Source organism: Sciurus carolinensis, chromosome 4 (assembly GCF_902686445.1).
Source record: "Sciurus carolinensis chromosome 4, mSciCar1.2, whole genome shotgun sequence".
Classification (NCBI taxonomy): domain Eukaryota; kingdom Metazoa; phylum Chordata; class Mammalia; order Rodentia; family Sciuridae; genus Sciurus; species Sciurus carolinensis.
Window position 1 is genome coordinate 169,433,167 of NC_062216.1, and position 119,244 is coordinate 169,552,410.

The 119,244-nt window shown below is 40.9% G+C and overlaps 1 protein-coding gene, 1 long non-coding RNA gene and 1 other non-coding gene across 4 annotated transcripts; 1 reads left to right on the forward strand and 2 right to left on the reverse strand.

The window, feature by feature from the left end:
- Positions 1-249: 249 nt before the first annotated feature.
- On the reverse strand, positions 250-321 carry Trnaa-agc (transfer RNA alanine (anticodon AGC)). Its single transcript has one exon. It is a non-coding gene; the product is annotated as a tRNA-Ala (tRNA).
- An 18,373-nt stretch (positions 322-18,694) lies between these two features.
- Positions 18,695-94,382, forward strand: Ep300 (E1A binding protein p300). 2 transcript variants are annotated; one of them, XM_047548886.1, is made up of 31 exons: positions 18,695-20,005; positions 41,405-42,042; positions 50,202-50,378; positions 51,982-52,243; positions 53,338-53,451; positions 54,550-54,795; positions 59,949-60,042; positions 60,617-60,754; positions 62,342-62,459; positions 63,100-63,274; positions 65,842-65,919; positions 66,374-66,483; positions 68,260-68,397; positions 68,897-69,334; positions 70,987-71,166; positions 71,392-71,536; positions 73,293-73,411; positions 74,092-74,331; positions 74,966-75,054; positions 76,818-76,898; positions 78,837-78,893; positions 79,669-79,746; positions 81,878-81,945; positions 83,063-83,213; positions 83,353-83,499; positions 84,093-84,206; positions 85,588-85,753; positions 86,489-86,653; positions 88,011-88,172; positions 90,415-90,696; positions 91,081-94,382. In XM_047548886.1, the coding sequence occupies exons 1-31, from the start codon at positions 19,912-19,914 to the stop codon at positions 93,289-93,291; spliced, it is 7,275 nt and encodes a 2,424-aa protein (XP_047404842.1). In that variant the 5' UTR covers positions 18,695-19,911; the 3' UTR covers positions 93,292-94,382. The 2 variants fall into 2 exon arrangements, with proteins under 2 accessions (XP_047404842.1, XP_047404843.1); XM_047548887.1 differs by lacking the exon at positions 54,550-54,795.
- A 19,093-nt stretch (positions 94,383-113,475) lies between these two features.
- LOC124984020 (uncharacterized) lies at positions 113,476-118,939 on the reverse strand. The gene is made up of 4 exons (XR_007108515.1): positions 118,820-118,939; positions 117,741-117,780; positions 115,143-115,295; positions 113,476-114,103 (listed from the first exon to the last, which is right to left on the reverse strand). It is a non-coding gene; the product is annotated as an uncharacterized LOC124984020 (long non-coding RNA).
- Between the last annotated feature and the right edge of the window lie 305 nt (positions 118,940-119,244).

Below are 119,244 nucleotides of genomic sequence, written 5' to 3' on the forward strand. Positions count from 1 at the left end.
CTGAAAATTGCTGAAAGTAGATTTTAAATGTTCTCACCATACACAAAAACATAAGTGTGAGTTAATGGATATGTTAATTAGTTTGATTTAACCATTCTGCATGTATACATATGTCAAAACATCATGATGTAGACCTCAGATATATATATATATATATGTGTGTGTGTGTGTGTGTGTGTGTGTGTGTGTGTATGTATATATAATTTCATTTGTCAATTTTTATTTGCATTTATTTATTTATCTATTTATTTGTGGTGCTGGGGATTGAACCCAGGGCCTTATGCATGCTAGGCAACTGCTCTACCACTGAGCTATACCACTAGCCTTCTTCTGTCAAGTCTTTAAAAAAATATATACATATGTACATATGTATATGTATTTTTTTTTTAGTATTGGAGATTGAACCTTGCACATTGCTAGGCAATTGCTCTGCCACTGAGCTACATCCCCAGTCCCTTTTTTAAGTTTGTGAGGCTGGCCTTGAATTTATGATCCTCCTGCTTTAGCCTCCCAAGTCACTGGGATTATAGGCCTGTACCACCACACCCAGTTAATTAATTCAAATAATTTTTAAAGACCCTAAGCTTCTTAAATTTAACATGTCCAAAATGGGATCCATTCTTTGACCCTCAACTATGCCCATTTTCTGTGTGCTTGTTCTCCATGTTTTCATCATCTACCCAAATGTTCCTCATTCCACCTTCCTCTCCATTATCCCACCTTTGCTGTGAACTAGCACATTCTACCGTCTTCAACCATGTTTCTTATTCAGCATTCCCATTCATTTGTATGACTCCTGATTTATTCTACTCCCTCATTTTCTTTTGCGTGGATTTTAATCACCTGCATGAACCACTCTTCTCTTGCTTTCCCCAGGGGTTCCTGATGTTTAGAATCTGTGTTTACTGGGTCTGCTCCACACAGGACTGGATGCGAGCTCAGGTGATGTCCCAGGTTCACTCCTTCCTGCCAGGCCTCTGTGTTCTCTCTGCTGCCTCCACTCCTGAGTCCTAGATTCTGTCCTCTTGTGCCGCCATAACCCTAGTATTTCTCATTCAAATCAACAAATTAAAGATGCACAATTGAGCCTCAGTGGCTCTGATTGGTCAGATTTGTGTCACGAATCCTATCTTGGATCAAAACTGTGTTCAAGAGCGCAGGGTGTTCTTGTTGGCTCAAGTCTAGGTCACAGGCTCCACCCTGGTGTAGGACAGGGAAGAAGTGTCATCACTGAGAATAGAGTAGGGAGGAGTGGGTCCCCAAAACCAAAATCGGGACACCATTATCACATGATGACAGATTTAGTGCTGGGCATCAGTGAGGTGCCTCTTCCTCTACTCTTTTTTTTTTCCTTTTTTGGGGGTGCCGGGGATTGAACCCAGGGCCTTGTTCATGCTAGGCAAGCACTCTACCAACTGAACTATATCCCCCGTCCCCTCTATTCTGTGTTGTGCGTGGGTGGTGGGGGTATGGGTATTGAACTCAGAGGCACTTTGCCACTGAGCTACATCCCCTTCCCTTTTTATTCATCTGTACTTTTTTAGACAGGATATTGCTAAATTGCCCAGACTGGCTTTGAACTTGTGATCCTCCTACCTCCTTCCTAGTTGCTGGGATTACAGGTGTGGGCCACCATGGCTGGCTTCCCTATATCCTTTTTTTTTTTTTTTTTTTTTCTGTCCAATAGTACTATCTTCAATTTAATCACTTGAAATTATCTTTGTCACACCTCACACATCCAATCAGCTAGCAAATGCCAAGATTTCAACCCATTTTTTCCCTTGTCCCCAACGACAAGCTGTTCTGGACTACCTGGTGTGTTCATCGGAATCATTCATTCCCTCCAAACTTTAACATTGCTTCCTCCTTCTATGGACCTTGGAATTGGCCATGTGATGTGCTTTGGAGAACTGGATGTGGGTGATTGTGTTCTTTGTCATATTTGAGCAGAGTTTGAGATGCTATGGTGTGACTGGATTGGGGCATTTTTGCCTGAACCGTCCATTATGAAGATATGTCCTAGATAGTGGCTGTTGCTTCAGTTTAGATTCCAGAATGGAAAGTGAGGTGCAGCTGAACCAATCTGAGTCTAACAGAATCATGGCGAACATGCAAACCTTGTGTAGCATGAACAAAAAAAAGTATTTGTTGTCATGTGCCATGGGATTTTAAAGTTGTTTGTTATGCTGCACAACTGAAAGCTGATTAGCGCACACACCTCAGTTCAGGTCCTTATCATCTCTGCCTGCACTGTGGCAATCCCTCCCAATTATCCTCCTTGACATCTGGCCTTTCCCTGCCCATCCTCCATGTTACGGCTGCGGGGACCTCTTTGAAGGGTACATCTGACCAGAGTTCCTTTCTATCTTTCTTTCTTCCTGCCTTTCTTTCCTTTTATCCTTCCAATACTGGGGATGGAACCCAGGGACCCTCTACCACTGAGCCATATACCCAACATTTTTTCATTTATTTTGAGACAGGGTCTCAGTCCAGGCTGGTCTTGAACTTGAGATCCTCTTGCCTCAGCCTCCTGAGTTTTGGGGTTTACAGTGAGCCCAGCTAGGGTTTCTACTACCTATTTTTCCAAATCAATCTTTCATGTTGCTGACAAGTTAACTTCCTATTAACAAGATTTCATCATGTGACTTATCTGCTTAAAAAGCTGTCTTGAGGGGCTGGGGTTGTGGCTCAGTGGTAGAGAGCTTGCCTAGAATGTGTGAGGAATTGGATTTAATTCTCAGCACTACATATAAAGAAATGAATAAAAATTTAAGGGCTATCAGCATCTAAAAATTTTTTTAAAAAATTGTCTTGATTCTCTCTCCTCTTACTTAGTTTATTATAGTTTAGCTTCATCCATTCCTTTGACTTTAGGTACTTTTCTTTCTTTTGTACTGGGGATTGATTCAAGGAGTGCTTTCCCATTGAGCTACATCCCCAGTCCTTTTTATTTTTCAGTTTTGATACAGGGTCTTGATAAGTCTCTGAGAGTCTCATTAAGTTGCTAAGGCTGGCCCAGAACTTTCAATCCTCTTGCTTCAGCCTCCTGAGTTCCTGGGATTACAGGAATGTACACTGAACCAGGTGGTACTATTTATAATTTGACAATGCCCACATCACTGTTTTCAACTCAGAATTCTTTCTCTGCCCCCCATGTATGTGTGTGTGTGTGTATACATATATATACAGACATACTACACAACTAGGTAACAATATATGTTTTATGTATATATATAATTTTTATATGATTCTATAATTTCATAATATGTGTAATTATTTTATGACAATGTTGTATTGATATATACATTAAACAATAAGCATTGTAACTGACTCGTATGTCTTCAAGAAACATTAAACTCAAAATTCAAATGCTCATTTTCCCCTTCAAACTTTTTGCCTCTCCTGTGATTTCTCTTAATGAATAACATCATAAACAACATTATCAATCACTGGGTTTCTCAAACTTCACACCTGGATGTTGCCCTTAGGAGATGGGTTAAGAGCATGAACTTGGTAGCCAGACAAATGGCTTTAATTTCTTCTCTGTCATATGCTAGCTATGTGACCTCAAGCAAGTTCCTTAACCTCCTTAGCCTCCCATCTGCAGACTCTCATTATGGCAGTATCTACCCACCTGGCTTGCTGAGAGGATTGAGTGACAGAATCATGCCAAGTACTGGACGGGTGCTGCCACCTGATCATTATTATTATAGCCATTTTCTCTCCCTCACCCCATCATCTTATCACTGAGTCTGTAGATTCTACATTCTCAGAACCCCTTAAATCCATCCCAGCCCTTCTGTTCCCACTGCCACTCTCTGAATTCAGGCTCCCGTCCGCTCTTGTCTGATGACTGCAGACACTTCCGGTCTTGCCCCTTTCAATCCTTTCTCCACAGTTCTAGCATAACTGTTTCTGAAAACCAAACTTGACTCATGTCAGTTTCCGGCTGAGGGGAGATCTTTCAGTTCCTCAAATGGACAGCGCTCTGCTCTCCTTTACAAATGTCATTTCCTCAGCTGGGGCCTCTCAGCCCTTGAGTCACCTCCATGGCTCCCTCTTCTTTCTGCTCCCCAGGTAAACTTCCAGCTGTCTGTCCACCTCTTAGATGTCACTGCTGTGCACCAGCTCCCTCCAGAGTGCCTCTGTGTGCCCTGTCAAAGTGCCTATCACAGGTCAGGTCTGCACAGTCCTGAACTCTGTGTCTCCTGCCACTAGATGAGGAGCCTCTGAAGGCGAGGTCTCTGTTTTGTTCAGCACTGTTCCTCTACAACTTAGCACAGGCTGGGTCCATAATAGGAGCTGAATACCGCCCCCCCCCCCTTTTTGTGGTAGTGGGAATTAAACCCAGAGCACTCTGCCATTAAGCTACATTTGCAGCCATATTTATCTTTTATTTTGACACAGGGTCTCACTAAGTTGCCCATGCTGGTCTTGAACATCTTGTAATCCTCCTGCCTCAGACTTCTAAGTCACTGGGATTGTAAGCATGTGCCATGACACATGTAGCTCAATACTTTTAAAATTTTAATTTTAATTTACTTTTAATGGGTAATACAGGCTCATACTAAAAAAAATCCAGAAGATGCAAAGGGACACAGAGTAAAAAGAAAAAGAAAAAAACAGTCTTTCTGTGCCCTTTTCCTCAACCACACTGTCTGTGTACCTATCTTCTTGAGGATCCTTCTAAGACATTCTATGCAAATACAAGTATATATGCACATACACTGTGGATATGGTACCATTTCTACACAGTATTCTGCACGTGGTTATTTTCTTACTGAACCATATATCTTGGAAAGATAATCCTTTTCAGCTTATGTGAAACTGATTTTTTAAAAAAATTCTGCATGGTGTCCCTTTGTAAAGATGTGTCATAAATTGTTTAATTGGTCCTCAATTGTTGGGCACTCAAGTTCTTTTCAATCGTTAACAGTTATAAGCATGTCATTTCACACAAAAGTGATTGTATCAATAGGATAAGTCCCAAGAAATAAAACTGTATGTGCATCTAACAGTGTGTTATATACTCCAAGCTGATCTCTGTAGGAATTCACTCATTTACTCTCCCATCTATAACGAACTACTTTACATTCTTCACAAGATTGCCAACACGGTATTTTCCCATCCTTGGTCTTTGGCCAATCTGATCATGACAAAAAGAATGCCGTTGTAGAGCTGGGGTTGTGGCTCAGTGGTAGAGTGCTTGCCTAGCACGAGTGAGGCACTGGGTTTAATCCTCAGCACAACATAAAAATAAATAAATAAAGTAAAGGTATCGTGTCCATCTACAACAACAACAAAAGAATGCCATCATAGTTTTGTCCCGTCTCTTTTTATAATTGAAGGTAAGCATCTTATCATATATGTTGCAAAGTTAAAAGTCAAATGACAAAGTGGAAACTTACAAACCAGATCAAAGACAAACCAACAAAAATTTAAACTGGCATTTCACAAAAGAAGAAATCCAAATGGGTAAAGGGAACTACAAATTAAAACTTAAAATCATGAAAAGGTACCACTTCACATCCATCAGAGTGGTTAAAATTACAAAATCTGGCTTCAGAAATAGACCCTGGCTGGGCACAGGGACACACACCTGTAATCCCAGTGGCTTGGGAGGCTGAGGCAGGAGGATTACAAGTTCAAAGCCAGCCTCAGCCACTTAGTAAGGCCCTAAGCAACTCAGTGAGACCCTGCCTCTAAATAAAATATAAAAAAGGGCTGGGTGTGGCTCAGTGGTTAAGCGGGCCTGGGTTAAACCCCCAGTACAAAAAAAAAAAAAAAAAGAAAGAAAAGAAATCTCACAATCCAAATATTGTCAGTGTTGTCAATGAAGTGGAACAACAGTAACTCTCATACACTGCTGAGTGGGATACGAATTGGTAAACTGCAAAGAAAAACAGTTTGGTGTTATCTAAAAAAACTGAAGATGTTCACATCCTGTATACAAGTAATTCCACTCCTAATGTTTGATCTCCTTGAAGAAGTCTTGTCCATGTATACCAGGAGTTGTGTAAATTAGTGCACAGAGTAAAATGCTTTTAATACAATAAAAATAGAAAAGTTTTTTTGGGGGTACTGGAATTTGAACTCAGAGCCTTGTGCTGCTAAGCATGTGCTCTACCACTGGGCTACACCCCCAGACCCTAAAATGGAAAACCTCAGGTGCTAATCCATAGTAATACACAAAAATAAATTGCATTTTATTAATTCAGTGGAAACCATACAACAATAAAATGCACAGCTTCATGCATCAACATGGTTGGATTGCATCAAAACTATCTTGAGCTAAGTCAGTAAGATATTTTTAATTTTTTAAAAATATTTTTTAAATTGTTAATGGACCTTTATTTTATTTTATTTATTTATATGTGGTGATGAGAATTGAACCCAGTAAGTAAGTCAGTAAGTTATCAAAGAAAAGTATATAGATGGGCGTGGTGGCACACGTCTGTAATTCTAGTGACTCAAGATGCTGAGACTAGGGGTTCGCAAGTTCAAGTTCAGCCTCAACAACTTAGTGAGACCCTGTCTAAAAGTAAAAAATAAGAAGTACTGGGGTTGTAACTCAATGGTCTAGCTCTGTGGGTTCAATCTCCAGTACCAAGGTTTTTAAAAAATTTTGTTATGGTTTGACTGTATATGTTCCCCAACAGTTCATGTATTGAAACCTAACCACCAAAAGGATGGTTTTTTTTTTTTTTTTTTTTTTTTGGTGGTAGTGTTACTGGAGATTGAACTTGGGGGTTCTTTACCACAAAGCTACGTCCCCGCCATTTTTAATTTTTTATTTTGAGACAGGGTCTTACCAAATTGCTGAGGCTGGCCTCAAGCCTGGAATTTCCCTGCCTCAGCCTCCCAAGTCCTTGGAATTACAGGCGTGGCATCATGCCTGCCCCCTCCCCTTACCTTGGGTAGTACAGCTTCTCCTCCTTAGCATGAGTCCTCCGGCACTGTGCAGCAGTTTAGCTTCACCCCTTTGACCTTTATATAAAGAAAATTATACTCCTTTGTGACCTACCGATTTAGCTCAAGATGACATTTATGCAGTCCAGTCGTGTCAGTGCATGAAGCTCTGATTTGTTTGTTTCATTGCTGTGTGATTTCCACTGTATTAAAAAACCACGATTTATTTTTCCACTTTACTATGCATGGATATTAAGGTTTTCCATTTTTCTTGTTTTAGAAGCAGCTCTGCCCTGAACACTAATTTACATAATTCTTGCAACACAAAGGATCAATGACCTTATCAAGGAGGCAGTGTTCATTCCTTTTTGCCTTTTTGCCATATGAGCACACAGCAAGAAGGTCCTCTCCAGGGACTAAATGTCAACACCAGAACTGTAATTGTAAATTATAAACAATTTCTATTGTTTGCAATTGTAAATTATAAACAATTTCTATTGTTTGTAATTTACCAGTCTAAGGTATTTTGTCATAGCAGCATCAGGGAAAGACAAAGACAATGATGCATTCCACAAAAAATAACAAAAAGGTCAGAACAGCACATATAATATACAATACCATTTAAATAAGAAGGAAAAAGTTAACATAAAGAAACATAACTTTGGTTGTTTACATATACAAGGATTAGCTCTGAAGCATATATAAAAGGCTGGTAAGGGACTAGGTGGCTGGGGAACAAGAAGGGGAGAACAATAATCCTTTGAAAATGTGAAACCATGACCTAATTTATATAAACAAATATATAAACAAATATTTTTTTTAAATACTCATTTTTATTTCCTTTTCTGAAATGTTGCATTTATTTTCTATTACTGCACAAGTTACCACAACATCAGTGGCTTAAAACAACACAGATATTTATTATTTCATGTGTGATGAATCAGGTAGTCCTGGTACAACTTGAGGTCCGCTCAGCTCAGGGCTGCAACTGGGTTGCATTTTCATCTGAAGGCTCAAATGAGGAAGAACAAGCTTCCAAGAGCCTTCAGATTGTTGGCAGACTCTTTTCCTTGTGGTTGTGTGATTGAGAAGCCTGACTTTGAACTGTTTTTGGTTGGAGTCCTCTAATGGCAGATCTAGAGACCACCCCAATGCTCCTAGCCATATGGATTTCCTCAACATGCTGGTTACTTACTTCATTGCTTCATTAAGCCAGCAAGGAGAATCTCTTGATACAGTCTGCTAAAATGGGGTCTTACCTACCCAGCATAACCTGGAAGTGACAGCCAATCACCTTTGCCAGTCTATTGGTTAGAAATGAGTCACAGGTTCTGTCTTTATTCAAGGGGAGAATGTTACACTAAGTCGTAGACTCAAGGAGAAGAGAATTATTGGGCTCACTGCAGAGTTTGTTGGCCACAACTTCCTATTATTTTTGGGGGGTGCCCATTTTTTGCTTATGCTTTTCTAAGAGCTCTATAGATCAAATAAATTGATCCTTTCTTTGCCACACAAGGTGCCAATTCAATACAATTTTTGTGGGATGGGGGAGTACTGGGAGTTGAATCCAGGGTACCTTTACCACTGAGCTATATCCCAAGTTATTTTTATTTTTTATTTCGAGACACAGTCTTGCTAAGTTGCTGAGTCTTGCCTTAAACTTGCAGTTCTCTTGCCTTAGCCTCTCAAGTCATTTGGATTACAAGCATGTGCCATGGCACCCGACTTCAATACCTTTATGATTAAACAAGCAAATGACTTCATGAATCTCCCACCAGTTCTTCTATACTCTTAGCTCAAACAATAGTAACTTCATCAGGTCTTTCTAGAATCTGTTTCCCTTACCTGGGAAGCTGAACTAGGTCAAAGTTCAGAATTAAACTGAGGTTCAAGGATGGGTAGGAATATAGGGATGAACCCAGGTACTATGTTACTATGTATGATCATAAAGCTAAAAATAAAAAAGAATGGGTAGGAATAGGCTGGGCATGGTGGAGCACATCTGTAATCCCTGAGACTCAGGAGACTGAGGCAGGAGGATTGAAAGTTTGACGCCAGTCTCAGCAATTTAGTGAGGCCCTCAGCAACTTTGTGAGACCCTATCTCAAAATAAAAAATAAAGGGTTGGAGTTGTGACTCAGTGGTAGAGCACTTGCCTAACATGTGTGAGGCACTGGGTTCAATTCCCAGCACCACCTATAAATAAATGAATAAAATGAACATCTGTCAACATCTAAAAAAACACAAAACAACAAAAAACCCTTAAAAATAAAAAAAATTAAAAATAAAAAGGACTGGGGATGTAGCTCAGTGGTAAAGCACCCCCTAGGTTCAATGCCCAATTCCACCCCCCCCCAAAAAAAAGGTAGTAGGAATAGCCAGGTTCTGTATTCTTGTCTGTGAGACTCTTGTCTCAAAATAAAAATACAAAGGACTTGGGATAAAACTTAATGGTAGAAGGTCCCTGGAGTCAATCCCCAGTAATACACACACACACACACACACACACACACACACACACACACGTGAGATTATTGATTTGGACTTGATTTGAAATTGCTCTCATTATGATTTATACCAAGATGAATCAAAGTAGTTTAAAGGGTCAACCTTCAATGACGCTGCAGTTAGGAGGACAGGTCAGGTCCGCCTCCTATTTTATGGAGATACACTTGAAGTCCTGTGGTCTTGGAAGCCCACATAGAATGGGCTGTCTGCAGTTTGGAGGAGCATGGGGCAGTGCAGCCGTGCCACCCTGGATGCCGCTAGTGACCTCAACTCTCCAAAACTTCTCATGTTGCCATCTTATGCCATATCTTCAATTCTGCACTAAGTCAGTCCCCAGTACCCACTGTCCAGGTTCTGGGCTTTGTGGTGTTGGCTGTGGCAGCTTTGGTCATTCTCCCATTACCTGCGCCTGGACTCCGAGCCAAGGAGTCGTCCGTTATTTTGCTTAGGCTTCTCTGCCCCCCACCCTTTTTTTTTTTTTTTTTTTTTTTTAAACAAAGAAAACCACTCTTAATCATTCAGGATTCAGATCTTTTGCTGTACCCTAGAGGAATGTCAAAAGTTTCAGGCCATGGGAGTTGTCACATCATCTGGTGTGAATCTCTAAGTGTTCACTACAGAGCACTGTTGAAACTGACCTATTGTATTTAGACTTCCATCTTTCACAGACAGCGAGTCCTCCTCCAGGATTTCCCCACAGACCTGTATGTCCAGCTGCCCATAGGGGACCTCCCTACAGGTGTCCCACAAGCACATCACCATGTCCAAAGCTGCACCCACCTGAAGCACCCCCTTGAAGCACCCCCTGAGTGTCCACATTGCACCCAAGCCTCTATTATTGTATTGACTACCTTACATTGTAGTTTTCCATTCCTGAGTTTGCCTCTCTCTCTAAATAGTGAACCATCTAGGAAGAAGTCATTTGAATTTTCTTATCTTTTATCACCGGAACCCAGCACAGTGCCCCCACATAGGCATTAATGAATGTTCATTAAACTGAATTGGATATTTGTATCTTCAGGGCAAGGAACTGGAGGGGCACGTAAGACGTGCTCAGGACATGCTTGTTACATTAGATTCTAGGAAAGATGCTTCTCCCACAGCCCTCTGCCCACCCTCCTTCTCTGGCAGGCTTGGATTAAGACTGGGAGCCAATAGTTTGTCACATAGCAACAATAGTAAAGAATGAGCTACTGCCGAATAGAGCAGAGCTTGCCTGCTGCAGAGCAGAGCAGAGCTATTTTGAGATCCTTTAGGTAGAGTCCCAGTCTGATAGGTCCACACATTGTGGCTATAGTTACCATACACACGACATCGGATTGGGGGCTACCGGCATAGAAAAACATCTTATTTGCATATCTGTCTCTTTTATCATCCTTTGCAGCAGCCTTTTTGAATATAAAGGAGGGATTTTAGGTCACAGTTCTTCCTATTTTAAAGTTGATCAGATTTGTATTTGCAATACTGTTAGCATATTTTAATATTCCACGAGTTTCCTTGGGGGTGTGTTAATTTATAGATATGGTATTCCAAGCAAAAAGAAGGACAAACTTCAGCCCAAACTTCCCAACATGATACCAGTGATCCCTGGTGATCTGGCTGGACTCATTGTGTCCTCTCCTGCCTAGGCATGAGGTGCCAGGATTCAAGCACTTCTGCTTACAAACCAGACATCTTTGTTTGGCTTGAGGGAGCCTCACTCTGTTTTTATGTGGGCTCTGTCCAGTCACTATTCATCTCTGAGTTTCTCTCCAGATAGATGGTGTGTCGAGGACAGGACCAGTGCCTCCTCCATCTTTTTTTTTTTTTTTTTTTTTTTTTTTTGTGCTCCCACATGCCAGGCAAGCACACTGCCACTGAGTCGTATCCCTAGCCCACCTCCTCCTCCTTGAATCCACACCACCCAGCACATTGTTGGGCACAAAGGATGGTTCAGGGAATAAAGGGTACAAGTTCCTTGGTTACCTTTGGTTTTCTTGGTCCACTTCAGTCCTGATGGTGGAACATCATGCTTAACAACATAGAAGATGACAAGCTCTGTGACTGCTTTTATAGGTTTGGCACTCTGTGTTCTAATTTTACAAAAAGAGAGAGAGAGAGAGAGAGAGAGAGAGAGAGAGAGAGAGAGAGAGAGAGAGTATGTGCAAGTCTGTGAATGTTTTTAAAATTTTTTTTCTAGTGGTAGATGGACACCATACTTTTATTTATTTGTTTTTATGTGATACTGAGGATCGAACCCAGTGCCTCACTTGTGCTAGGCAAAAGCTCTACCACTGAGCCACAACCCTGCCCTCTGTGAATGTTTTTATGTGTACACCCTTCCTTCTCTATCTCCTTCCTTCCTTCCTTCCTTCCCCCATTCAACAAGCATTCATTGTCTATGAATTCTGGGCCAGTACCTGTACCAGGTGCTGGAGTTTTAGAGAAGCTTGAGACTTGCCTCCCCACTAAGGAAGTAACAAGGGTTCAATAAAAAGAGACCTGGATATGATTTGGGAGACCTGAGTTAAATCTTCCCTCTGCCTCAGTTTGGAGTCTCATGAAGGACGTTGTGCTTGCTTTATGGCTCCAGTTTCCAGATCATTAATGAGCACGAACACTTACTTGATACAATTGTAAAGAATTCGGGTCAAAATATTGGAGATTTCAGGAAAGAAAGAGGACAGGTAAGATAGATCACGTCTTTTCCAAGACCAAAAAGTCTTTGTTGCTGGGGTAGAATAGGTGACGTTGGAGTGGAGGGACTGGACCAACTGTCCCAGAGGAGATTCACAACTCAGTGGTATCCATTCCTTTGTTCAAGAAGTTTGAGTTGAGTCCCTGGTATGCATCAGGTCTTGAATTAGGACCTGGGGAGAGAGAGCTGGACAACACAGTCACCTTTGCCATCACAAGGAAAGGGCCAGCAAGAACCCAAGCACCTAGAATGCAGTGTGCAATGTGGGGTGATTCAGAAGCACAAGTGTTGGCTGCGGGGGACAACACAGGAATTTGTTCCAGTATTGCAGAAGATCTGGGAGGGCATTATAGAAAAAAGAATGTGTAAACTGGAACCTGAAGGGTGACTGGGAATTAGGTGGGAAAAGGGGCGGGTGGGGTAAGTGTTTCAGACAGAGGAATGTATGTGTGACTACCCCACGGGCAGAGAAAACATGGCACAGATGGCATACAAATGATTCTACTTGGCTGCAAAGAGGGAAGTGGAGAGAAATGAGGTAGGTGGGCAGGCGCCATTTCTTGCACACGAAACTTTATCCTAACAGCAAAGAGATTTGAAGATTTTAAAAACAATTCTTTTTGGTCCCAATTTTAAACATCACAAACATTTATTATGTACAATGATAGTTCCCCATGACATTTCTCTTGCCCCCAAACTGTTAACAGTTTGGTGCATATTCCCCTGGCTTCTAATCCATTTTTATTAATAATTACACTTATAAAAATAGAGTCATTCAGTAATTGCTATTCTCTTCTGTTTGTACTTAGCAATATATAGATATCTTTCTATGGTAGCATAATTTTTTTTTTTTTTCAGTGTCCTGGAGATCAAACCCAGGGCCTCACACACACAAGGCAAGCATTCTACCATTTAGCTACATCTCCAGTCCTCAAAAATTTTAATAAATTGTGCTAAAATACAAATATCATAAAATTTTCCATCTTAGCCATTTTTAAGGACACGGTTCAGTGTTATTAAGGATATTCACACCATCGCCACCATGCATCTCCAGAACTTTTTCATTTCCTCAAACTGAAACTCTGTTCCCATTAAATAATAACACCCCATTTTCCTTCCCTTCCCCTCCAGCATTCTGTTTTATATATCTAGAAATATGATTAAACTAAGTATTTCATATATGCAGAATCATATCCACTTTTTTTTTTTTTTTTTTTGTACTGAGAATTTACCCCAGGGATATTTAACCACTGAGTTACAGCCCCAGCCTTTTATATTTTTTATTTTGAGACAGGGCCTTGCTAAGTTGCTGAGGGCCTTGCTGAATTGCTGAGGCTGCCCTTGAATCTTATGATCTTCCTATCTCAGCCTCCAGAGTCACTGGGATTACAGACGTGTACCACCATGTCAGGTTCCATCTTTTTTTTTTTTTTTTAATATATTTTTTTAGTTGTAGGTGGGCACAATACCTTTATTTTATTTATTTATTTACTCATATGCGATACTGAGAATCAAATTCAGTGCCTTATACGTGCTAGACAAGTGCTTTACCTCTGAGCCATATAACCCCAGGCCCCGTTGTTTGTTTGTTTTTGAAATCTAAAAATGTATTTTATTTTGAAGTTGTGTTTTGAATTTTCCCTAATCCAACATCTGTTGAGCGACAGTCTTAGGTTCACAGAAAGCGTCCCCAAGCATACATACAATATTCCAGTTATCAACACTATCTTAAAGAATATACCATTTTGCACAAATGTGGCATGGAAGTCAGACACCACAACACTGCAATGCCCTGGAAGATCTAACTTCTCTTCTGAAAGTAAAGTTCACGGACACCAGCCCTTTCAGGGATCTATTTGTTGTTGTCTATGTAATGTTTTTTAGTTATTGATGGACCTTTATTTTCTTTCTTTATTTATAATCAGTGCTGAGAATTGAACCCAGTGCCTCACACATACAAGGCAAGTGCTCTACCACTGAGCCACAACCCCAGCCCCTGTTTGTTTTTTAACCATTCATCTACACATGGGTTGTTAGTTTGTTTCCTCTGTTGCAGGGGCATGGGGGAGGAAATATTCTCATACCCATCTCTGTGGATTTGTGGGCTATGCCCTACAAGTTATGTGATTTTCAAAGGCAATAAACATTTAGTTTGCACCGATGCTCTGTTCCCACCAACAGTGTATGCAAGCCCCAGTTCTCCATATCCTTGCTTATGCTGGCACTTAATTTTTTTTTCAAGAAGACATTTTATTAAATATGATACAAATAAAAATGCATCCTTGCAAACATTGACTTCATTTTGGGTGAGTATGTAAGTCAATTCCTTGTATTGGGTGTGTGGCCACTTTCACAACACTGTCCACATTTCCATTTGCAAGAACAACCCAAATGCACAAACCATTCTTCCCTTGATGGCAAGTGTTTTGGCAAAAACATTGTTGAGGCCTCACAGATACAAGCCCTTTTTAATTTGATTTTTGCAAATGAATAATACTTCCATGTGACTCAAAATCCATTTGAATTGGAAGATAATTTTGGAAGTAGAATCTGAAGAGAGAGACTGATGATTTGGTATGAGGGAAGAGGAATAGGGAGGACCATGTGTTTTCACCGATGGCTCCCAGGTGTCTAGCTGGTCAAGTAGGTGGACAGAGGAATTAGTCATAGGGATAGGGAAGACAAAAAAAAAAAAAAAAAAAAAAAAATTTGCATAGATGTGAGGGCAAAGGGAAGGGACTCAACTAAGGCCGCAGTGCCTGTGGACAATATAGGCAGCAAAATGGCCAGATGTAAACTGATGGACACACACTGGGGTAATGCATTTCTCTGCCTGTTCTTGTACCCATTCTCTAAGCTCTTCTCTCTGGCAATCAGAGCACCTGGTAAGGCAGATTCGTTATCAGAAGGTTGTCTTGGAGGGAGCTGGATGATCATCTGGGATGTTTATTTCTGACTATGGAGAAGCCCAAACACCTTATTTGCATTCATCTCATTTTTATTCTCCAAGTAATCCTTCTGAGTTACCTACAATCCTTTTCATTTTAGAAAAAAACTATTTGATGCAGCTATGGTGTATCGAGTGCTTACTATGTGCCAGGCCCTTTGAAAAGTCTTGTTCATAAATTATCATGTTTAATCCTTACTACAAAGCAGGGATGGTTTTGCTGTAGTGGTATTGATAGGGTGGTGCTGGGGATGGGACCCAGGGTATCCTGCAAACTGAGGGCACACTCTACCACCTAGCTATATCAAAGCCCTGTAATAAGGTAGGTCTAATCATGAAAGTTACTTTACAGATGAGTCTGCCCAAGTCACAGTTACTAAATCACAGAGCCAGAATTTAAATCCCATCTCGTTTCACGTTAGCATTCCTATTCTTACCTGACAGTCTGCTGTCTCTTGGGTTCCCCAGCTACTGACCAACAACTTCTTCCCTTTTTTTTTTTTTTTTATTCCTTTTGAGGTACTTGGCATTGAACCCAGGGGCATTCTACCATTGTGCTACATCCCCAGACCTTCTTATTTTTTATTGTGAGACAAGGTCTTGCTAAATTACTGAGGCTAGCCTTGAACCTGCGATTCTCCTGCTTCGTTTCCAAAGTAGTTGGGATTCCAAGCGTGTGCCACCGTGCCCGGCCTCAATGACTTGTTCATGAATGCATTCTTTTCTCTTTTTATTTGGTAGTGGGTATCGAAGCCAGGGGAAATTTAGCACTAAGTTACATCTCCAACCCTTTTTATTTTGTTTTTAAATTTTCCATACGGGTCTTGCTAAATTGCCGAGGGCCTCCCTGAGTTGCTGAGACTGGCATTGAACTTGCAATCCTCCTTTCTTAGCCTCCTGAGTTGCTGGGATTACAGACTTGTGCCAAAGTGCCTAGCATAAATGCATTCTTGTGATATTTCTTTTTTTCTTTTTAGTATTGGGTATTGAACCCAGGACCTGCCACATGCCAGGCAAGCACTCTACCACTAAGCTATGTAATACCACATGATTGATTAAATTTTCATTTAAAGTTTCATTTGATTAAGACTGATGATTGAAAAAAAAAAAAAGAATCATCTTAAGTCCCACCTTGTTTGCCTTGGGGTGCTCCTTATGTCTCTCACACCCTTCACTTCTAACATGGCTGACTTCAGGCCCTCATCCTGGGTAAGGAGCCAGCGTTCAAATTCCAGGAAGACACACCAAGCATCAGGGTTCCCCATTGACAGAGAACCTTTCCTCCTGGCTAGGTCTGTGGCCTCTCATTCTCTTTCTCTCTCTCTCTCTTTGGGGGTGGTACTGAACTCAGTGTGCTTTACCATTGAAGGAGAGTTCCAGCGCCCTCCCCCGCCCCCTCCCCACTCCTTTTTTAAATGTTGAGATGAGATCTCACTAAATCACTGAGGCTGGCCTCAAATTTGCAATCCTCCTGCCTCAGCCTCCTGAGTCCCTGGGATTAAGGGCATGTGCCATCGCACCTGGTTTAGGCCTCTCATTTTCCTTGTGGAATCTTCTCAGTGTGTTTCTCAGGTCTCTCTTGATCTATTTTATTTTTATTTATTTTTTGATACCAGGGATTGAACTCAGGGGTGCTTAGCCACTAAGCCACATTTCCCCAGTCCTCCGTCCTTTTTATTTTTTATTTTGAGACAGGGTCTCACTAAGTTGCTTAGAGCCTCACTAAATTGCTGAGGCTGGCTTTGTACTTGTGATCCTTCTTCCTCAGTCTCCATCTCTCAAGCTACTGGGATTATGAGAGTGCCACTGTACCTTACTCCTTTGATCTACTTCTTAAACTGAGTCTCACAGTATTTTTGCCAGGTGGGCAGGTTATGTCTGAATAGTGAAGACTCAAGCTGGATCCTCTGAAAACTAGGCAAATATTTTTCCTAAAAGTAAGAGACTCTTCAAAAATTGGACAAGCAACCCTCTCACAAGAAAAGCACAAGCCATAGTTCCAGGAGTCATCCACATTTCCTTCCTTCATCCTTACTTCACGTGAAGGAGGTATACACTGTTAGAAATAACTGATTCCTAAAGCTCCACCTTGTTCTTCCCCCTACACATGAATCCATCCTGTAACAGTTTTAAGATAAAGAGGTACTGTCCTTTTCAATCTGCCTGCTTTTTTACTGCAGATTGGGTAAACTAGGCGAATGATTTGTGAAACAGAACTCATCTTCCTTGAGTTGCTTTATAGGATCTTCACTCCTAGGTTCTTTTGGTACTGGAGATTGAACCCTGGGCCTCACATATGCTAGGCAAGCATTCTACCCGTGAGCTATATCCCCAACCCTACTCTTAGGTTCTTATCCTCTTTATCATTTAGGAAAAAAAAAAAAAGTAGGCCCAACAATATATGGACACCAACTAAGGAGCACGAGATATGAAATATGAGAAAAAGCTTTTAAGCATCTTGAGAGATAGTGGTTTGGGGGTTTCCTTAGGGGCCACTTAAAACCTTGCTATCTTCTCCAGTTCCAATTTACCCAAGGCAGAAACACAAGGGAATCCTGTAATGTGTAGGAATGTTAAAGTATGCTTTCTTCTTTCTACTGCAATCCTGTTGTCCCACACACCAGACTTCAAACACCTTCCAGTCATTACAATTTTGTTTTCATAGTTACATTACCTTTAGCACCTTACATTTTTGCTTTTTTCAATAGTTACACTCTATTTAAGGCACTACCCAACGTGATCTTTTATTAATCTGGTCTATTGGGAATTGGGCAAAAAGAAATACCATAAAAGTCTTCAGTTCTCCGGGGTATTTGGAACAATATTTCAAAGATCCTTTGGTGAGAATGCTACCTGGTCGGGGCGTGTGTACATGTAATGGGCAAGAAACGAATTTGGGTTTGGTTCTAAAACATCCTCCCACTGCTGTGATTTTCTAATTAATTATCAAAGTAATAAATAGTCTCGTCCAAAAAATTAGAAAATTCAGAGAAAATGGGAACAATTCGTAACCAATGTGGTTTGGGGATGTGAACCATTCTCTTTGGGAAGACGATAGTGGAGAGTGAGGATGCAAGGATGCACTGGGTCTCTGTCCTCAAACGCCGGAGCGATGGGTAGCCTCTGCCTGCTGGATTCAACCCCGGGTCGAAAGACCGGCCGCTCAAGGGCCCGGGACTCAGGGCAGTCCCCATGAGTGCTCCTATTAGTCCACCTGCGCCGTGACTTTGCGCCTTCCGAGGCGCAGCTCCTGTGCTCCCTCAACCCGGTTCCCACCGGTGCTCCACGAAAAGACCCAGCCCTAGCACCTTCCCCGGTAACTGTCCACCGACGGAAAATAGGTTCCGAGTCCGCCCCTGGCCCCCCCACCCCGCCTAAAGCCCTCCCCTTTAAAGGGAGCCACCGGGTGACGCCAGGGGAGTTTGCGGAAGCGCCCAGCGCGCTGGGGCCTTGGGCGGATCCCGTGATTGGAACCGGCCCCGCCCCCGGCTCCTCTTCCCCCATTGTGTGAGCGGCTCGGGCGAGGCCCCGCCCCCGCCCCCCCTCCGGAGTCCCAGCCCCTCCCCTTTTTTTCACCCCCCCTTGGCTCATTTCCGGCCGCCGCCGCTACCGCTAGCCTGTAAGGAGGGTTCGGCAGAGGGAAGAAACAACAGCCGCCATCTTGTTTGTGTGCTAGGCTGGGGGGGAGAGAGGGCGAGAGGGAGCGGGCGAGAGTGGGCAGGCGGGACGCCGGGCTGAGTGCGAACTGCGGGAGCGAGGGAGTGCGGAGGGGAGCCGGGCCGGAGAGCGGCGGCCGGGGTCGAGACAGTGGCAGGGGGCCCGGGGCGCACGGGCTGAGGCGACCCCCAGCCCCGTCTCGCCCGCACACACCCCCACCGCGGCCCGGGAGCCGGGCCGGCGTCGACGCCTAGGGGGGACCATTACATAACCCCGCGCCCCGCGGCGCCTTCGCCCGCCGCCGAGGGCGGCCCGAGCCGAGCCGGGGGGCGGGCGCTCCCGGCACCTGGCCGCCGGGGGTGGGGGCCATAGCGGCGGCCGTATTTATTTATTTTCCGCGGGAGAGGAGGGCGAAGCCGGAGAGCGCGGCGCGAGGGGAGGCTGCCTGCGCCGCCGCCCGAGCGGGGCCTCCTCGGTGGGCTTGGCGTCGGCGCGGGCGGGCGGGCGGCGCTGCCTGGCCCGGCCCCCTCGGTCCTTTGGGCCGGCGAGCCCCGCGCCCGGCGTCTTCGCCGCGCCTCCGCCGGCCGCCGCGCGATGTGAGGCGGCGGCGCCAGCCTGGCTCTCGGCTCGGGTGAGCTCTCTGCGGCCATTAGGGGCCGGTGCGGCAGCGGCGCGGAGCGCGGCGGCAGGAGGAGGGCTCGGAGGGTGGGGGCGCAGGCCCGGGAGGGGGCACCGGGAGGAGGTGAGTGTCTCTCGTCGCCTCCTCCTCTCCCCCCTTTTCGCCCCCGCCTCCTTGTGGCGATGAGAAGGAGGAGGACAGCGCCGAGGAGGAAGAGGCTGATGGCGGCGGCGGAGCTCCGAGAGACCTCGGCTGGGCAGCGGCCGGCCGTGGCGGGCCGGGGACTGCGCCTCTAGAGCCGCGAGTTCTTGGGAATTCGCCGCAGCGGACGCGCTCGGCGGATTTGTTCCTGTGCCCTCCTCCGGGCCTGGCCGAGGCCCGGCCCCTCGCACTTGCCCCTACCTTTCCTATCGAGTCCGCATCCCTCTCCAGCCACCGCGACCCGGCGAACAGAAAAAGGAACTTCCCCACCCCCCTCGGGTGTCGGCGGAGCCCCCCAGCCCACCCCTGGGAGCGGGGCGGGGACCCCAGGCCGAAGAAGAGATTTCCTGAGGATTCTCGTTTTCTTCTTCTGTATCTCCGAAAGAATTAAAAATGGCCGAGAATGTGGTGGAACCGGGGCCGCCTTCAGCCAAGCGGCCTAAACTCTCTTCTCCGGCCCTCTCGGCGTCGGCCAGCGATGGCACAGGTTAGTATCGGGAGCCCGGGCCTTCCACGTCCCCCTCCGCCTTTTCTGCTCAGTCTACCTTTATTCTTCTGTATTTTTTCTTGCCTTCTCTCCTCCTAGTTTCCTGCCCCGTAATTAATTTTAAATGTGTTTGAATGAGCTGGTCGAAGACGTCCAGTGGCCCGACCATTTTCTCTGCCTGCTGATACATTCGTTGCAACACTATGTCATATCGATGTGTGTTCTGGAATTAGAGCTCATAAGTGAGTGCTGTGTAGAAATGGCCTTTATTGTTGCTCCCATGCAGTTTAATTTGAGAAATGCCAGTGCATTTGTGTGTAAAGATTTTTTTGCGATTTTAGTTTTGATTTTGGTTGTCGGTAATTGAGGAATTTTGAATCCTTTCTCCTTCGTTACACTTATTCTGTTTCCTCTACTTTCCCACTTTTCCTTTTCAAGATTTTCGCTCCTTTCACAAGATTTTCTGTAGAGAAATAGGATGTAAAAAAAAATCTTTTTTATTTGTGTGTAAGATACTAGATTTCAAGTTTGATGTAAAGTTTTAACAATTATTTGCTCTTACCTATCATTTTTAGTTTTTTTTCCTTATTTGCTCTAAGAATCAATATGGAGCGCAGTTCATTTTACATCTCCCAGTTCATTTTCTCTGAGACCAAAATGTCTGAAACTTGTGTTTCAAGTTAGGAAAGCACAGGTATTTTCTTAGCAGTTTGTCACTTACTTTCTTATGGGGGTGGGAAGGGGGGACAAAAGATTTTCTGGAATTATGTATTTCAAGATTCAAAACTGAAAACGTCCCAGTCATGAACTTCAAACATGAATTGATTGTACAAAAGTTTAAAATGTGCATTAGGTTTTGGGTTTGTGTGTTTTTGTCCTTTAACTCTTCCAGTATATTTGGAGGTCGAGGTTTCAGTTTAAAAGCTCTGTGATTCTTTTCTTCCCTCAGTTGTAGACAGCCCTTTGTTAGGGGAAATTCAGGGAAATCCCTTCCATCATCCTCTTCTTTTCTTACTTACTGTTTAATGGTGTTATCCTGATGGCCAGCGACCTTCTTTTTTGCTGTTGTAGTTGTTTGAGATGCCAGGATAATGAAGAGAAAGAATGGCTGGCCATCTGACAGTCCCCAAGATGTTCCCCCTTACTATGAGCATCTCTTTAACTCCCTGAGAACAGGGGCAACGTCATCCCTCCATCTGCCAGTGAGAGTGCATAATGGAGTTAAATGTACCCTTTAAGTTTGTAGAAAACTTTGAGCATGTTTCTAAGTAGTGTTCATTTCAAAGAATGAAAGCAGGAGGATATAGCAAATGCTTTGAATTTTTTGCTTTTATAGGGTAGGTGTATCATGAGTCACAAGTTTAAGTTAACCTGCAAAAATTAGAAGTAGGAGTCTTAACAGTGTTGTTCTACCTAAAGAGCCAACATTGGACATGTGTGAACTTTGATCTGTGCCTTGAAGTTTCTGTAGTTTTAAGGGATTTTCTTTTTTTTAGCTATGTTTCTCTTCAAAATTCATACATGTTGTGTACGTGTTGTGTTTCTTTGCACTTATTACTCTGTCATTTAAATTTTAAAATCACCTTAAGACGGGAGTTCTGTAGATTTTTGTGTTATTTCTTTAGTTTTTGTATAAGACAGTACAGTTTTTGCTCTTGTTTTTGTGTAAGACGGTAATGGGTTTTACATTTGCATTAGCTAGTAACTTGTAGGGAAAACTTTATGTGCCTTTTTTCTTTTTTCTTTTTTCTTTTCTTTTTTTTTTTTGTGTGTGTGGTGCTGGGGATTGAACTTAGGGCCTTGTGCATGCAAGGCAAGCACTCTACCAACTAAGCTATGTCCCCAGCCGTATACGCTTTATTTTGGTGAGCCTTAATTTGAGCAGTTTAAACTTGGAAACTCTGTTCACTTGTCTGTTCGGGTATTCTCCATATCTGTGTACTTGACTAACTTGTATCAACTTTGGCTAACTTATTTTGGTAATGTCATACCTGATTATTAAGCAAAAACTTTTGCTTTTTGAAATATCTTTGAATGAGTCCTAAATGTAAAAACAAACAAACAACCTTAAATATTGGGTTTAGTTAATTCACTCTTAGTACCAAGAGTTTAATCTTTTCTAGAATTTGTAGTGAGGGTTAATTTTTTCCCCTCTTATCAATTCTCTACTCCTGGAATTCTTTGGTGTACAATTTAAATTTTAACCAGTCTGGATTTTGGTGTGTTGAGGGGGAGAATTAAAAAAAAACAAAAAAAAAAACAAAACTTTCTCTCTGAACTTCACTTCATGCTGGGCACCATTACATTTTGATATTTTTTTCTGTAATGTAAGTTTGCAGGCAGTTTTTAATGGAGGCACTTCACTTTTAAAACTTATTTCAGATTTACAACTTACATTTTGACTTGTTACATTACTGTTTTATAAATGTAAAAGGAAGTAGTTCTTTGATATTTGATTATGATTAGAACAGATCAAAATGAGCCAGGAATTCTAGATCTAGAAATTTTTTTTTTTTTTTTTTTTTTTTTTTTGCTACTGGGGATTGAATCCAAGGGTGCTTAACCACTGAGCAACATCCCCAGCCCTTATTAAATATTTTATTAGAGACAGGGCCTTGCTGAGTTGCTGAGACTAGCTTTGAACTCGCTGTTCTCCTGCCTCAGCCTCCTGAGCTGCAACTGGGATTACAGGCCTGTGCCACCGTGCCCAGCTAGATCCCAGAAACTTTAAAAAAAAAGTGATTTAGGTTCGCAGATTTTGTAGTGTTAAGTACATACCTACTAAGGATGTTTGAGTCTGTTACCCTTACAGGAACGAAAACTGGAATTCAATGGGTTGACATGCTGAAGTATTACAAAACAAATTAATGTTTAAATCCCAACTTCTGGACTTCTAAGGTTAGATTCTGATGTAGAATGAAAATGACTTATTTAATGCTCAGATATAGTGGAAATTTTCCAGGTTGATTCAAGTTTTAAGTTTTCTATGTCAGAATAGGGGAGGAAAAGAAACTTTAAAAAAAAAATCTTTGTACCTTTATGATTGTTTTAATATTTGCATTTTATTCATGGAAAATTCTTTTTAGTTTGGGTTGGGCATAGTGGCTTTGGAAGGCTAAAGCAGGGGGATCACAAGTTTGAGGCCAGCCTAAGCAATTTACTGAGATTCTGTTTCAAAATAAAAAGGACTGGGGGGTGTAGCTCAGTGGTAAAGCCTTTCTGAGTTAAATTCCCAGTACCAAGAAAAAGGAAAATTTAGCTTAGTTTGGTACAGTTAGGGCAAAATCAATCATTTTAATAATATAATGCCTTTTTGTCCTACCCCTTTTCTCCAGAAAAGACCATACAAACTATTTGTAAAAATATTTTGGTACATTTGATTAGAAAAGTTAGTGACTGGTAAGTTCTAGAAAAATTTCTTGAACCTATTTTTGATTATCTGAATGATGGAAATAATGAGGATGACCTGTTGCCCTCATTGCTCAGTGAACATGTTATGTCCTTGCTTTGTAAGCATTTAACTGCTGTATACACTAAAAACAGACTCTGGGAAGATGGGTGGACCCTACTGTATGTGTCAAGATTGGCTTAGGTTTATGCCTTCCCCACCTCCCCATTTCAAAGGCATAGGGCTGTGTATAAAATATACCAGCATTTCAATCACTAGATTAATGTATACATTAAAGAGGTGGTAAGGATTTTTGAAGTGTCAGTTTTACTTTCTCAAAATAACATTATGCAATGGTGGCTTACCATCCTTAGCAGAACATATAGATGGAGGCCGTTCTTTTCTCAGCTCTTAGACCTGTGGTATTATAATTTTATTTTTTAGGCATGAATGTTTAGAGTTCTGCTTCTGGTGTCTTTCAGATAAAATTTTTTGGTCTAGTGAGGTATTATTGACTGATACAGTTTAGCAGAACATTTTACCAACTGCCTTAAGTTTCTTTGGCGTGGTAAGATTTATTCGTCTCAATGCCTAATAAGTTCATTGATAGGACTTGAAGAAGATTGTGTGTGGTCAATAGTGAGATAAAGTGACTGTTAAAGTGTAAGCCTTAGTGTGTTACAGTATGGGCACCCTTTTCCAGCAGGAGTTTTATGTTCTGTTGCATGGATGGGAAGTATATTGGCATGTTCAGTAAATAGATGAAAGGGAGGCTTTGAGGAAAAGCTTTCTGCCTTGGTTATCTTTTGGCATTATTTTGTAACGTTGATTTTCTAGCTTCTCTAATCTAGTCCATAAAAAGGAAAAATAGAAACAGTTGAATATTAGAGCATGGTGGTGTTTGTAGGAACATTAAGTGGTTAAATAGGAAAGAGGAAAAGAGTAGGAAGAATGTTGCACATACAAGTGGGAGTGTAAAGTCTTCCTGGTGTATTTACAAAAACAGTTCAGGAGTTATTCTGCCAATTCATACAACCAAAGATTGATGAAAAAATAAGACATGCTTCTTTTGTTAGTTCTAGATTTTTAGTTTTCTCTTTTCTGAACCGGAATTTTTTTATTTTTTTTATTTTTTTTTATTTTTCGGAAGTACCAGAGATTGAACCTAGGGCCTCTGCCTCTTGTATGCTGGGCAAGCACTCTGCACTGAGCTACACACTCAGGTTTTTGTTGTTTTTGCAACATGGTATTGTAATGTTACCAGGCTGGCCTTGCCCCCCATCCCCCCACCCCATACTGAGGATTGAACCCAGGGGTGCTTAACCACTGAGCAGCATCCCAGTCCATTTTATATTTAACTTAAATATTTGTATTTTATTTAGAGATGGGGTCTCGCTAAGTGCCTCTCTAAGTTGCTGAGACTGACTTTGAACTCTCCATCCTCCTGTCTCAGCCTCCTGAGGTGCTAGGATTACAGGTGTGCACCACTGTATCCAGCTGATCTCAAACTTAGCATCCTCCTTCCTCATTCTCCTAAGTATCTGGGATTATAGGTTATATGCCACTTGCCTCCACCTGAAGTTGAATTTTTTGAGTGTAGCAAACAGTGAAATTAATGGCCAAGTGAAAACACTATTGAATTTTTCAGTTTTTTTTTTTTTCCCCACATGATAGATGGTAGTTTCCTAATGAAATTTTATTGGGAAATTCTTTATTATTTCTTAGGTCTCAAAAAGGAGTTAAGAAAATAAATATTAATTGAGGTATTAAGCCTCTTTTGAGCAATTTGAATATAATTTATTTTTAGATGTAGATTCTTTTTATAAATGCCCAAAAGGGCAGTTAGGAGTAATTTTGTAAAATGAGAGAGATAGTAAAATTAAAACTACTGGGGGAAAAAAATACGAGTGGTTAAGAGAATGGGATTTGGAGTCAAGACTACTCTGATCCCATACCTGCATTTACTGACTGTGGACCTTGGGCCAATTACCTAATCTGTGTCTCAGCTTCCTTACCTAAAGTACCCACCTTATACTGTACGGTTGTGGTCAGGAGTGAAAGAGAATGTCCCCTTCCGCCCCAGTACTGGGGATTGAACCCCCCACGGGTGTCTACCACTGACTTGCTGAGGCTGGCTTTGTATTTGGGATCCTCCTGCCTCAGACTTCTGAGCTGCTGGGATTAGAGGTGTGTGCCACCACTCCTGATTCCTTTTTATCTTGAGACATCAGTAAGTTGCTGAAGTTGACCTTGAATTTGTGAGCCTCCCAGGTAGTTGAGATTATAGGCGTGCACACCAATATGCTGGCTTGAGATTTCTTTTTATAAAGTGCTTAAAACAGTTTGTTGCTACATAAAATGTGCTCACTAACTTTTAACTGCTTTTAACTTCATTGCTAAATATATCACGAGAAAAGTAGTGATATATTTGTTTTTTAAATGGTTGTATATTGAGAATGGATAAAGGGAGGGCAAGTACATGAAGTTTGGATAGTAGTGTTAGTGTGATTTGTGGTGCAGGTTTACATCATTCACCCAAAGATTGTGTTTTAGGAGTTTAAGGATATGGAACAAAGAATAAACCAGGACTAAAAGTACTATGTATGACATTGCATAGAATGTTTTGTATATATAAGTAATTGAAGATGAATAGATATTTAAAGCATAACAAGAAACTGGAAAGCAATTTATTCTCACTGGCATTGCTGAAGATAATTTTTTTTTTCTAAAAAATTGTGATTGAATACTATTTTTTCTTTCATTTGCTTGTCTGGGTGTTAAGAGTTTCTTATGGGGGCTGGGGAGATAGCTCACTCGGTAGAGTGCTTGCCTTGCAAGCACAAGGCCCTGGGTTCGATCCCTAGCACCCAAAAAAAAAAAAAAAAAAAAAAAAAAGTTTCTTATGGAAGAAGAAAAGTAGGAACACTCAGTGCTTTTCAAAAGTTTGACCACACCCCATTAGAACTACATTTTATATGTAGAACCAGAGACACTGTCTCAACAAGGGAACAAACAATAATTTTTACTACTTGTACTCTGATATTTTCTATTGCATTTTTTAAAGCACTGATTTGCAAGCTAGTAGGTTGGTTTCTTGACCCACTATTGGTGTATGAACCACAGTTTGAAGAATATTTGTTTAGAAGAGTTGACAAGATGGCAGTTGTCATGTTTGGGGCAGCATTTTCTATATGGTAGGTCCTTATCCTCAGTATAGGGAACACTGATAGCTAGACAAGCATAGTCCCTTCTTTTCCTTCCTGAAGTTTATAGATAAGGGGAGAAGATTGGGGGAGGTGTAGAGGGACCCTTAACCCAGTAGTTACAAGCTCTGGGGTCTGTCTTTGAGGAATTGGTGTCAGATCTTGGAATTTCATGGATAGAGATAGGGTTAATAAGAGTGAACCCAGGCTGGAACAGGAGACTATATGAAGCCAGAGCGTATGGCCTGCTCAGGGGACCTGACTGAATGAATAGCAAGAAATACACCCTAGAGTGAGCAAGAGACTCACTTCATATAGGACTGATGATGTAGATAGGAGTTTAGACTTTGTTTTTTAGCTGTTTTAAATTGATGGAACAGAATTGTACCTTAGAGTGTTAACTTAAGTGAGAAGTTGTTTGGAAAGAAGTAGGGAAAAATAGGATGAGCAGTGAAAGAAGTGTTTTAGTGTTGGTAAGGATGGGCCTATTGCAGAAAGTGTACAAAGGTGGAAAGATTTGAGGGAAGATGGGTGGTCATACAGACTGATTTGATGTTAGGTAGCTGATGGAAGAGTCAGAGATAATTCACAAGTTTCAAGTTGGGGTAGCTGGATAGGTGATGATTTACTATGTTAGAGAACATAGGAAGAGATTGTTTGGTGTGTGGGTTATGTATATGGCAGGGAGGCTAGTGATGGGTTCAGTTTTGGATATTTTAAAGTAGTGTGGTTCTCCTGAATTGAGTAAGTCAGTTTTCATTTGCTCTGGCTATATCTCCTTTCAGCCAACAGAACATTGAATACCTACCACGTTTAGGCATTTGAGATGTAAAGAATGGTGCTTTCTGCTCTCAAAGCTTTAGGGATCTGGGTGGTATACATCTACATAGTTTTCTCCCAAGTTCTCCTTTGGTAAGTTTCAAAGGCAGATGATAGGGATCATTTCTGACAGGGTGGGTTTTGGGTGTGGTTGGAATATCACAGAGAAAAAGGTGGTTTTGCTGGAACTAAGGATAACTTTACGTTTTCTTAGAAATAGGAAAGTTGGAAGGGTATTTCAAGTGGAACAAATAAAAATGATTCTGATGTGACTGTAATATAGGCTGTGTGGTTGGGATGTTTTCACACCAGACAGGTGGAAGAGAATGTTGGGGGTTCTATTGTGGAACGATAAAGTATGATAAGAAATGGGCCATTTATCGTACCATCAGGTTTAAAATTGGAGCAGAAGAGTGGAATAGTTGGTGAAAACGGATTCTGGTGATACTGTGTAGAATCAATAGCAGGGAGAGAACCTAATTGCAAGAAAATTAGGAGTGTGTTTTTTACCTCTTGAAATGAGCTTATCATTTGCTTATGGTAAATTATAATTACCAAAGTGAATTTTTTTTTTGTTTTTTCCGTGCTGGAGATCGAACCCAGGGCCTTGTGCATGCAAGGCAAGCACTCTATCGACTGAGCTATCTCCCCAGCCCGTGAATTGTTTAAGATTCATATTTTTTAACCAGTTACCCTAAATGTAGAAAATACAGCAGATAACCAACTTAGAAACCATCCTGTTTTTCTTTACAGATGTGCAATTTTAGAAGTTTTTATTTTAAAGTGATGGTATGAGACCTCCATCTAGGAGCCCTATGGGCATTTGCTTGGAGCAAACCCCATGGTGTACTCAAAATCAAGAAATGTTCAGTGATAGTTTGTACACAGTTTTTTTTTTTTTAAGTTGTAGAAGGACACAATTACTTATTTATTTTTATGTGGTGCTGAGGATCGAACCCAGTGCATCACATGTGCCAGGCAAGTGCTCTAACAATGAGCCCTAATTTGTTTTTTATTGTTGTGTTAGTTATACATAAGTGGACACAGTGTAGATTAAATGTAAACATATCATGAGTTGTTCTTAAGGTGGATTTTAATAAATAGTAGTATTCTGTTGTGGTTATTTCCACACCGCTGTATTAGTAAATTGATAAAGAACAAGGCAGATAGTCAATGTAGAGCTTCTAAAAGTGGGCCCTGGTCATATTCCTGATCAGTTACAGCACTCTTAACTCTTGTCTAAATTTTGATGCTTAAGTGCTAATGTTTAAGAATGAACTTTAGGTTGATCTCTTCCCAAAGTATAGCATCTCTTCTCCCAGCCTCCTACTGGGGATTGAACCCAGGGGTGCTTTACAACTGAGCTATATCCTCAGCCGCCCACCCCTTTCAATATTTGTAGTTGTAGATGGGTACAATACCTTTGTTTTATTTATTTTTTATGTGGTGCTAAGGGTTGAACCCAGTGCCTTACAGGTGCCAGGCAAGCACTCTACCACTGAACTACAACCCCAGCCCTTAATTTTATTTTTTGAAACAGGGCCTCGCTAAGTTGCTGAGGCTAACTTTGAACTTTTGATCCTTCTGCCTCAGTCTACCAAGTGGCTGGAATTATAAACTTGTGGCACTGTACATACAGATAATTGTTTAATGTCGTGATGGAGGAACAAGGTTTTGAGCAGTGTGTAGTGGTGGTTACCTTTTAGTCGTAGGTATTGGGGAGGCTGAGGCAGGAAAGTCAAGGCAGGATGACTGCTTAGGGCTAGCATAGGCAGCATAGCAAGACCCTTGTCTCCAGAAAAATGTGTATTTTGAAATTTGTTTGTGATTTTCCTCTTGGATTTCAAAAGTAAGCAGTTGCCAGAATGAAGAGCTATGTGATCCTCTATAATGGATTATCATCTTCAGTATAAATGTAGATAGATTTTTCAATTGTTTTGGAAGTATTAGAAGTTTTTATCTGTCTTCCAGTGTGGATATTTCATTTTAATTAGTGTTCCTTCAAATTTTGTGGTTTGAAGTATTTGTGCATCTTTTCTTCTTTGAGTATGGTTTTTTTGGTTATGCTGGGGATTGAACCAGTCTCTCTCACTGAGCTACATCCCCAGTACTTTTTTATTTTGAGGACTTGCTAAATGGCTCAAGCTGACCTTGAACCTTGGGTTCCTTTGGCTTCAACCTTCCAAAGAGCTGGGTTACAGGCATATAATCACCTGACTTGTTTTTTTTTTCTTCTTTTTCATCTATAGGGTATTAAAATACTACTTTTTAAATAAAGTGCAAAGTAAAGGAAAAGTTGTTTCAGCCTCATACATTCATGAAGATTGAATTGCCTCATATTAAAGGCTACAGTCTGTGACATATACCTTTACTCCCAGCTGCTTGGGAGACTGAGGCAGGAGGATGATGAGATCAAGCCGAGCTTGGGTAACAACTAGATTCCATCCCTTTGTGCTTCCTCAAAAGTCTAGTACTTAAAAAGTTCCCTGCTTTTAATGTATACAGTGTAAGAGTACCCCAAACCAGTCAGAACAAGGAATCTTTGTGACTAGTACTATATTTCACCACATAATTGCCACAGATTTTTTGCCAATTTTTTTTTTTTTTTTTTTTGGTAAAAGAGTGGGATGCGACCATTATGTGAAACTTAAGAAAAATGCCAGTATTACTTAAAAATGATTTATTACTAAGATGTCTTTGGCGCAAGGGTAGGATGTGTGGAGTACTCTTGAATGTGTTAATACAGTGGTAACAATTATGCTGTGAAATAGGGTACTTTTAGCGTTTAGTCAAACCATTATCAGAATGATGTTAGGTAGATTTGACTGTTCTTTGTTTTTTCATATGCGAATTCCAAATCCCTCCATGGATTGGAGACTGTTTTGATCTCTGCCCTCCTCTACACTTTGCCCTTGCTTTCCTTTGCTGAAATGGATGAGTCTCCCCTCCCCTCCCTCCTTTAGGTTGTTCTCTTTGTCTACTCTTCATTTATCTAGCTCCTGCTTATCTCTGACCTCACCATCAGGGTAGATGAAGGAAGTAAAGGTTTCCAGATCTGGAATGTCCTGTTTTTTTATTTTTTATTTTTTAATTTTTTTTTTTTTTTTTTTTTTTTTTTTTTTTTTTTTGTAGTTGTAGATGGACAGAATGCCTTTATTTTGTTTATTTTTATGTGGTGCTAAGGATTGAACCCAGTGTCTCACACATGCTAGGCAAGTGTTTTACTACTGAGCTACATCTCTAGCACTCTTTCTTTTATTGTGAAGAAAGGAGAAGCAGTGAATGGATTCTGTTCTTTAAGTGGGTACTTTAGAATTTATTAGTTTGGAGATTATTAGTAAGAATTTTTGCTTAATAAATACAGCTTAAGAACAAAACTGAATTGATTTGACTTTAGGTTGCATAAATCACAAAAATAAACCTGTTTGTTCAACAAATAAATTGTGACCCTCTAATTGAGAAAAAGTATAACTGGAAGAGGTACTACTAATATGATAGAATTAGATTTTGAGCCCCCGCCCCCCTTGGTGCTGGGATTTGAATCCAGGGCCTTGTGAGGTACACACTCTACCAACTGAACTATATCCCCAGCCCAAAGAATTCTTTTTAAGTTTTGTTAAGATTTTCTTACTGATTATGCTTATAGAACAGTGTAGTGTTTGGGATTCTGTTGTTAATTGTGCTAATTTTAAAGGTTATGCTTCTTGTATATATTTCATGGTGGATGACATTTAAGTTTCTCCTATATCATGAAATTGTCTTGATCTTTTGATTTTTGGAAGGACAAAATGAGTTGAATTTATTTTACAAGGAATTATGTGGTTAAATCTGCTGTGAAGACTACAAGCAATATAGAAGGCACCAGGGGTGATATATAGAATCAGTATGTAATAATGAAAGGATGATTTGACTCAGTACTAGTTTTCCACATATTTAATCCAAACTAATTTTTGTTTAAATTATCTCCCCCCACCTCTCTTGGAACTGGAGATTGAATCCAGGACCATTCTATGTTTTCAACACCTTTTATTTTATTTATTTTTTTAGATAAAAGGTTACTAAGTTGCTTAATCTGACCTTGAATTTGTGATTCTCCTGCCTCAGACTCCTTAGTTGCTGGGATTATAGGCCTGTGCCAGGCAGATCATCACATTTCTTAACACATGGTCCATTGGATAAACCATGTGTTATGATAAATTTCAAAAATCTGTCCTTTTGGTCATACTTTACTATCTGTGGACTGAACATACACTTCGATGACAAAATCATTTTGTATTTGCACGTCATTAAAGGGTTTTTTGTTTATTTTTGGTGGTATGGGGGATTGAACCCAAGGCTTGGCACATGCTAAACCAAGTGCTGTACCATTGAGCTACATCCCTGGCTAAGCATCATTAAAGGTTTAAGGGTACTTGTCAGCAAACCATTTCGTAGAAGTACCTGCTGATTATGTTGATTGGTTGACAACTGTAGCAAGCAGGAAACGTCTTAATGAAGATGGTGGAGGTAATTCATTCATTCTTATAATACTTTATAGTATTTTTCTATAGGTTGTCCAAAGGTGATGGAATAAATTTATGAATTTCTAATCAAATAAAAAAGGGACAAAAGTAAATTATTATTTAGAAGAAATATTTTCTTTATTACTTTCTTGCTTCCTACTTCTCAATCCTCTATAGTCTGGGTTTTGCTCTCATAACTCCACCAAAACTTTTCTTACCTAGATAACTGATTATCTCCTATGATCTATAGTTTTTGGAGCATGGGATGCCAGTTACTACAATTTTCTTCTTGGAACCTAATATTCCTGGTAGAATGGACTTGAAAATGTTTGATTTTAGTATCTTTTGTTGATTAACATCTTCATAGGTCATTGACATTTCTTCTGATGGCCCCTTGGTTGGCCTTTTCTATTAATTAGCTGCCTAGTGGTTAGTTCTATGTAAGCTTTCCAATAGTGACATAAACTTCACATTTCTGTACATCATTTTGGCGTGTGTGTATTTTCTGGTGGTTTTTGTTTTGTTTTGTTTTGTTTTGTGCCGGGGATTGAATTTAGAGCCCTGTACATACTAGACTTGAGCTTTACCCCTGACCTATGTGCCTGGCCCACACCCTGTGTTCTTCTGATTACTTGTCTGTATAATTCTACCAGTATACTTTTCCCCTTGTCCCTTCCAGAAATTTTAGGGGTCACCTTTATCTTTTTTTTTTTTTTTTTTTTTTTTTTTTTTTGTGGTGCCGGGGATTTGAACCCAGGGCCTGTGCTTGCAAGGCAAGCACTCTACCAACTGAGCTATATCCCCAGCCCTGTCTTTCTTTTTTTATTTTTTTGGTAACCCCTTAAGTACAGTTTTTGATAACTCTCTCTTTAGTATTTGTGCTTCAGGTAAAATGCTGACTTTCATCATTTCTCCAAGAGCAGCTTCCTGACCATTCTTCCTGACACTAGACTTCTCTGTCCATTTCATTCTTTATCCTGTTCCCTTGAATTATCTCTAATAAATGGAAATTTTTTCATATAATTCTGCTTAAAATTCTTCAGTGAATGAATTTTTTCCCTCTGGAACAAAAATCTCAAACTGTAAGTTGTAGGGCCCTCTGGGTTGCTGCTCCTGCTTATTGTTATTATTTATGTGGTGCTTGGATTGAACCTAGGACCTTGTGCATATTAGACAAGCTACATCCTCAGCCTAGACTGGGTCTCACTGGTGGCCAGGCTTGCCTCAGACTAAACTCATGGGCTCAAGTGATCTTCCTACCTCAGCATCCCAAGTAGCTGATACTGTTTGCACTTACCACCACGCCCAGCTGTGTTGCTTCTAATGTATTGAACATAATATTTCATTCAGCTAATCCGAACTATTCCCCATGCAGTGCAAGTTGAAGTGGGGACCCGAGAAGATTATTTGGACCTTTATTTTTTTCTCTTTACTTGAAGGAAAAGGAAGAACCTGAGGTTAGAGGTGTAATATTGAGGCTGGTCAGTACTGAAACCCACAGGATTTCATTTACTATTTATGACTAATTTTGGTTTAAAGTCATAATCTCATTTTGGTGTCCTTTGTACACTCTGTTGCTCAATTCACTGCTCATGAGCTTTCTACTAGGTTTTATTCTGGGAAGCCCTTGAAGATAGATCTAATGGGGAAAGATTTGAATTTGGTAGCAAAAATAAAATCCATATAATAGCAGTTTTTTGTGGTTGGTGTTTTGTTTTTGGATGGTGGTGGGCATTGAAGGCAGGTCCTTATTGCTTGGTTGACAAGTACACTGTTGCTTAGCCACACCTCCAGCCCTTTTATGTATGCATGTATGTATATGTTGGTACCAGGTATTGAACCCAAGGGTGCTTAACCACTGAGCGACATCCCCAGCCCTTTTTATTTTTGTTTTTTATTTTGAGACAGGGTCTCACTAGGTTGTTTGCAGCCTCTCAAACTTGCTGAGGCTGGCTTTAAACCTGTGATGTCCTGCCTTAGCCTCCTAAGCTCCTGGAATTACAGGCATGCACCACCATGCTCAGCCCTTTTTATTTTTTGAGACAGGATCTTGCTGAGTTATACAGGCTGGCCTTGAATTTATGATCCTCCTGCCTCAGCCTCCAAAATAGCTGAGATTATAGGTGTGTGCCACTGCTCCCAGCCGTTTTTTTTTTTTTTTTTTTTTTTGTACTGAGGATTGAACCTAGGGGGCAGTAAGCCACTGAAATACATCTGCAGCCAGACCTTTTTATTTTTTGAAACAGTGTTTGGCTAAATTGTTGAAACTGACTGAACTTGTGATCCTTCTACCTCAGCCTCCCCAGCTGCTGGGATTATAGGCTTGTGCCACCGTGCCCAGCGTCCTAACATATTTTTAAGCTTTAGTACTCTTAACTTTGCCAACCTCTTAATCACTGATTAGTGCCTGGTTAATTTTTTTAATCTGAAAATACTTAAATTTTGCGAAATTGTTTTCTCAGTTTAAAATTTTTCAGAAAAGTTGTAGATTCTCATGATCAGTGATTTAAAAAAAACTAAAAATGAAGTCTGTTTTCATGCATAGGAAGAACATCAGATTGAGATGCAAGGAATTTGAACATGTTCTGCACTCACAACAAATTAGGAGTCTCTTAGGGGGAGCCAGAGTTAGCATCAGTAAAATTGAAACAATGTCCTCCCAAGGAGGAATAGGGTTGTAAGAGTCTTGAAGAGAACGGATCCTCATTCTCCCAATTCCTCTTCAGTCACAACTGTACTGCTTTATATTTTAAGTAAACATGGAAAAAAACTGTATTAAATGATCTTAAGACTTCTTTGTTCTGCCCCAGGTGCACCTTAGTACCAGCACTCTAGAGGCTGAGGCAGGAGGATCCCTTGAGCCCAGAACTTGGACAACAAACTGGGCACAAACAAAAGATTAATAATTTAGGACATCTATGTAGTACTTGAGATCATCTTTTAAGCATCACATTCTTAGAACAACTCAATGAAGGAAGTAAAACGAGATTTATTACCCTGAGAGCTAACTCTTCACAATTGGAAATTAACATTTACAGTTAGGTCAAAGTGGCTTGTAGTAGTAGGTTTACATTCAGATACTTTATGCATATATGACTGATGGTGGTGGCTGATGGTTTTTGGGGATCATAAATGCCAGAACTTTGAGGTTCTCAAAATAGTAATTATTAAAGTAGGACTTTTTTTTTTTTTTTTTTTTTTTTTTTTAAAGGGGAGGGTACCAGAGATTGAACTCAGGGGCACTGAGCCACGTCCCCAGCCCTATTTTGTATTTTATTTAGAGCCAGGGTCTCACCAAATTGCTTTGCACCTTGCCGTTTCTGATCCCAGGTTGCTGGGATTGCAGTCATATTACCCTGCCTCGCTAAAGTAGGCTCTTTTTTTTTTTTGGGTGGTGGTGCTAGGGATTGAACCCATGTCCTTGTACATGCATGACAAGCACTCTACCAACTGAGCTGTATCTCCAACCCCTAAAGCAGGGCTTTTTACAGTCAATAATAGCATTTGTTCCCAACACTGGAAAAAAGTGTCTGTTTGATTAGGGGTCAAGGTATATATTATTTTTTGGGGGTGGGGGATATTGGGGACAACCCAGGGTCGTTTAATCATTGAGCCACACCTTTTTTAAATTTTAAGACAGGGTCTCACTAAGTTCCTTAGGGCTTTGCTGAACAGCTGAGGCTGGCTTTGAACTTGTGTTCCTCTTGCCTCAGCCTCCCAAGCTGCTGGGAGTCATAGGCTTGCACCATGACTCCAGGCATGTATTATTTTTTCACATAGTTTTCCAAACATAATCTATATGACTGCAAATAAAAGGTTTTTAAATACAAGTAAGATAACTTTTATTTACTTTTATAATGTTAAAAACCCAATTAGGTATATCATATGCAATTATAGAATATGTGGAAACACTTCACATTTATTATTAAATATTAGATATTCTTACCTCGTCTGTCTGAGCATGTGCAATGCATATGGGAATCATATGTATTTATTAAATAAAGCCAGGCCCATTGGCACATGCCTGTAATCCTAGCTACTAAGGAAGCTGAGGAAGGAGAATCAAGTCAAGGCCAGCCTGAGCTAGCAAGTCCCTGTCTCAAAGTAAAGTTTAAGGCGGGGGTTGCTAGGTGGACTGTTTGCCTAGCATGCAGGAGGTCTTAGGCTCAATTCCTAGTGCAAAAAATGGTACCTGTTAAATGATACCTTTTATCCATTGTGTGCTTTCAATTTAGTAAAGAAAGATGCCCATAAATGGTTTATAACAAAAGATAGGAGATGGGCTGCATTTGTGGCTCAGTGGTAGAGTGCTTGCCCTGGGTTTAATACTCAACACCACATAAATAAAATTAAAGATCCATTGACAACTTAAAAAAAAAAAAAAGTTTAGAAAAAAACATATGGGAGATAAGACATGCATAGTTGAGGTTTTAATAAAGTGAACCATTTTGGAAAACAGGAGTATTAGGATCCATCTTTGAGTTAAAACCAGAGTATAGAACTTTCAGTAGTAACTACAGTTAGAACTACTGAAATTAAGTTCAAGATTACCAGTTAAAAAAAAAAAGATCAACCCTCAAACCTCCATTTTCAGTGTCTGCTACTGTAGTAAACTCTCCTCTTTGCTTCACAGGAGAGCCTAATTTGTGATGTTAAATATTTGCATTAACATGAGACAGCAACCAAGCAAGCTCAGTAGATTTAGGTGTAGTGCAGATCAAATCCTCACTCTAGTGCCTGTACTAATACTTTCTTATTACTGACACCTGTCACTCCCCAGTGAGCTCTGAACATGTGGTTATTATTTACTCCTGAGATTGTTGAGAAGATTATGAGAACCATATGTGAGGTGCCAAGTGCAGTGCCGGACATATTGAACTCGCCTGATAAATGCTTGTTCTCATTAGAAGCCAGCCTGTCTCCTCATAGAGTAATTGGTTCATTGAATAATAACAGGTAACATTTATAGTGTGAAATATGTGCCAAGCACTATTCTATAAGCACTTTATGTATTAACTCAATCCTTATAAATAACATACTTTCCTATTATACAGAAGTGGAAACTAGGTTGGTTATACTGCATATACTTTAGAATTATCTTGTCTGATTTCCCTGAAAAAATTAGGGTCTTCTAGTTGGTAATAATATCTATGGAGTACAAAGTAAGGTTTTGATATATTTACTTTGGATTTCCTATGTCAATAGTTCTATCATCTGCAGATAAGTTTTGTTTCTTTCAAACTTGTGATATTTTCTTATTGCTCTGCCTTAATACTCTAGTATAATGTTGAATAGAAATGGTTGTCTTTGTCTTGTTCTGATATTAAAGAAGCTATTTTAATGTTGGTATATTATGTATATTTGCTACCAATTTTTAGATTTTACAAACAGTTCTTTTAGTATAAATAAATTCCCTTCAGCTTCCAGAGTGCTATAGTGTTTTGTTTTTATACTGTGGCTGGACATTAAATTTTATCCAGTTCTTTTCTTGCAGTCATTGAGATGAATCTTTTGTTTTTTTTAATTCTACATTATTATGGTAAGTGACATATGCTGGTATATGCTTACCATTATTCTAATGTTCTCTGGATTTCTGGCATTATTCTAGCTTGATAATTTTAAAGACATTCATGAATTTGGTTTGCTCTTTAAAGTGTTCTTGCTTCTGTTTATGAAGATTTTTTTTTAAATTGTACTAGCCATGTGTAGTGTTTAGAATATTTTTATATTAATTAATTAATTGGTACTGAGAATTGAACTCTGGAGCGCTTTACTACTGAGCTACATTCCCAGCCCCCCCCCCCTTTTTTTTTTAGACAGGGCCTTGCTAAATTGCTACGGTAGACCTCAAACTTGGGATCCTACTGCCTTAGCCTCCAGGGTCCCTGATATTACAGGTGTGCATGGTGTTTGGGCATAAGGTTGAATTGTCTTTTCCTTGAAAATTTGATGTTAGGACATACCTGTAAAACAATTTAAATATGTTGCTTTTTCCCCCCATTAATATGGTGCTTTCTTTATGGAAAGATTAGCCACGGATTCATTTTTCTCTAAATAGTAATAGAATTATTCAGAACTCCCATGTGCCCATTAATGAGCTTCAAGTATTTTCACACACACACACACACACACACACACACACCCCTTTCACTGGAGTATCTTAGTTTGTGTGTGTGTGTTATTGAGACAGGATCTCAGTTTGTTGTCCAGGCTGGCCTCAAACTTATGATCCTCCTGTCTTAGTCTCCAGAGTAGGTAGGATAACAGGTGCAAGCCATCATGTCCAACTTTTACTGATTTTTAAGTCAAATCCCAGTCAGAGCCGTTTGACAGAAACTTCAGTGTGTCTCAGTAAAAAGGATTTAACATTGTTGCTATGTCATTATCATACTCAGTGATTAATAATTTCCTTATATTACGTACTACTCAGTGTGTAGTTTATTGATTGTGATTTCAGAAGGTGTTTTTACAGTCGATTTGTTCACATCAGAATCCAAATAGCTCTTATGGTATATCCAGTGTCGAATCTCTCTTTTATTCTTGTAGTTCTGGGGATTATTCCCAGAAGACTCTAAAACAAAAAAGGGCAAAACCCCCCCCCCCCCCAAGCTATATCCCTAGCCCTGATCTTTTTTTTTTTTTTTTTGGGTGCTGGGGATCGAACCCAGGGCCTTGTGCTTACAAGGCAAGTACTCTACCTACTGAGCTATCTCCCCAGCCCCCCTTATCATTTTTTGAGGTAGGATCTCACCAGGTTGCTAGACTGTCCTCAAACTTGGAATCCTTATGTCTCTGCCTCCCCAAGTCTCAGAGGATGACAGGTGTCTGTCACTTTTTGTAGTAAGTCGTCTTTTTCCTTTTTCACCCTTTTATGGAATAATTTGTCATAGAAATTGAGACATATAATTTCTTCTTGACTATGCTTGCAGTATTTTATTGGGTATTTATCCATTTTTGTCTTTTTTTCACATTTTACCTAAAATTTGCATTGCTTTTTTTTGTTTTCATTAACCTTTCCAGAGTTTTTTTATTACTTGCTTGAAAGAACAATTTTTTTGTTTATACCCTATCATTTGTATGTTTTATGTTCTCTTTCATTTTTAACTGTTTCTATTTTTGATCATTTTTTCTGTTCTTTTTCTAATAACTTGGATGCTTAAATTTTTTATCCTTATTTTCTAGCAGAAGTTTTGAAATGTAGTGGGTGGAGATTAATTTTTTCCCTTCTGTGTTCAGTATGTTGATGATAACATATTTCCTTGGGTAATCCAGGGGAAATGTAAATATTCTGCTTAAAATATCTCGATTTTGTAAATTATATAATCAGGAAAAACGAAGGATATACAGCAGTTTATTAAGCAGTTTTTTTTGTTTGTTTGTGGGTTTTTTGTTTTTGTTTTTTTTTTTTTTTTTGAGGGGGGCGTTTCCTGAAATTGAACCAAGGCTTTGAGCTTTCTAAGAAAGTGCTTTAACACTCTACTACACCCCCAGCCTGTAGTTGTCTTTGAATAAGGCTTTAGGTGAGCTTTATTTAAACTTTGTTTTCAAACTTCCATGGTTTTTTATATGTTTGTTTGCTTGCTTGTTTGTTTTGGTGCTTGGGATTGAACCCAGGGGCACTTAACCACTGAGCCACATCCCCAGCCCTTTTTTTGTATATTTGAGACAGGATCTTGCTGCGTTGCTGAAGCTAGGCTCTCTTTGAACTTCCAATCCTCTCGCCTCGGCCTCCAGAGCTGCTGGGATTCCAGGTGTGCTCCACTGTGCCTAACCTGTTTTGTTTTTATAAAGGAGGGGCCCAGAGGATTTTTCAAACAGAAAGAAAAATCCTTAAAAGTTTGGGCTCTAAATCATGTCCTGAGATCCTAGGGTATAAATCAGTTCAGTTCCTTTATGACCAGATGCATTCTGTGATGGTTACTAGGCAAGGAGTTGGTGTATAATGGGTAGGACTTGTGCTTGCAAAGATCTGCTATCTGGGTGCATGGGTGAGGTGAGGGGTGGTAAGGTGGCAGGGGAAGGGGAGAAAAACAGACATAATCATAAGTTCATTGACAGGATAGAATGCTCCAAGAACATGAAGGGTACACAGAAGAGTCTTACTTAGAAACCAAGACTAATTGGATCAAGTGGATCATTAAAGCAGTAGTTTGTCTTTAAAGGATAGACTAATTTTTTTACAATATTTTTTAGTTGTAGGTGGACACCTTTATTTTTATTTATTTTTATGTGGTGCTGAGTACTGAACCTAGCCCCTCACACATGTGAGGTGAGTGCTCTGCCTCTGAACCATAACCCCAGCTCCCATAAACACTTAATGCTTCTTTTCATGTGAACTCTATTTGGAGAATTAAAAGGAAAGAAAACTCAGTGCCTCAAATGATATACTGTCTGCATTCTTGCCCCACCAGGGTATATGTGGCGATGTCTGTAAATGTTTTTGTCACAATTGGGGTACAGGTGCTACTGGCATCAAGTGGCAAGACCAAGGATCTACTTATTATGCTTTGTGTGTGTGTGTGTGTGTGTATACACTGTGTACCCAGGGTTGCTCTATTCTATACTCAGCTATATCTCTAGCCTCCTGTCTGTCTGTCTTTTTTTTGGTGGGGGGGAGACAATGTCTCACTGGCCTTGAATTTGCAATCCTTCTGTCTCAGCCTCCAGCCTCCAGAGTAACTATGGCTATAAGTGTCTGCCACCACACCTAGGTATTCTGCCGAGGATTCTATAATGATGAGACAATCTCCTATACCCATAACGAAGAATTAACTAGCCTAAAATGTTAAAAGTGTCAATGTCGAGGAGTTCTGTGTCAGTCTATAATTTTTATCACCTTGGGTGATGATGGCAATAAGGGACTGAAGGCTTTGTTGTGTATTGTTCTGACTAGATTTTGATTAAGGAAATTCTGTAGGCTATAGGTCATGTAAATGTAAGTTTACTCAGCTAGTTAAGGCCCTACTTTGTATTAGGCTCTGTGGTAGGAGGTTGGTAAAATATAGTGGGCAACTCTTGTCTTCTTCAGCTCTACACTGAATTTATAGATTTCATTTTATAAATTTTTAGTGTGTGTGTTGGTTGTGTTCATATATTATCATATTTAAGTTTTCTTTTTTTAGTTCGTTTTAACTTCGAAGGAAGGGACTAATAATTGCATGTCTTTTTTCATGATTACCAATATAAACTTTTACATGTTGGGTATTATAACAACATTCAATCCTTTTTCCCCTTGGTCTTATTTTAGGCACAGTTCTTAGGTATTTAAACCTGTTTGTATAAACAAAAATTCTCCTAATTTTTTAATATATTACAAAAATTTTTAATACATATATAACATGGAAAACTGTAATATAAATTATAGGTGATAATCCATGGAGTGAGGTTTGAAAATGATATTTAATGCTTCCCAAGAACCAAAATACAGAGCAGTTTAATGATTTTGGTTATGTGGACTTTAATCTTCATCTTTCTTCTTTGTTTCTAGATTTTGGATCTTTGTTTGACCTGGAGCACGACTTACCAGATGAATTAATCAACTCTACAGAATTGGGATTAACCAATGGTGGTGATATTAGTCAGATTCAGACAAGTCTTGGCATAGTACAAGATGCAGCCTCTAAACATAAACAGTTGTCAGAATTGCTACGGTCTGGTAGTTCCCCTAACCTCAACATGGGAGTTGGTGGCCCAGGCCAAGTCATGGCCAGCCAGGCCCAACAGAACAGTCCTGGATTAGGTTTGATAAATAGCATGGTCAAAAGCCCAATGGCACAGGCAGGCTTGACTTCTCCCAACATGGGGATGGGCACTAGTGGACCAAATCAGGGTCCCACACAGTCCACAACAGGTATGATGAACAGTCCAGTAAATCCGCCTGCCATGGGAATGAACACAGGGATGAATGCTGGCATGAATCCTGGAATGTTGGCTGCAGGCAATGGACAGGGGATAATGCCCAATCAAGTCATGAACGGTTCAATTGGAGCAGGCCGGGGACGACCGAATATGCAGTACCCAAATCCGGGCATGGGAAATGCTGGCAACTTACTGACTGAGCCACTGCAGCAGGGCACTCCCCAGATGGGAGGACAAACAGGATTGAGAGGCCCCCAACCTCTTAAGGTAAGTTTCCTTTTTGTGAACACAATCCATCCTTGTTGGAGTATTCCAGTTACTGGTTTATTCTTTACTGCTCATATTCAGTCTTAACTTTGTATAGCATTTCCCGCATATTATATGACAGTGATCTACTGTGGTGTCACAAGTTTTAAAGGAGCTCTTGTATTAAATTTAAGTGAAAACATATATTTTACAACTGATTGGTGATAGTTGGCATTACAAATCTTTAAGAAGAAACTTCATTTATTTCCATAACTTGGAGTGGTTCTGGTTTTTTTTTTAGTAATTTATTGGATTTTTTTTTTTTTAAACAATGAAAGCCCACTTAACATTCCACATGTTTCAATTAGCCAGATTCTGGGCATTGTTCGAAAGACTTTTCTAGACAGCCCACCTTCTTACTGAACATGAAGTACATTTTATAGACTTTTACATTTGTGTTCTGTCTACATAATTAAGATTATAAGCATACCATTCCTCCTTTATTTTTCTTACAATATTTTATCCTTTTTTCTTAAAATGGGATCATGATCTTAGTAGCCAGTGCCTGTCATATGGTTGTTGCCTGTTGATGGCTGCACTTGGAAGATATTGAAAATGGTTAAGATTTTCACAGGAGTCAGAGCAAACTTCCTAAGAGGGAAGAGTACTTGGAGCAGCTTTAAGTTTTTTGTTCATGAGCACTTTGTTGGGAAGAGAGAATGAATGCAAGTATAAATTTAAGACAAAGGGGCAAACATGGGCTGGGAAACTGAGGTCACATGTAGGTAGACACACTTCTTTCTTTTCTCTCTCTCTCTTTTTACGTACTATAAAAAAATAACAACTTAGGAAAAGATTCTGGTTATCATACCTGCTCGGTAGATTCTGCTTTTCTGACACTTACTATTGCTGTGTCAGTGTAACTTACTTGGAATATTTGGAGTAAGAGAGAAGCAAGAAGGTAGCCAGGCACAGTGGGACATGCCTGTAATTTTTTTTTTTTTTTTCCCCCACTTTTTTTCTTGCTGTACTAGGGATTGAACCCAGGGACACTCTACCTCTGAGCTATATCCCCAGCTCTGTGTATGTGTATTTTTATTTTAATTTTGAGACAGGATTTCATAAGTTGCCTGGGCTGGCCTCAAACGTTGAATCCTTCTGCCTCAGCCTCCTGAGTAGCTGGAATGACAGGCTACCATGCCAACTCAATGTTTTATTCTTTTGGGGAGAGGAGCTGGATGACAGATAGATATTAAACCTTGACTGATTAATAAAATATTTACTTTGAGTTTTGGCTTTTGTACTGGAGATAGAGCAGTGAATTAACTTAAACTTCATGGAACTTAAAATGTTTAGTATGCCAGGCAAGTGCTATGGGGGTTTGGTGGGAGGCTCACTATGAGACTGAGAATATTTAGATAGGAATGGGTCGTTATTCTTGTTTTCATCTAAATCACAAATTTCTTGCATCAGCATTATTTCAGGACCTGAATTTATGGCAGTGAACAAACACAAATCCCTATCCTTAAGGAGTGTATATTTGATGGAAAGGGACTAAGTTATGGAGGTTTAGGATGAGGTACACATTTAAAAGATACAAGTATTTTTTAAACAACTATTTTTTTCTTTATGGTAGGAAGAAAAGTCTACTAAATTTTCCTGTTAGATTAAAATAAATTCAAGTCAGAGTATTCATATTACTAGCCAGCACTTGCACTTTGACTTTACCAAGTCCTAAAATTATCTTACAGGGGCTATGAACAGCAGTTGGGTGGAAGGTATGATTATGCTGCTAATAAAGACTTCAGTTAGATTAATACTGTATAAATTAATGTAAGGTTTCATCTACTTTGGAACTAAGTTTGAATTTATTCAGAACATTAATATTCTGGATACTTATTTTTTCAGTATCTTTTTTTAAAGAAAATCTGTTCAGTGAGAGCTTATTTTGATCTGGAACATAAAGTTTAAGATAAGTGTTATTAAATAATATCAGACAGGCTGGTTGTGGTGGTACATACCTGTAATGCAGCCTTAGCAACTTAGAAGACTTAAGCAACTTACGAGACCCTATCTCAAAAATTAAAAAGGGTTGGACTGGTGCAGTGGCCAGGCCTATAATCCCATTGACACAGGAGGATACCAAGTTTGAAGCTAGTCTCAGAAACTTGGCAAGACTCTGTCTCTCAGTAAAAATTTAAAAGGTCTGGTGATGTGGCTCAGTGATTAAGCACTCCTGAGTTCACTTCCCAGTACCAAAAATAAAATAAGAAATATATCAGACAATATAAATGTACTTAAATTAGTGTTAGAGTCTTAATAGGTATTTAATGTGTGCCAGGACTGTTTGTAACAGTCTTACAGGACTGTTTGTCCTAAAAAGAAATAGTTTAATTCCCATTATATTTGTAAGGAAACAAAGTCTCAGGGTTATAGAGAACTCTTGACTTTGTGAATTAAAAGCTCAAGTTAATTCCTATAGTTTTAATACCATTCAGTTATTATGATTCATATATTGATCTAAAGCCTACACAGCTAAAAAAACAAAGTGGTAATGTTTGCTACAACATTTGTCTTCTGACTTACTATAATCTTATATACAGTGATCATTGCTAGAGTTAAAGTAACAGTAATAGTCAAGACTATTTTCTGTAACCCTTTCCACAGTCCTCCTTTAATAATCCCTGGACTCTTTACAAACAGAATTCTGGAGCATCTTTATTACTTTTCAGTTCATTTTGCTCTGTAGTCTTAGGTCTGGGGAAAAAGAAAGCCTAACCCATATTTCCTCTGACATACTTGTGTTACCTGAATCCACTTAGTTTCATCTCCATATTTTTTATACCTTATGACTGATGAAAATTGGTGTTTAAAACAACAAAAATCACAAGTGCGGGGTGTAGCTCAGTGGTAGAGTACATGCTTAGCAAACTGAGGCCCTGGATTTGATCTCCAGCACCAAAAACCCAAACAAAAAATCTCTTGAGCATCATTCATTCACTTGAGTGTTGGCTTTAGGAGTAATCTCCTTCCGGGCAAAACAGGAGTTTTAATGTCAGTTTTGGAGCTCTTTTAAAATTAGCATCAGTTTGTGATGTTGAAGAGTCCTGAACCTATAAAGTTTTAAACTAAGAGCTATGATTATTGCATCTCTGTTTTAGAACTTAAATGGCTTGGGTTGAGAAAGTAGTACAGCAAGTAGGAAGTAGGAAGGACTGATTAAGGGCTTATTAGGTGGAAGGCAGGGAGGAAGAATCCATATGGAGAGAGAAACTGAAAAATAGTGTTTAGAATTTGGTGTAGGTTGAGGGCTCTGGTCTACATTTACTGTTGATTGCCCAGTACTTTAACTTATATGACTTGCATATAGATAATAACATAGTATTAACTTGCATTACTGTGGTGAATGCAGATCTGACCAAGACATAGGGATTTTTGACCCTGTTGTAAATAGGGATTTTTGACCCTGTTGTAAATGTTTCTAAAGTGTTAGCATTTTTTACATTTTGTGCTCTGCTCTTCACTTATTTGTCAATGTTTCTCTCTCTCTCTCTCTCGTTGATTCCTGTGTTGCCCAGCTTTCTAGTTTTAATATATTGGAAACATAGAGGTAACTTGTAGAATCAGAGTTTTTTGAGGATGGGTATTTGAGAATGAACCCAGGGTTGCTTACACATTGAGCCGCATCCCCAGCCCCCCACCCTTTTGTGTGTGTGTGTGTAATTTTGAGATAGGGTCTGTGTTGCATAGGGCCTTGCTAATTTGCTGAAGCTAACTTTGAATTTGGAATCCTCCTGCCTCAGCCTCCCAAGTCACTGGGATTACAGGCATGGGCCACTAGGCCGAGCCAGATTTATTTATTTATTTCCCTCCTTCCCTCCTTCCTTCATTCCCTTTACTCTCTTTCCTTTTTTTTTTCCTTTAGAAAAGAAAAAATAGTGCCCTGCAGTTTTTTCTTGACTTCTTCAAACTGTGACTTCCTTATTCTCTGCCTTTTCAGTTTAGTGAATGTCTGTATGGTAATGGGTAGTTGAACAGCTGGAGCACATTAGTTATAGAGAAGGAAACAAGATCAAGTCACTACAAGGTAGCATAAATTAAGTATAGTATATTTTCCTCCTGTTTTTTATGGTAGAGACTAGGAAAGGAGTTCAGGAGACAGGATAGTGATAGGAAGATTGCTTGTATCTTATTTTCTAATTCGAAGCAGAACTCTGAGGGAGATGAACGAGGGCGGAAAAAACAGGGAGTCTTTGACATAGTGACCAAAAACATCAAGAATAAAACACTGGGGGCTGGGGAGATAGCTCAGTTGGTAGAGTGCTTGCCTTGTAAGCACAAGGCCCTGGGTTCGATCCCCAGCACCCAAAAAAAAAAAAAAAAAAAAAGAATAAAACACTGCCACTTGACCAGCAATCAGTACAGTTTGTATATTTGAGACTCTAGTCTATAGTTCTATAGAGAGCTTGGAGTTTGTAGGTAATGCATCCATGACAGAGGGAACCAGAATGTCAGGAACTTGTTTAAATTTAGTTGCTCTAGGCAGGCAAGTAGTGTCCCTGCAGACAGTCATGAAACACCAGATCGTATTGGTATGTACCTGAGTAAAGATGTTACACTTTTTTTTTTTTTTTTTTGGTGGTGCTGGGATTGAACCCAGGGCCTTGTGCTTGTGAGGCAGGCACTCTACCAACTGAGCTGCATTCCCCAGCCCACAATGTTACACTTATTAACAGACACCAAGGCAGCTTACAAATTCCAGAATTTTGTTTACTCAAAGGTTGTAGCTCAGTGGTAGAGCACTTGACTAGGACGTGTGAGGCAGTGGGTTTGATCCTCAGCACCACATAAAAATAAATAAAAATATTGTGTTCACCTACAACTAAAATATTTTTCTCAAAAACAGACTTATAGACTGATTTATTATCTCTTAATATGTTACTCTCATGCATATGTGATAAATGGTTTTCATACTATCTCTCATGAATATCCATGCCAATTAAAGAAATAATTAAATGAAACCCAACTCCCCTCAGAGTAGACGTGTACTATTAGAGTGTAAATATCAGTACTTTAAAAAAGCATACTTGGCAACAACATTTATTTGAAACTACCAAACATCCTGAATTCTTATTTCTGTATTTGCCCCTATAATCTTCCTGACCATTTAGAATATTCCAGTTATTGGAGAGGAGATGGAATCAGTAAGTTTTTTTATTTTGACTGATTTCTGTTCAGGTCACCATATTCTTCATGCTATCTTCCAAACGGTGCCACTCATTCTCCCATCATCATTAGAGCATTAGCCAAATTACTTATCTCTCAGTCTCTGATTGCATTTAAAAATGGAACTGATATGATGTCATATTATGTAGATTTGCAGAAATATAAAGTAAATTTTATTTATAAATTCATATATTTTTATGACTTTTATCGTGTCTTCTCTGAATCACTAAGGTGTGATGTTGAAAGTTTTAGGGTGTCTAGATGATAGAGCTACAAAAATAAACGAACTAAGGTTCTTTCTCTTGTTTTGGTCCTGGGATTAAACCCAGGGGTGCTTAACCACTGTGCCACATGCTTAGCCCTTACTTATTTATTTTTTATTTTGAGACAGGGTCTTCCTAAATTGCTGAGGCTGGCCTTGAACCTTGTGGTCCTCCTCCTTCAGCCTCCTGAGTTGCTGGGATTACAGGCATGTACCACTGCACCTGTCTAGGTTCTTTCCTTTTTGTGCATGGTCTGCCTATAGAAGAGGCATATGTTTTGACAAATGATCACCTATGTCACATTTGATTGAAGGCCTGAAAACATGGCAGTGTAGAAAAGGAGCTCTAACTGTGACAATAGAGGAGTCACAATAGTAGCGTTCAAAATTAAGAGGATGAGCAGAATCTGCAGGTGCTTGTTAGTTATGGTTGTACCACCTAAGTAAGCAAAAAATGAAAAATGAAAATTTCATCTTTGTGATCTTAGTATTTATTTCCTTTACAGGCAGGCTAGCATCACAGTCAAATAGTAAAAGAAATGTGCCACTATTCAGTTGTAGTAAAAGAAAAGCTTAGGCAAATGTTAGAGACTGAAGAAGCATTATGGTTTCAGATTTATAAGGTATGGGTACAGAAAATAGTAAGATGCCATGAAGAGACAGACTTCATGAAGGTCCTGGTTATACCATCAATGGTATGTCGTCCATTAATGCTGACAGAAGGCAAGGTCTTTTGAAATTAGTTTGTATTAGTAGTGATGAGTTTGAATTAAGATGGTGACATTGAGCAGGTCTACGTGGAAAAGGGTGTGTGTGTGTGTTTAGAATTGAAGGTTCTTTGATAGGATTGGATCTGGCAGAGAGGGATGGAAGTCTGGTATGGCACCTTTTAAATTGGGCAGTAGCTTATAGTATTCTGAGTTACTATACTGAGTGCCTACTATTAGTCTCTAGTAGGAGTTGACGTACATTTGGGATCCTACAATTAGGTGGAGGGGAGAGTGGCTTCTAACTTGGTGTTTAAGGGAGAGAGTTGACAATTGCTTGAATTATTTAAAATAAATTTTAGGACTGGGATTGTGGCTTCGTGGTAGAACACTTGTCTAGCATGTGTGAGGCACTGGGTTCTGTTCTCAGTACTGCATACAAATAGATAGATAGATATATACATAAATATTCTTTGACAACCAAAAAAAGATTTTTTTTTTTAATTTAAGTAACTAGATGAATGAAAATGCATTTTTTCTAAGTTTCATCATTATATAGGACATTTGACTTTTGAATATTTTTGTTTTGTTTTTAGTAATTGGGATCTCAGAAGTGTTTACCACTGAGCCACACCTGTATCCCTTTTTATTTTTTATTTTGAGATAGGGTCTTGCTAAGTTGCTGAGTCTGGCCTGGAATTTGTAATCCTGCCTCATCCTTCTGTGTAACTGGGATTACAAATGTACAACATCAAACCCACCTGGCTCTTGAATTATTAATACTCTTCTCAGTTAATCATCATACATATAGTATGATGGTTCCAGGTGAACTAAACATAAATACAGAAAATCTAAAGTATATAGGAGTTGCAAAGTCAACTTACTTAAAGGGTTAAACAGGTAATTTAATGAATAGAGTAGCTTGGTTTAGAGGGCAGCAAGGATTAGTGTACAGTCAACAGATTTGCATGTTCTTTCCAAAGGATTCAGAATCAAAAGGGGTGTAGAAAACATTGTTTCAATGTCCCTAAGTTAAAAAAAAAAAAAAAAAAAAAAAGGATATATCTCACAAATGACCAGTTTTTTATCTTTTACAAAAATTAAATCATGGAGTACACAAACACTTGGACCTGTCAGACTCTGCCATGTTATATTTAGGCACAGGAGTTAGATGGCACAGGAATTTGAGTTGAATTGACCATAGTTTATACAATAAGTGAAAGTACATCAATGTAATATTGTGTGACTTAATGGAAATGATTGGCAAACCTTCTTTAATAGATAGTTATATGAAGATAATTAGAAGTGTTTCTAAAAGACCTTTATCTTAAGTATTTACATTAAATAACTTTGTAAATTTACTCTACTTCAGGCCCCTTGATCTTGATCTTAATCTTAAAAATGTACTTTCAAGGGCATGCTTTTATTTAATGTGTTTTGTGTGGTTCTAGGGGTTGAACCCAGAGGTACTTTGCCACTGAGTTACACCCCCAGGACTTTTCTTTCTTTCTTTCTTTCTTTTTTTGGTACCGGGGATTGAACCCAGGGCTGCTTGACCACTGACCCACATCCCTAGCTTTTTTTTTGTATTTTATTTAGAGACAGGATCTCACTGAGTTGCTTATGGTTGCACTAAATTTCTGAAGCTGGCTTCAAATTCATAATCCTGCCTCAGCCTCCCAAGCCACTGAGATTACAGGCATGGGCCACCAAGTCCGGCAAGGACTTTTATTTTGATACAGGGTATCACTAAGCTGCCAGAGTTGACCTTAAACTTGTGATCTTCCCATCTCAGCCTCTCAAATTGCTGGGATTACAGGCATATGTCATCACATTTGGCTAGTTATTCAGTATGTTTTCTAATATGAATAGAGGATTTTCTTTAAACTTGTTTCGTATATGGAAAATGAAATGGGAAAGGGCATAAGTAATATCTTAGTAACAGGTGAAAGGAAATTAATTTCTCTTCTATTTCTTACTGTTAGATGGGAATGATGAGCAACCCCAATCCTTATGGGTCACCATATACTCAGAATTCTGGACAGCAGATTGGAGCCAGTGGCCTTGGGCTCCAGATTCAAACAAAAACTGTACTACCAAATAGCTTATCTCCATTTGCAATGGACAAAAAGGCAGTTCCTGGAGGTGGAATGCCCAATATGGTGAGTACTTATCAGTAACTAGTATGTCTAAACTGGCAATTTAACAACAAAATAAAAACATAAAGCTTTGATACCTTCTGTATGTGCTAGGATTTGTACATTAGGAGCCTGAATTACACTAAGTATGTAATGGGTGAACCCTCTGAGGGAAGAGGAGGAGACTTGGTGTGTTCTTTTCCTGTTTCCTGTGGTTATTAACCAGTGAGAGGGCTCATCCAAACAGGAGCAAGAAAGCTGCATAATGAAGTTTCAGGGGCTAGCCTGAATTTGGCTGGTAAGCATTTCTGAGGAATAGGAAAGTGAAACCTCTCTGCTCTTGTGGGAAGGATTCTCTGGCAAAGGATCTCAATTCTCATTGACTGCATCTACTGATTTTTTTTTTTTTTTTTTTTTTTTTTTTTTTTTGCTACTACCATACCAAAGCTTGAACCCACGGCCTCAAGCATGCTGGGCAAGTACTCTGCCAAGAGCTACATCCCCAACTCTTTTAATTTTATTTTGAAACAGTCATCTTCAGTTGCCCAGGCTGCCATCTTAAAAATTCTTTTTTTAAATGCAGAGTCCTATAGTAATTTTATTTCTCTTTGAAATGTTTTAGTTTTTTGTTTTTCGTCATGGAAACTGACTGCCTATATTTTGGATAGTCCGCTAAGTACTAGAAAAATAAAGATTAAGAAAACATGGCGGGACTGGAGTTGTGGCTCAGTGGTAGAGCACTTGCCTGGCATGTGTGAGGCCCTGGGTTCAATATTCAGCACCACATATAAATAAATAAAATTTTAAAAGATCCATTGAAACTAAAACAATACTTGAAAAGAAAAGATGGCATCTCTGTCCTCAGAAAGACTTATTACTTTTTTTTATTTGGAGAAACTTATCTTCCAGAGTTTGTAATTTTTTTTTTTTTTTTTTAACCCTCTTGACTTCTAGTGAGTCAACCAAGAAGTTCCTCATTCTTTTTTCTTTTTTATGGTACTGGGGATTGAGAGCCCAGGTTTGCTTTACCAGTGAGTTATATCTTTAACATATTTTATTTGCCCATGGAATTTTATTTATTTATATGTAATGCTGAGAATCAAATCCAGTACTTCACACGGTAGGCAGGGGCTCTTCCACTGAACCACAATCCCAGCCCCTCCTTAACCTTTTTTGAGAGAGGATCTCACTAAGTTGCTAAGGCCGAGCTCAAATTGGTAATCCTCTTGGCCTCAGCCTCCTGAATAGCTGGGATTACCATACCAGGTAATGGAATGATGGCAGGTGCCTTGTTCTTTAAAACCTAAAGGAGTCTTACTTCTTAGTACTACTCACTTTCCCCTCTCCCAGTGGAGTTTATATTGTTCTTCTCTTTAACTTAGTTCTCTGTATATCATAAATTAATTATATCATTTGTTAATGCCATAATTTTTTCTTACTAAATTGAGCTTCTTGGTGGACTCATCATTTATTTATGTATTTGGATCCCCCATCAAAAAAGAAGTCTTGCATATAGTAGACCAACCATAAAGATCTTAATAGAAACTATCTAGATCCCTATTTAATAAGAGATGGCACACTATATGACATTTACTGTTAAATGTATCTTTATTGTTATATCCTACAGGGCCAACAATCTGCCCCCCAGGTCCAGCAGCCAGGCCTGGTGACCCCAGTTGCCCAGGGGATGGGTTCTGGAGCACATACAGCTGACCCAGAGAAGCGAAAGCTTATCCAGCAGCAACTGGTTCTCCTCCTCCATGCTCACAAGTGCCAGCGCCGGGAACAGGCTAATGGGGAAGTGAGGCAGTGCAACCTTCCCCATTGTCGCACAATGAAGAACGTCCTGAACCATATGACACACTGCCAGTCAGGCAAGTCCTGCCAAGGTGAGTGAACCCACATAAGAAGTTGTTGGTTATGTTTTTTACCTTGATTATTCTGATGGTATTATGGGTGTATACATGTGTCCAAACACATTAAAAATGTGTGTGTGTGTGTGTGTGTGTGTGTGTGTAGGTTTCTTAATATCTCAGTAAAGCTTTAAAAAATATTCCATTGTCTGGGTGTGCTACAGTTAATCCAGCTGGTAAAGGACCGCTTGGCTATCCAGCAATTATGAATAATGTTGCTATCAACAAAGATCATTTTGAGACTCCTCTACTCATAGTCCTCCAGTACATTAGGAAATGATAAAAATTAAGTTCATTTAATGAGCAGATATCTAGAGAGATAGTATGAGAGTTAAGATTCAAAGATCTTCCACTTTGTGGCCAGGCGCCTTAGCACATGCCTGTAATCCTAGCACCTTGGGAGCTTGAGGCAGGAAGATCACTACTCCAAAGCCAATCTCAGCAACAGCGAGGTGTTAAGCAACTCAGACCCCGTCTTTAAATAAAATACAAAGTAGGGCTGGGAATGTGGCTGAGTGGCCAAGTTGTCCCTGAGTTCAATATCTGGCACCCAGACCCAACCCCCCAACCCCAAAAAGGTCTTCCATTTTGAGATGGTCCTTGCTGGCTTTGATTTGGCCCATTATATTATCCTTTTCTTATCATTGAAGATATACTAACAGTCATGTACCCAAATAACTCAGTTTAATAGTCTCACCCAGCTAGTTTTATCCAATTTAGTAGTTTGTGTATAAAGTAATTAAAAAGTTGTTTGTAGGTGTGTGTCAGCATATTGACTTAGAATATCTTTAAGTATGTCTTATTGCATAGTGGTAGAAAATGGGGGCTTTGAAACAGTTTGAATCCAGCTGTGAATACTGTGGCCATGTGCAAAAATGCTTAACTTCTTTCTTGTTGTTGGCCTGTTTTTGTACTCTAAATTCTTGAGTAGTAATAGGAGCTATACAGTAGCACAGTTAAGAAGGTAAAATGTGTTGATACAGTGGTAGCACTTAGTAAGTGATTGAGAAGTTAGCTCTGGTTTATGTAAAAAGAAAATCCTGCTCTTGAAAATGTTTTCTCTGTTTTAGTGGCACACTGCGCATCTTCTAGACAAATCATTTCACACTGGAAGAATTGTACAAGGCACGATTGTCCTGTGTGTCTCCCTCTCAAAAATGCTGGGGATAAAAGAAATCAACAGTGTAAGTGATGAAGTCTTTTGAAGTTTATACCACAGCTATTCTGAGACTCTCACCATACTATTTGACAGAATCTAGAGTTTTTTTTTTTTTTTTTCCTTTTCTTTTCTTGTGGTACTGGGATTCAAACCCAGAGCCTCACATATACTAGGCAAGTGCTGTACTACTGAGCTATATTCCCAGCCCAGGGTACTTCTTGATTATGTGATGTTCCTGTAATTGCCTGGTATTGTCATACTATGTTGAAAAAATGGTTTTTTCCTTTTGATTTTTCTGCTTCCATTTAACCACATTAATGTGTGGAATTGAACTGTTTAATAGCTAAAATAAGATCCAGGAACTCTCAGTATTCATTCTTCTATTTAAACAGCAGTAGGTGAATTTGTGCTCCATTTTAAATGCATGGAAATTTCAATTGCTTTGGCATTGAGCAAGTTACTCTCTTGTACCTGAAATCTAAATAGTCAAATAATTTGAAATTATTTTAACAGAAGTAAAAACTGGTTTTTTCAAATCTCTTGATGAAAAAGAACTTTTCAAAGACAAGTAAAAATGCATTTTAAAAGTACATCTATCACATTTCTGTCACCATAAACTTTAAGCATTTAGGGTTGTAAAGGATGTGACAGTGGAAGTTCATTAAATCATGAATTCCCCAGAAGAAAATTCAGAATAGGAAATAATTCACCAGAGGGAAGAAACACACAAAGTTCACTGTGTAATTTGTAATGGAATAGATAGCTTTTTTTTTTTTTTTTTTTTTTTTTTTTTTTTTTAATCTCATTGACAGAAAAGATGCTTCGTGATTTGGTTATTTGTGTGGTTCTGAGGCATTCATATACTATTGGTGGGGACTTTGATACAGCCTGTTTGGTATTTTGGACAAAAAAATCTTTCATACCTATGATCCCTTTCAATCCCATTCAGTTTTGCATCTAGAAATTTTTTTCACAGGTAATGGGAGACAAGATACATATACTGAGATTTCATAATCACCTAACAATAATTTTGTGGTTTTTGAAATTTAAACGTGTCAGTCTTTTTTTTTTCTCCCCCCCACCATCTTTAATATTGTAATGCCATGTCTTTCATCTTCTATAGCAATTTTGACTGGAGCACCAGTTGGACTCGGAAACCCTAGCTCTCTAGGGGTGGGTCAACAGTCTACCCCTAGCCTAAGCACTGTTAGTCAGATTGATCCCAGCTCTATAGAAAGAGCCTATGCAGCTCTTGGACTACCCTATCAAGTAAATCAGATGCCACCACAACCCCAGGTACAGGCGAAGAACCAGCAAAATCAGCCGTCTGGGCAGTCTCCCCAAGGCATGCGGCCCATGAGCAACTTGAGTAAGTTTGTGTCTTCCTAGTAGCAGAGATGATATCGGTTGGGTGTATAAATGACATCTGTACTTGCAGTATTAACTACTTATTCTTTTCTCTCTTATTTTCTTAATTTTGGATATAAATTTTTCTTAAAAATCACGGCATAAAAGAATCCTTTATGATCCATATACCAGAGGTAACACTTTTGAATTACATCATTTTTGAGCCTTTTTTTTCTTTTCATTTTGCATATAGGAGTTTAAATTTCTAGAAATGAAAGTTAGATGAGATCCCTGTGTTATTCCATATCTTCTAACTACTGTGTGTATATCTTTCATAATCTGTATCTAGTACATCTTTTTTAGTAGTTGTCTAGTATTTCATTGTATATAATGATCTATTACAAATGGACTTTGAGGTTTCCAATTATTTTGCAGTTTTACAACTCACAGAAATTGTATTTGGCTTAAGGTATTATTTTGGTTTGAAATGTAGAGAAATGATTGTGGTTATTGTTGCTGTAGATTTCATGTAACTGGCAGCAGGAATAGTGTGCCTTTGGAAATAGATTTTTGAATAAACTGGTTTGCCAGTGTTCTGATATCCTAATTTGGTGTTTATTTCTTGCTCTGTTTGCATGTGATAAAAAGTGCTTTGCCCTCTGACTTTCCTTTTGCTCTCAGGCAGTTAAACATCTAAGTTCATTTTGTTTAAAAAGTTAAGATTCACAGGAGGTCTTAAGTTTTCAAGTAATTTTACCTCCCACCCCTTCTTCCAGTGCTGGGATAGAACCCAGTGAGCCAGGCATGTGCTTTCCCACTATACCACTCTCCTAGTCCTGTTCTTCCCCCCACCCCCCCTTTTTTTTAATTAAAGCTTTTTTCCACTGGGATGTTCTATTACCATTTTTATTTTTTGGTACTGGGGGCTGAACCCAGAGACTTTTTACCACTGAGCTACTAGCATCCCCAGTTATTTTTTTATTTTATTTTTTAAATTTTTTAATTTTTCTGTTTTGCATCAGAATCTCACTAAGTTGTTGAGGCTGGCCTCAAATTTGGTGATTCTCCTGCCACAACCACCCAAGTCACTGGGATTCCACGTGTGAGTCACTGTGCCCTGCTCTATTTTTATTTTTTTTAATATTCAGTCAAGGCATTTCCTCCTTGTCTGTTTGTGTTTACTAATAAAAAGTTTAGTCATGCCTTGGAATTCACAGGGTCTGGTTCCAGGATTCCCCACAGATACTGAAATCATAGGATGTTCAAGTCCCATATATAAAGTGACACTATTTTCATATGACCTCTAAACAACAACTTATATAAATTCAGTCATCTCTTGATTGCTATGTAGTTATCTTACTGTATCTTTTAGGGGCTAATAAGAATAAAAGTCTGAGTATGTTCAGTACAGAAAAAGTTCTTTCCACTTAAATACTTCTTTTTCACAGTACTGGGGGTTGAACCCAGGACCCCACAGATGCTAGGCAAGCACTACACCATTAAGCTATCCCCCACCATGCCTCCTTGAGTATATTTCTGTTATTTCAACAAACGAAAATGTTTTGATGCTTTACCAAATAGACTTAAAATGCCTCACCCACATCATTTTAACCCTAAGACATTCTTAGGGACTGTGTCAATAAGATGGATTAGATATGTAATTAGAAATTTAGAAAAATTCTGTCCCAAAATTGGGGCTAAAAAAAAATGTCTGTGTCCACAACAGTAGTAATTTAAAATCTATGTTCTTCCCTTGGTCATTAATGCAAATTTGAGGTAAAGATAACATTTTGGTGAATTCTTCATCCCTGTTTCCAATATATGAATAAAAATTTTGCCTTAAATTCTAAATTGGAGTTTTTTTAACCTATCTAGAGTCGGATAAAGACTGTCTATACATATCTTTTATATGCTATTATTTGCTATTTTTCCACATTTTTACCATATTTGCTTTTTTTCTGTATGGATTTGAGGCATCTCACCTTTTTATTTTATTTTTTGGCATCCCAGTTTTTTATACTAATTACATTATAGCATATATCCGGGCACTATTATGTATAATTATATCATTATCGAGCCTACAAAATTTTTCTGTGGTGCTGAGGATCGAACCCAGTACCTCGCATGTGCTAAGCAAGCACTCTACCACTGAGCTACAACCCCAGCCCTACAAAATTTAATATTTATTCAATAATGTCATCTGACATATATACAACATTCATTTAAATTTCCCCACTTTACCCCAAACTCCGTGTACACATTTTTTGGTTATGCCTCTTCTGTCTCTCTTAATCTAAAAGTCATCTAACTAAATTGTCCCACTGTATGGATTTGTCTGATTATTTCCCTGTTAAACTTTTCAGACTAACATTTCTTAGCAGTGGTATGTGTGTGAACATTTTTTTAAAATATCAGTTATCAATGTATCTTTGTATTCCTGTTTGCCTTTAATGCCTATTTGTCGGGGAGTTGGGGTACTGGGGATTGAACTCAAAGGTATTTTATCACTGAACCACATTCCCAGGCCTTTTTGGTTTGTTTGTTTGTTTGTTTGTTTTTCTGGGTTTTTTTGTTTGTTTGTTTGTTTTTGTTTTTTTTGAGACAGAGGCTTTCTAAGTTACTTAGGGTCTCCCAAGTCACTGGGATTACCGGTGTGCACCCCATGCCTAGAGTAATGCCTATTCTTTAGAGTATTCCTGTTCTCTTGTTTTATTGCTGCCCTTCAAATTTTTTATCATCTTTCAGGTATTTTATAAAAATTCTGTTATTACGAGATGCTTACTTTCTCAGTTTGCTTTTGTATTCTTTTTACAAAGACTTTATATCTCACTTATTTGGTAGCTCTTATCTCTAGTTTATGTCCCCAGTATTTGAGATCATTCAAATACAGTATTTATTATGGAGGTATGTCACACCATCTTTACCTAACGTAGTACTGGTCAGAATGAAAAACTGAAGCAAACATAATGATGCCATGTGGAAGATACGTTCACAATTCCAACTTGGGTAGCAGGTATGTCTCTCATTGTGGCACAATTGGTTGTAGTACTGGAATATATCAGGGTGTGAATTTTAGGTAACAGATGGACAAAGTAGTAGTAGAACAAATGATATGCAGCTTTCAGATGTTCCATGCTGGAGTGTGGAATAGACATACTAAGAGGGCTTGGGGGCTTGGTCTCTACATTAAACACCATTAGTTTGGCTAGACAGGCAAATGATTAAGTAGGCAGTGCTATGCAATTTTTCTTACATGAATCGGGACAGGTTGTAGAGATTCTGTAACAGGGAGGGGGTAGGAAATTCTTTTTGAAGCCTAGAATTTTTAATTATATATTTTAATTTAAAAGTATAGCTTACCATCAATTAGAGCCCTATGTGATTATGTTGTAACACTTTCTCAAATCTTCTGGTTACTAGTGCATTCAGTTAGTCTGAAAATTTTATTGGGATGAGATCCCTTCTAAGACTTAGAAAACACAAGTATATTCTCTTGCTGGTTCTTGGGTGCTATGAATTTTCTTTTCTTTCTTTTGATTCCTTGGTAATGCCGGTAAAGTCTGATTCCCTGCTTTCTTGTGTTCTAAGTGAATGTGCACTGTTAGGGTCTTAAGTAATTAATCAATGTAGCTGGGTATTTCTTCTCAAGCTATCATATAGCTATTACTGGGAACCAATGTTAAATGAATCTGGAGAATTTGGAAAGAATGTTTTTCTATTTCCTGTGCCATCAGAAAGAAGTAAGATATGCAAGATCATATATTGTGTAACCAGTTTTTTCCTTCATTGTACTATTGTTTTTGCCATCAGTAAAACAGATCTGTTACACATACACAATTTTTATATAAAGGCATTATTTACATATGAAGTGTCTATGGTAACAAATACAGAATTGTAAACAACAGTTTGATTTTAGAAAGACCATTCCAGCATTTCAGAGAGCCAGGCTGTTGATATCAGAAGAAAAATATTTAGGAACCACAATGAAAGAACAGTACTTGTCTTCATTAAATATTGTTTATAGATCTAGCTAATTTATTTGCATTTCAATGGGAAGTTTTGTTGTTTTTGAAATAACTTTAGGTGTATATTAATAAAGTTCTGACATGAAAATCTATGAATTTAGTGTGAATTTACTGTTGGATATTTTAAATAAATAAATAAATTATTCATTATAATTGTTCATTGGAGAAGAAATACATACACATAGAGCTTACTCAAACCATTTAACAGGAATATTGAATTAAATGTGTTTTTCTTTAACCCTAACTCTACATCTCATCCCAGTGTCGAGCAGTCAACATACTCCTATGTCCTTACGTAAATTTTCTGTGCTTATGAAAGTACATGTGTATAGTTCAGTTCTATGAATGATTTTGTAGTTTTTAAAGTTTTTGCTTTTAATATTATTAAATCTATGTTACTGTAGAGTCTGGATCTATACATAGATAACAATAAAACAAATTATCAGAAGTGGAAATTCTATGTCAAAGAAAATTTGCATATGTTAATACTCACCAAATACCTGTTCCTAGAGTTTCTCAGTTTATATTCATCCTGCATTTGGGTTGAAAGTGTTTTTTTTCCCCATATTCCTTTGAACACAGTTTCAGTTTTTTATTTATGTTTATTTACTTATTTATTTGTTATTGGGGATTTAAGCCAGGGTTGCTCTACCACTGAGCTATATCCCCAGCCCTTTTCGTTTTTCATTTTGAGACAGGGTCTCAGTAAATTGCTGAGACTGGCCTTGAACTTGAGATCCTCCCATCTCAGCCTCCTGAGCCTTGGGATTACAGACATCTGCTGCTGCACCCAGCTCAACACATAGTTTTAAAATAGCAACTTTTAAAAAGTTTTGACAGTTTCTTACATTTAAAAATATATTGTTTCAAATTCTTTAAGTGCAGTTCAGCATATTTGCATTTTTTTCAAAGCTGTTATATTTCTTTTTCTGGGAATTGCCCATTTCTTTCCTCTTGGATTATCTTTTATTGGTTTTGTAAGGGTACTTTTGTGTATTAGCTTTTACATGTTGCTAAATATATTGTCAGTAATTATTGCATGTGCAGCAGAGTTTTTCTAATTTGTCATTTGTCTCAATTTATGTTGTTTATTGAATGGTGGCTATTTTATTTATTTCTGTTTTCTGTTATTTACTTTGTTTTGAAATAGGTGCTACTCCTATGGGAGTAAATGGAGGTGTAGGGGTTCAAACGCCGAATCTTCTTTCTGACTCAATGTTGCATTCAGCCATAAATTCTCAAAAGTAAGTTTTGTTTTGCTTTGACCCTTAGTCACATTTCAGATGAATTCCTGAGTGTTTTAGCTAGCTTTCTTGATATTTTCTTTATGAAATAAGAGAAATATGTTGTACTTTCTACTCTTAATTTAAATCGTATCAGTAATCTGGGGTAACCTATAGAATTCCAAACACAGGATGTTTTAGGATCATATCAGCATGAAAATAGAGTTCTACATATCTTATAGTTAAGAACCCCATTATCCAAGGAGTTCCCGAGACAAGCTATGTTCAAGTGACTGCTTTGTCGTTTGACATGATCTTGTTTTTCCGAACACAATTCTTTATTTTCTCCTTTATAAAAGGAAGTATAATTCTTTTTTCCCCTCACACCAGTGCAAACACATAACACAAACAAATGTAGTTATGCATATATTCCCCCTTGTGTACCTATACTTGCCATAGGGAATTAGTCCCTCCTTTATGCAAATAGGCTTGCCATTGGTTATTGGACCCATGGCAGTAATCAATGTCAGCACTAATTAAATGAGGTCTTCTCTCTCCTGCCTGTCACTAAAAGTATTTTATGACTACTTTAAAGCCCAATGATAAATGAAAATGCCAGTGTGGCCTCCCTGGGTCCCATGCCAACAGCTGCTCAACCATCCAGTACTGGAATTCGGAAACAATGGCATGAAGATATTACTCAGGATCTTCGAAATCATCTTGTTCATAAACTGTAAGTAATATTGTGGGTATGTCTTATTTATAAGAACTGTTACATCAGCATTCTTCCAATCTGCTAGACTTTTAACCACCAAAGAAGTATTACTGGTAATGATACTATCGATGATGATAATTATGTTCTTGTGTCATTCTTGCTTCTCAACCTTTCTTCTCTCTCCCGTTTGTAGATTTTCAGCTTTAACATTGTGTGAACTATTTTCCCTAGTGTCAACAAAGAATAAATTAATTTACAGTTGTTCATTTTAGTGTCATTGCCTTGCAGGATTTATATATATTTCATATGAAAACTTAGTTCTCAGTTTTTTAAAATATTATAGAGGTAAGATCCTTTTCTGTTAATCCTGGTACAGCTTTTATGTTGACAAGTCCAATGTAGTTAGGTAGTTGCTCCGGTCTTCCAGTCTTCCAAATGTACATGATAGTTCATGAAATACTTTCTGCACTATGTGACTTTGATGTATGCCAGGTACTCCTCTTCACAGACTCCATCTTGAAGCAGTTTTTGTCAGATGAAAACATAGGGAGTGGTAAAATTTAATGTACCCAAGATCAGAAAAGCAGAGTTTAGATTTTATGGATTAGACTTCACCCTTGAAAAAGCAAGAAGCATTTTTTTCTTGGAGAAAGTAGTCTTTCCATTTCAACTCCACTCATAGCAGGATCTCCTTTGTTTTACTTCCCCCACCCCACCCCCGCTCTTTTTTGGTGGGATTAGGAGATGATACTAGAGATTAAACCTAGGGTTGCAGCACCACTGAGCTACAAACCTAACCTTTTTTTTTTTTTTCTTCTTCTTCTTCAGTTTTGAGACAGGGTCTCACTGAGTTCCTAGCCTTGAACCTGAGATCCTCCTGCCTCTTTCTGCCTTTCAAGTAGTGTGTACTACTAGCCACATTTTTTTAATTGACTTGATTGAATCATCAGACTTATGTTGGTTTAATTTACTTTGTTGTTACATTAGCCTATCAGTTATTCCTGAGTTTTATATGGTAGCACTATAAATGGAATCTGACAAGACATGAATGCTGTGGTTTTAATGAATTAATAAGGAATAACCATGTTGTAATTTTGTAATTAAATTGTTTTGGGAACTTTTATTTATTGATGGAGGCAGTAGATTATTTCAGATTGATCTGGGTTAATGTTAAAAGCTTTTTGTGCACTTTGACATTTTGTACCAACTCAGGTTGTGCCTTCTAAACTACCACCTCCATTGTCTTGATCTGGTTCCTTCTAGTACTGTACAATTGAACTATTATGACGAAGGTCAGGGTTTTTTTGTTTTGGTTTAGTGCTTTATAATTTTGGGGGGTATTCATATAGAGTAATAGGAACCAGAGAATATTTTTATGGAGTCATTTCTTATATTGTAATCAGACCATTTTTGTCTTAATACAAAAAATTTTCATTTTGGTAAGTATTGCTATATATATATGAATACATCTTTTTTTTTTTTTTCCCCCTTAACTCTGTATGTTCAGTGTATAAATCGGGAAAAATATAATAAGAGTATTGTACATTTCTGTGACATGAGTGAAAAGCTGACATGGCATTACAATGGTAGGATATTCTGTTCCAGTGTTCAAGCCATATTTCCTACTCCGGATCCTGCTGCTTTAAAAGACAGGCGGATGGAAAACCTAGTTGCATATGCTCGAAAAGTAGAAGGGGACATGTATGAATCTGCAAATAATCGCGTGAGCATCAAATTTTGCTTTTCTGTTGAGAATTACAAGTGGACCTGTTCTGATTATTTAATTTACACTTCAGTAACATAACAGGTGATACAGTGCTTCTAAGAGTACTCCCTTTTAAAAGCTGCCTCATTGTTTTATGTCAGCACAGTCAATATAAAGCAATTTTTTGTGTATAGCATCAAAGTTCTTATATTTTTTTCACTTGATACGTACACTCACATGTACTTTAGATTGTCACCTTAAAATGACAGATTTGTACTATTTTCTCTAGAACAGGGTATATTAGCTGTTCAAAATTTTCATCTCAAGTAGTATTGTAGTTTCTCTATATTAATTGAACTTTCTTTTTAAATTGACACTAACTTGAAATGTAGGATGTTCTTTCCATGTCTTACAAGTTACCAGTGTATATTTTGGAAACCTACTTTTAGAGGTCATACTTTATTGTATAAATTCATAATAAAACTATTAGCCACATGATCATTCCAAACATGAACTTATTGTTGCAATGACCAAAGAAGATAAATTAGATTTTAGTTTCTGTCTACTCTTTAAATGAATCCTACATTTGTTCTTTATTTTTTCAGTTAACCAATGATAGTTCTTTTTCCCTTCAACTCTCTTCTTTCACTTCAAAAAGGCTGAATACTATCACCTTCTAGCTGAGAAGATATATAAGATTCAAAAGGAACTAGAAGAAAAACGAAGGACTAGACTACAGAAACAGAACATGCTACCAAATGCTGCAGGCATGGTACCAGTGTCCATGAATCCAGGGCCTAACATGGGACAGCCACAACAAGGAATGACTTCTAGTAAGTGGATTTACTTATGTTGGGAAGCAGTTGATAGTGTATGTTTGTTTGTGTGTTGTCAGTACTAGAAATTGAACCAAGGGCCTTGCATGCTACCCTGTGGTACGTCCTTCACCCTTCTGTTTTTATTTTGAGACAGGGTCTTACAAAGTTACCCATGCTGACCTCAAAGTTATGCTCTTCCTGCCTGAGCCTCCCAACTAGATGGGATTAAAGACCTGTGCCACCTCACCCAGTTTATAAAATGGTTTCCAAACAAAGCCATTAATTTATATAAGCTGTGTAGTTCTTCTAGGGTTATCAGACAGCCTTTTGTCAATGAAATGAAAATAGTTAATCCACTAAATAGTTCATCCATGAGTAAAAACAACAATCAAGAACTGGGGTTGTAAATCAGTGGTAGAGAGCTTGTGAAACACTGCCATCAATTCTCAGCATCACATATAAAAAAAAAAAAGGTCCATTGACAGCTAAAAAAAAGTATTTTAAAAAATGACAGTTGAACTGTATATTAAGATTTCTGGACATGATACTGAATTCAGTAATAATCTGACATTTTTAGAACCCAAAATAGCCTGCTCTAAAGTGGAACCTAGAAAATGATGGCTTGAGTGTGACAGGCAGCCAGTAGAGGTAGACCAGCTGCTAGGTTCAGCCTCCTCCCCCTTAAATGCTTCCTGAAAGTGCAGGAGATCATGTTGCAATGTTATGCTTCCTCATCACAGTGTATTCTGTGGCTAATGACAAATTTTTAGAAGCATAGTAGCATTTAAAATCCTGTCTTGTTATTTCTGGTTGTAACCTCATTCTCTACTTAATGATTTAACATAACTGTGACTATTACACATTACCTGGTTCATTCATTGACTTGTTATTAGGTCTAAATACTGAAATATGGAGTGGGACACAGACATAAGAACACAGGCTGTTGAAATGATGTGACAAAGGATATTTATTCCTATTGAGTTAGGGAATAGTGGCTATCTATAAGAAGTATGAACTGAAAGACCAAATAGAAATTCTTATACCAACTGTGGACCATTGGGACTAAGGAATTCATCTTCCTCAATCCTTGGCCTTTTGCAGCCATATTTGATAACTGCATTGTGCCAGATGCACTGTTGTTGTTGTTGTTCGAGACAATCTCATGAAGTTGCCCAGGCTTCTGGCGTAGAACTTGCAGTCTTTCTACTTTGGCTTCCCGAGTAGCTAAGATTTCAGGCATCTGTCACTACATCCAGCTATATACACTCTTTTCTAACTGGGCCTAGGTATATAAAGAATTAGAGCAGGATTTCTGGCAGAAGGAGAGTAGTACATATGGAGGCCCAATGGCAAGGGAAGAGAAGTGTACTTTTTGAGTAGTGTAAGAAAAAATGTTCTGGAATAAGAAAATTAGGAATAGATTGGAGAGATGACCTCAACACAAAAATAATGACTCAGAAAATAAGAGATAATGATTCAAAAAAAATTTTTTTTAATTAGTATAGTAACTAAGGAAATTAAGACGTACACATGTTTGAAATACTCGGTTAGAATTTGCTTAAGTAGTCTAATATCAGTAAAAATGACATGGTAAGTTTGCTTTTAGCTCATATTGAATCTGACATTTTATAAAATGAGATCTTCCCTTATCCACATTCATAGCGATTAATCATAGATGAATATAGTGGTTTTAAGCTTTAAGAGAATATTAATATTGAAATAGACTATTCAAGAAAATGTAAAAGATATTGAGAAATTTCTCTATAACTAGACACTACCTGAAAGCTTCAAAGAAAAAAAAATAGTAGAATGTATCAGAAGCAGTACTGGCCTGAACAAACTGAGGAAAGTATTTTCAATATTAAGGATGATAATCACCTTAATATGACATGAGGGAGGAAAAAGATGAATCAAGAGGAATTATGGAAAATATATATGAAGGAACAATTAACAAAATCAATAGTGATTATTTGGAGGGGTCTCTAAAAGGTAAAATTCCCATATACGACAAGTTGTGAGTCGTATGAAGTGGTGGTATCTCCTGTGCCTGAGACTTGACTATGACTAACTCAGGAGGAAGGAGGTGGTCACTGACATCTTTTGTCCCAGGATGGTGGAGAAAATTAATATTTTTCTCTGCACACTTCATTGGATATACAGATGATCCAAGAAGATTAAAATTCATGTTTATATTTAAATCTCACTTTAGAATATTTTTTATTTTTGTATTTAGGAAACATGATACAGTTCAATATAACATGAAGAGATTTTCTTCAGGCTCATGACTAGTTCAGAATGTTATTCTTTTGAGAGTCAGGCTGAGTTTTTCAAGCTATATTATGTATATATATATATATATTTTTTTTTTTTTTTGATGTTGATAGACCTTTATTTTATCCATTTTATTTTTATGTGGTGCTGAGAATTGAACCCAATGCTTCACTCATGCTAGGCAAGTGCTGTAACACTGAGCCACAGCTCCAGCCCACATATTATTATTAATAATATATTGTGGATCGTTGTTCTACGAAGGGCAGCTGGTACAAAAATACTTGTTCAACCATTTCTCTTTTCCATTCCAGATGGTCCTCTACCTGACCCAAGTATGATCCGTGGCAATGTGCCAAACCAGATGATGCCTCGGATTACTCCACAACCTGGTAAATTGTGAAAGAAAAATCCATTTTTAAAAGTCTCTGGTGTACTATAAAATTATATTGGCCATCTTATTTCCTTCTTTAGACCACTTTGAAGTATCATAATTATCTGCTTGGGAAATTAGAATACTTCTTGGAGTTGAAGCCCACAGAGGAAGGGGAGGGTAAAGAGCAGATTAGATGGCAGGTTAAAGGGCACATGACAGTAAATGATAAAGCATCCATTTCAAAACAGCTGGCTAAGTTGGAATTTACTGGAGATCATAAAATTTCATGTAGAAACCATGTGTTAGTTGACCAGTTCTTAACTACTGGGAATGAAACATTCATTTGTAGTTATGAGAATGAAAGTAAGTTATTAGTTCTGAGAAAATCACACAGAATCAGATATAAAAACTCTCGTCAATTCTCTTTTCCTCGAAGGTATTCAGATAAAATATTTTGCATGAATTCACAGGTTTAAATCAGTTCGGGCAGATGAGTATGCCCCAGGCCCCTATTGGACCCCGGCAAACCTCTCCTCTTCAGCACCATGGACAGTTGGCGCAGCCTGGAGCTCTCAACCCAGTAAGTTTGACTTTGGGTAATCGGTTTGACCTCTACCTGATACATTAAATTTTTTTTTTCTTTGTTTCTACTACATAAACTACAAGACCTTGTTTTTATACTGCAATTCTGCTGTAGTTGGCTTTTTATAAACATGATAAAATGATATGTTTAAGGATAAGAACAAATAGTTTCAGTACTTTAGATAGAGTGGCAAAAACAGAATTATATGCCACAATTCAGAAAGAAATGTTCTTAATTTTTTGCTTAGCTCATTTACTTAGAAAGTACTCTTTAGAGATTTTTCCTGATTTCTTACCCTGAGATATTACACAGGTATAATTTGAAGAAAATTCAAGTTAAAAAAAAGTGGTATTATGTATTGAGTTTTGCAGGTGTGGATACTAGGGATCAAGGGTATTTTAATATTGAGCTATATCCCCAGCCTTATTTAATATAAAATAGCATCTCAGTTAATTGCCAAGACTATTCTTAAATTTGCCATCCCTCTGCCTTGACCTTTGTTGCTGAGAGTACAGGCATGTGCCATTGTGGCCAGTTCTTGTGTACATTGGGGAATTAATTATGGCTAAATTGTAGTAAATTAAAACATTTTGTAGGCAATAATTTTGAAGCTTAGATAATGGAACAAACGTTGCTTGTAATTTTAAATGTAAAAAAACAAGTTGCTAAAATGTATATATCATAGCTGACAAAAGCAAACAGTCTCCTGTCCTTGGAATCTCAATGTTTAACCTTCACACTTTGCAGTTGGCACTTCTCTATAGTTCCTGTCTTCCCCTCTCCAAGCAGGGAACTATGTTTTGCAGGGAACTAAGGGTGATGGAAGGGCAGTTGTCTGATTCTAGAACCTGGAGAGTAGAGACTTAGCATCATGTTGCTGCTTTTGTAAACTCTTAGCTACCCATCCAGCTCGTGCCTGTGTAACAAACCTTAGCCTGCCCTTTATATTTAGCATGTGCCACGATTTCTTGTGACTTTTTGAAGTTTTCTAGCATTTGTACTTCTTACGAATATGTCATATTTAACCATGCATCCTGTTCTTTTTGATTTATAAGGCAGTTGCTTTTCTTTGTTTATGAAGTTTTCTTCTTTTGGTACTCCAGTTTTCGTACCTGAATTTAGCCAGGTACCATGATGCACACCAGTAAGGCCAGTCTCAGCAGCTTAATGACACCCTGTCTCAAGAAATAAAAAATATGTCCCAATGCATAAGCACCCCTAGATTCAACCCCTAGTACTGCAGAAAAGTAAAATAAATAAAGTCTGTATTTATGGAGGACAATTACAGAAATGAGATTTAACAGTCCCTAGAGCATTCACATCATCAATCTTGTCAGCAAGATCTTGGAATATTTTGCTCTTTCCTGTTACAGAGTCTTATTTGTTTATGAAAACACCACTAACATGAGCAAAGAGCTCATATGATTGTAATTCGCTCTCCACACTTTAACACTGTGCACACAGTTGTCTCGATACTTTGTCAGAGTTCCAGGTATATTTGGGTACCAAGAGAGTGCTTTCTAAAGTATCCATCTTCTTGTTATTCCTTGAGTAGGCTTGGGTATACTCTGAGGCTATTCTGTTTTCTTGGTTGGCATGAGAGTTGATTATTCCACAACTGTATTTCACCCTTGGTACTCTTACTTCTGCACACATTCTCTTCATTTTGCCTGTCTCTGCTTTAAAAGCCTGGCAGCAGAGCCAGAGCAGTTGATAGTTCAGTTGTAGTAGAAGAACTATAATGAAGCAGTTTGTTGCTCTGATTTTTTGCAGCCTATGGGCTATGGGCCTCGCATGCAGCAGCCTTCCAGCCAGAGCCAGTTCCTCTCCCAAACTCAGTTCCCATCACAGGGAATGAATGTAACAAATATGCCTTTGGCTCCATCCAGCGGTCAAGCACCAGTGTCTCAAGTATGTTTCACAAATGGATTTTTTACTTACCTTTGTAATTCTCTTGATCTAGGTTTTTATAGTGAAGGGTGGCAGAAAACAATTAGGAAAAAACCAGGGTTGGTTGTTTGTTTAGTAACAATTTTGGATTTCAGAACATGAAACAATTACTTTGTGATTTAAATTGGTGCTTTTAACATTTTTTTGAGGCATAAAACACTTTCAGAACTGAAAGTTGAGACTGTAATGTAGGAGGAATTGTGACTGAAAGGTCTTAGGAGCTCTGTGTACTCAGTCTCCTGTGCCTCTGCAGTGCTAAAGCCATTCTGCTGAATGGTTTGAAGTCTCTTCAGTTAAGTACTAAATCGGTCATGTCATCCAAAGATAATGCCCCAGAAGTAGGATTTTCGTAGGGCATTTTAAATAGAGAACTTGCTGCTTTCTGTTTAATCATTTTATGTCCTAAATGTATGTAACTTGCCTATATAAATACCTTTTTTTCCCCTTCATTTTAATATAGGCACAAATGTCCAGTTCTTCCTGTCCAGTGAACTCTCCTATAATGCCTCCAGGGTCTCAAGGGAGCCACATTCATTGTCCCCCTCTCCCTCAGCAACCTCTGCATCAAAATTCTCCCTCTCCTGTACCTAGTCGTACCCCAACACCTCACCACACTCCCCCAAGCATAGGGGCTCAGCAGCCACCAGCAACAGCAATTCCAGCCCCTGTTCCTACTCCTCCTGCCATGCCACCTGGACAACAGCCCCAGGCCCTACATCCCCCATCTAGGCAAACACCTACACCACCAACAACCCAGCTTCCTCCCCAAGTGCAACCTTCACTTCCTGCTGCTCCTTCAGTTGACCAGCCCCAACAACAGCCTCGCTCACAGCAAAGTACAGCAGCCTCCGTTCCCACACCAACAGCACCACTGCTGCCTCCGCAGCCTGCGACTCCAGTAAGTGGAGATTGGGTCTTACACAGAATCATTTGAACCAAATGTGCACTATTACTAGTCTCATTTATTTCTTTTGTTATTTCCATGGATAGAATGGAACCCTTTCCATTTTGTTGCCTAACATAAAAGGAGCTCAAATTAATGAATTTCTGGGTCTTTTTAGCCTGCCTGCGCACATGCGCGCTCTCTCCCTCTTTCTCTCTCTCTCTTTTTTTTTTGCAGGGATTGGGGGTGGTTTACTTGAGATTGAACTCAGAGGCATTCAACCACTGAGCCACATCCCCATTCCTATTTTGTATTTCATTTAGAGACAGGGTCTCACTGAGTTGCTTAGCACCTTGCTTTTGTAGAGGCTGGCTTTGAACTTGTGATTCTCCTGCCTCACCCTAACCCAACTACTGGGATTACAGGCATGTGCCACCACACCAGGCTACTACTACTTTATTTTTAAGACAGGTTCTCACTAAATTGCTGAGGCTGGCCTGGAATTTGCAATCCTCCTGCCCTGATTCAGGATTATAGGCATGTACCACCATGCCAGCACTCTAACTCTAAACAGAGTTAAAGAGTTATGATCAGGCTGGGAGTGTGGCTCAATGGTACAGTACTTGCTTAGCATTAACATGCACAAGGCCCTGGGTTCCATCCCCTCCACCAAAGAAGAAAAGAACTCAGAAAATGAGAGAATTAGCTTCTTTGTGAGAGGTCAGTTATTTTTATGCTGAAAGATCCCAATATTCATATAGCATATGAATCTTTGTTGAAAGAACTCTGGGGACTGGGGTTGTGGCTCAGTGGTTAAACACTGGATTGACGTGTGAGGCAATGGACAATCCTTAGTACCACATAAAAAATAAAATAAATGTACTGTGTCCATCTATAACTGAAATTAAACTATTGTTAGGCTTAGAATTTCTGCCTTGATCATGGATGATAATATTTTAGCTCTGAGTCATGTTTGTGAACTAAGGTCCCATAAGTGACTGTCTCTTCATAAAATACTGTTCGTCGTTGACTGTATCATCATGACCAAGGAAGGGCAGAAAAAAGACTGAATTTGCTCTATATTTTTCTTTAATAGGGTATATTTTAAAAATTTGACTCACTGGGAGTTTTTTGTTCCCTAATGCAATACTGGGAATCAAACCCAGGTTTTGCACACAGCACTTTATCACTGAGCTACTTCCCCTGACATTTCTTGTTGGAGGTCTTCAGGGAAAGATTTAAGATTGCCAGGATCCATTAGAATGCATTGAGTCAAAATAATCATTGTGTGTGGAAGTTCATTAATTTGTTCTCTCTGCTTTTCTGTATGTTCGAAACTTTCCCTAACAAGAGGTTTAAAAGGAAAAAGCACAGTTATTCTTTTGTTTGCTTATTTCCTGATAAATGTGGGCTTCTCTGAGAAAGTCATCTTGGGCATTCCACTGCTCACATAATGCCACACAATGGTAATTACCAAAAAACAATAAGCCTGCTAGTATTGGCAAGGCCTTAATCTCCTCTTAAAGTGGGCAACCATTTTAAGAGGACACATGTAATTGAATATAATGGCACTTGCCAAAATAATAGGTGGTTAATTCTATGTGGCTTAAATTCTGATTGTATAATTGGCAAACTTTTGGTGTCTATTCTCCCTTCTTTCCCTCTAGCTTTCCCAACCAGCTGTAAGCATTGAAGGACAGGTGTCAAACCCTCCATCTACTAGTAGCACAGAAGTGAATTCTCAGACCATTCCTGAGAAGCAGCCTTCACAGGAAGTAAAAATGGATGCCAAAATGGAAGTGGATCAACCAGAACCAGCAGACACTCAGCCAGAGGATATTCCAGAGGTAAGAGTAGAGCAGGTAACTGCTGTGATTAGGACCTCAGTCTAAAAAACCAATTTTTAAAAAATCTTGTAGGAAAATATTCTGATAATTAGGTCTCATTACATTGATTTCCAAGTGAGAAAGACTGTAGACACGTCCGTGGGAGAGAGTAAATAACGATGATAATCGAATTGCTTCCCAATTGAATGTTTTTGGAATACTGAAAATACCCACCTTATCTTTTAGGCTAAAGCCGAAGACTGTAAAGTGGAACCTACAGAAACAGAAGAGAGAGTGACAGAGTTGAAAACTGATACAAAAGAGGAGGAAGACCAGCCAAGTACTTCAGCTACCCAGTCTTCTCCAGCTCCAGGACAGTCAAAGAAAAAGAGTAAGATTTTTAGGATGTCTGATCCTAGAGATAGACAGAAAAACCCAAAGACCTAGAATAGAACAGGATCAGACCTCTTGGGCCTCAGAAATTAACGATAATGTGATTTCATTAAGTTTGGGACCCTAGGCCTGGTTTACTATCACTGGAAAAGAATTTTTCTTTCCTGTAGGTATCTGCACTTAGTAGGACTGCTGGGTCAGTCATGCCGCTCATTTATTTAGGGTTTGTTCGTTAGTACCACCCTTGAGAAATTCTTTTTCAGAAAAGAGAAATTGCTAAATTATGCCCTTTACTAAAATGCAGGAAAGAATAGCGCTAATAACAGTAAGCATTTATGGTTTGCCTTCTTTGTGACATGGACTAACAGCTATCTCACTTAGTAACTTCACAACAACTCTGAAGTTTTTAACAGGCAGCAAAACTGAGACTTAGCAAATTTAGGTAACTGGCCCCAGGTCACTCATCCAGACAATACCTGAGCAAAGTGTTCAACTCAGATAACTTCTACAGAAACTAGTTGACTAACAGTTTTTGTGACTTTTGGTGATCCTGCAAGTAAGTAATCTACTCGTTTAAAAGTAAGACATGTATGTATTGAGATGGTATTTCAATGTAGGCTGTAACAAATGCAGTCTTACCATTAGGGATTTCTCTTTAAAACGTCTAATCTCTTGGGCTGGGGTTGTAGCTCAGTGGCAAAGCATTTGCCTAGCATATATTAGGCACTGGGTTCAATTCTCAGCACCACATAAATAAATGAATAAAAGGTCTGTCTACAAAAAAGTTTTAGATTTCTAATCTCACAAATTTACTCGTTTGAGAGTCAACTCTCTCCTCTAATTTTTTTATTTCATGGCAATTCCTCACTGAAGTAAATAATATCGAAAGTACTAACAAATAACACCTTCCTGAAGGTAAAATTAATTTTCAGATCCACAACTCACAAGACCACCCTCCCTTTGTGTTTTTGTTTTGTTTACTCTATTTTGAACCCTTAATCCCTGGTTTCTTGACTCATATCTTAAAATAATTCCATTTGCTGGAAATGCCAGCAAATCTTTGACTTTTGGGAAAACAACATAAACAACCAAGTTTCATATTGTAGCAATAACATTTTAGTTGCTCCCTCCCCCATCCCATCCTTATTTTACACATAAAATCTAACATCCACAATTAAAATAATACACCAATTTTTCTCCTCAGCTCTAAAACATCAGGCATTTTAATGAGAGACTCTTTCGGTGTCTTTGATTCCTTTAGCGATAGGACAGAACCATGTCTAATTTCTGGCTTGTTAAAGTAAACTCTGGTGTTATGAAAGAACATTTTCTGTTCTATTACCACCAGTATCTTTTGGACTATTTTGTGAAGACTCTTCATAGAAAAGTTTTAATAGCCCTTGGCTTCTATTTCTCCATAGACAAGTCTATGCTAACTGAATTTGTGACTAGAAAATTAACTGAAATTGTGGTAAGAAGTCATGCTGTTTTGAATGTACGGTCTGAAAAGAACAGGAGTTAGAATCAGGAAGCAAGCCCTTGTTATGTTTCCCAGAGGACAGTGTAGTCACCTTCCATGCTGGTGATTGAACCTAGGGCCCCTCTCATGCTCAGCAAACAGTCCACACTGACCTATATTACCATTGTAATCACTTTGGTATTTTTGAGTCTTAGATACTTTAAAAAAACTTCAGCTTGAACATTGTTAAAACTGGTTTTTTCAGTTGATAATTGATTTAAATGTACTTTTAAAGTTTTCAAACCAGAAGAACTACGACAGGCCCTGATGCCAACATTAGAGGCACTTTACCGTCAGGACCCAGAATCCCTTCCCTTTCGTCAACCTGTGGATCCACAGCTTCTGGGAATTCCTGTAAGTATTCGTTTTCTTTTGTTTTAATTTAGTACTGGTTTTATTGAGGTATTTTACACATATAAGTCATCATTTTAAAGTTTATAGTTCAGAGGGTTTTAGTATATATTTTCAGAGTTGGACAACAGTCACCTCAGTTTTAATTCATTTTCATAATCTCCCCCAGAGAAACCGCATATCCAAGAAAATCACTAGCCATTTTCTTCCAAACTAGCATCCCCACCCACAGTGACCAGTCATACCTTCTGCCTCTGGATTCTGCACATTTCATTAAGTGGCAATATATAATATGTGCTTCTTTGTGACTCCTTTGACTTAGTATAATATTTTGGGGTTTTTGTTTTTTTGTGGCAGGAGGGGTTATTCAGCCATTTAATAGCATTAGTCAGTACTTCCAAATCGGGCATGGTGGTGTGAGCCTCTAATCTAGCTCTTCAGGAGATTGAAACAAGAGAATTAGGAGGTTTGAGGCCAGCCTGGGCAACAGCACAATCCCCATCTCTAAAAAGAAAAAATCATTACTTCATCCCTTTTTATGGTCTAATAATATTCCATAATATGGATAATATAACATTTGATTTATACATTTTTTAGTTGGTAAACATTTTGGTTATCTCCACTTTTGGACTCTTGAGAGTAGCAGTGCAAATAATGTTGTTTGGTGTCATTTGTCCTTATAGGATTATTTTGATATTGTGAAGAGCCCCATGGATCTTTCTACTATCAAGAGGAAGTTAGACACTGGACAATATCAAGAGCCTTGGCAATATGTGGATGATATTTGGCTGATGTTCAATAATGCCTGGTTATATAACCGGAAAACATCGCGGGTATACAAATACTGCTCCAAGCTCTCTGAGGTCTTTGAACAAGAAATTGACCCAGTCATGCAAAGCCTTGGATATTGTTGTGGCAGAAAGGTAAGAAATGACTTTAAAATCTGCCTTTAAATTCTAAGTTCTCTCTCCCTTTTGCCCTCTCCCTCACCTCCCCAACCTTGCTGTTCTGGAGATTGAAACCAGGGCCTCATGCACAATAGGCCTGCACTTTGCCAGTGAGCTACGTCCTCAGCTCCAACAGGACCTTTCTCTTAATGCATTTTCGTTACTTGCACACAGAGTAGTGTGTGTTCATGTAGAATGGGCTTTCTCTGAAGACATTTTGTACACAGATGTGAATTGTATGGCAAACTAGACCACTTAGAATGCTGAATAATCCGATCAAGCTCATCTGGAATAGGGGCTTTGTCATGTTCCACTGTATGTGCACATTGATGAATATGTTCTAGCTTGCCTTTGCATATCTGTGTAATATTGAGCTGAATTTGTCTAGAATGGTCGTCTGTGGAATAGTGACAAAAAATGAGACTGCTTCGTCTATCTCAGATGGTGAACTTCTATAGTAGTCAACTTAGAATGTTCTTTGGAAACTGAAGTACCCTATTGTGATTAACATAAATGAGAACTAAGATCACTCACTCTTTAGATTTGCCATTGTAACTGTTCTAACTTAGGTTTAGTCCTTGTGCTCTTTAACAAATTATTTCTTTTGCAGTTGGAGTTTTCTCCACAGACACTGTGTTGCTATGGCAAACAGTTATGCACAATCCCTCGTGATGCCACGTACTACAGCTACCAGAACAGGTAAGCTTGACCATGTGTAGACTATAGTCCATGTGTCCTCATGTCTAGGGAGTGCATGCAGACGGACGAGCACACGTACATCATGGTTCTTATGTAACTTGCTTGAAAACACCTGTACACCACAAGTTTTATTATTGTTTTCTGCCTTTGTTTGCAGAATTCTAAAATTTCCTAGCAAAAAGTAGCCTTGCTTAAGTTGTCTGGGCCCTCATTTTGCTTTTGTTTATTATTTTGCTGTTTGGGAATAGAAATTAGGACCTCAACATGTTGTTGTCAAGCACTCTACCACTGAGCTATACCCCAACCCTGGGTTTTTATTGTATAAGGGAGGAACCCAAGGCCATGTGGGGCCTATCCCTAGGTAGTTGTTCTTAGAAGAGATGAAAACAGGATTCTAGAGAATTCGCTTTGCCTCCCAAGTAAATTAAAAGAAAACCCTTCAAATACCTCTGTACCTGACTTTTCCTGCAAAAACTGTGTATGACAGAGGTTGATAGTCTTGTCATGAACTAAGCATTTCTTATTTTCTCCTTCCTAGTCAGTAGCCTTAATCACAAAAGTTGCATTAACGAATCTGTCTTAACCATGATTAATCTCCTGTTTTCACTAATGAACCTCCAGTGTAGCTTGCATTGGGTATTTATTTGGAGCCCCTGACAGTAATAGCAATGGGTGGTTAGGTACCTTTTAGTTCTTTAATAACACCAAACCCTTGGTGTTGCAATTTTGTTGAACTTGTGTGCTACAGATGCATTTCTAGCCTTGAAAATTTTGTTTTACGTATTAGAGTTCATTGAACTCCTAATATTTTGTAGGAATTAGAATCCAGATAAATTCATGTAACAACCAGCATGAAACTTTTCTCATGTTACATTCTTGGTTTACACCATTTTTGGATTTCTGACAACAATGTACAGTACTTTTTCATCTTTTACCAAGGCACATTTAATCATGTACCTGTAAACACCACTGCCTCTTTTATTTTGCCTTTTGAAGTATATCACTTGATGGCTATAATCTGTATTTAACTGCTTTGTGCAAGCTTTTCAGTGAAGAATAATCTTTTTTTACTATGGCTTCCTTAGGATTGTATTTTATGTTTTTTAATCATTTGGTTTTTTGGAGGAATTATTTCCTTCTACTGTATCCCTAGCATGTCCTTTTTTTGTTTATGAAAGTGGGAAGAAGTGTGTGATTGCCATCTTTAGGTAATGGTGAGAGCGACAGTTATCCTCTCCCTGGCATATTTACCATTCTTTCTCCTCCTGATTATTTACATCAAATAGCATAGTGATATGAAAGGGTATGGGTCTTTGTAAATGAAACGTTTGTTTTATTTGCTGTAATCATTTGTTACTTGTGATCCCATTGAGATATTTAATGCTAATCTGTGCTTTGCCTTGGCTTTCTGCTTTGTGTTGTCCTGTCTTGCTTTTATGTTTTTTGTTGTCCTGCAATCCCTCATTTCTTCGTTTGTTTTGTGTTTTTTTTTTTTTTTTTTTTTTTTTTTTTTTCCCTCCCTCATGCTTGTCGTTGTCTGCACTTGGCTTTGATTGCAAAAAACAAAAAACCAAACAAAACCAAAAAACCCAAACTGTGGGGCCCATAAATCTGCATCATTGAATGTCCTTGTCGCCGTTGATGACCTGCTCTCTGCTCCCGTCCCCCTCCTTGGCCTGCTGTGATTGGTGGCTTCGTTGCTTGGCTTGGGCTGTGTTGTGTGAACGGAACAGTTCACCCCAGTATGGCCTTCTTGCCGACAGGTATCATTTCTGTGAGAAGTGTTTCAATGAAATCCAAGGGGAGAGCGTTTCTTTGGGGGATGACCCTTCCCAGCCCCAGACGTAAGTAATTGCATTATTTTAAGAAGTGTTTTGTTTTTGTCTTTGTTTTTTCCCTTTCTCCCCTCAGTTTGTTTTCAGATGATCATGCTTGGGCTTCTAAGAGGTGTTACACTGGTGCCGTCATTAGTCTCAGGTTGTTAGTAAATGTAGTTAAAAATAAATAAAACCAGAAGTAGCTTCTCAGTTGTACTCACATTTCGTGTGCCTAGTAGCCATTTGTGACTAGTTGTCAGCACGTGTCCAACATGGCAGAAAGTTCTAGACAGTGCTGATCTAGGGAATAATGTCTGCATTGGACAGTCGGCTTAGATGTAATAAAAGTTTTCTATAAGGAATCACCCTGTCTTCTAAAAAATGAAAAGTTAGTGCAAGAAGTCTTCACTATTAATTAAGTCTGAAGGAGGTTAAAATAATAACAGCCTTAACAACATGTGGGGCTTTAACAGACCTGGTTGATTTTTGCAGTCTCATAAGCTAGTTTTTAAATGCCAAGAAAAATTTTCAAACATGTAGCCTTAACTGTAGTTTTAATCTCTAAGATTTAGAAACACTAAAGTATTTCAAATTTGGATGATTTAATTAATTAAGAAAGAATAGCTGTTTAGTGTAATTTAACTATGCTTACAGATTCATATTTAACTGTAATAAACAGAAGCTGTTCAGTGCAATCCACAAAAGTAGTAAAATAATAGAAACAAGATTCAGAGAAAACCTGATATTTCCATACTAGATTGTAAAGTTGCACTTTCCCTTTCAGTCACTATTGACATATTGAAATATGGGTTCTACTCTATGACAGTATATTCTGTGAACCCTTGTTTCCTAAGGAGGCATACTGACTCTTAGCTAAAGCAGGGAGGTCTACTCCAGGGCAGGTTTCACTGATACATAAAGGAAAGTTACCTTATCATTGGAACCCTAGAAGTGACTTACCAAATGTTCCAAACTTTAAGACAGTATGTCTCTGATTTTGAAAAGTATTTAATCCCTTCCTGGTCTACAGTGGGCTAGAGAGTCCGCATTTTCCCCGATCCTGGTGCTTTGTCTTCAGATTACAGTTAAGAGTAGCAAGATCACCATTCAGAAGATAAATGAATCTCTAGATTATAACTTGTGTAGGAAATGCTTTTAAATTTGGAAATGTCCCCATTTTTGTAAGGAAAAAATCACAATATCAAAGTGAGTCCATAAAGTTGATCCTAGGTAGAATTGTGAGAACTTTTAGCTTCTGTATGGAATGAGGCCTAAGTGGTGCGGTGTACTGGACATTAGAATGGGCCACCATGGGAAATTGTTTTAAGTGTGTATATATATATATATATATATATATATATATATATATATATATGTATATGTATATATTTTGATATGGAATTTTTGTCCTTCAAAATTAGCCTTTTTGGCTAACTATAAGAACCTGAATTATGTACATGTGGTTCTTTAGTATCTGCAGTAGTCCTGGCCCCCTCTGATACCAAGGAGTGAATGTATTCTTATGTTGAAATTTTGTCTTGATAGAAAATGTTGAGTGACAAGACTTTACTGATAAAAAGAATTTTCTTAAGTAGTGGTTTATTTCCCACTGTGCACACGATCTTTTATAACTTAGTCTAGGAACATCAAGCTGTAAAAAAGTATAGAATAGTGAACCAGATTTTAAAAGAATAAGAATGTTTATAATTAAACCTGGGTTCTTTATTTCATCTTAAGTCAAATTTGTGTACTATAAAATCCTATTGAAAATTCCTTTTCACAAACGTGCTTTTGTGGCCCAAGAACGCACGTGTGTGTGTGTGTTTGTTTGTGTATCTCACACACAAATTCCTAAAGAATCTAAATTATCTACTGTGAAGGTTTGATCCCTTCAGTCTGAACAGTGGTCAGATTACTCATCTTTCTCTATTGCTTTTTCTCATAGTGTCTGTTTTCTCTCCTTAGTACAATAAATAAAGAACAATTTTCCAAGAGAAAAAATGACACACTGGATCCTGAATTGTAAGTAGTTTCTCTTGACAAATCCATATGCTTTGACTTTTTTTCCTTTCTTTCATTCTTTTGTGCTAAATCTACAGAATGTACATGTAAATTGCTAGTACAAATTTGGAAAGCATTTAGGAACTAAGCGCATTGTTAAGTTTATAAATTGCAGTTAGTATTCGTATATATTTTACTAAATGACAGTGTTTTAGTGTGGTGGTTCTCATTTTTTGGGGTACTGGTTACGGAACTCAGGGTCCTCACATAAAATGGGTAAGCACTCTTAGCACTGAGCTATATCCCCAGCCCGACTGTTCATAGTGTTTTTATGGGCCCATGTGAAACATGGGGTTACAGTGATGTGTTCCATTATGTCCTGCATTTACAGTGTATGCTCATATCCCTTCATTTGTAAGGAGGTCTTGCAGCACCTGGAGCACTGAAATATACCAGTTTTCTAGTTATGCCTACAATGAATGGGATGATTTTGAACTCATTTAGAAGTCAAAAACAGCAGTGATTTCTGAATTATGTACAGAAATTGCTACTGTCTTTCCACAGTCAAATTTGAAATTGTCACATTTAATGACTGAACTTTATCACTTTTAAAACACTGGTTTATTGTCTGAAACACTAAACATAATTTGTAAAATAAAACATCATTAAACTATTTTTTCATTTCTTTGGACTTGACCTTGGCTAGCTTTCAGATTGTTAGAAATCCACAGGAAATAGTGAAAATTAATTTAGTTGATGTTTCTATATTAACCTTAGCATTGGCTTGCAATTTCAGGTTTGTCGAATGTACAGAGTGTGGAAGGAAGATGCATCAGATCTGTGTCCTTCATCATGAGATCATCTGGCCAGCTGGGTGAGGCTTATATCAATGTTTTCTCTGGAATTTTTCTTCATGAATATTAAGTTTTCTTCTTTGCCATAACTATTTTATACCTTCAGAGTCACTGTCTTTAAAATGTTCTCTTTGGATTGGGAAAATATCAGTATGATTTAATGTTTGAAACATTAAATAACGTAAAATCCAAAAATAAAAAACAGATTCCTCTCTTATTTGCATGCATTCTTTTCATTCATATATGTATATTTTATTCCGGTGGGTGTTATTTTAAAATTGCTGTTGAATCAAAAGTAAATCTTTTGATAGAGCAGGTGTTAGATGTCAGTTGCATAGCAGATTTTAACTTATTTATACAGCAGTAGAAAAATTAGAAGATAACAAATTGATGGGGGTCAGGGGAACACCTGTTGCTACTTTAGAAAACATGCTGTGAATGGTTTGATAAATGATGATTTCGCTAAGTGTTTGACTTCAACAGTTTTTGGTGGGGATGGGGACAAGTTACATAGCTGTAGTTGTAGAATAGGCTCCTAGTGTCATTGAGAGAGGGACAAGACCACCTGCACTCTGCAGTAATGAGGTTGATCCCAGCTCTGTTCCCAAAGAGGGGAAATCTGAGGCTTCATGGGTTTTGTTAAAATGGAATCGCCAAATGTGATACATTGGACAAATTATTAATGTGGTTTGGTGGTTAGTCACATAGGAAAAGGGAGACTAGTTAAAATTTTTGCAGAAAATATGGAACTTGACCCCCAGTAGAACCAAAAAAATTATGTATTTTTTTCTTTGCAAAAAATAATTCTAAGGGCTGGGGAGATAGCTCAGTTGGTAGAGTGCTTGTCTTGTAAGCACAAGGCCCTGAGTTCGATCCCCAGCACCCAAAAAAAAAAAACTCTAAGCAAAATTATGTGATTTTTAGTTGCTACTTAATTTTGTTTGCATTGTCTTGAAGTGTGCCTTCTTTAAAGCTTTATTTATTCATAAACTTGATAAGAATGATTAAAGAGTTTTTTTTGTGGTTACTACAACTTAAAATTTACGAAGCTAGTTAGAGATAATCTTTACATTATTAAGCTTGCTTTTCCTAAATCAGAAGTCATTTGTTTATTATAAAATTTGAATAGTATGGAAATTTATAAAGTAAAAAATGAGATTTTTACTTCTCTCATCCCACCCAAATTCCTCACCACCAGACTAACCATGACCAACAGTTCCCACATTATTTCTGTTTATCAGCCAGTATATGTTTTACTGATGTAAATACTTAGTTCTGTTTTTTAAGTTTTGCATCTGATACATCAGGGACATTCATTTATGTGTGCTGCATTTTTAGGGTTTGGGGGGAGTTTTAATCTTTATATTTTGGGTAGTGCTGGAGATCAAACGCAGCACCTTACACATTCTAGGCAAGTGCTCCACCACTGAGCTATGTCTCCAGCCCTTTTTATTTTGAGACAGCGTCTTTTAAGGTTGCTGAGGCTGTCCTCGAACTAGTGATCTTCCTGCCTCAGTCTCCCTAGTAGCTGGGTTTACAAGCCTGTGACACTGTGGCAAGCTCTTAACTTTGAGACAGGGTCTGGCTGCATTTTCCGGCTGGCCTTCAACTTGCTCTTCTCCTGCTTAAGTCTCCCAAGTAGATGGGATTACAGGGGTGTAACACCATGCCCAGCTCTGCTGTATCTTATAATGGATGCATACTTTCTGTAATGTACTATAACCCATTTAGTTAATTATTGAGGTTTATGTGGTCCCAGGTTTTTATAAGAAACTACATAAACACACGTATTAGAGGAACAAAGAAAATGTATGTAGCATTTAGGAAATATCAACACTTGTACCAGTGTGATTGACCAAGAGATAATTCCTGTCTTATTTGTAATCTTTGATCATCTTTTCTATATAAACCAGTTTATTTGCCCTTCACATTTCTTCACATTTTTTCTTAATGATTTCTGAAAGTTCTGTGTGTATTCATTATATTAACCTTTTGTTATATATGCAGAAATAGTTGCACCAGGTTGTCTTTTGAATATTAACATTATGCGGATGACAGATTTTTTTTTTTTTTTTTTTTTTTTTTAAATAATCTATGTTAACTTAAATGCCTCTCTATGTTGTGTAAGCAAAGTCTTGGTTTACATTTTAGATTTGTCTGTGATGGCTGTTTAAAGAAAACTGCACGAACTAGAAAAGAGAATAAGTTTTCTGCTAAAAGTAAGTTTTCTTCTGACAGGTAAATCTTGGCAAAATATCTCTGAAGCCTAGTTAAAAGAAAAGCATCCAGAATGAATTACTAAATTTTAACCTTATTTAAAATTACTTAACCAGTAATCCTGTAATCTACTGAAAGTTGAATTGTAATGTGCATTTCAGTGTGAAATTGATTAGACCTAAGAAAAAGAATTTGTAATGTACATTTCAGTGTGAAATTGATTAGACCTAAGAAAAAGAATTTGTAAAATGCACAACATGTTTTCCTTTTTCCTATGTTTCTCCTTCTTTGGAGCATTTCATAATGAAGGCCACATGTGCAAATAATTGACCAGAATTGCCATCCCCTGCACAATTTCCCCAGTGCAGACTATATAGGGACTACATTTAGGCCTCACTTTATCTTTTCCCTTGATGGAAAGGGTGTCAAATTTTTATTATAGCTGGGCGAGGTAGTGCATACTTGTAATCCCAGCTACTCAGGAGACTAGGGCAGGAGGATCACAAATTTGAGGCCATTCATGGCAACTTGGCGAGACCCTGTCTCAAAAAATTAAAAGGGCTAGAGATGTAGCTCAGTGGTAGTGTGCCTCTGAGTTCAATCCACTGTACTGCAGAGAAGAGAACATTTTATCATAAAAGTACTTGACACTAGTAATCTCGTTGTAGTATTTAATTTTACAGATGCTTTTGAAGTATATTGGTGACCTCCGAATTGCTTTGACTCATACTCTTTCTCAAAATGTTTAACCATTATTAAACCATCCTATCTTACAAAATACATAGATGTTTTATGACTTTAACTTTTCTGAAATTCAAACAGCACTTACTTAAATTGCAGTGTGATACAGAGATTGTACATGGCCTCAACTAGTATGACATACAAAGAACAAATTTTTTTCCCCTATACTTACTACCTAGATAACTTTTTTAAAAATTCAGTTATTTTGTTTACATTGGGGATGGGGAGCAAAAGTGAGATTTTAAATTGAACCTCAAGACTGATAGTAAAAATTTCAGTAATCTTGGTGGGGTTTTGTTTTGTTTTGGGGTGTTTTTGTTTTTGTAGTGGGGATTGAACCCAGGGCCACACCTTTTTAACTTTAATGTGTGTTCTTAGGGTTGCCATCTACCAGGCTTGGCACCTTTCTGGAGAATCGAGTGAATGACTTTCTGAGGCGACAGAATCATCCTGAATCAGGAGAGGTCACTGTTAGGGTTGTTCATGCTTCTGACAAAACTGTGGAAGTCAAGCCAGGCATGAAAGCAAGGTATCTAATTAATTTCCCTTTTCTTCTTTTATGGATCCCTGGTTGTTCACACCTAGGTTCTGTTGGTAATTCCAACATGAATGATACATGTTGTGGTTTTTTTTTTTTTTTTTTTTTCCCCTTAATCCGTACTGTGTAGGTTTGTAGATAGTGGAGAAATGGCAGAATCTTTTCCATACCGAACCAAAGCCCTCTTTGCCTTTGAAGAGATTGATGGTGTTGACTTGTGCTTCTTTGGCATGCATGTTCAAGAGTATGGCTCCGACTGCCCTCCACCCAATCAGAGGTATGACTGCCTTGCTATTGCTAATTTCTGATTTGTGTGGGTCTTGAAACTTAAAACTGATGAAAAGGAAATGCAGAGTAGGAAAATGTTTAGTGTGCTTGATTTAGAAATGCAAAATCTTGAGTATCCAGTAGTATTAAAGTTGAACAGATTGACCAAATAGCCCCAATACAGGACATAAATGCTCAGTGCTTCTCTTAAAGGATATGAGTAGCAGCCTGGAATTGGAAATAAGAACCAAACTCACTACACTTCAGGAAAGTGTGAGTTACATCAAAGAATATCTGGAGTAAGATATGATTTAGAAATTGTGTCTCACAAAACAGTATAAGAAAAGAATTCTGTCAGAATATGTTCATATCAACCAATATTGATTGGTATAGTATGTGCCATGCAAGGTATTAATACAGGAAGCTAAAGGCTCATGAACTTCCCTAAAGGGTCCACAATCTATTCATTTACCTATTGGTAACAAGCATTGCAGATGACAGGTTGAACAAAGAACACAGGAGAAAGGGAAGGTGTTTTTAGCCACATAAGAATAATAATTCATAATGTGATATGTCTTAATTTTTTCTCCCTGTTTGATATAGGAGAGTATATATATCTTACCTCGATAGTGTTCATTTCTTCCGTCCTAAATGCTTGAGGACTGCAGTCTATCATGAAATTCTAATTGGATATTTAGAATATGTCAAGAAATTAGGGTAAGCATTTTGATGAATTTTTTTTCAACAGTGATACTGATGAGAATATAGGCCGAAATATTTAAATACGTAACTTTTGACCTTTTCCTGACTTTGGTTCTTTTTTTTTTTTTTTTTTTTTTTTTTTTTCGGTGCTGGGGATCGAACCCTGGGCCTTGTGCTTGCGAGAGCGAGTACTCTACCAACTGAGCTATCTCCCCAGCCCCTGACTTTGGTTCTTATCTAGCACAACTATAATCTGAACTTTGTTGGAGGCGCTGCAAAGTTAGTGTTACTAACACAAAGAATTATTTTCCTAGTTCCACCCATCCAGCTTTAGCTTCAATTAAACCTTGAAATTGAATGTTGGTTTGCTGTTTTTTGAGGGCCCAATCCACGCCCCAAGTACTAGGGTCTGAACCCAGGGGCGCTTGCTACCACTGAATTACATCCCTATCCCTTTCTCATTTTTAATCTTGAGATGGGATCTCACTGAGTTGCCCCATCTGGCCTTGAACTTGTGATCCTCCTCTACCTCAGCCACCCAAGTAGCTGAGATTATAGGGTGTGCCACTGTCCCCAGCTAAGGGCCAAATCTTGAACTGTATTTGATCTGTGACACCTGGGTATCAAGACCAAAAAGAAGTTTTAAAGGCATCCCTCATCTTTCAAATATATTATTTATATATAGATATATAGATATATATAGATACTGGAGAATATCACCACCTCACCTTGCATATTTTTACACTTTTCAGTTTGCCTTTCATTTACCCTTTTGTATTAAAATCTTCTTTTGGTGTTAAAAGACAAGTCTGGGAATTTGATTCAGAGCTAAATCATCCCCTCTATGAATGAAATTCACTGTCTACTTCCATGGCCTCCTAAAAATAGTAGGTATTGTGAGATCTGTTATTATTGCTGTACATTAGGCCTAGTTGTAGCCTGAGAATTTTGATCTAATGCTAGGCTGTGCACTTTTATTTAAAGAAAAATCATTGATTTCTGTCTTAGCTCTACTATGCGGTTTAAAGTTTAATATTCTACCCAGGTGTCGTGGTGCACATGTAATCCCAACTACTCCAGAGTTAGGCGAGAAAATCATGTTGAGCCTGGGAGTTCAAGGGCAGCCTGGGGAACATAGTGAGATCCTGTCTCTTAAAGAGTGAGTCACGTGCAGTGGTGCATGCCTGTAATCAGGAGGCTAAATGAGCAGGGAAATCCCAAATTCAAGGCCAAACTGGGCAACTTAGCATGATCCTGTCTCAAAAGAAAAAGGGGTAGGGGCATATCCCAATAGTAGAGCACTGTTGGGTTCAGTTCCCAGCACCACAATAAATAAAATACAGCATTCTGTCTCGAGTGAATGATCTCTTGATGTTCTTTCTCTTTGTGTTGTTAGATATACAACAGGGCATATTTGGGCATGTCCACCAAGTGAGGGGGATGACTACATCTTCCATTGCCATCCTCCTGACCAGAAGATACCCAAGCCCAAGCGACTGCAGGAGTGGTACAAAAAGATGCTTGACAAGGCTGTGTCAGAGCGTATTGTCCACGACTACAAGGTCAGTTGGAGCCTGGAAATGTACTGTTCTTGCTACTGTTTTCTGTCATTTCATAAGTCTTCTGTTTGCTCTGCTTCTTCCACATAATTGATACAATTATGCTAATTTGGTAAAGTGTCTTTATTTTGTACATGTGAAATTTTTCAAAGTAAAAAACACTAGGTATTAGAAATGTGTTATGGCCACTTAAAATAATAACCATGTCATTTTAAACATTTACAAATTTAGACCATCTTACGTGCACTAAGTTGAGGAAAACACCAATTGATTATTTTCTAAGCAGCCCAGCAAACCATTCTATAGCAACAACAGTAGTAGTAGTAGTAGTGGTGGTAGTAGTAGTAGTAGTAGTAGTTTTGATCATTTTGAACATAGTTCTCAGTTAAAGCTAATAACAGTAACTAATAACAGTTAAAAGGAGGGCTGCACTGCATATAACACCGAGTGGAAAAACTAGGGTGCTAGTGCCACCTCCTAGGCCTAGCAGGAAAATTCATCATGTAGTTATGTTAAGGCAGGTAATATCCCTGTTGTCATGAGTATAGGAAAGAGAATAATGGAGATACTGACATCAGATCAGTCCCTTTCACTGTTTGTGCCACTAAATATCTTCCTGACACATGGGTTAGGGATAAAATCTCAGCCAGCTGTTAAATACTTCATCTTGTATCATATAATCAATGCTTTGAAACAAAAAGCATAGAAATTGCTATTTGTATTTCAATATTTTTACAGGATATTTTTAAACAAGCTACTGAAGACCGATTGACAAGTGCAAAGGAATTGCCATACTTTGAGGGGGATTTTTGGCCCAATGTTTTGGAAGAGAGTATTAAAGAATTGGAACAGGAGGAAGAAGAGAGAAAGCGGGAAGAGAACACCAGCAATGAAAGCACTGATGTAAGGGCATTGCTTACTTTTCACTGTCTGCCTTGAATCTTACAGATAATCCAGATGGGAGCTTCACCTTTCATCTTGTTTCAAAAGCTCTTTAAATTGAGCAAACAGGGCTGAGGCAGAGCACTTGCCTATCATATGAGGTCCTGGGTTCCATCCCCTGCACTATGAAAAATTTTGACAAAAAAATGATGCCTTAGAAAGGTTACTATATGGTTCTGTTTCTGTGGTTCTCGATCTTTTTACCATCAGGCTCCCCTTTCACAACTCAGACGTTGAGTAATAACTGATAAAAGAAACGAGGATTAATTCTGAAAAACTGACGGAGTGTGTGTGTGTGTGTGTTTTCCCCATTCTTGGAAATTAAAACCCAGAGCCTTCCACATGCTGGGCAAGCACTATACCACTGAACTGCATCCTAGAGATTATCTATCCAAACAGCTTAGTTATGGATATTTTAGACGTTGAAGACCATAATAGCACTTCTGGCATTTATTTTCCATCTTTTTACTGCAGTTCCAGGGATCAGAACACAAGGCCTCATGCACACGAGATTAGAAATTTACCACAAAACTGCATCCCCAGCTGCTGCTGCTGCCACACCACCCCCTTTTTATTTTTTATCTAACAGCCCTTTTGTATTGCATTTATAGCTATACAGAAATAGGCCTGGGACAGAGTTTGCTTCTCCCTTATATAGAATTTGGCTTAGTAACCCAGTCATTCACTTCCCCAGAGCATATCTAGAATTCACTGGATTTACTTTTTTTTTTTTTTTTTAATTGGGGTCCTAATTAAAATTCTGACTTAATAATATACTAAAGAACTCCTGGGGTTGGGGATGTTGGCTCAGTAGTAGAGCCCTTGCCTAGCATGCACACACATACTCTTTTAAATTACTTGGTTTTCAGGATGGGTTGTGGCCTTTTTGTTGTTTTGTTTTATAGACTGGAAGGATACAAGATCAGGGTCTGATGGATCACCACTTCCACACACTCTTACTATCCCATACAGCCACTCCTTGTTTCTTAGCCCAAATCTGGGCTATGTTCCTTCGGCAGGGTCAGTGCACTCTGAGGCTCTTCTAGGCAAAAACTTAAGGCTGCATCAATCACCTTAATGAAGGGTCAGGTCTGCACTGGAGAAAATTGGGACAAATGTATTAGTAAACATTAATTTGTTGTAAATAGCAACCTAAAAAGGAGAGAATAACTGAAGAGAAGAGCTAGTGAAATAAAATATAGCATAAGTTTAATCCCTAGCTTCAAAGAAAGGGGGAGGAGGAGTCATCTTATCTTCAGTATTGTTTACAAGTCACTTAATAAAACTGTAACATTTTGTCTTCCGTGCTGTCCTATAGGTGACAAAGGGAGATAGCAAAAATGCTAAAAAGAAAAATAATAAGAAAACCAGCAAAAACAAGAGCAGCTTAAGCAGGGGCAACAAAAAGAAGCCTGGTATGCCTAATGTATCTAATGACCTCTCCCAGAAACTATATGCCACCATGGAGAAACATAAAGAGGTAAGAGGCAGGGTGGGGTGAAAGAACTACCCACCCCAGTTGGAAATGCTGCCGGGAGAACTCATTTGAGGGTAATTGGGAAGAAAAAAGAGCTTCGTGGGTTTTGTAAGAAACAATGTTTAACTTTAGCTGTGCAGTTATAAATTCAGATGGTATTAAGTGGTGTCTTACTTCAAAAGTATACACATAGTTTGTCTAACTTTTAACTATTGTCTGTTTTTTCAGATGGAATTTTTGAAAAAAATTTTAATACCTTTATTTTATTTGTTTCTTAATTATGTGTTGCCAAGGATCACACCCAGTGCCTCAGACACCCGAGGCAAGCACTCTACCACTGAGCCAAAACCACAGACAGCCCTTGAATATTTTTGGTGTTTTGTGAAAGTTGTTTTACCAGGCTCCTTAGAACTTAAAACTCCATTGGTCATTCCAGTTTGTTTGTAATGGTGCTTTGGAAAAAGAAATGGGGAAAAAATATATGTTGACAATAGCTTTTCAGAAAATGAATTAGGAACTGGGCATGGTGGTGCATGCCTGTAATCTCAGGAACTCGGTGAGACCCTGTTTCAATAAAAAAGGACTGGGAATGCGACCTAGTGGTGGGTTCAGTCCCCAGTTCCACAAAAAAATAGGAAGAAGAATTGGAGAAAAATCAAACATTTACATATGCACTTAATAACCCTTTCTTCTGTATAAATTTGTTGGGTAATTGAGACTATAACTGAATTTTCCCCTTCAACCTCATAATTAATAAGAAAAACCAAGACACTTCAGGAATAGGTCATGTTTTTTGTTTTGTTTTATCTTTTAATATCACAATTCAATTCTTTGTTCTCAGACACCAAGTTGTTATTAGAGGTGGCAATTTTGTGGAGAGGGAAAGGAAGGTTTCATTTTAAATATGGAATTATAGCTATTAGTTAAGCAGCCTCTTTGGGAGAAAAATAGGACCCTCTTCTGCAAAGGTATTTATACCTTATAGGTATTCAAGCATCTTTTCCTATAGTTCACTACTCTGCCCCTCCCCCCTCTTTTGTTTAGGCCTAGCAACCTGACATGGTCATCATGGTAGCCTAATACAGGCCCAGTACCAACCTCGGCCATGTTATCAAAATAAAGGATTCCTGAATTACTAATTAGGTAATAATTATCAACAATTGATAGCTACTGACTCTTTCAGGCAATAGTTAATGCTATAAAGTTCTTCAACCAGTGGTTTATGCTATCCAATTCTAGCATAACTATACCAATCGATGGGTTTGACTTAAATTGTGGACATTCCATAGCTGTTTAACCTTAGGGCCAGAATTCTAAGGGTCTGGAGTAGAAGCAGCAAACATGCGTGGCCCAGTGCATGTCTACACATTTTCACTGTGCTAAAAACTGGCCAAAAATAGCATAGGCTGCATGGCAAATTAGCATAATTTTCTGGTATCTTGAGGTAATGTTTCACATTTTATTAGTTGAATAAAAGTTTATAGTTATAGCTAGGCACAGTGTTGTTGCATACCTGTAATTCTAGTGACATGGGAGTCTGAGGCAGGAGGATCACAAGTTCAAGGCCAGCCTCAGCAACTTAGCAAGACCCTGTCTCAGAAAAATAAAAAGCGGATGTAGCTCAGTCATAGAACATCCCTGGGTTCCATCCCAAGTACCAATAAAAAGAGCAGTTTTTAAAACACAGTGCTAACTGCCATGGTTTTTTTGCTCAGGAAACTTACCCTAGTGTCACCATCTAATGTCTGGTCCTTGTGTTCTATTCCAGGATATTGAGTTGAGTCATGTTGAGTTGCCTTTCATTTTGAATATTTACCAGCCTTTTCTTTCTTTTAGTGACATGAGCATTTTCTTGATGAGTCCAGGCCAGTGGGTATGCACACTTTCTCTTTTTGAGTTGTGCGTGTGTCAGCTTTCTGGCTAGTAGATTCAGGTTAAACCATCAATTCCATCCTAGACTGTCTTGAGGCAAAATGCTTACTGTACATGTGCTGGGCCTGAACTAGACCATTCTTATTTTTGAAGGATTTATTGAATCAAGTGGGATAGATAGATAACAGGTTGTGAATTTTAGGCCCATTATACTTAATCTCAAAGAGAGCAGAAATCGGTGAATGAAGCAGGAGGAGAGGTAGGTACAGTTGTAAGCTAACCATACATCTGCTGCTCCCACTGGGCGCTGCCCAACTTCTTTTTGCTTTTGCACTCTAGACTCAGAATTAGAATGAGCTTGTCTGTTTGGCAGGTCTTCTTTGTGATCCGCCTTATCGCTGGCCCTGCTGCCAACTCCCTGCCTCCCATCGTTGATCCTGACCCTCTCATCCCCTGTGACCTGATGGATGGTCGGGATGCATTCCTTACCCTGGCAAGGGACAAGCACCTGGAGTTCTCTTCACTCCGACGAGCCCAGTGGTCCACCATGTGCATGCTGGTGGAACTGCACACCCAGAGCCAGGACCGCTTTGTGTACACCTGCAATGAGTGCAAGCACCACGTGGAGACGCGCTGGCACTGCACCGTCTGTGAGGTCGGTACCGGGTTGTTGGAAGAAGGGGCGCTCTGGGTCTTTATTATCTTAAAGGGTGTTGCAGACACACGTTACATAGGTCCCTAAGTAAGGGCCCAGCCTCATGTGTGTTTTGTTATTGAAGTTGTAGACAGACACAATACCTTTATTTATTTATTTATGTGGTGCTGAGGATCAAACCCAGTGCTTCACATGTGCAAGATAAGCACTCCACCACTGAGTTACAACCCCAGCCCGCATCTTCAAGTTTGAGTGGCAGAGCTAAAGGGGCTAGTTTTGTCCTGTTAAAAAGAAGCTTTTCTAGCCTAAGCAGAGTATCTAAATGCTTTTGAATGACTTAAAATCTCAGAGAGTTGACCTGCACCTCCTAATTTTTTTCCCCAGGATTATGACTTGTGTATCACCTGCTATAACACTAAAAACCATGACCACAAAATGGAGAAATTAGGTCTCGGCTTAGATGATGAGAGCAACAACCAGCAGGCTACAGCCACCCAGAGCCCAGGAGATTCTCGCCGCCTGAGCATCCAACGCTGCATTCAGTCTCTGGTCCACGCCTGCCAGTGCCGCAATGCCAACTGCTCTCTGCCCTCCTGCCAGAAGATGAAGCGAGTTGTACAGCACACCAAGGGCTGCAAACGGAAAACCAATGGCGGGTGCCCCATCTGCAAGCAGCTCATTGCCCTCTGCTGCTACCATGCCAAGCACTGCCAGGAGAACAAGTGCCCTGTGCCGTTCTGCCTCAATATCAAGCAAAAGCTCCGGCAACAGCAGCTGCAGCACCGGCTCCAGCAGGCCCAGATGCTCCGCAGGAGGATGGCCAGCATGCAGCGAACTGGGGTGGTGGGGCAACAACAGGGCCTGCCCTCTCCAACTCCTGCCACTCCAACCACACCAACTGGCCAGCAGCCAACCACACCACAGACACCCCAGCCCCAGCCCACTTCTCAGTCCCAGCCCACCCCTCCCAACAGTATGCCCCCTTACCTGCCCAGGACTCAGGCTGCTGGCCCTGTGTCCCAGGGTAAGGCAGCAGGTCAGGTGACCCCTCCAACCCCCCCTCAGACTGCTCAGCCACCCCTTCCAGGCCCCCCACCTGCAGCAGTAGAAATGGCAATGCAGATTCAGAGGGCAGCTGAGACGCAGCGCCAGATGGCCCATGTGCAAATTTTCCAGAGGCCGATCCAACACCAGATGCCCCAGATGACTCCCATGGCACCCATGGGAATGAACCCACCTCCTATGGCCAGAGGTCCCACTGGGCATCTGGAGCCAGGGATGGGGCCCACGGGAATGCAGCAACAGCCACCCTGGGCCCAAGGAGGACTTCCTCAGCCCCAGCAACTCCAGTCCGGGATGCCAAGGCCAGCCATGATGTCAGTGGCCCAACATGGTCAGCCCTTGAACATGGCTCCACAACCAGGATTGGGCCAGGTAGGTGTGAGCCCACTCAAACCAGGCACTGTGTCTCAACAAGCCTTACAAAACCTCTTGCGGACTCTCAGGTCTCCCAGCTCTCCCCTACAGCAGCAACAGGTGCTTAGTATCCTTCACGCCAACCCCCAGCTATTGGCTGCGTTCATCAAGCAGCGGGCTGCCAAGTATGCCAACTCTAATCCACAACCTCTTCCTGGGCAGCCAGGCATGCCCCAGGGGCAGCCAGGGTTGCAACCACCTACCATGCCAGGTCAGCAGGGCGTCCACTCCAGTCCAGCCATGCAGAACATGAATCCCATGCAAGCAGGAGTCCAGAGGGCTGGCCTGCCCCAGCAGCAGCCCCAGCAGCAACTCCAGCCACCCATGGGAGGGATGAGCCCCCAAGCACAGCAGATGAACATGAATCACAACACCATGCCTTCACAATTCCGAGACATCTTGAGACGACAGCAGATGATACAACAGCAGCAGCAGCAACAGGGAGCAGGGCCAGGAATTGGCCCAGGAATGGCCAACCATAACCAATTCCAACAACCCCAAGGAGTTGGGTACCCCCCACAGCAGCAGCAGCAGCAACAGCAGCAACGGATGCAACATCACATGCAGCAGATGCAGCAAGGGAATATGGGACAGATGGGCCAGCTCCCCCAGGCCTTGGGAGCAGAGGCAGGAGCCAGTCTGCAGGCCTATCAGCAACGGCTCCTTCAGCAACAGATGGGGTCCCCTGCTCAACCCAACCCTATGAGTCCCCAACAGCATATACTTCCAAATCAGGCCCAGTCCCCTCACCTACAAGGCCAGCAGATCCCCAATTCTCTCTCCAATCAAGTGCGCTCTCCCCAACCTGTCCCTTCTCCACGGCCGCAGTCTCAGCCCCCCCACTCCAGCCCGTCCCCGAGGATGCAGCCTCAGCCTTCTCCACACCACGTCTCCCCACAGACCAGTTCCCCACATCCTGGACTGGTTGCTGCCCAGGCCACCAACCCCATGGAACAAGGGCATTTTGCCAGCCCGGACCAGAATTCGATGCTTTCTCAGCTCGCTAGCAATCCAGGCATGGCAAACCTCCATGGTGCAAGCGCCACGGACCTGGGACTCAGCACCGATAACTCAGACTTGAATTCAAACCTCTCACAGAGTACACTAGACATACACTAGAGACACCTTGTAGTATTTTGGGAGCAAAAAAATTATTTTCTCTTAAGACTTTTTGTACTGAAAACAATTTTTTTGAATCTTTCTTAGCCTAAAAGACAATTTTCCTTGGAACACATAAGAACTGTGCAGTAGCCATTTGTGGTTTAAGCAAACATGGAAGATGAACCTGAGGGATGATAGAATACAAAGAATATATTTTTGTTATGGCTGGTTACACCCAGTCTTTTTTTTCCCCCCTTGTGTGTGTGGTTTAAGTGTGCACTGGGAGGAGGCTGAGGTCTGAAGCCAACCGTATGCTCCTGCCTTGCACCTCCAATAGGTTTTATTATTTTTTTTAAATTAATGAAAATATGTAATATTAATAGTTATTATTTACTGGTGCAGATGGTTGACATTTTTCCCTATTTTCCTCACTTTATGGAAGAGTTAAAAAAAAAAAAAAAAACATTTCTAAAACCAGAGGACAAAAGGGGTTAATGTTACTTTAAAATTACATTCTATATATATATATAAATATATATAAATATATATTAAAATACCAATTTTTTTTCTCTGGGTGCAAAGATGTTCATTCTTTTAAAAATGTTTAAAAAAAAATTCCCCCTTTCCTCCCTTCAAGTCAACTTTTGTGCTCCAGAAAATTTTCTATTCCGTAAGTCTGAGCGTAAAACTTCAAGTATTAAAATAATTTGTACATGTAGAGAGAAAAATGACTTTTTCAAAATATACAGGGGCAGCTGCCAAATCGATGTATTATATATTGTGGTTTCTGTTTCTTGAAAGAATTTTTTTCGTTATTTTTACATCTAACAAAGGAAAAAAATTAAAAAGAGGGTAAGAAACGATTCCAGTGGGATGATTTTAACATGCAAAATGTCCCTGGGGTTTCTTCTTTGCTTGCTTTCTTCCTCTTTACCCTGCCCCCCCACACACACTTTCTGTAAAACTTGAAAATAGAAAGCAAAAACCCTCAACTGTTGTAAATCATGCAATTAAAGTTGATTACTTATAAATATGAACTTTGGATCACTGTATAGACTGTTAAATTTGATTTCTTATTACCTATTGTTAAATAAACTGTGTGAGACAGACACCCCAGCTTTGTTTCACTTCTTGGGTATATATCTTTGTCTTAGAAAACATTAGCTTAAGTGCCCGATTGCTTAAGATTCAGGGGGAAAAGGAACACATTAGCTTACAGCCTCCTTAACAGATAAATGAATTCCCATATATTAGAGAATTTGTCCAACATTCAGGGCGGAAAAAGTACAGTAGTCCAAATACCAGTCAGATGTCAAGGTTGAAGTAACAGGATCATCTTCTGTGATCCTTCAAGGATGACCTCAGGGTCTTCTAATCACCCTCTTAGCAGAGAGGAGTGTAAGAACTTAAAAGGGATCACACCTAAGTCAAGAAAAACTAGGACTAGGGACAGTACATTCCTGTTTTGCTACCATTGCTAATTACCCAACAAGAATTGAGTTGGGGAACCAGGCTGAAGGAAAATGTGTGGAAATAAATCAACATCTGAGCTTACAGTGAAGTCCAGCAGAACAGCATGCTAGGTGTTGGCAGGTTACTGGTCCTCCAACTGAAAATTAAATTGCTGTGAACAAGTTTTCAAAATTAGAATGCTATTACTGAGCTGCTTTGGCATCAATTGGCAGGTCTTGTTTTTGTTGTCTAGCTTCTGTACTGACCACATGACAGGAATCTTAAACTCCCATTTTATGGTCTCAAAACCAGTTAAGCATTTTCTGATGGGAACTTGTACACTATTGATCAGAGCCAATTCTGGGAAGGTTATCAAGCATCCACCTGCCTCAGGTCATCAACCCAGCAGATACAGGGAGGACCTAGATCTGTGCCAGGCCAGACTGCACTTGATCAGGATGCAGTCCTGCACTGGAGCTATCCATCCTTGCCCTCCAGTTAGCCAGGTCTCGAGGAGTAGGAGGAGGTTTACTAAGATAACAGCTTGGTGCAGTGGCACACATCTGTAAGGGAGGATCACAAGCTCAAGGCCAGCCTGGGCAACTCAGTGAAACTCAAAAAATACAAAGGGGGAGTGGGGGCTGCGGATGTAGCTCAGTGGAGTACCCCTGGGTGCAATCCCAGCATTACCAAAAAGAAAAGGAATCAAGTGACAAGGATGCAAGAGGGGTTATCTAAAAGGTATTGCGGAAGTTCCTGGGAAGGATGGTATGGAAGCTAGATCTTGGAGGCAAGATCAACTGGGTAGTGAAGAGGTGAGAATGAACTTGGCCCAGAAGAGTGAAGAACCAGATCCTGCTGGGGAGCAGCTCCAGGCCCACTGGCAGAAACCCGATTGTGAAAAGTGGAGAGTGTCACTCAGTCCCCTAGGACTAGGGGCCCAGAATTAACCTGAAGCCCCAAAAGGGAGATCCATGAATTCTATTACATTCCCAAGCAGTAAATTCCCAGTTTTCATAACTCTGCCTCTGACTAAAAATGACTGGATCAAATTACTAAACCTGTACATTCTCACTACAGTGTTGCAAGGAGACGGTAGGAAGAGAAAATGCTTAAATGGAGATGAAAAAAATAACTGCCCCAGACCAGACAGGAAGTAGTGCTAAGGAGGGGGAAGATAATAGATCAGTCCAGAGTCAAGAAGTGCAAGTCGCATGCCTGTAATCCCAGCAGCTCAGGAGGCTGAGGCAGGAGGATCAAGAGTTCAAAGCCAGCCTCAGCAAAAGTGAGGTGCTAAGCAACTCAGTGAGACCCTGTCTCTAAATGAAATACAAAATCGGGCTGGGGATGTGGTTCAGTGACTGAGTGCCCCTGAGTTCAATCCCTGGTCCCCACCCCCACAAGAAATAGAGTGAAATTCTTTAAAAAGTTAAAATGATTCACACTGTAAATATAAGAGCTAAAATAGAGAAAAGTAGATATAAATTTTGATGACCTTGCACAAGGCAATGATTTCTTAGATAAGACATCTAAAGTGCAAACAACAAAGAAAAAGCAAATTAGACTTCATCGAATTAAAGACTGCATCAAAGGACATGAACAAGAAAGTAAAAGACAATACCCAGTATAGGATATGCTTGCAGATCATGTGTTTGGGTATCCAGCCTATATAAAGAAATCTTACATCCAACAATCAAAAGATGTATGGGGCTCAGTGGTGCACACCTGTAATATCAGTGACTCAGGAGGTTGAGGCAGGAGGATTGCAAGTTTGAGATCAGCTTCAACAATTCATCAAGGCCCTGAGCAACTTAGTGAGAACCTGTCTCAAAATAAAAAAAATTAAAAGGACTGGGAATGTGGCTTAAGCGCCCCTGGGTTCAAGCCCCAGTACCAAAAAATAGAATAAACAAATTAAGATATAATAAAAAGATAGATGGGCAATTTTTTTTAATGGCAAAGGAGGGGTTGGGGAGGTGACTCAGTGGTAAGGCACTTGCCTAGCATGGCTGAGGTCATGGGTTCCATCCCCAACACTGAAAAAACAAAAACAAAAAAACAAAACCGGCAAAGGACAGACATTTCTCCAACGAAGATATAAAAGTGGCCAAAGAAATCATGAAAAGATGTTCATCATCAGGAAAATGTAAGCCACAACTGAGGTACTGCTTCGCATCCATGAGAATGGCTCTAATCAGAGTGCTGGTGCCGGGGAAAAGGGAAAACAACATGGCAGTTCCTCTAAAAAGTCAATCACAAGGTTCCTATTCCACGCCCGGGGTATACCCAGGAGAACCGAAAGCATGTTCATGTGAAAACTTGCACACAACGTTCAGGAGCATTACTGATCCCAGTCAGAGGTACAGACAACTCAAGTGCCCATCAACTGATGGTGGGTAATGACCTTTTCTTTATATGAAATGAAAAGTATCTGAGAGAGGCCAAGGGCGATTTGAGGGGGTGATAGGGCTAGCTAGCTGCTCATGGGCATGGGTTTCTTTCTGGGGTGATAAAAATGATCTGGAATTCTGGTGATGGTGGCACAGCCCAGTGAATATAAAAACCTCTGACCTGCATGCTTTAAAATGGTGATTCACTTTTGGCATTCCCGGGTAGTGAAAAGGTATGTTCTATGGTATATGAATTATATTTCAATTTAAAAATAAAAAGAAAGACCAGACCAACATCTGGCTAATAATGCTGGGTTGGAGTTTGTCTCACCAGAGCCTGAATTTTCAGGAATGTTTAACCTGCAGATGGGAAGCCTAGAAAGTCAAAGAGAAGGTTCTGAAGGACCAACAAGAAAAGGAAGACTGGCTAGGTACAGTGGTGCACAGCTATAAACCCAGGGACTCGGGAGGCTGAGGCAAGAGGATTATAAGTTGGAGCAACTTGGTGAGACCCTGCCTCAAAATAAAAAAATAAAAAAGGCTGGGGATGTGGTTCAGTAGTAAACTGCCCCTGAGTTCGATCCCCAGTACCAAAAAAAAAAAAAGGAGGGAGGAAGACTTAGGGATGGGGTGCAGCTCAGTGAGAGAGTGCTTGCTAGCATGTGGAAGGCCCTGGGTTCTAGCACCAGCACAGGAAAAAAAATCTGTTCATAATGTAGACTTGAGCAAAATTTGTCCCAGAACAAGTAAGGTTGCCTTGGGATGCACTGAGTTTTTCCTGAGAGTGAATGAAACTGAGACCCCCTTTGATATAAAGACAGAAATATGTAGACATTAAAAAAAAAAAAAAAAAAAAAACTAGATGATTCATTTTATCAGATAAAGGGCTGGGGAGATACCTCAGTCGGTAGAGTGCTTGCATTGCAAGCATAAGTCCCTGAGTTCAATCCCCAGCACCGCAAAAAAAAAAAAAAAAAAGACCAGTAGTGACACAGTGATCTCACCTGACCCTGACACTTCATCATTCTTCTCACTCAGGATCCAGAAACCAACCCAAAAGTGAGCATAAACTGCAGATGTCATCTCCCAACTCATAACCCTCACATGACATCAAAGTCACCTCCCATTTGTGAGACCTGGAAGGCCTACTGTGTGCAATGCATCTGAGAACAAAGGGGAGAACTAGGAGGGAAAAACCAAGTGATAAGAGTCGCCTACAATGAGCAGGTTTGGACAAATGTCCAGAAGAGAGCTCAGCAGTGCTTAGGCAAGTAACTTGGCAATAATGACCTTGTCATGTCATCAGCGCAATGGAGATCAGAGTCCACCTTACCCCCTCGCCCCGTGGTCCTAACGAGGAGCAAGCGTCAGGTAGGGGAAGAGCTCTGTGCATGGCCAGCAGTAACGTGAAACAATGAGGTGGTGCAGCCTCGAAGGAGAGTCTGGCAGGTCCCCAAATAATGCAGTCAGCAACTCCACCACTGGGCACGTATATGAAAGAATTAAATGCAGGGACGGACTGGGACAAATCATTTGCAGATCAATATTCACGGCAGCATTATTCATCGTACACAAAGATGGCAACAGCCCAGATGTACCCTGACAGATGACTGGATAAACAAAGTGTGTTCTAGACACACTATGCAATATTATCCAGCCTTAAAAAGGAGGAAATTCTGAAGCACCTAAATGCTACAACAGGAGGGAACTTGGAATGTGTACGCTGAGCGAAATGAGCCAGACACAGAAAGAACCAGCATGCTATGATGCCACTGCTGCGGACTCTGGAGCTTTCAAATTCACCTTGGAGAAAGAGTAGAAGGTGGTCACGGGGCTGGGAGACGGTAGATACAAGGAGCTGTTACCTAATGGGCAGACATCAGCCTTGGCTGCCGGACAATGTCATCATACTGTCCCTGAAGTGTACAATTAAAAAGGTAAATTTTGTGTCTTGCGTATTTTACCACAGTAAGAAAAAATCAGGTGAAGCCACATCACGAAAGTGTGTTGTGAAGTGTGGAGTGCGGTCCACACAGCCCTCCTGGATGTTGCAATCAGCAAAAGGACTGAGCTCTGTATAAGGCCCAGAAGGAGGATGCAGTCTAGCTGCAAACTCCCACGTCACATCCGCGGAGCTTGACAGAGCAGCCCTGGGAAAGGACAAGGAGACACTGCCGTGTCCTCGCAGCAAGTAGCAAGCGGTTCTGGTGAAAAGACGCACTGAAGCAGCAGCCATGAGGCCTGGTCTGTTACACGGAGCAGAGGCCTCAGAATCTCAGGCCTTCAGGTGGTCACAGGTGGAGAAGCAAAAGGAAGAAAGACAGAGAAAACCTGCATGTCCACAGAGCGTGTATGGCCCGTTCCTATTCCTTTGCTGAGACAGCGCTGGCAGCAAGGCACACGCCTGGCCCCATGCTGCAGGCACAGGTCAGCGGGGACACACTTAGGGCCCACCAAAGGGGCCTCTGGAAGTGAAGAATACAGGCTCAAACTATACAAGGCCCTGAACACCAGCCGCAGGGGAAAAGGTGGCCATGCGAAACGACCCAAAGCCAGGCAGGAAAAAAGTATTTTTTGAGGAAATAAATGATGGAAAACTTCCAAATTGGATGAAAACCAGAAGAAGACCACAGATCCAAGAAGTTCAATGAATCCTAATCAGGAGAAATACACAGAAAATAATATCGAGACGTGTTATAATAGAAGTGCTGATTGCAGTAATGAAAAAAATCTTTAAAGCAGCCAGAAGATAAAAAAGACACATTATGCAACAAAGATGTCATCAAACTATGCAAGCCAGGGACAATGAAAAAAACCGCCAACCTAGACTCCATAACCAGAGAAAGCACCCCTGGCAGCCACCTGCCAACTATAAGGCCGGGGCAGCATCCCCAGGGCTGCACACACGAAAGGTAGTGCACAGACTCTGAATGCAGAATTTGGGGGGTGGGGGGTAGTAGGGGTCCTTTTTACCCTTGAGCTACATTTGGAGCCCCTCTTTTTTTTTATTCTGAGACAGGGCTTCACTAAGTTGCTGAGGCTGACATTGAACTTGGGATCCTCCTGCTTCAACCCAGTAGCTGGGATTACAGGCATGTGCCACTGTGTCCAGCAAAAGGTGAACTTTTTTAAATTACCAAATTAATGTAAAAGAAAACAAGCAAAGGGGAAAAGCACTAACAAAGAGCAGAAAAACAAATAGCAAGATGCTATACTTAAATGCAAATATGACTGATTAGAGCACTCCAGTGAAACGGTGGATCGTAGCCAGGTGTGGGGGAGCACACCTGTAATCTCTAGGACTCAGGAGGCTGAGGCAGGAGGAGCACAAAGGCAAGGCCAGCCTGGGCAATTTAACATGACCCTGCATCAAAATACATCATTTTGAAAGGCTGGAGATGTAGGTCAGGGTTAGAGCACTTGGCTGGTTTGTGAGGGGCCCTGGGTTGAACCCCCAGGGTTGCAAAAGCAAAACAAAGCAAAAAGTAAAAACCCACAGCCAGCACCCTATGCAGCAGCGGGGAGCACAGGCCTTCTCCCCAGCCTTCCATCTCCGCCGCTCTCAATCTTCCACAGGACATCGAAGCCTGCTAGATGACAGCAAGACAGAGGCAAATTCCAGAACACTTGGAAAGGAAGAGGTAACCCTAGTCTTTTTTCGTGGGTTTTTTTTTTTGTTTTTGTTTTTGTTTTGTTTTGTGCTGGAAAATGAACCCAGGACCTCACACATGCCAGGTATGTGCTGTACCCCTGAGCCATACCCCAAGCCCAAAACTGTTTATATTCTCAGTGTCATGAAAGTAGACCAGCAAACAACAGTTGAAAAATGCAGTTGATGGATCCTAGACACAAGTCTCTTGCAGGTATGAAGTTTGCAAATATTTTCTGCTAGTTAGTGACTTCCTTTTCATACTGGATTTTGTTTGTCTTACAGTACCGGGGACTGAACCCAGGGGTGCTCTATCACAGAGCCACACCCCTGGCCCTTTTTATTTTGAGACAGGGCCTCACTAAGTTGCTGAGGCTAGCATCAAACCTTCCATCCTCCTGCCTCAGTCTCCCAAGTAGCTGGGTTCACAGGCATACGCCATGGTGCCCAGCTCACTTGGTGTTAATTCTTTAAACATTTGGCATGTAGGAAGCATCTGCACAAGGAAGCACTCTCCAGAAAACTCTGCAGTGAGACCATCGGGCCTGGACATTTTTCTCCCACATTTTTTTATTGGTGCATTATAGCTGGAGATTTTTTTATCAGGACATTTTGTTTGTTTGTGGTACTGGTGCCGAACCCAGAGGCATTTACCACAGAGCTACATCTCCAGTTCTTTAAGACAGGGTCTGGCTAAGTTGCCTAGGTTGGCCTCAAAGTTGTGATCCTCCTTCCTGAGTCACTGGGATAGCAGGTATGCAGCAGTACCAGTGTCCGGAGATTTTCCATTATGAACTACATTTCCTTCAGAGCTACAGAGCTGTTCAATTCATCTACTTCCTAGCTGGTGAGGTAGTTTGCTCTTCGGGAGGAATGCATCATCTCCCCTGAGATGTGCAGTGCTCCCTAATTACCCTCTGATCAGTCTGTAGGGTCTGTAATGATGTTCCCTAGTCCATTCCTGAAGTTAGTAATTCATGCATTATTTTTCTTTATCAGTAGTTTTAGAGGTTTGGCAATTTTGTTTTCAGATCAGACAACTGATTTTTTGTTTTATCCTTTTTCTTATGTTTTTTAACTTCATTGAATTGTATTCATTTTCTCCTCTCTCTTTGCTTTGGGTTTATTTTGATCTTGTTCTCATTTCTTGAGGTGGGATGCTTAGATCACTGATTTGAGATTTTTCTTTTTACTTTTTCTTTTTTATTTCCTTTTTGATAGAGGGATTGAACCAGGGACACTTAACAACTGAGCCACATCCCAGCCATTCTTATTTTTTATCTTGAGACAGGATCTCACTAAGTTATTTAGGGCCTCACCAAGTTGCTGAACCTGGCTTTGAACTTGCAACCCTCCTGCCTCAACCTCCAAAGTCACAGGGATTACAGGTGTGCACCACCACACCTGGCAAGATTTTTCCTCTTTTCCAACGTAAATCTTTAATGCTATGTATTTCCCTTTTCATTCTGCTTTCTCTTCATCCTGTAGATGTGGACATGACATGCTTCATGTACCTTCAGCTCAACTGTAAGGGTTCAGCCTGCCCCAGCTGCAGCCACCCAGAGTCCCAATCAGCATGACTGCCCCCTAAGTAACCCTGCTCTGTTTTTCCTGCCAAACTTCCCAGTGTGCTAAAAATAGACCAAATGTTAGAGTGGTATGTGCATCTTTATGTCCTGGACCTTAGTGCCATCGGTGACAGGAATGTGCCTGATGTCCTTGATATTAGCTTGAGACAAACCAAGTCATTTTTATCCTGACCTATGCAAACTCCTCCTTCTGACCCAAATTGTAGGGATTCACTGGTCTTGCTATCACTCAAAATACCCTTCTATACATAAATCCCCAGTAAATTGCATTTTGTGATCCTGGATCTGTCTGCTTTTTCCCTTCTGACACTCTGGGACTGGCTTTTTCTTTCTTCCTTTTTTTTTTGGGGGGGGGTACTCAGGATTGAATCCAGGGGTACTTTGCCACTGAACTATATCCTTAGTCTTTTTTATTTTGAGACAGGGTCTGCTAAGTTGCTGAGGCAGGAGGCTCTGGGGTTTGAGGCCAGCCTGGACAACTTCTAAATAGACCAATGAAAAGCAAGAATCTACTCAAAATAAATAAAAAGGGCTGGGGATATAGGTCAGTGAGGGCACCCCTGGGTTCAATCCCCAGTAACTAACACTCTCTGGGTCACTGTGATCACAGGTGTGCTACACACCTGGTGGGACTGGCTTTTTTCTGGAACATCAGTTTCGTGGTTTATTTCCCTTGAGACTTCATCTTTGACCCATGAATTATTTAAAACTGCTCAATATGCTGTTTAACTTCTTTCTCTAACACCCCTCTCTCTCTCTGGTACCGGGATTGAAATTGAACCAGAAGCAGTTAACCACTGAGCCACATCCCCAGCCCTTTTTGTTTTTTGAGACAGGGTCTTGCAAAGTTGCTTAGGGCCTTGCTGAATTGCTGAAGCTGGCCTCGAACTTGTGATCCTCCTGCCTCAGCTTACGAGTCACTGGGATCACAGACGTGCACCACCGTGCCCCATTCATGATGGTTAATTTCCAAATGGTAAGAGATTTTCCTGGTATCCTCCTGTTTTTTGTTTTGTTTTGACTAGGAATCAAACCCAGGGGCAATTTACCACTGAGCTACATCCCTAGTCCTCTATATTTTGCTTTAAGACAGGGTGTCTCTAGGTTTTTTAGGGTCTCAATATTTATTTTATGGCCGAAGGTAAGTTCTATCTTGGTATATGTGCCACGGACATAGAAAAAGAACGAACAAGCTGCTGCCATTGGGTAGATTGTTCTGTGACGTCCGAGAGGTCCAGGAGATCCTGCTGGCCGATGGCCGTGTTGTGTTCTAGACTCTGTATATCCAGTTTTCTATCAATTGCTGAGAAATGGCACCAAGGTCTCCGAAACCGATTATGAAGATGTCTATTTTACCTCCAGCTTCTCCGGGTTTTGCTTTACACATTCTGAGGCTCTGTCATTTGATACATATGCATTCAGGATTCTGTCTTCTCACTGGACTGACCCTTCAACCAGTATGTATTATACCTCTCTGTCCCTGCTAATTTTCTTGTTCCAGAGTCCACTCTTTGATATTAAGAAAGTTACTCCTGCCTTTCTAGTGTTTTCACGTGTATTCTTTTCTCTTACTCTTCTTTTAATCTACAATTATTATATTTTAATCATTATATTATATTGGAAGGGAATTTTCAATGCACAACATACAGTTGGGTCATGGGCTTTTTGTTTTTTGTACCTGGGATTGAACCCAGGGGCACTTAACCACTAAGCCACATCCCCAGCCCTATTTTTTTTTTTTTTTTTTTTTGCGGTACTGGGGATCGAACTCAGGGCCTTGTGCTTACAAGGCAAGCACTTTACCAGCTGAGCTATCTCCCCAGCCACCCCAGCCCTATTTTGTATTTTATTTAGAGACAGAGTTGCTTAGCACCACGCCATTGCTGAGGCTGGCTTTGAACTCTTGCTCCTCCTGCCTCAGCCGCCCGGGTCACTGGGATTACAGGTGTGTGCCACCGCGCCCAGCATGTTTTTACATTCATTCTTCTGCTGTCTTTTCATTGGTGTATTTAGACAGTTTTCAGTTAACATAATTGTGATATGTTAAGACTTAAGTCTGCCATTGGATGTTTTCATTTTGGTCTGTTCTCTTTGTTTTTCATTTCTGTGTTCTTTTCCAGGTCTTAGTGTGGGCTACCCAAGCATTTTGGGAATGGTCTGACTTATCTGCATGTTCTTGAACATCTCTGACTCTTCCCACCCTGCCCCAGGCACTACACGGCACAGACAGGTCCTAATCCGGGTCTGCTGCTGTGGACATTTTCCCAGGTTGAGTGGAGCCCTGAGACCTCACCCCCTCTGCCACCTCTTGTCCTTCCTCATCACAGGATGATCCGCTGCTTCTTCTTCTACCTGAGCCCAACGCTAGGCATTAGGCAATACCATCGCTTTTGTTTCAATTGTCAAATGCGACTTAGAAATCTCAACACAATAGGGTAGTCCATTTACTTACCCATAAATTTGTCCTTTTGGTGTTCTCTTTTCTTCCAGGACAACCCAAGATTCCCTATTTCATAGTTTGCTTTCTCTTTAACACACTTGAAGGTCTGCTGGCGACAGACTGCCCTGGTTGTCTTTCTTCTGAGGATGTCCTGGTTTCCTCTCTGCTCTGTCTGTTCGCTGCTTTGACTTGAAGGGTTTCCCTGTACCTGCTGATGCTTTCGGGTCCTGGCTTCTCCAGATCCAGTCTGGGAAATGTGAGGCAAAAGGCCTCGGGAGCGTACCAGCATGTCCTTCCGAGTCCCAGCCACCCTCTCTGGTCTGATGTCTCATTTTCCACCTTCCAGTTGTGTGTGGATAGAACAGTCTCCAAGGGCAAGGTCTGCAGCTGCACTTAGCAAGGGAAACAGGGAGAGCACCTCTCGTCCACCTTCCCAGAGAGACTCAAGCAAATAATCTGAGTATTTACAGTAATGTTAGAAAATGAAATGCTTTGGAATAAATCTACGAAACACGAGAAAGCCTTGTAGCCTGAGAACTACGAACAACGGGAGAGAGAAAGTAAAAGGCCGCAGGAGGTGGAGAACAATGCCCCGCTTGACACTGGTTGTGGTCGTGTTTTAAAATTGACCTAGAGATTTAATGTGATCTCAGCACAAAATTACAGGATTCTTTTTCAATTAACATGTGGATTATAAAATTCACATTGAAATGCAAAGGATTTATAATAGCCCACACAATTTTAAAATAAAAAGAGCTGGGGATGTGACTCGGGTAGAGCAATTCCCAGTACTGGGAAAAAAATGGGCATTTATTGAAATAAAGTTGAAAAGAAATGTAATTGACTTTTCCCTCCCCTCAAAAAACATCTTTTTGCAAGATATGTCGCTGTTACCCACTCCTTCCTTTACAGCATTCTTTCTTTGACATCCCTGATGCCATCTCTGCGGATTTTCCTCCCTCTCCAACCACACTCCTAAATCCCGGTTATGAGCTGGATGTGAAGTGTGCCCCACACTCTCGAGTTCCGATCGGGTCATGAGGGCTCTGACCCCATCAGTGATTGACTGCTGGGAGGTGGTGAGAGAGAGAGTGTTAGTTACTGGGGATTGAACCCAGGGGTGCGCTCACTGACCTATATCCCCAGCCCTTTTTATTTATTTTGAGTAGGTTCTTGCTTTTCATTGGTCTATTTAGAAGTTGCCCAGGCTGGCCTCAAACCCCAGAGCCTCCTGCCTCGGCCTCCTGAGTCACTGGGATTACAAGCATGCACCACTGCTACCGGCTATGAATCTCTATCTGTGCTGGGCAGGTAGCACAGTGGTAGAAGCCCTGGGTTTGATCCCAGCACCGAAAAGAAAAATCCTGTCTTGGGCCTGGATACCTTCCCTCAGGCCCAGGGCTACACTTTTCCCAATGGCAAGGGAAACAGCTCCACCTTGAATATGCGGGCGGCCTCCAACCCCTCCAGCCCCTGCTGAGCTCATCAAGGCTCCCTACATTCTCCTTGGGGCCTCCAGGTGCTCAGGTAAGACACCAGGGCATCCTCCTGGGCCCCTCACTCCTGTCTGCTCACAGTCACTTAAGACCACAACCCTCCTCTAGTCAGGATCCAGATCCCTCAGTGGAGCGTTCGAGGGTACTCACAATCCAGTCCCTGCCTCCTTCTCTGATTCCACCCTACAGAAGACGGTGCTATTTCCCAATCAAAGGCTCAAGGACGCGTTCTCCCCTCCCTGGGTTCACCATGCCACCCAGTTGGAGGCCCATCCTGTCACTGCTTGGTGAGCAACGCCCCCTAACCTACCACCTCTGCAGTGCTCCCTGACCCTGGGGACCCTCACCACACCTGCAGCATCCCTCACATGGAATCGGAACCCCCCCCCGCCCCCCCACAAGGCCATGGCTCGGGGAATCGCACAGTGGGGCTCCACAGATGAATGATGACCGAGTGGGCAAGCAGGCTTCGGTCACGCCCGCACGCACACCCCACCCTCCTTCAACCTAATCCTTCCGAACATGGGTGTGATTTCTTTTCCTATTATATTTCAGAAACAACCAAAATTTCTTGAAGGAGGCATCTGGAACGGCTAGCCTGGTCAAGCCGTTGTCATGGAAACAGGACTGCACAACCAGCTGTCGGTTCACCCGGCCTCCCCTTCTGGGGCCGGGGGTGGACACCTCCAAGGGTAGCTAAGGGGATTCGGAACGTTGGCCCTGATTTTGCCCCGCAGCCTCTGAATTCCGGGAAAACGCTCCCTCGGAGAGGAACAAGGAAGGGCAGCAGGTGCAAGTGGAAACCTGCTGCCTCCGCATGAAGGACCCAGATCCAAGTCCTGCCTTCCCTCGAGGCTGCCCTCCCACCTGCAGCACAGGCGCGAGCTCCTTCTCCACCTTGTGCTTCTGCCAGGCTGGGCGGGACCTCTCAAGTCACAGGCCCCTCTGACCTGCTGCGACTTCACCATACAGACACGAACTGGATCCCCTGATCTACTCTAGACACCTCAGGGTCAGAGCCCACCTCTCTGCCACCTCCCCACACCAGCCAGGCACTATGCTTCCTATGCACCCCTTTAAGTCAGTGTCTAGACAAGACTTCCTGTGAGTGGAAAAAAATTTTATTGGCAGTACTGGGCAATGGAACCCGGAACTTCACACATGCCAGGCAAAGCTCTGCCCCTGGAGCCACACCGCCAGCTCTTTTCATTCACTTTCATTTTGAGATGGGGGAGGCTGGCTGGAACTTGCGATCCTCCTGCCTCAGCCTCCTGATTCGCTGGGATCACAGGCGTGTGCTACTATGTCTGACTGGCTTGCTTTCCTTCTTTCTCTCTTTTTTCTGGTGCTGGGGATGGAACTCAGGGCCCTGCACATTCTACACTGTTATGGTTTGGATCTTGATTGTCCCCAAAAGCTCATGTATTGAAAACTTGGTCCTAGAATGAGGGTGCTAATTAGGAGATGGTGGAACCCTTAAAGGGTGGGGCCAGCTGGAGGAGGCCAGGTCACTGGGGGAGTGCCCTTGAAGGGGAGTTGGGATTGAGCCCCTTCCTCTGTCTCCCTTTGCTTTCTGGCTGCCATGAGTCATGCCATGAAATACGGAGCTGCCACAGGTCCAAAGCAATGAGCCCAGCAACAGCGGGCTGAAACTCAAGCCGAAATAAATCTTTCCTCTTTTAAGCTGATTCTCAGGTGTTTTCCCACTGAGCAAGTCCCCCAAGTGATGCTCCCCCAAGAGCAGTCCAGGAAGAGGATGGTCAAACAGGTCCTCTGCTGCTCCACCTTTCCCTGGCCCAGTCAGCCACAGCCTGCCAAGGTGTCAACCGCCAGCCACTAGCCAACCAGCCTCCACTGCTGGGGTTCCTGGATCTCCCAGCGATGGCCTAATACTAACCTAGTGACACACACGGCCTGCCAGGGAGAATGCTGGCCAGTGATCTTCCTCCCCTGTAAATTTCTGAACAGCATGGTGTCCATCATGCTGCGTCCTTGCTGAGGGTGCAGGTGACCCAGTGGACAGCAAGTGTTCTCATGGCGCTGGGCTGGGCCTTGCAGGTAGAGATCCAGCCAAGGTCTGTCCCTGGCTTGCCAAGGTGCCCAGTGTCCCCTGGGGGTGTCCATGTAGGTGGGGACAGCTGACTTCCCAAGCTCTCCCAGCCTCTCTGCAAGTCCCCTTCCAGTTCACACTGTAACTGTCCCCAGTGCTCAGCACAGGGCCAGGGGCACAAAGGAAGCTCTCGATCAATGACCACCTGCACACAGGATGCCTTCCCTTGAACCTGCAGGGTGCTGGCCTGGGCTCCTGGTCAAATGCTGTCCCTACTTCATGCAGCAGGGCACCCCCCACATCCTGGCTGCCTCCGGGCCTATAACCAGCACTCGGGCTCTACCCCGCCTGTCCAGCGACATGCCGCCCTCACAAAGGACAGGACTTGCTCCTCGGTCCACCACAGTCACCCGGCTGCCCACTGGCTCCCTCTAGCCTCTTACTGCTCTCCAGATCCACGTCACTGGCTGCTCCTTTACCATCTGCCCCCAGCCTGCTGGCAGAGCCTGGGTCCTGCTTCTACCACCATCAACTGAGCAACTTTTCATCACTATTAACAGCTAAAAGCTCTGAGTGCTCATGACCTGCCAGGAGCTGCTAAGCACTGTGTGCATCACCTCACGTGATATTGTGGGTTTTTTTTGTTTTTTTTGTTTTTTCAGTAGAAATTAAACCCAGGGCTTTGCACATGCTTGGTAAGCACTCTCCCACTGAGCTATACCCCCAGTCTTTGTATTTTTCAGGTTGACACAGGCTCTTGCTAAGTTACCCAGGTTAGCCTCAACTTATGACCCTTCTGCTCAGCCTCCTGAGTAGCTGGGTTACAAGCAAATGCCACCACATCCAGCCCTATTTAAACTCTATCTGGGAATGTACTCAGAGTGGACTGCTGGATTACATTCTTAGTGTCTTGACCCACCACACTGCTTTCCACAGTGGCAAGGTCATTTGATATCCCCAACAACAAATTGGCCCAAGAGTTCCAATTTCTTGATAGCAGCCATCCTAAGGGATGTGTGGAGGTGTCTCATAGTGGCTGGGACTTGTATTTCCCTAATGACTGGAGATGTCGAGAATCTTTTCATGTGTTGGCTTTCCAATAAAGATTTGTACATCTTTATTGGAAAAATACCTATTCAAATCTTTTGCCCAATTTTTAACTGAGTTGTTTGTATTTTAGGTTGAATTATAGGACTTCTGAAAGTATTCTGGACATGACCTCTTTATCAGGTATGTGGTTTGCAAATGTTTCTCAGGCTCCCTGGGCTGTCCTTTCACTATTGATTGTGTCCTCTGATGCATACATTTTTGTTGCTGGTTTCCTCTTGTCTTTACAGTGCTGAAGATTGAACCCAGGACCCTGCACATGCTAAGCCACGTTCTAACACTGTGCTCCATCCACAGCCTATGCAAATGGTTTTTAATTTTTATTTGCATCTGTTTTTCCTTTTGTTGCCATGCTTTTGGTGTCATGTCCAAGAAACCACTACCAAATCCAATATCATAAGGCCTTTCTCCTGTTTTCTTCTAAGTTTTATAATTTTAGCTCAGGGTGGGGGTCGGGCACAGGTGTGCAAGGTTGTGGACTCAACAACGCCAGCACTGGGGAAAATCGCTTACATCTAGGTCTTGGATCCATTTTTAGTTATAAGAAACAAGGTAAGGGTCCAATTTCATTCTCTCACATGTGGACATCCAGTATTCCCGTCTTGCGGAAGTCCGTCCTTTCCCCCTCTAAATGGTCTTAGCACTTTGTCGAACATTATTTGACCTTATGCATGCAAGGGTTTATTTCCGGGCCGTCTCCTGGATTGAGGGGCCAGTGTGTGTCAGGTACAGCATTTCAGAGGGAGAAGACAAAGGCTCTAGAGCTGTACGGTGGGGACGGTTGCACAATGACCATGAACTTAATAGCACAGATTCTACACTTAAGTGGTTAAAAAGATAAATTGTATGCTATGGATATCTTACTACAATTTTTTTAATTTAAAGGAAAAAGAAAATCACAACATTTTCAGATAGGCAAAGGCTGGACTAACTTGTAGCCAGAAGACACTCCAGGAAATACTAAAGATCTTCCTTCAGATTGGAGGGAGCGGCACATCCACACAGGCAGTAAGCATGCCCGAGAACGCCAAATACAAACCACCACTGCAAGCCCATGACCCCGGCAACTCAGGAGGCTGAGGCAGAAGGACCTCAAGTTCAAGGCCAGTCTCCGCGACTTGGGAGACTCTGTCTCAAAAAATAAAAAGGGCTGGGGATGTGTCTCAGGGGTAGAGTGTCCTGGGTTCAGTCAAAGGGAAAGGAAGGCCAAAAGGGCAAAGGAAGAAAAGGATAGAATATTTAAACATAATTAATCAGAGCAACACAAAAAAGGAGGAATAAAAGAATAGAGGGTATAAACAGAACAAAGAGTGGGACTAATTAAAAGTAACCACTTCAATAATTACATTAAACACAGATGGAATAAGCATCTAATTAAAAATCAAAGATTGTCAGACTGGATGAAAAAGGAAGACTCAGCCAGGCACAGTGATGCACACCTGTAATCCCAGTGGTTCAGGAGGCTGAGGCAGGAGGATCACAGGTCTGAGGCCAGTCTCATCACCTTAGTGAGGCCCGGTCTCAAAATAAAAAATAACTTGAGATCTTCCCACCTCAGCCTCCTGAGTCACTGGGATTATAGGCATGCACCACTGCACTCAGCTAGGAATTGGATCTTAAGTGCAATGAAGAGTGGGGAGAGCATTTTAAAAGGACGGCAGGATTTGACTTAAATTTCAAATAAATCAGTCAGGCTGTTGTGTGAAGAATCATTTGGGCATTATAAGAGAGGAATCAGGGAAACAAAAGGAAACTGCTGTAGGTTTGCAGGCAAGGGACAGTGATTCTGTCCGAGTAGCTGGGAACAGTATATTTTGGATATCTTAGATACAGAATGAACAAGCCTTTCACTTTATACACAGTTCTTTGTTTTTTTTTCTTTTTTGGTACCAAGTATTGAACTCAGGGGCACTTAACCACAGAGCCACATGCCCAGCCTGTTATTTTTTATTTTCAGATGGGATCTTGGTAGTTGCTTAAGGCTTTGAATTTGCAATCCTCCTGCCTCAGTCTCCCGAACTGCTGGCATTACAGGCCTGTGCCGCTGTGCCCAGGACTTTAGGCACAAGTTCTGACCCACAAAGACTTGAATGTTCTGCCTGATACTAGTCACTGGGTTTAGGTTTGCTGCTTGGGTTTAGATTTGCAGCACAGAGGGCTTCAGACATGGATTTGAATTCTGCTAGGTCACTTAGTCACTGTGTGACTCCTACGAGTCCTGTGATATCCCCTCACCTATAAAACGAGGATCCCAAAACAGCTCAAAGGGCAGTTGTGAAAGTGAAGTAACCTGGTGCAGGAACAGGCTTTGCACCGCTGAGCAGGTGCTCGGTGACTACCTCACACCTGCTCAGCGTCCTGCGCTGAGGAGCTGCTGGACATCTTCCCGTTCACCCCGCGGGAGGACCGGCAGCAGTTCTTTCTCTGGCCTCCCTGCTCACAGTTCCCATCTGCTCCAACCTGTCCTCTAGCCTGCTGCAGGGCCTGACCTACGGCATAAATCAACTGTGCCCTGGACTCCATAAGTGCTGTCACGGCCCCACTGCCTGCGGGTTACATCCTGACGACCTTGGCTCCTCCACGCTCAGAACGCCTGCCTACGCACCAGCCCTTCCACTCGCTAGCCAGTGGCCATCCAAACCATTTTTGGCCCCTTGGGCAAACCGTTGTTCCCTCTTACAATGCTCTGGCGATGCTCTTCCCTCTGCCTGAAGTGCCCTTTCCCCGCATCGCCTCATCGCCCGTCTGTCACTCAGATGACAGTCCCTCATCTGTAAGACACAGCTCAAGCAGCATTTACCCCGGCACGCCCACTGCCCGCCCCGGATCAGGGCTGCTCGCTCCTGAGTGTACACAGCCCACAATTCCAATGGCGCCCAGGACCCCTGGGCAGAGGCCGTCACCACAGCTGTGCCGCCCAGGCCCCTCCGCCCACGGGAGACAGCCCATAAATGAATGCAGAGCCAGGCAGGTGCGGACCCTCGCCAACGTGCCTCTTCAGGGGCGTCTCTTTAGTCCCCTTCAGTGAGCTTCTGGGGAGGTTTGCAGGGGTTGGCTTGTTTTGTGGTGCTGGGGAGGGAACAGGTCCTCCCGCGGGCGTGCTGGGCAAGTTGCTACCACCACGCACACACCCAGCCCTGGGGAGGTTTGCCTCCTGACGGCTGGGAGAAAGGGCTTTGGGACCAGAAGGCAATACACTGGAATGCCAGTTCACCACCCGCTCCCTGTGTGACCCTGGCATGCTGCTACTTAACCTATGACTCACTTCCTTCATTTGTAAAATAGAAATGATAATAAGCTCATAGGGCTGTTGCAAGGATCAAAAGAGGTTATTTACATGATGTGCTCAGCTGAGCGCCTGGCACAGTTAAATGCTTAATAAACTAACTTTTAAAAACTGCAAAAACCGGGCTGGGGTTGTGGCTCAGTGGTAGAGCACTTGCCTAGCATTTGTGAGGCCCTGGGTTTGATTCTCAGCACCACACATAAATAAATAAATAAATGTCCATCAACAACTGAAAGAAAAAAAAAGTGCAAAAAGCCAGGCATAGTGTCACATGCCTGTAATCCCAGAGGCGTGCAAGTTCAAAGTTAGCCTCAGCAATTTAACAAGGCCCTAAGCAACTCAGCAAGACCCTGTCTCAAAATAAAAAAAAAATAAAAGGACTGGGGATGTGGCTCAGTGGTTAAGTGCCCCTGGGTTTAATTCCAAGTACCAAAATAATAATTTTTTAAAAACCTGATCCAGGAGTTCTAAATTCAAGTCCAGTGTTTTTCACATATTTACCAAGTCCGAGGAGAAGGGTCATATTTATGAATAGGCATAGCTTTGGCAGGTTTGGGGGCTGGCATTTAGAGAAGAAAATGGTTTCTTTGCTGCTCGGGGGGGTTGAAGCAAGAGGATGACTTGATGAATGTTAGCCTGGACAGTTTGACAAGACCGTCTCAAAATAATGTTTTTATTGTTTGCTCTATTTAGTCATACATGACAGCAGAATGCATTTTTTTTTTTTTTTTTTGCGGTGCTGGGGTTTGAATCCAGGGCCTTGTGCTTGCAAGGCAAGCACTCTACCCAACTGAGTTATCTCCCCAGCCCAGAATGCATTTTGATTCATTGTACACAAATGGGGTACAACTGGTGGTACACCATGTAGTCGCACCATTGGTGCCATCATACACATGCAGAGGGTTGATGTCTTTCTCTGTCCACCATCTTTCCCACCCCTCAAAATAAAAATTTTAAAAAGGGCCGGGGAGGAGGCTCAGTGGTAGAGCCTTGCCTAGCATGCAGGGGGTGGGGCTGGGTTCAGTCCCCAGGAGGCAGACAGGAAGGGAAGGAAGGAAGGAAGGAAGGACACAGTTCTCTGGAATCCTTTGCTCTAGAATGTCCACTCTAAATCATTAAGGAAGGAGACAGGCTGGACTCAGCCATGAGCCTCCACTTGGCAGCATTAATTCAAAAAGGCCGCGGCAGCACGATAGCTGTCTGGTAGCCAACACAACAGTGCGAGTTTTTTCCCAACAGCTAGATGTGAGTAGGGATGCATGGGTTGTAAACGGGAGGTGGCTCACGGCTCCGGTCGCTTCCTCCCCATCATCAGGCACATCTGACAGATGCGGCTCTTAATCTGTAGGCTGCCCAGTCACTGCTGCCCTCCTGCAAGGGAGCACCAGGGTTGACTTACAAAGCTGGAATCCTGAGTGTATCTGTAAAGTGTAAACATTACTTGGCGAAGTTTCTAACCACGATTCAGGTCAACGAGACACTTTTGCAGCCCATATGAGGCTCCAGTTTGCAACACTCTTAAAAAGAAGTTTTTAGGAAATGGAGGCCAGGGCAAGCCATCAACGTGAGTGCTTCCAACAAGCTAGTCTTCCTCACCCGGTGCCTGTGTGCACAGTGGCGTAAGCCTGTCTACCTTCACCTTCTCCGCAGTCGACAACACAGCTGCTACTCTTTTTTAAACCTGCACTCAGCATGCTTTGGTGCAAACAGAAGAAAATTCTGCTCAGTCTTCACAGCTCAGCTCAGGTGGAAGCTCCTCCGGCACGTCTCCTCTGATCCTAACGTTCACTGTGCACTGTAGTAATGACCGCATTATAGGCACATACTCCATGCCAGTCCGCTGTATTTTGCCTATAAAACCCCACCTACTCCTCACAGCATGCCTATGAGGTAGGTACTGCTACCATCCCCACCTTACGTAAGACGAGGTGACTGCCCGAGATCACACTACAGGGAAGCTAGCATCATCTTAATCGTGTTTATTTTTTTGTACTGGGGATTGAACCCAGGAGTGCTTTATTACTGAGCTACATCCTCAGTCCATTATTTTTTTTTTTTTTTTGGGCGCTGGGGATTGAACCCAGGGTCTTGTGCTTACAAGGCAAGCACTCTATCGACTGAGCTATCTCCCCAGCCCCCTCAGTCCGTTTTTGACATAAATTTCTGTAGTTGTAGACAGACACAATACCTTTATTTATTTGTATGTGGTACTGAGGATGGAACCAGTGCTTCGTACATGCTAGGCAAGCGTTCTACCACTGAGCCACAACCCCAGCCCCTCATCCATTTTATTTTTACTTTAAGATAAGCTCTTGCTAAATTGCTGAGGTTAGCTTCAAGCTCTCAATCCTCCTGCCGCAGCCTCCCAAGATGCTGGGATTACAGGCAGGTGCCACCACACTAGGCTTACCTTAGTCACTTAGTGCACTGTGGCACTAAATACTTGTGGGTGGATGGATGGATGCTGCCCCATAGGCATCATGTATGTGGCATTCTCTGAAGGGTGATCTTGACCACACAGGTGTTTGTTCAACTGCCATTCTATGCCTCAGACCTGCTGGCTCTAGACATGAACAGATCAGGGTTAGAGGGCTCACGTCTGGGGCAGGTGCCAGATATGTACAAATAATAGCACTGTCATTTGATTTTGCTTGGAAAAGTCAGGGATAGCTTCCTGGCAGAGTCCAGTCTGAGCCTTTAAGCTTCAAAGAAAGCACATGCTCCGCCAGCAGGTGAGGACAGGAAGGAGAGCCCAGGCAGAGAGGCGGCTCGTGTAGAGGCACCAGGGGACTGAGCCTTTAACCAAAGATCGGCTGCCAGCTCTAAACGTAACATGCAGGGCACGTTGAGAGTGGCTAGGGGGGAAGACAGCATCTTGGTGCCCAGGACTTTGACTGCATAGGTGTTGGGGAACCAAAAGGAGATTTTATTTGTGTATTTATTGGTACTGGGGATTGAACCCAGGAGAGTTTGACTACTGAGCCAGATCTCCAGGTCTTTTTTGTATTTTATTTAGAGAGAGATAGGGTCGCATGAGTTGCTTAGGGTCTTGCTAAGATGCTGAGGCTGGCTTTGAACTTGCAATTCTCCTGCCTCAACCTCCCAAGCTGCTTATTTATTTATTTATTGACTAACACTGGGCATTGACCCCAAAAGCACTCTATCACTGAGCTGCAACCCCAGATAATTTTCTTTTTATTTATTTACTCTGGAGTTAGGGTTAGAACCCAGGGCCTCATGCATGTTAGGCAAGTACTCTACCATTAAGCCACATCCACAGCCCTCCCAGACCTTTTTATTTTTTATTTTGAGAGAGGGCCTATGTTGCTGAGACTGGCCTCAAACCTGCAATCCTCCTGCCTCAGCCTCCCAAGCTGCTTGGATTACAGGCCTGTGCTACCACACCCAATAAAAAGTTTTACTGGGGGGGGGGGGCAGTTTTACTGAGGTATAATTTAGGACCATGATATTCATCTCTTCTATGAGAACAATTCAATAATTTTTAGTTAATTTAGAGTTGTGCAACCATCACCACAATACAGTTTTAAAGATTTCAATCACCCCAAAAAGATCCCCTCTGCCCAGCAACCAGGAGCTGCTTCCTGTCTCAATCACATGCCATCCCACTCACAGCAGAAAGAAAAGAAAAAAAAAAAAAAATCAGAGTTCTCTTTTTAAAAAGTCCCTCCGAGCGTGGAGGTTGGCGAAGAGGGTTAATAACAGGGAACGTGTCACTCTTTCCCTCCCTGCTCAGGTTTACCCAGCTCAGGGCCTTTCGATAAATACACCGTCAATCAGCTGTGTGGCTGTCAGAAGGTCCACCAGATGCTTTTCAGAATGACACCTAATTGGTCCAAGTGTGACGGAAATCGCATTAAGCAAGGCTCTACGCCGTCGTTACAGGAAACCTGTGGTGTCTTTAGATCTGTCATCAGAGGAGAACAGGCTCAGGGTCCACACTGGTGTCCTGCCTCCCTCCTTCTGAGATCTCAGGACTGTTAAGGGAGACACTGCTTGAACCCCACAGTACCGCGTGACTCAGGGGGGAGGTTGTTGGTGTCCCTGTGGGTTTACAAATGCTTATCTCCCTGTTCTGTGTAAGGCAATGAGTTATTATTTTTTTTAATGCTTGTTAACTGGTTTTAAAGTGATCAGCTGGAGTGAGCAAAAGGCAGGGTGGGTTATCATGAGGATTAAAAAAAAATTCAGGGCTAGGGCATAGCTCAGTTGTAGACTACTTCCCCAGCACCTGCAAGGCCTCGAGAGCAATCCCCTGCACTGCACAAAATGAGTCAATAAAAACAAATTAGGGCTGGGGATATAGCTCAGCTGGTACAGTGCTTGCCTTGCATGTACAAGGCCCTGGGTTCAATCTCCAACACTACAAAAAAATTAAAATAAAAAAATAAATTCAGAGCTGGACCTAGCGGCACACACCTGTGATCCCACCTACTCAGGAGGCTAGGAGGCTGAGGGAGGAGGATCCCTTGAGCCCAGGAGTTTGAAGCTAGATCCCACCTCAAAAAAAAAAAAAAAAAAATCAAAAGCACCAAGCACGAGATGTTCGATAAATATTTGTTGATTCAGAACTGTATCAACAAGGTGAAAACTGGGTTTTCTTGGCACCTCCAGAGCTGGTTTACCTAACTCTCCTGAGTTTCAATCTCCTCATTCTAAAAAGGATAAGAACTCCTCCTGCCTTTTAAGTTTGTTTAGAGGCCACAGGGTAAGTCCCGCATCTAGCACACATCAGCCATCAGGGGGTCAGCTGGTTTCTCTTTCACAGTTCTGAGGACTGGGTGGGGGGCATCTCCCGATACACTGTCAGTATTTATGGGGGTGCACACTTCTGTGTGTAATAAAAACACCCTCCTACAAAATGTGCATTTGATAAGCACCTGCCAATCAGCTTTCTACATCCAGAAATTACATCACCAAATTAACTGTCATTATTTCATAAACAAACAATTCTGGTTCTTTTAACTGACACTTCAAAATCCCTACTTACTTTTCTCATGTTCCTTCGAATAATTTTCTAGGAGGTAGACCTGTCAATAGGAAGGACAAAAATTATTATTTATCACCAGTACTATGTTAATTAGAAAATCCAAAACACTCAGTTGGCATTTTCAGAATTAAATCATTCCTATCCAAATTTCCTCCCAGTTTTGATTCTGCCTAAAGAATAGGCAGAATCAGTTGGAGGAAGAAATATTTAAAAAATAATGAAAACTGCGTGGTGCTGTGTGTTGCTGGGATACGGTTGTTGGTAGCTGGAGGTGGGCAGATCCAGCGAGGTATCCTAACTTAAACCAGGAACCAGGAGATCACTGGACGAATCTCGGTCTGGGAGTTTAATGTCCTCCAAGGCAGTTGGTGCCCCATGAACCATCTGACCCATTCATCAATCCAGGTCACTAGTCTCTGAACTAATAAACCCCTCGAGGACACAGTCTCTTCATCTGTAAAAAGTAGGCAAATAAAGGTCTCACTCGGCGAGTTGGCCGTGAGGAACTAACTCTGCCACCGCAAGTCAAAGGGCTTTCCAAGTGCAAAGCTCGACTTACAGACGACTTAGGAGGTGGCACCGAAGGCCTGTCAGCGGCGGAGGAGGCGGGCGCGCTCAAGATCAAACGCCTTCCAGGTTCTCAACAGCTAAAGCGCCCAGGCGCTCCGCTGTCTCGCCCGGGGACTGTCCGGCTCTCAAAGCCCGGCTTAAGGCCACCCGCTCAGCCTAGCGCAGTGCCGCGTTCGCACGCCAGCTCGGACGCCCGCGGGGAAGGCTGGAACCGCGCCGGCCGCCTGGGCGCTTCTGCCGGCGGTTACCCTGCCGGCCAGCCGCCCGCACCCCTCCCCGCCTCCGCCCGCGCCTGGGCTGCAGCCGGCCGCGGACGGCGAGGCTCGCTCGGTGCCCATTGCTCCGGCCCAGCGCAGTCCCCGCCCCTCGGCGGGACCGAGACCCAGCAGGCTCCGCCGTCCGCCGCCCCGACCCCCGGGCCAGCCCAGGCGGCGACCCCTCCGCCCGCGCCCAGCCGGGGGTCCCCGGGTGTCGGCGCCCCGCGCCCCGCCTCCGCGGCCGCCACTGACCCCGCAGGCTGGACCCGGCCGTCCAGCAGTCCCGGCGCACCCGCCCACGCTCCTGCCCGCTCCCGCCGGGCCCGCCGGGCAGGGGCTGCAGCCTTCCAGCCCGAGGGCGCCGGGCGGGCGCGCGGGGCGGGCCGCGGGAGCGCGGGCGGGGCGGCCGGCGGTTGGCGCTCGGGACCCGCGCGCCGCCGGGCCACGTGCCCCGGGCCGGGAGTTGGGCGGGGGAGGCGGGGCGGCGCGACCCCCTGCGCCCCGCCGGCCCATCTTGCAGAGCCGGCCCACTGAGGCCGCCGGGACGCGGAGGCGGCAGGCGGCGGAGCCGGGAAGCGCCGCTCCCTTGCCTCCGGATGACATTGGGACGGCAGCCCGACCTGAGTTGACTGTTGTGCCCACTGGCCCCGAGCAGGCTGGCCACGCAGCGAATTGCT

Excerpts from the sequence above, each read along its gene's own strand:
- Ep300 (XM_047548886.1), top strand. The coding sequence starts at position 19,912 with ATGGCCGAGAATGTGGTGGAACCGGGGCCGCCTTCAGCCAAGCGGCCT. Across the intron at positions 42,043-50,201 it reads GAGGCCCCCAACCTCTTAAG|ATGGGAATGATGAGCAACCC; the intron begins GTAAGTTTCCTT and ends TCTTACTGTTAG. Across the intron at positions 90,697-91,080 it reads GGCACTGCACCGTCTGTGAG|GATTATGACTTGTGTATCAC; the intron begins GTCGGTACCGGG and ends TTTTTTCCCCAG.